Here is a 144,179-nt window from a genome sequence, read left to right as displayed (position 1 = left end):
TCATTCATGGCTGGTCAATAAAAAGATAAATGTTGTCCACAGACTCAACTTTGTCAGCTCCATGATTTCCTTGCTTTCTCCTCCTCCCTCCTCCTTCTGGACCGAGTTTCACTCCCCGCTGTAAAATTTTATCTGGAATGGTAGAATATCCAGATTGAAACCTTATGTTCTAATCTTGGATGGGTGTAATGCAGGAGTATCATTGCCTTTCATAGATAATATTACTGGGCTTACATGTTATGTCATTTTGGCACTGGATAATGAAAAATGAAATGAAATGAAAATCTTTAGTCTTGCTTTGACATTCCTTCTTCCACCTTTTTCTGCTATCTACAGTTACGTTCAGCGTTTCAAGCACATGGTTTCTCATTTAAATATTCTTTACCATGTCAGCCTATTTTCTCTCTTTTTAGTTCATTTTCTCCTTTCAGAAAGCCTCTCTCAGCTCTTTACTACCTGCTTTGTAAGGCTTCCCATAAACCTCTAATTATCACCTTAATGGTCCCAAGACAACTCCTATGTGCTGGAATAATAAAAAATGGCTGCTTCATATCAAGAAACCCCAATCATCAACTTACTCTTTTTAAGTCTGTGCATAGTTTATATTTTAATACTTGTTCGTTGCATTTGACGGGCCTTAGCCCAGATCCTATCATTTTTGCCCCTATGATTCCCTAGCGATATATATTGGTTTTGTCCTCCTGTACTGACTTTCTGGTCTTTAATCTCTTGTTAACTCTCTTCAATGCTATCCATTGTTATTGCTATATTGCTACATATCATTGTACTCTTAGATCTATCAGGCCTTGCTCTGTCAGCGCACCAGCGAATATTTTTGTGTCTGGGCACTGTAGCTGCTAAACGTCTTCTTGTTTCTAGGTGAAAGTTCCCTAATATAATTGCCCTGAAGAACTGTCCTTATTTTTAAACCTGATCCTTCTGAAGTTGTCTCCATCACGGATTAGTGGAGCATCCAGCAAGTCAATTTGTAACGGAGAATTGACTTCTTCCAGAGTTAAATCTTTTATGGGCAGGGACTACCTGGTTAGAAACCGGAGGTGTGGTTGGTTAGCATGGCTGCAGTTCCTGGTGGCACAGCACAGGGCTAGGGCTGGGGTATGTGACAAGTGGCGTGTGGGTTTTTTTCAAATGTTGATTGTTACACTTTCTGAAATGTCGACTTTGTTAAATAAAATAAACAAGTGATTGCAAAAAAATACATAAATAGGCATTAGTTACAAATTAAGCCAGATTCCAGTTCTAACATGGTGCACAATGAGGTTACTGAACATGTGAAATAAATACACCAGACATTAATTCAGGAAAACAAACATTGAAAAGTTCCAAGGATGTTGTTAAATAAAAAAATTAACAACATAATCCTTTTATAGGAATGGGAAGATGTCTGGGTCTGGGGATATCTGAATGTATTTTTGCTTTTTTTTGTCAGTTCTGCATATTTTATATTTGGGCAGTGATGTTATCAAAGTATGACAGCATGGATACAAGTGTGTATATAAAAAACCCCTAATTTAATTCAGTGTCAGACCTTTTGTCTGTTAGAGGGAAACTCTCTCATTCTGTTAGTTTTTAAGCAAAGAAAATTTAATTTAAGGCAAACAAACAAAATTAAGAAATACATATTTTTGTTTTAATTTTACTTTTGTTGATAGGGACCTGGACCTCTGGACTGAGAAATAGTTTTAGGATAATGATGGTGTCATTTTTTAATTCATTTTAACTTCCTGTCAAGAAAATCATTTTACAGATTACCTGAAATAAGTTAAAACTAAACTATGCAAAACAAATGCAGGGAGTTGAACAGAGCTGGGGTGTGGTGAGGCACTTCAGCACATCACAGAACACCAGATTTAGCAATAATTAACTGTTTATAGCTTAATCTGAATATAAATAGTCAAAGGGAGGGTGCACTTACTTTTTTTCTTGCAACATGGGGCTGGTGCACAGGACGCATTCAAAGCAGCATTACACATCCCTTACATCATTCAGAAGCATGTTGGTGGCAGTCCATCTTAAAGTGTACTTTTGGCAGAGGCCTATGCCAGGGGCATGTCACCATACATGCAACTGTCATTCTGGCAAGGCAGCTGTTAAGGAGTAGTAGGGGTACAGGTACAGAACCGACCACTGGAGACCGAGAGAATTGCAGTACAGTGCAGTGCAGCAGGAAGCCTTGCAGGGAAAGTCTAAAACTGATATAGAAAGTTTTCATTGAGTCATTGAGTCAATGAAATATATGTGACTAGGATTGGGGAAACCTTCAAACCATTTGTAATGATTAGATGGATGAAATCCTGCAGTGATATAAAATTGCAATGTGCATGCTGTGGGGTTGTCTTCAGAGTGATCCGAACTGTACATGATTTGCATTGCAGTAAGGACTGTGAGGAGGTGCGTTGGAAAGAACCTCCCTTTTATGTACAAAGTGGAAGCCGTTGCTGGGTGAGAAAAAGTGGTTGAATTTAAGAAGCTTGGTGTTTGTCTTTTTTTTTTTTTTTGTGCTGTATATACTGTATTTGATTTTCCTTTTTGTCCTTTTTGTGTTTCTCTTGTAAGAAACTTCCTGAACTTGAAACATTGAAGTAAGAAACAGTTTTCCTTTTTTGGATTATTTTCCTGCAAATGGGCAGAACTGGAAAAATATTTGTAAATAGTCTTTTTTTTTAACTTTCATATTTTTGCTCTGTATATGTCATTGCTGAACTATGGATAGTTACTTGCATGACACCCATTTTTGATTATTGTTTTTTTGTACTAAAAGACAGTTTGTTTGCATGATACTCTCACTGCTGGTTCTTGTTTGCTTTACAAACTACTTAGTTGCCCAGGGACCCAGGTAATGCTAAGGTTCAAGACGCACGGGCCATCACATCGGATTTGAGTTAAAATAAGTCCCCTTCATTAATGTGTTTAATGATTTTGTTGGTGGTGTGTGACACATCATAAATGACTGTAGCGCTTGAAAAGGAAATGCGGCCAAATAACAAGCTTGTAATGATATGAAGAATCTTTAGAGGGATGGGCTATTAGGTACAGTGGTAGGCAGAGTATATGTAGTCAGGTCAGGGATCTGGGTTGGCACTTTCTGGACTGTGTACTGTAACTGCACTGATTTATCTTACAACCTCTTCATTTGGGTTGAGCCCACATCAACTAAGCTGAATGGTAACATGCTTGAATATACAGTATATATTTTTTACCAGATCATCAGCACCTACAAGTCTGCACACATTATCAATTTAAAAAAAAAATCTAAAAAATAGGACCTTTTAACCCCTCCTTGAACCGTCACCTTATCGTGGTGGAGGGGTTTGCGTGTCCCAATGATCCTAGGAGCTATGTTGTCCGAGGCTTTATGCCCCTGGTAGGGCCACCCAAGGCAAACTGGTCCTAGGTGAGGGATGAGACAAAGAGCGGTTCAACAAACCTCCGATGAAGAATAAAAACCTTGGACAACGTTTTCCCTTGCCTGGACGCGGGTCACTGGGGCCCCCCTCTGGAGCCAGGTCTGGAGGTGGGGCTCAATGGCGAGCTCCTGGTGGCCGGGCCTGCACTCATGGGGCTTGGCCGGGCACAGCCCGAAGAGGTAACGTGGGTCCTCCTCCCCATGGGCTCACCACCTATAGGAGGGGCCAAGGAGGTTGGGTGCAGTGTGAGTTGGGTGGTGGCCGAAGGCGGGGACCTTGGCGGTCTGATCCTTGGCTACAGAAACTGGCTCTTGGGACGTGGAATGTCACCTCTCTGAAGGGGAAGGAGCCTGAGCTAGTGCGCAAGATTGAGAGGTTCCGGCTAGACATAGTCGGACTCACCTTGACGCACAGCTTGGACTCTGGAACCAATCTCCTTGAGAAGGGCTGGACTCTCTACCACTCTGGAGTTGCCCCCGGTGAGAGGCGTTGAGCAGGTGTGGGCATACTTATTGCCCCCCAACTCGGAGCCTGTGCATTGGGGTTTACCCCGGTGGACAAGAGGGTGGCCTCCCTCCGCCTTCGGGTGGGGGTAAGGGTCCTGACTGTTGTTTGTGCGTATGCGCCGAACAGCAGTTTAGAGTATCCATCCTTTTTGGAGTCTCTGGAGGGGGTGCTAGAGGGCATACCTTCTGGGGATTTCCTCGTTTTGCTGGGAGACTTGTAGCAGTGCTACCATTGGTTAGAACTGCATCTCCCAGCAGTCCTTGCAGGGCTGTTGAGGGCAAAGGTGGCCAGAGGGGTTCAAAAGGAGGGCAGGGGAAGAAGAGAAAAAAAATTTTTGTTCTTGTTTGTTTGGTGCTTGTTATAACTGTTGAACTGCCTGTCGTTGTCTGCCATATATCATCGTGTCCTGGATTGTATTGTTTGTTGGGGTCTGGTTATCATTTGTCTACCTGTTTACTGTTACTGAGGACGTTGTCTGGATTCATTGGCTTTCACGGAAGAAGGAGCGCTCCTGAACCATTCATCTGTCAACTTACTTCAGCAACTACCGGTAGGACTGTGTTTTTCCATTTCCCTCGCTTCATTCAAATCACTGGACATAACTTCACCGCTGATTATTTCATACATGGACTTTACTGCGTGTTTGTCGTGTTTATCTGTTAATTGTAATATCGCCGAAGGGAACGGGGTGGTATTATTGTTTTCATTTAGTTCATTTAATTTTATTATACTTTTTTATCGTTTAAGTTCCCAGTGCGTTTTCTTTGTCTCTGTAGTGTGTGTGTGTGTGTGGGTCGTGCCAAGGCTGGGGTTGTCCCTGGTAATCCTCATATCAAATAAATAAATCACCGTCTTCCACGATGGTGTGAATCTTAGTGGCTTCTGACCGCTACAGATTTTGGCGAGCCGGGTAGGAGCCAGGGTTATTTACGACACCTTCTAGTGCGACTCACTACACCCTTTCAGAAGCATGTCTGTTGTAAGCGCAGTGCAGGGCGTGGAACTTGAACTTAGTGAACCGCTGGTTGATGTGCGTCCGCTGCCTAGGCCGCGTCGCGTTACGGTCAGAGCCCCTCTCGAGGAGGAGTTGAGCCTGCTGGATACCCTGTGTGTCTCCAGTCCGGAGCAGCCCGAGATCGGCGAGGGACAGCTTCTGCAAGACCTGACGTTGCACCTAGAACAGCTAGAGACGTGGGTTGATGGCATCGCCCACAGTTTTCTAAATCGTAATGAAACTGTCCATGATCTTATCGATGCCACGGCTGCCCGAGTTTCCGGAGAGGTGGTTGTGAGGGTGCAGCGTCTGGAGCAGTCCTTCGCGAAGTGTGTGCAGCGCCTGGAAGCCAATATGAGAGAGGAGATCAGGAGGCAGGTGCAAGAGAGCTGGCGTGCTGTCACGCAGCCACTGGGGCAGTCGACTCCTGTAACGGGAGTGAGGAACGACTGGGGACAGTCGGCCTTGTCCGTTGCGGTGCCGCGGATGGAGTTTCCAAAGCTGGCCCCTCAGTGTGCACCCACGGGCATTGTCGACTTTGTAGAGGAGGTCGACGTGTTCGTGGAGCTGCATCCTCTGAGTGGAGCCGAGCTGCGGGGATTCCTGAACACGGCACTCAGCGGGCGGCACGCTCTTGGTGGTTTGCTGAGCGGCACAATACAACTCCTGGGCGGAGTTTGGCTGCTTTCCTGAATGCGTTCCTCTCTGACGAATACTAGGCACTGTTGGAAGAAAAGCTCCGGACCTTTGTGCAAAAACCATTGCAGAGCCTCCGGGACTTTGTCTTTGAATTCCGTGCGTTGTGTCTGAAGTGGCGATCTGACATGCGTGAGGAAGAGATATTGCGTCGTGTCCTTGATGCATGTGACCCTCGGGTGGCTGCTACTCTGAGGGGGGTCGTGAAATCGGTCGATGAGTTGGTGAAGGTGGGGTCCCGAGTGGAAAAGGATTGGGCGGCTATCGGGCTTAGTGGGTCTCGAAAGGGTCCCACGTCTCGAGATGTCCCCTGTCCGAAACCACGAGGGAAAGCCCCAGTGGATCCCCGGGCCAATCTCACCTTGGTGCAAGCCACCTTGCCCCTCTTAGTGGTGCCCATACAAGTGCGGGGTGTCACTGGAGAGGCAGTCGTAGATACAGGGAGCACTTATACCCTTATGAAATACAGCTTGTGGGAAAAGCTTAAAGTGCCTCATGAGCAGTTAAGGGAAAGTGCAAAAGTAAAATTTTTTCTTGCGGATGGAAGGGCGCACGGGGCAAAGGGCAGGGTTCCCATGAGGTTCTGCTTACATGAGACACACTGGGAGACAGAAGTTTACATCCTGGAAGATGACCATCTGTCAATGCCCTTGTTACTGGGAATGGACTCTCTGGTGTCGGTAGGTCTTACCATCCATCTGTCGCGGCTGGAGTATGAGTTGCCGGGGGGTGGAGTCCATCGGTTTGGGACGAAGGCTCAAAGTAATCTGGTTTGGCCTAACTTGTGTTATTACCTCGCGCAGTTGGTGGACGAGCCCAGCCCAGTAGAGAAGGCTATTCTTGAACAGCCGGAGCTCGTTCAGCTGCTGCTTAGGAGGTGGCACTCTGTGTGGACGGACAAATTGGGTCGGACTGAGGTGGTGTGTCACCACATTCACACAGTCAACCCTGTCCCTGTTCGGCACAGAGCTTACAGAGTGTCGCCTCTGAAAAGAGGAATAATCAAGGAGTGGGTCGACCAGATGTTGGCGGATGGGGTCATTGAGCCTTCCACCTCGCCTTGGGCTAGCCCTGCGGTGCTCGTTCAGAAGGCCGACGGGACCTACCGATTCTGTGTTGACTATCGGGAGCTGAACAAGAAGACCTTAGATGACGCTTACCCCATGCCCCTCATTCATGACATCTTGGAGTCTTTGCATGGGGCAGTGGTTTTCAGCTCCCTTGATCTGAAGTCCGGGTATTGGCAGGTGAGGATGGGGAAGAGTAGTATGGAGAAGACTGCCGTCATCACCCCGGAGGGTTGTTCCAGTTTCGGGTGATGCCCTTTGGACTTAAAAACGCTGGGGCGTCATTCCAACGGCTTATGGAGCAGGTCCTCCGGGGACTCATTGGAAAGACCTGTTTCGTGTATATTGATGACATCATCATATTCTCCCCATCTGTCTCACAACATCTGAAGGACCTTGATCACATCTTCCAGCGACTGCAGAAGGCTCATCTGACACTCAACACCGAAGTGTAGATTTCTACAGGACCATCTAAACTTCCTCGGCCATTTGGTGTCGGCAGACGGGGTCCGGGTAGACCCAAAGAAAATTAAGTCCATCTTGGACTACCCAGCGCCCCAGGAGGTAAAAGTCTCCAGCGCTTCCTGGGGATGGCTGGGTGGTTCCACAAATTTGTGCATGGGTTTGCCGACATCGCTGCCCCTTTGTTCCAGCTGCTGAGGAAGGGATCCCCCTGGGAGTGGTCACCAACGTGCCAGGACTCCTTTGAAAGACTTAAACAGGCATTGATATCACCTCCAGTCCTGGCACAGCCTGATCCCAAATTAACCTTTCAGGTCCACACAGACGCAAGTGACCTCGGACTCGGTGCCGTTCTTTCTCAAACTAATCAAGGAGAAGAGAAAGTGGTGGCCTATGCTTCACGGTCACTGAAGGGCGCCGAGTATAATTATTCCACCACCGAGAAGGAATGCCTCGCTGTCGTGTGGGCCGTGGAAAAGTGGTGTCACTTCCTGGAGGGACATCCTTTGAAGTCTACACCGACCATAGGGCTCTGACCTGGGCATTCAATTGCCCGAAGACCACGTCTAGGCTAACAAGGTGGGTTTTGCGCCTCCAACAGTTCACGTTCAGGGTGTGCTATCGGAAGGGTTGTGCTAATGTGGTGCCCGATGCCTTATCCCGGGTGCACGAGCCCGCAACGATGGTATGTGCGGTATTGGTCTCTAACCCTTGGCCTGATCTTCCCCTGAACATGCAGGAAATTGTTCACTCTCAAGCAGCCAGTCCTGTGTGTCAGGGGTTGAGAGAGGGCTCAGGGGGGAGGTCTGACCGCATACATTATAGGGAACTTCAAGGGGCACTCTATCGCTGCGTTCCTACAAAAGACCGGGGTTACCATTATCAGTTGGTAGTGCCCGAGACATACGTGCCCAAGTTCCTACAATATTACCATGACAGCCCGATCGGTGGTCACCTTGGACGTACTAAGACGCTGTTTAAAATCTTGGAGGTGGCATGGTGGCCGACGATACGCAAAGACGTCTGGTCCCATGTCCAGACTTGTACCACCTGTCAGCAATACAAAACCCCACCTGGAATTTTGGAAGCAATAGAGGGTGGTTCACCTGAAGACAACAGCGTACCATCCCCAATCTAATCGCACTGAGTGGGTGAACCGGACCCTGATGACAATGATTGCATCCTTCGTCGGAGACCATCATCAGGATCGGACAAAGTGGCTGCCTGAGCTGCGGTTCGCATTGAACACGGCGGTGCACGAGGTTACGGGTGAGGCCCCTGCATTGTTAGCTTTAGGCAGACAGCTAAACGGTCCACTAGAGAGGATAATTAATCATAAACCACCCAATCCAGACACCTCAATACATGATCATTTGCAAACATTACAACTTATCACACAACGGGTAAAGGAGAGGATGGTGAGGTCCCAGTCCAGACAATCTCAGTCGTACAACCGGAGACATAAGCCTGTGCAATTCTCAGTTGGGGAGAAAGTCTGGATCAGGACTCATCCCCTCTCCAAAGCCTCCGATAAATTGACAGCTAAACTGGCTCCGAAGTGGTTCGGCCCGGCAACTATAGTCCAAAAGAAAGGACCAGTGACCTATGCGGTAGAGTGGGGATTGCCGGGGACGAAGAAAGTAGACACTGTTAACATCGCTAACCTCAAGCCTTGGTTCGGCCGTACACCACGGCCTGGGGAGGGGGATTGTAGCAGTGCTAACATTGGTTAGAACTGCATCTCCCAGCAGTCCTTGCAGGGCTGTTGAGGGCAAAGGTGGCCAGAGGGGTTCAAAAGGAGGGCAGGGGACGAAGAGAAAAAAGGTTTTGTTCTTGTTTGTTTGGTGCTTGTTATAACTGTTGAACTGCCTGTCATTCTCTGCCATATATCATCGTGTCCTGGATTGTATTGTTTGTTGGGGTCTGGTTATCATTTGTCTACCTGTTTACTGTTACTGAGGACGTTGCCTGGATTCATTGGCTTTCACGGAAGAAGGAGCGCTCCTGAACCATTCATCTGTCAACTTACTTCAGCAACTACTGGTAGGACTGTATTTTTTCATTTCCCTCGCTTCATTCAAATCACTGGACATAACTTCACCGCTGATTATTTCATACATGGACTTTACTGCGTGTTTATCTGTTAATTATAATATCGACGAAGGGGTCAGGGGTGGTATTATTGTTTTCATTTAGTTCATTTAATTTTATTATACTTTTTTATCGTTTAAGTTCCCAGTGCGTTTTCTTTGTCTCTGTAGTGTGTGTGTGTGTGGGTCGTGCCAAGGCTGGGGTTGTCCCTGGTAATCCTCATATAAAATAAATAAATCACCGTCTTCCACGACGGTGTGAATCTTAGCAGCTTCTGACCGCTACAGACTTCAATGCTCACGTGGGCAATGATAGTGAGATCTGGAAGGGCGTGATTGGGAGGAATGGCCCCCCCGATCTGAACCAGAGCGGTGTTTTGTTATTGGACTTCTGTGCTCATCACGGATTGTCCATAACGAACACCATGTTCAAGCATAAGGGTGTTCATATGTGAACTTGGTACCAGGACACCCTAGGCCTCAGGTCGATGATCGACTTTGTGGTCGTGTCGTCGGACTTTTGGCCATATGTCTTGGACACTCGGGTGAAGTGAGGGGCGGAGCTGTCAACTGATCACCACCTGGTGGTGATTTGGCTTCGATGGTGAGGGAAGATGCCGGTCAGATCTGGTAGGCCCAAACGTGTTGTGAGGCTTTGCTGGGAACGGCTGGCAGAGTCCCCTGTCAGAAGTAGCTTCAACTCCCACCTCCGGCAGAACTTCAACCACGTCCCGAGGGAGGTGGGGGACATTGAGTCCGAATGGGCCATGTTCCGTGCCTCTATTGTTGAGGCGGCTGACGGAGCTGTGGCCGCAAGGTGGTCGGTGCCTGTTGTGGAGGCAATCCCGAACCCGTTGGTGGACACCGGCGGTGAGGGATGCCGTCAAGCTGAAGAAGGAGTCCTATAGGACTTTTTTGTCCTGTGGGTCTCTGGAGGCAGCTGATAGGTACCTTGCCGGCCAAGCGGAATGCGGCTTCGGTTGTTGCTGAGGCAAAAACTCGGGCGTGGGAGGAGTTTGGAGAGGCCATGGAGAGCGACTTTGGACGGCCGAGGAGATTCTGGTCCACCATCCAGCGTCTCAGGAGGGGAAGCAGTGCAGTGTCAACACCGTATATGGTGGGGATGGTGCGCTGCTGACCTCGACTTGGGACGTTGTGGGTCGGTGGGGGAGTACTTCGAAGACCTCCTGAATCCCACTAACATGCCTTCCAATGAGGAAGCAGAGCCTGGGGACTCTGAGGTGGGCTCTCCCATCTCTGGGACTGAAGTCACCGAGGTGGTCAAAAAACTCCTTGGTGGCAGGGCCCCGGGGGTGGATGAGATACGCCCGGAGTTCCTTAAGGCTCTGAATGTTGTAGGACTGTCTTGGTTGACATGTCTCTGCAACATCGCATGGACATCGGGAACAGTGCCTCTGGATTGGCAGACCGGGTGGTGGTCCCCTCTTTAAAAGGGGACGGAGGGTGTGTTCCAACTACAGAGGGATCACACTTCTCAGCCTCCCTGGAAAAGTCTATTCGGGGGTTCTGGAGAGGAGGGTCCGTCGGATAGTCGAACCTCGGATTCAGGAGGAACAGTGTGGTTTTCGTCCTGGTCGCGAACAGTGGACCAGCTCTTCACCCTTAGCAGAGTCCTGGAGGGTGCATGGGAGTTTGCCCAACCAGTCTACATGTGTTTTGTGGACTTGGAAAAGGCGTTCGACTGTATCCCTCTAGGAATTCTGTGGGGGCACAGAATTTCTAGGCGCAGCCAGGGTATTGAAGGGGTCCGGTTTGGTGGACTCAGGATTGGGTCACTGCTTTTTGCAGATGATGTTGTCCTGTTTGCACCATCAGGCCGTGATCTTCAGCTCTCTCTGGATCGGTTCGGGTGTGAAGCGGCTGGGATGAAAATCAGCACCTTCAAATCCGAGACCATGGTCCTCAGCTGGAAAAGGGTGGAGTGCCCTCTCAGGGTTGGAGGAGAGATCCTGCCCCAAGTGGAGGAGTTCAAGTATCTTGGGGTCTTGTTCACGAGTGAGGGAAGAATGGAGCGTTAGATTGACAGGCAGTGATGCGGGCTCTGCATCGGTCTGTCATGGTGAAAAAGGAGCTGAGCCGTAAGGCAAAACTCTCAATTTACCAGTCGATCTACGCTCCTACCCTCACCTATGGTCATGAGCTATGGGTAGTGACGAAAGAACGAGATCACGAATACAAGCGGCTGAAATGAGTTTCCTCCGCAGGGTGTCTGGGCTTTCCCTTAAAGATAGGGTGCTCAGTCATCCGGGAGGGGCTCAGAGCCGCTGCTCCTCCGTATCGAGAGGAGTCAGATGAGGTGGCTCGGGCATCTAATCAGGATGCCTCCTGGACGCCTCCTTGGTGAGGTGTTACGGGCACGTCCAACCAGGAGGAGGCCCCGGGGAAGACCCAGGACACGCTGGAGGGGCTATGTCTCCCGGCTGGCCTGGGAACTCTTGGGATTCTCCCGGAATCTGGGCCTCTCTGCTTAAGCTGCTGCCCCCGCAACCCGACCTTAGATAAGCGGAAGAGGATGGATGGATGGATGGATGGATGGACCTTTTAAACAATAAATACAGTTATGCTTAAAAGTTTGTGAACCCTTTAGAATTTTCTATATTTCTGCATAAATATGACCTAAAACATCATTAGATTTTCACTCAAGTCCTAAAAGTAGATAAAGAGAAACAAGTTAAACAATATAATATTTTTGTCTCATTTGTTTAACTGGTTTCTCATCATCCTAATCTACTATTAGGACTTGAGTGAAAATCTAATGATGTTTTAGGTCATATTTATGCAGAAATATAGAAAATTCTAAAGGGTTCACAAACTTTTAAGCACAACTGTATCACAACAAATGATTTCCAAGAAAAAGAGAGGACCAAAGTGTTGTTTTGATGTCGATATCTAATGGATCTTTGCTGAGCTATGAATTACATTACATTTAAGCTGTTGAATGCATGAAGAAAAATTTTCACCTGTCCATTTTTAGGTTAGTCATTGCAGGGATATATAGTAATCAGAGGCAGCATACTGAGATCTTTAAATCTACATTTTATCTCCGTCCTGTGGTGCCTGTATAAAAAATGAAACACAACATACATGACATTGTGACATCAGCAATACCAGTTCATCTTTAGAGTTAATGAGTTAACACATCAAAAGCCAGATCTCTACCATTGATGTTGCACTCAGCTGCATTTATGGTAATATTGAAAAATAAAGTTTTAATAACTGGAGATTCCATAGCTCCAAATGCTAAAATCACTAGCTGTAAAATCTTGAGCTGCAAGTGAAATGTTCTTTCCAGTCCCACATTAAAAGAAAACAATGCTAAATTAAACGATCCTGATAACATGAATTCCATTTGATTATATATCTTGGTAATAATATAATTTGTTTCCCATAACCCAAGGCATTTTCACATGGCAAATGCCATGTATAGCATGTTTGTGAAGAAATAACTCTGACTTGAAAAACACCTGACTTATTCATTAACATTAACATTCTGACATTGTCTTTACGCACTAACTAGCTTAGCAATATGGCAATATCAAGGTGGTCTGTTAATATGCAAGGCTTGGAACCTAGTTCCTTTATCTTAAGCAAGCAGAAATAACCACTATAATTGTTAACTGTCAAGCTTTTCAAATGTATTAATTGCTGTTCTACATACAAGTGAAAAACACTGCAGAAATAGTCAAATACTATTTCTGTATCACTACAGATCTTAAATCACTACATTGACTTTCAGCTAAATATAACATTCTCATTTTAATTTATACAGTGGTTATTGACTTAGCCACCCTTAACTTTCAAAATGTATTATTAACCATAATGCAGAGGATAAGATGTGATGCACAAATGCAAACCAGTTTTAAATTAAAAACATTAATTATACTATTGTGAGAATCTGAGCTTTTTTTCTTTAAAGCCCTGAAATCCTGAAATGATCTTCCCAAATGTATTAAAGAACCAAATAGTCCTCAGCATTTCAATAAAGACTGAAGACTTCTTCCAGTAAAGCATACTCTTGTTAGTTTTGTGACTCTGAATTTTGAAAAGCAGAAAAATAAAAGATATGCCATAAATAAATTACAAGAAATAGAAGAAAAAATTAATGGGGAAGCAGAATTAACAATTACAGCATTGTAGATGAAAGCAAATTTAGAAGTGAATATCTCCTGTGCCAACACATTCTGCAATAAACATTTAACAAATTTTTTGCAAAAGCCACATTATGGGGTGATATTCTATTTGTGTTGGCTTCTGATAACACATGTGCTCACCTGAGATTTGAGCAGTATTTCCAGTCACAGGACCTGTAGATCAGTAAGTAAGGTTGACACTAGAGGTATACATATATGCAAAATCATTTTGTTGCACTAAAGTAATTTCCAAACTTTAAAAATAGTTCAAAGTGCACTTTTGTGAACCTGGTGTAAAGAATAATGAGTTACAAAAATGGTAAGTATTCCTTTAAAGGTTCAATAAATAAACTCTTCCATTCATCTTTTTATAAAATATACAGAGTATTCAGCGAGTTAAAAAAAATCAGCACACCCCTTCTTCCTGATTGTCATTATCTCTACGTAAAATAAAAATCAGAGAAAGAAAAATAAATGTGCAACTTCTCAAAGAAAAGAACCCATAGTCTGAGCCCTCAAATGTAAACCTTGTATCTCTCGAGCTTACTAAGTGTGTTTTCACAGCTTAGTTATTAAATTCAAAATGCAATACTCTGGATTACAAATGGTGCGGATAGCTTGCACTGACCACCTTCACCCATCCTCTATCTGGCAATGTATCAAAGACTTTTATGTCATTTTTCACAAGTTGCAGTATGAAGTCAGCCGCTGCCTTGTCACATGCATGGCCCAATCTGTCATGACCTCTAATCCATCATGCATGAAAACACATGCCAGCCCGTTGGGACACCAAACACCTGGCTCACCCCTATGCATGCTACATATCCCATTCAACTTGATGTTCTCTGGTTGCAAAATTGTAGACACTAATAAAAAGAAAATAAGTGAGAAAACAGTTACCTAGTTTACCTAATCTCAACTGCAAACTATGGAAGTTTAGGGAATAAAAGCACCAGCACCATCAGAGCACTCCTTCAAATGGCAACAAAGTTTTTGAATATATATACCCTAATTCTCAGACTGACTGCTTAGTAGAGAGATTCAATCAAACTCGCAAACAAATGCTGCACAAGGTGGTCAGTGAGGATGGAACTGTGACCAGTTACTTTCCCTTATAATATTTGCCTACCAAGAACTCCACCAAGCCTTCATGGGATTCTCCCCATTTGAACTTCAGTATGGGTGACAACCCCAAGGAATACTGGACATTCTAAAAGAAGACTGAGAGGATGAGGCCCACCCGTCTACCAATATTTTGGAATATGTCACAAAGTTACACGATAGATTGGAGAAAATATGGCTGCTACTAAAAGAACCCGTTGATAAGGCTCAAGCAGCAAGGCCTGCTACTATTATCATGGCATGACTCTTCGGGAGTTCCGCATGGGAGACTGAATCATAGTTCTTGTCCCCACTTCACACTCCAAATTGCTGGCCCATTGGCAGGGTCCTTATAAGGTTAGGGAGACAAAGCGGCTCGTTGACTATTTGGTCAAACAACAGGATTATCGACCAAGCAAACAGATATACCATGTTAACTTGCTGAAGGCGTGGAGGGATAAGGACCCTGGACCCTCCTCCGGCCAGCATCCTTCACTCTTTGCTCAGAAATCCATCCTTAATTTCTGCTCCAGTCTGACACCCTCTCAACGACGGGAGCTGGAAACAGTTATCCTATCTGTCCTGGAGCTGGTAAGCGAAAAACCTGGAAGGACCAACTGCCCAAGGCAAACACTCTAAAGTGGAACTTGAGATCAGGCATATTCTGGACCTAGGGGTAATCGAAGAAAGCCACAGTCCCTTATCCAATCATATCACCTTAGTCACTAAGCTAGATGGAAGTTGGAGGTTTTGAAACGATTTCCGCTGATTTAGAGCTGAGTGTTACTCGGGCTGCAAAAACCATGCTAAAAGCATTAGTTACGAGTGTCACTCTGGCAACTATACAGATGTTTCTTGCGCAAGTGTTAAAACTGAGAATCTGACTTTAAAAGTGCTGTCACTGCTGCCATTCTTTAACCTCAAGTTATGTCTGAGCATAGGTTTTCACTAATTATGAAATATCTACACTTTACCAACAAAGAAGACTTTGATGAGAATACCCAGCCAGCACATAAAATGAAGAAAATCTGGGAGATATACCAGATGATTACAGTAAAATTTGAGAGCGCTTACATTCTGAACCGCATCGATAAAAGTGTCATGGCTTATAAGGGCAGACTGTCATGGATATACTACATCACATCAAAAAGAGCATGATTTGCCAAGCTTTAGGATCTTTGTGAATCTAAAATGAGATACATTTGAAATTTGGTTCTGTACACAGGGAAAGGCACAATGTTTGATCTGAAATACAATCAGTACAGCAGCGCTACGTCATCTTTGCCGACTTTGATAGATGCTCTGTTGGATCAAAGTTACAGTGTACTCCAGATAATTTTTATACTTCGCCAGAGATATTTGACATCTTGCTGCAAAAATTAAAGTCTGATGCGTATGGAACAGTGAGTTATGGCATACCTGAAGACTTTGGCAGAGCTAAACTACAGTGATGTCTGCTAGAAGCTTGGCAAAAGGGTAAATGCTTATGCTGAAATGGAAGGACAAGAAAGATGTTTGCCTTCTTAGCCCTGTACATAATGCAGCTACAGTCACTGTAAAAGGCAACAAGCAGTTTACGAAGCCCTGTGCTGTTGTCAACTACAATAGCATAATGGGCGGCATAAATCGTGTGGATCAAGTATTGACTTTCTGTCCCGTTATGCGAAGGCAACAAAAGAAATACTACAAAAAGATATTTCGTCATCTAGTGGAACAGTGCATTTGGAATGCATTTGTGTTATTCCAGCATCTTGTGGACAAAGTGCTCCTGCCCCACAATGCCTAGAGTGCTGCCTACCTGGATGACATGTTTTTTTATTCCAGCACTTGGAAGGAACACCTTCAGCACATCAAAGCATTGCTACAAACACTAGTGGAAGTCGGCCTACGGATTAACCCAAATAAGTGTTCCTTTGGGCTGACTGAGGCCAAGTATTTGGGCTACCTAGTGGGCAGGGGCATGGTCAGACCACAGTGTTCTAAAATCGGTCATACTAAATTGGCCCCATCTGAAAACCAAGTGGCAAGTCCAAGCGTTCCTGAGCCTAGCAAGTTACTACCTCCGGTTTGTACCTCGCTTCTCAGGGCAACGCACTGGACAGACCTAACAAAGAAGCGGCCTCCTAACCATGTGATATGGAATGACCAAGCAGACACTGCATTTAGTGACCTTAAGCAGGCCCTTATGTCAGCACTGGTGTTGAGAAATACTTTTCTCTAGCCTTTATACTTCATCAGGATACTTCTGACACAGGACTGGGAGCTGTGCTGAACACCCTATTATGTTCTTGAGCCGGAAACTGCTGGATTGGGAGACCAGGTATGCAGTGGTCGTGAGGGAGGGCCTCGCAATTAAATGGGCATTAACACAGCTGAGGCCTGTCCACTTCTAAGAACCTAGTATAGGTTCTAGTATACCTCCAAAATTCTTCTTCTTTTTCTTTTACTCCCTTCCAGGCAAAGACTTTCCCCCAACTCACCTCCTATCTCCAACTTCATCTGAGTAATATCAGCTAGGCTATGTTAAACTATATCCTAAGAACATTTCTTGAGCAAACAATGGAAGTACTGGTGGGCTCAGTAATACAAAAACAAAGTCCTATTGCCTTTCTCCAAAACGTCTGCTGGAGGACCCAGATCTCCCTGTATTTTGCTGAACATTCTTTGCCTTACCTAATGGCTATGTTCCTTGAGAATGGGCACAGGATGGTACAAATAACATGGGAACACTCATTGAATCCAGGAGAAGCACTGAACACTTATACCACGGCTGCAGCAGCTTTCTTTTCTCTGGCACCCCAGTCGTCTTAGCTAGTCAGACTCCCCATCACATATTTGTCAAAATGTATAGTGCTTGTTTTAACACTAGAATTACCAGAGCCTGCAAGAAAAATATTAAATCCAGCCCACCTTAAATCTGTTCACACCTCTCCATCAGCGTCTTTTGTCCTATAAATGTGCTAATTAAGACAAGCAGCAAGCAGCCTGCTATTCCATCCCCACCACTGTAGCAGAACGTTCACAAACTTCTCCCAGCTCATGCCTTGTTTGATTATCTGGGAGTGAAGTGCTGGAGTTTTAGATTGGAAATAATAGATTATTATTTGGAACACATGCATTTCATGTGTGTTCCGTTTCTTCAGTAATCTGTGTAAACACATTGTTAAAACAGAAACTTTTTCATATTTTAGTAATAAATGTTACCAAATGCAGGTATAAAATGTAGAATGTGTGAAGCCTGAAGTCCAAAGATGAAATAAACACTTTCACAAAAGGTTCAAGAACAATACAACAGCTTCTGTGGCGTAGCGGTAAGATTTGCTGACTTGTAATCAAGAGTCCCTGGTACGATCCCCACTGCCTCTTATATTTGCCATTTTCAGTAGTGAGCTGCTCTAATTGTTAATATTGTATAGTACACACATACATGTGTGTTGATCCTGCTGCACTGAATAAGCTCATGCCTTCTGGTGCACGATGACAATGCAGCACAGAGAAAAAAAAGAAAGAGACAAATATATGGGACATTGGGTATAAATTTATGGAACTTGTAAAAGTTAGCTGTTTTCAGTTTTATTCTCTCAATCACAATCACGCTCTAAAACCCCTAACCCTCCTCCCCCCACTGCCTCTCCTGATATGACTCTAAGTAACAGTGCCAGCATAAATTCACACCCGATCTGACGCTGTTTGTTTTCAAATAATATTGCATTAGTGCATTTTCTAACTGGTACTATTCGGTTCATAAAATTATTTCTTCAAAATGTCATATATATTGTCTCTTTCTTTCAGGTGTGTAATAAAAACCACAGTACAGAGAAATGTGTGCGCATTGCAACAGGTACATATGTCGTAAATGTAGGAAGGACGCTTCTTGCAGCACGGAGAAAAAAAGAAACAGACAAATATATGGGACATTGGGTATAAATTTATGGTACTTTTATAAGTTAGCTTCTTTCAGTTTTATTCTCTCAATCATGACCGTCTTTCCTACATTTACGACATGTGTACCTGTTGCAATACGTAACATCTCAGTTTTTTTTTTTTTGACATCATAAACCATAACGTGTATAGTAATTCTGCGGGAGTAGGAACAGTCAATAGAACTGAATAAAAAAAAATCCACTGACAGATTCACCAGTGTTTGTGTGTCAGCTTTTATCCCTCCAGATCAGAGAATGTCCAGTTCCATCCATCCATTATCCAACCTGCTATATCCTAACTACAGGGTCACGGAGGTCTGCTGGAGCCAATCCCTGCCAACACAGGGCATAAGGCAGGAACAAATCCCAGGCAGGGTGCCAGCCCACCGCAGGGCACACACACACACACACACACACCAGGGACAATTTAGCATCGTCAATGCACCTAACCTACATGTCTTTGGACTTTGGGAGGAAACCAGAGCACCCAGAGGAATCCCACGCAAACACAGGGACAACATGCAAACTCCATGCAGGGAGGACCCGGGAAGTGAACCCGGGCCTTCTAATAGCGCTACCCACTGTGCCACCCCATGTCCAGTTCCATTGCCACACCACTTACATCTTCCAGTTTCAAATAAAAACTAACCTAGTCAGATCCCTAGGGTGGTAGTATGTATCGTGATCATGAAGTGAAGTGAAAAAAAAACGGTAACTTTTACAAGTACACGATCTGTTACAGACGCAAACCATATGTATGTGTTTACTGTACAACATTAACAATAAGGGCAGCTCACTACTGAAAAATGGCAAATGTAGGAGGCAGTGGGGATTGAACAGGGGACTCTTGATTACAAGTCAGCAAATCTTACTGCTACACCACAGAAGCTGTTGTATCAACCTTAAACCTTTTGTGAAAGTGTTTATTTGATCTTTGGAATTCAGGCATCACACATTATATCGTTTATGCCTACATTTTGTAACATTTATTACTAAAATATGAAAAAGTTTCTGCTTTAACAATGTATTTACACAGAAATGCATGTGTTCCAAATAACAATCTATTATTTCCACTCTAAAACTCCAGCACTTCACGCCCAGATTATCAAACAAGGCCTAAGCTGGGAGAAGTTTGTGAACATTCTGTGACGGTGGGGGATGGAATAGCAGGCTGCTTGCTGCTTGTCTTAATCGGAACATTTACAGGACAAAAGACACTGACGGAGAGGTGCGAACGGATTTAAGGTGGCCCGGATTTACGAGTTTTCTCGTAGGCTCTGGTAATTCTAGTGTTAATGGTCAGAATATAGTAATAGAAGAAAGTTCCACAAGATAAAGAAGTAATGAGTGGAACGCTAGTATGGAAAAAACTGGTACTGGATATTTTAGCTCCTGGTTTTAGATATCCCGTTAACATGGACCCTCAGATAATGTACAGGAAATGGACACTGCTCCCTGGAAATAAACATTCAGTATTTCCTTAGAATACTAGAGAACATTCACATCAGGAGATGATAAGGTACTTGGAGAAAGACATACTTTAGAGCTTTAAAAAGGCCGCAAGATATCTTGGCCAGGATACAGAAGTACAGGCTTTTACCTAAGACATTTTGATGATGTATTCTTCTGTTTGAACACTATGGTGTAGCACACAATTACAGTCTTTAAAAAGCAGGTGAATATTACGCATTCAAGAAATATGCCAGGTTCAATAGTGCAAGAATATGGGAGCAGCTTGAAGGAGATCCATTCAGTCCACCTCATAGACAAATCAGGCACATGCCTCATATGTTCCTTGAGTCAGGAGAGTGTTGGGTGAAGATTTAGTGGTAGTTGAAATAAGCTATTGTTAAAAGAGATGGAGAGAGAAGTGGAAAGGAAGACAATATTTGTATGACTTAAGAAAAGTTCAAATTGAAAAAATGAGAGCAAGAAAGTCCATGAAACAAGGCCCAAGGGCAATGCTATTTTTTTCTGTTTCTTTCCATTACTTTGTGTTGGGTGACACTGACTTACATTCATCAGGTGTAATTATTTTTATCTAAATGTATTTATTCTAGAAAGTTGATTCAGTTCATCTGGAGACAGAGGAAGTCACTTGGATGAGTGATGTAACATATCTCCCTGGAAAAGAACTATGTCCAGATGAGCTGAATCAACTTTCTAGAATTTCCTTACTTGGATTATTGAGCATGCATCGAGACATAAATTTAATTATATTTGTAAATATGTAGAGCACACTGGCTGTGAAAATGCTAATTGTGTTATGTATAAAATGATTTAAATAGAAAATCTTTTTATGATTGTAGATTTTTATAAATACTCTTTCTTTTGCAGATACTTGCATTTTGACCATATTCTTGTTTTTTGGCATTTAACAAATAGTCATTCTTTTGTGCAAAGGAAGCTTGCAAATTTGTTATTATATGTGATGCTGTGACTTCCATTTAAAAAGCTTTAATTATTACAATCCCCAATTGAGACCACATCAACTAATGTGTTCCTATTCAGAAGTCTAATAATGTAAATGAAAAGCTGTGACCTGTTTATTTCCGCCATAACCAGTTGTCTTATAAAGAGCTTTCTAAGTAGATTTACAAATATATGTGTTGGGATTACATGGGATATATCCAATTACTTGAAACAGTTCCTGTTAAAAATTGAAATAGAAATTTCCATAAACCAAATTTTCCATTACCTTTTCTAACTATGTTTTTGCCCCCTGACCCAAGTCAGCAGCCTGTTTGGAGGCAGTGCCCATAGGCATGTACTTTATTCTGAATTCATGGAGAAAAGGGCACTGGGAAATATATTATGCACTGCGAGTGAAGTCAATTTGCTGGTTCCTTTATCATGCAGCTGCAGTTATTGAAAAGCAAGACAGATGTATTCAAAAATATTTCTTTGTGGGAGGGGATTGGTAAATGAACACTGTTTCTAGAGATGCTAAAGTCGTGTTAGTTAATACAGTATGAACAGTTTGATGCTAATGGCAGAGTTAAATTGCATTCTAAAGCATTAATACCAAAAGGATCGATGCACAACAATAAGCAATGATTTGCATATAAAGAAAATGGCAATTTCATTTTTAATTAACCACTGAGCAAAATTTAAGCCATTGTATCTGTATTATTTTCTTAGTATGTATAAAATTATTCTCCTTCCATATCCCTAAGAAGTATGTATTTATTGATATATGTGTGTGTGTGAGACTGCCATAAAATGGGTTTATATACCATCTTGAGCTGAATCTTGCTTTGTGCTTCATGATTGTGGAGCAGACTCCATCACCCTGCAGACCTGAAACTGTATTAAACTTACTCAGCAAATGGATGGATGTTACCATTACAAGAGATAACAGTTTAACTTTCATTCATTTACTGATAACATTATTATAAACATTTTACAGAATAAATTCATTATTTTTAATAAGCACAATACCACTATCTATGTGTTTTCAAAGTCTCTTCTTACAAGTACAGAATAGTGGTAAGCGAGAAATTATATTGAAAGCAAGGAAAACAAGACACAAATGCATTGAAGGACAGTTAGAGCTCTTATTCTTGTCACCATGCCACAATGCTATAATATCTACACTTTTCTGGCATGTACACATTTTGAAGGAAGATCACTTTAATATCTTGTGCAATCAATGCCATAGCATTGTGGTTGGATTTTTTCACTCAGTGGTGGTGGCAGTGAAGCCTGGGATAGAAGTCAGAAAATGAAAAAGGAATATAAAAGTACAAAAATGTATACTGAAAATGTGTGATGGATTAAAAAAAAATTCATAGAGGTTCAGCATTTCCACATACCCCTCAAACACACTGTTTCTATGAAATTAGAGGTTTTTTTATTGGTATTGTGTAATATCAACTATCCATCCATCCATCCATCCAACCTCTTCCGCTTATCTGTAGGTCGGGTCGCGGGGGCAGCAGCTTGAGCAGAGATGCCTAGACTTCCCTCTCCTTGGCCACTTCTTCCAGCTCTTCTGGTGGAATCCCGAGGCGTTCCCAAGCCAGCCGGGAGACATAGTCCCTCCAGCGTGTCCTGGGTCTTCCCCAGGGCCTCCTCCCGGTTGGACGTGCCTGGAACACCTTGCCAGGGAGGCGTCCAGGAGACATCCTGATCAGATGCCCAAGCCACCTCAGCTGACTCCTCTCGATGCGGAGGAGCAGCGGCTCTACTCTGAGCCCTTCCGGGATGACTTAGCTTCTCACCCTGTCTTTAAGGGAAAGTCCAGACACCCTGCAGGGGAAACTCATTTCAGCCACTTGTATTCGCGATCTCGTTCTTTCGGTCACTACCCAAAGCTCATGACCATAGGTGAGGGTAGGAACGTAGATCGACTGGTAAATTGAGAGCTTTGCCTTATGGCTCAGCTCCTTTTTCACCATAACAGACCAATGCAGAGCCCACATCACTGTGGACGCCGCACCAATCTGTCCATAAAAGTTAATATCAACTATACAAAAAGTTATTGTTATCTGTGATTTCTAATTAACTCTATAATATACAGAATTTACTCATGACATCACACCTTTCACAACCTCAATCGCTATAAGTATACAGCATCAATAATAAGTGGCCATTTGTAATCAATATTTCTGATTTTGGTATGTTTCTGATTTTTGCTTTTATTTTATATATAAAACATTTATATAATAAAACTACAATTTTTGTATGTATCTGTTGCAGATCAGGTCAAGTATGGAGTAGTAAAAAACAAACAAATAAAAAAGCACCTTGTGGCATAAATTAAATTTGGAATTCTGTTGGTATGATTGTGTTTAAAATAAATAACTAAATGTGAATATGTATTGCACTCTTCAGAGCATAATTCTGTGGCATCAGTCTAGGTAGTTGAACTTGCCTGCTAAAATGGTGTTGTCTGTTACTTACATATATAGTTTGTTACTTTAAGCCTGATAACATAGGACCAATAGCCTGAGAGTCAATAACTGTGTAAAAGACTGAACTTGTTAAAAGATTCACAGCATCTTTCTTTGTATTGACAAGAATGCTGCAATAAAATAGAGCTAATCACATAGGTTCTTTCCTTCCTATTTTTAAATGTATTGCCTCAAGGTTCTTTACTAGACTGACAATACTCTAACTTTTAGATGCTTTAAGAGGATTAAATGAAGCCCTTGCCCTCAATGTGTTAATTTGAGAAACGTGTGCATTGAGTTTCTAGATTGCTTTCTTAGCTTAGCAAACAGGCTAACAATGTATTATTTTTCTCATTTATTTTTGCCACATCTTCTCTTTGTGTTATTTTTACTTTAATCCCTAGAGTTTTGTCTGAAGTTCTGTTAGTTCTCTAAGACAGAAAACACCTCCCCAGCTATTGAGCTAATGGCAACAATGATATCCATGATTACCTTTTTTAAATGCATGCCTAGTTTCTAATGATTTGTGCATTTTTATTTTTGCTTAATGAGTGTTATCGAATGAAGGATGAAGAGGAAGCAAAGCTGGACACAACATAGATGAGAACATTCATACAGAATGAGAGGATAATGAATGCTGAGTTTAGAGAAAAGAGTTGGTGTGGAAGCAGTAGACAGTTGAAGTGAAACAGACATAGGTGGTTTGGGCAAGCATGTCAAAAGTCAGTAGATGACTGGGTGAAAAGGAGCAGCAAGATGAAGTGGTAAAGGGTGGTGCCAAGAGTGAGGTCAAAAAAGTTGTGGTACGAAGTGTGGTGCTTGAAACTTCAACTGCCAGCAGTCCCTGCAGTGGCTCTGATTGGTCATCTGCTGAGGGTGCAGGGGCTGGCGCAACAATTAAAAGGAAGCTAGTGTTACCAAAAAAGGAGAAGTATTTTGTGTTTCGTATCTTAAGGTCCTGTCTGTCTACCTTCTGTTGTGATACCTGTGCTTTCTCATTTTTGTCCTGGATCATTTCTGAGTCAGGGTCTGGATTGTCTACTGTCTGCCTGCTACATGAAGACTGTATGTGGATTCATGGCCATCCTGTGAAGAAAGGAACCTTCCACCCGACTTTCAGGAACTACTGGCAGGACTATTTTTACATTCCCTTTCAACGTGCGGATCTCTGGACTATTTACCTTCATCTTTACATTACATCAGTTGCCATTTTTCATGGACTTCACTTTATGTGGTTATTGTTGTGGTTTGTTTTCGTGTTGATGTGAAAAGAAAGAGTCTCATTCCAAATAATGAAGAAGCACAAAAACCACAAAGAGCACAGGAAAAATATATGAAGGGAAACTGACTAACTTTGGAAAGCTGATGATGATAATGATGTTAAGTAAAATGTATTATTCCTAACATTGAAGCATCATGGATCAAGAAACCATCTCTGAGGAATTTTCACTTCCTCTCCATGTTTCTGCAGATTTTCTCAAGGACTCCAGTTTTCCTTCACATGACAAAGACGTTGCACTTAGGTAAACTGGCAGTTCTAATGGAAAGAATGTGTGTATGAATGTTCTACAATAGTATGTGATTCGGTATTAATTCCTGTCTTGCAGCCACTGTCTCTGGGATAAACATTAACTTATTATACTCCTTTAATAAAATAAGTGCTGTCATGAAATGAATGGATGAGTAGTTTTAATCTTCCTGCCTTTATTATGGGAATGAGGTGTCTAGCAGTCTACACATGTCTGTTTGATGATTATACTGGTAATCATCTACAGCCTGAGTGTAATAAAAGATGATGTGAAGAACTTTTTATATTTCTGCACATACTAATGTTTTGAAATAAAAAATATTTTCTTAAAAATCAGAGGTAGTAATTTAGCTGTAAATGGAAAAGATGAAAATAAATGGAAGAAGTAGTCCAGGTCACCTTGGTAGTTTCTTGTCAGGTTCTTGCATATCTATTAGAAAACTGTTGAGTAGAATGATGATCATATCAGAAACCGATATCAGTTTTATGCAACTGGGCTTAAGGAAGCCCTTGCCTTTAAGACATAGCAGTGAAAGATGAGATTTCTATGTTTTCATTTTACAAAAATAATCTTCTTCTTCTTTCGGCTGCTCCCGTTAGGGGTTGCCAGAGCGGATCATCTTCTTCCATAGCTTTTTGTCCTCTGCATCTTTTTCTGTTACACCCATCACCTAATGTCCTCTTTCACCACATCAATAAACCTTTGCTTAGGCCTTCCTCTTTTCCTCTTCCCTGGAAGCTCTATCCTTAGCATCCTTCTCCCAATATACTCAACATGTCTCCTCTGCACATGTCCAGCCCACCTTAAATTCCTTCTCACCTCTCCATCAGCATCTTTTGTCTTATAAATTTGCCGATAAAGACAAGCAGCAAGCAGCCTGCTATTCCATCCCCCCATCGCCGCAGAACGTGCACAGTACATGCCTTGATTATCTGGGAGTGAAGTGCTGAATTTTTAGAGTGGAAATAACACATTGTTAACACTAGAATTACCAGAGCCTACGAAAAAACTTGTAGATCCATCCCACCTTATATTGCTTCTTAAATCTGTTCACACCTCTCCGCCAGCGTCCTTTGTCAACTAAATGTGCTGATAAAGACAAGCTGCAAGCAGCCGGCTATTCCATCCCCCCACCGACTTAGAACGTACATGAACTTCTCCCAGCTCATACCTTGATTGATTATCTGGGAGTGAAGTGGAGTTTTAGAGTGGAAATAATAGATTGTTATTTGGAATACACTCATTTCATGTGTGTTCCGTTTCTATTTGATAAAACAGAAACTTTTTCATATTTTAGTAATAAATGTTACAAAATGTAGGCCAAAACATCAAATAAACACTTTCACAAAAGGTTCAAGTGTGATACATCAGCTTGCGTGGCGTACTATTAAGATTTGGTGACTTAGAGCGCAGCAGCCTTGCTGTTTCTCAGACATCGGAGTTTGATTCCCTGCTGTGGAGAAAATTTTCTTTTTTTTTTCTTTTTAACCTGCGCCGCTCTGTCTGCCTGCCTGAACTCCCTGTCTATCTACAAAGTATATAGTAATAACAGTAATTTTATTATTATATAGCAGCTTCCCTGTCTGCCTATCATAGAGTGCCTTTCCTTCCTATCTATCTATATATCTATCCCCTTAGCTGTTTTTATAATATATCTATTATACAGTGCCTATGGGGTGCCAAACAGGCAATTACAATGATTTTCAGAATACTGTATATAAAGTCATTCCTGAATATATAAAGTCATTACCGAATATATAAAGTCAGCGTCGGAATATATAACCTCATTCCTAAATTTAAAGTCAGATTATATTGATATTGATTGAAACGACTCAGGCACATTTTTAGTAAACTCAATTCCTAATACAACGTAATGAAATAAGTTAATAAAAACATCTTCAGAAAAATGTTTTTAAAAAAACCACTGTTCACTTAATTCATTCAAAATGATGTATGTGCCCGACATTTTGAACACTATATTTATTTATTCTTTTTGTATGCGTGCATTTTTGGGCTAACCTCACAAGCCCGATCGACTCTGAGTGGCTTCTGTCGAAGTTTACCTTTCACTAGTACGAGTGAAATGACAAGCACGGAAATTTGATATATTCGGGAATATTTTTATATAATCTAATGCTGACTTTATATATATTTAAAAATGAGTTTATATATTCTAACGCTGACTTTATATAATCAGGCTTTGACGTTGTATATAATCGGGAATGATTCTATATAGAGAGACAGACAGTCAGAGAAGTCACTAGATATATAAATAAACAGGGAAGGCACATGTATTGAAAGAAAAAAAGATCAACTGCTGCACTGAACAAGCTCACGCACTCTAATACCCCCCCAACCCCCGATCTGACTCTAAGTAACAGCACAGTGCTGTTACAGACGCAAACCAAGTGTAAGCGCTGTTACTTAGAGTCAGATCGGGGGTACATGTGTATTGTGCAGCAGGATCAACACACATATTGATCTTTTTTTTTATGTACATGTGCCTTTCCTGTTTATTTATATATCTACTGACTTCTCTCCCTGTCTGTCTCTCTATTACACAGTGCTCTGTCTGTTTGTGTGTTATGGATCTTAAAAATAATAGTTATAAGGACACTTGTTCATGGTAATTGCAGTCTCAATTGTTAGAAAAAAAATTTAAAAGGAGCATCCCACATGAAAACATAACAATCTCATTAACTGACAGTGAATACCAATTTAAAAATTTTATGTCCGTTTGATGTTAAAAAGAAAAAATAAATGCCACTTTTTCTCCAACAGGGAATTGAACTCAGGTCTTTAAGGCACAGCAAGCCTACTGCTCTCTAAATCACCAAACCTTACCGCTAAGCCACAGAAGCTGGTGTGTCATTCTTGATCCTTTTGTGAAAGTGTCTATTTGGTGTTTGGACTTCATGCTTTACACATTCTATAGTTTATGCCTACATTTTGTAACAATTATTACTAAACTATGAAAAAGTTTCTCTTTTAACAATGTGTTTACACAGATTACTGTAGAAACAGAACATACATGAAATGCGTGTGTTCCAAATAATGATATATTATTTCCACTCTAAAACTCCACTTCACTCCCAGATAATCAATCAAGGCATGAGCTGGGAGAAGTTCATGTACATTCTAAGTCGGTGGGGGGATGGAATAGCCAGCTGCTTGCAGATTGTCTTTATCAGTACATTTAGATGACAAAAGATGCTGGCGGAGAGGTGTGATGAGATTTAAGGTGGGCTGGATCTACAAGTTCTTTCGCAGGCTCTGGTAATTCTAGTGTTAAAACAGAAACTTTTTCATATCTAATATGTAAAGCAGAGTCGATGTATGTTTGTTTGTCCGCCATACAAATCTGCACTGGGCATCCAATTGCCACCAGACTGGGCATGGGGCTCCTTTGTGACCAGGAGAAGGTCATGGGATAGGTTTGGTTGGGAAAAATGTTCGTGGGCAAGCGCAGGGTGCCTTTTCACCGACACAATGTTCAGCACATGTCCCCATACTTAAGATGGCTGTACGTTGCAACAGACGGTCAACGTGGCGCCATCTAGTGGTGGCTTTGGTCTCTGTGCATGAAGAGGAACTGCCGTATAGATGTAAAACGTGAACGACCCATTACGCGTGACCGGCTGACACACCCGTGTTTCCGCACATCACACTCCCACATGCACTGATAGTGCTGTACGAATATGACAGAGAAGAGAATTCCAGAGTTGATGAGCACTACGAGAGACTCTAGAGCTCCCATAGCTCACAGTTTGATGTGTGGTACAGAAACCCAAGCTGCTTTAAATGTTATGAGCAGTATTTTGTATTGTATTCTGTAGTTAACAGGGAGCCAGTGAAGTTAAGAGACTGGGATATGTTCACTGGATTTAGAACAGCAGGTTATTATCCCGGCAACAGAATTCTGAAGAAGTTGTAACTAATGGATAAGTTTTTGTGGGATGCCAGATAGAATAGCATTACAGTAATCTATACGTGAGGTGACTCTGGCATTAACCAATACTTCAGTACTGTGTTGCGTAAGAACAGAACATCTAGAAATGTTTCGGAGATGGAAGAAGGCAGTCCGAGAAATGTTACTTATATGGGAGGAATTATTTAATAATAATAATAATAATTATTATTTAATAATTGCCATTATTAGTGTATAAATGGATAACAATAATTGCATTTGCCAAAATCTGTTGTATGTAAACGATACTGTTTTAAACGTTATTGCTTTTTCATCAAAAAAACCCGTTTTCCCCGTCTACCTGTATTAGTTTAAATGGCACTTATGCCACTCGCAATATGGCGGATGCACTGACATATCGTATCGACTAGGCAACACAGTGAATGCGGTGTCTATCTATATATGTCTATGCTTAAAAAGACAGCATCCTTCCCCCGCTGTACGTCACTTTTTACCCATGTTTCTTTAAATTGCCAAGACACGGCAGAAGTGTCCAAGTATGAGAAGGCTGACTGCTTTGATCGCGTGAAGGGGAACTGCCGTATGGATGTAAAATGTGAAAAACTCAGTAAGCGTGACCGGCTGACACACCCACATTTCCACGGTTCACAATCCCACACGCACTGATAGTGCTGTCTTTTACTCACCAGCGTCCGTTATATGGCAGCACATTTCAACAGACTCTCGCCTTAAAAAGACAGCATCCTTCCCCCACCATTTTCCCCACACGCAGCAGCGGTTGTATGTCACTTCTCTCTATAGTTCCCATCGCCAACATCCGTTAGCTGGCAGCACGGTTCAACACAGACGCTCCTTACAAACACAGCACCCCTCCCCACCATTTTTCCCTATAAGGTTTCAGTGCTACTTTTTCTCACTGGCTTTCCATATTTGTGGTGCTATTTCCTTTCTTTCCAAATCACAGTACGATTTCAGTGTTGCTCTTTCTGACTGACTGCTGCTATTTGTTCGCTTTCCAACGTATTGTAAATAAGGTAAATTCCTCTCTCTATGGTGCTTATTCTGTACATAATACCATGTAACGCATTATAATTGTCCTGCTTTTCCCTAATATACCCATGCCACTGAAAAAAGACATAGAATTGGAAGGTCCACTTCAAATGCCAGAAGAAAGTCCATTTCAAGAGCGTCTGAAATGCCACACCACACAGAATCCAGAGTGGAGGCACTTACAATAAAATGTCCATCAGAAAATTGTTTGTTCTATTTCTATGTTCTGTTTCTTTCATTTGGGACATTCACCAATTATAGATTCCCGGGCGACGTTGGGTACTCCTGCTAGTTTTAGTAATAAATGACAAAATGTAGGCATAAACTATATAATGTGTGAAGCCTGAAGTCCAAAGATCAAATAAGCACTTTCAGAAAAGGTTCAAGTACAATACAACAGCTTCTGTGGTGTATTTGTAAGAATTGCTAATTTGTAATTAAGAGTCCCCAGTTCGATCCTGACTGCCTCCTATATTTACAGTTTTGAGTAGTGAGCTGCTCTTATCGTTAATATTATACAGTAAACACATACATACATTTATAGTACTTGTAAAAGTTACCATTTTTTTTTCACTTTTATTTTCTGTCATAATCATGATACATACTACCACCCCCCCTCCCAGGGATCTGACTGTTACTTTTTATCCGAAACTGGGAGTAACTGTAGATGTGAGTGGTGTTTTGAGGCAATGGAACTGGACATTCTCTGATCTGGAGGGCTAAAAGCTGACACACAAACGCTGGTGAGTCTGCCTTCTTCATATTTCACTGTCACTTGATTTTTTTTTTATTCAGTTTTACTGAGTGTTCCTGCTCACGCTGAATTAGTATGCACCTTATGGTCCATGATGTCAAAGCCGCACTGACAAAAAAAAAAACAGAGACATATGTACAGTATATATGATATTTGGAATCATTGATTTTATGACCTGTATAGTACATTTTGGAAAACATTGTGGCACGAATGTAACATTATTCATATTCATTCACATAACATCTTGTGGTTGTAATCAGTGGCTGCGTGTTCCCCCGATCTTGCCAGTTTCCACATGTTGCTGTATGGTGGTGTTTCTTTTGTACTCCAGGACATGCAGAGGAAAGAATAGTACGGAGAGGTCAGTTCAGCGCTATATGCAATAATCAAATTAAAATGTTAACAATTCACACACATGCAAGGACTATCCTTCCTACATTTACGACATGTGGACCTGTTGCAATGTAAACACTTCTCTCTATACTTTGGTTCCTATTACACACCTGAAAGAAAGAGACAATATATGTGACAATATATGTCACATCTGTGGTGCTCTTTCTTGGCATGAAACCATACTGCTGCTCACCAATCATCACCTCCCTTCTTAACCTAGCTTCCACTACTCTTTCCCATAGTAGTTACTACAGTCCTGCACATCCCCCTTATTCTTAAATATATTCACCAGTACACTTCTTCTCCACTCCTCAGGTATCCTCTCACTTTGCAAGAATAAAGAATTATTAATAATGTATTCTTTTATTATTAATTATGAATAATAAAAAATATTATTATTATTATTTACAAAAATAATGAAATAACTAATATTTAAAAAAACTATAAACAGGAACAATTTTCAAAAGCAAAAGTAACATGCAAAAATGTATAGCAGACAAGTGAACTTGTAATGGTTTCTTACATCTAGAGAAACAAATATACATTAGCATTAATAACAACACTTAAAAACACACAAAAAGAAGGAATAAACATGGAATGTGTGTTGAAGAAACATCAGACTCCTGAACATGTTGTGAATGTCTAAATATGTACACAATCACAAAGAGTCATGGAGAACATCAAAAGGAACTCTAATGCTGAATCAGTGACAGGTATAGAAGAATATAAGAAACTGTTCTGTGTGTGATACAGATCAACATTTTCATTTTTGTTTTATTATTTTAATCCATTTTCCAGACAAGGTTTTTATTATTCCATTACAGTGCCATTACTGTGTCACACTGAAACAAAGGATTATGGCAGCAGGGCAAAAAGCAGCTGTAAATGAGACTCCAGTCCATTGCAAGACTTGTTCACTCACTCTGCACTTACAATAACAGTGACCAGACATTTACTAAAAGTCTGTATAATTGTAACCTAAATACAAACATAAAATTGCATTTATTATTCTTTAATTACTTTCCAAATTGTGAAAACAGTGATTTTTAAATGATATTTCTACAAACTTATCTATTGTTAACTGTTTTCTTCTCTTTATTTAAAATACAATTTGAAATATTTTTTGTAGCAGAGCTATTCTCCTTTAAGATTTTACGTGAGCACATGCAATATGAATATCAATAATCACTGCAGATTTCTCGAGAGGCTGTATGGTTCTGCCTGCATTTAAAGCTGTTTTAGTATGAAAACTTTCTCAGCTTTCTTAAAAATGATTTTCGTTTTTCCAGCTTTTGATATCACACTTCTTCTTGAGTCATTCTGTTTATTAGTTATACACTTTCAAAAATACAAGTGTGACATTTTAATTTTTAGAGCAGCTATGTATTGGCATCCTACCTCAAGGAGACAGTTCATCATGAATTCATTGAACAGGGACAGTCAACCAATAATGCTATTTAGAAGAGCTGAAAAAGTTGCAGGATTATGTTGAAGGAAAAGACCTGAACTATGGCCTGACAAGTGCATCATTCATCATGATAATGCCCCAAGCCATGAGGTTCTCAGCCTTCATGTCTTCCTGGCTAAGAGATTAAATACTACATTGGACCATCCACCCTATTCACCTGCATTAGCCCTTTATGATTTCTGAGTTTTCCCAAAAATAAAATCTGCCATGAGAAGAAGATTTTCAGACATTTCTGACACCCAGCAAAACGTGAATAAGGAACTCAAGGTTATTCCTAGAAACAGAGTTACAGGTATGTTTCCACCAATGACAACATTTTAATAAAAGCATAGCTGTAAAAGAAGATCACTTCAAAGGTGACAATAGCCTCTAGTGTAGAGATACGCACATGTTTTTGCTACAAGTTCATTTCAGGTAATTGTCATACCTTGTATTGGATTTCTGACATTGATTGTTCCCATCTTCAAATTATAAGGTATACTGTTAACACTAGAATCCCTGAAGCCTATGAAAAAACCTGGGCCACCTTAAATTCCTTTGCAAAATCTGCAAAACAAAAGATGCTGAAAGAGAGGTGAGAATGAATTTAAGGTGGCCCAAGATTACAAATTTTTGCATGTGCTTCAGGGATTCTAGTGTTAATAAAAATACACACAGACATTCTGTATGGAATACTATTGGTTTTTTTAAATAAATAAAAAGGCAATTATAAAAAGAAAAATAACAACATGAAACATTACTTTGTTCTATATACTGTAAATTAGGCAATAAATTGTGAAAAATGTAAACAGTTCAAATAAGTTTGATAATCATTTCATGAAACATTTCAATATATTGTGAAAGCCATGTTAGATAGATGGGTGTCCAAGCCAGGATGAAAGTTGGTTTCTAGCCAGAAAGGGAGGCAACAATGAATGGACAGGAGGTGACTGCCTCCCAAAGTCATATTCTCCTTCTGTACACACTGTCACAGCATTCCACTAGTGGGACGCCTATAAGGGCAGGCTGGGCATTGCAGTCCCATGGGGCAGCCCTGTTGCGGTTCTTGGGATCATTACAACCTAAAGGACTTCTGCCTGACTCAGAAATGCTTCCAGTGTGCAATGCTCTGACAAGGGAAGTGCTTCTGGATATGGCATAAAAAAGCTGAATTTCTTGCAAGGGCAATCAGAGTTCTGAGGAGTGTGGACAAGGCTTCAAGGGATGTGCCAAAGGAGTACTGAGATTTACTGTCATGTTGTGTTACTGCAGAAGAGAATCTGGAGAACAGTGGAGGTACTGTAAGTAAAGAAGATATTGAGACAAGAACTATTTGTTGAAGATCAGTTTTATTCTGTAAATCATCTTGGTTGCAAGCAATTAATGATGTGATTTACAAAAAAATAAATACTGCATTTGAAAGGAAACTTTTTTTGCAATATTTTAGGAAAATCTACGCTGACTGCAGTTCAGCATGAGCATGAATATTTTATGAATCTATTTTCAGTTCTTCAAACTTGCGTAATAAGAGGTCTCAATAAAACATTCATATAGGGACATACAAATACACCTCTACATCCCGAAATATTTTTGAAAATAATTTTAAAATGACTCCAGGGCAGACAATATATTTCTTCATTGACATATATTTAAGCGCTTTATATATAAAGTTAACTTTTTTGTCTTGATGAAAGAATGAAAGCAAGACTATGTTGATTTTGACATTTGTTCAATACCTAGCTATATACCGAGTTCTATTATGGATGCTTGAAAAACCATGCCTCCATAATTGATAACAATTTTTTATGAAAATGACTTAATGCTACTGTGTTATAAATATTTACATGTAGGCTTTTGAGTTTTAGAGCAGATGTGCTTGCTATAGCCACGGAGGAATATAATGCATTCAGACATATCAGAAATCAGCTTGAAAACCAAAAGTATGATATTAGAGCCAAGCACTAAAATATCTGGGACTGATATTTAACATGCTAAATAGTTATGAATTATGCTAATACTCTCCCATTAGCATTTATATTAGGTTCATTTGAGAGCGGTCTCTGCCCCTGATACTTGAATTTTAGGAATTCAGGCAAACTTTAGAGAAACAGGTCCATACTGATTATAGTTTCAGTCTTCTAGAGTATATTTTACAGAAATGCTTTCCTCACAATGGGACATTTAAAGTAACACTGAAACAAACCAAAATTAATTTTTTAATTGAGTTTTGAACTGAGTCTGTCAAGATAGATGATTGTGAAATTACCCTAATTGTTCTGCCATTTTGGGGATGGCTATCTTTTTGAAACTTGATCCCCAGAAAAATTTTTAAAATGCTTATGCCTGGCTTTTTCTTGTCCATATAGGGCAAACCAGGATATTTCTTGAAAATTGTTGTGATACAGTTCACAAGTATTGTTTTCTTTCTATATATTAAGCACTTATACAACTAGCACAAACTTACAGTGCTAATGCTTGCTTTGTGATCAGCAAAAGTTGAAATTGATAAATATAGCTAAATGAAATTGGAAAAAAACTTGTTTCACAATAAACAATTGAAACTGTAAATATTATAAAATGTGACTGCCTCCAGATATCAAGTATTTCAGTGAAATATATTTATAGATCAGTCTTTTTAAGGACTTAAATGATTTGGTATGGAATCTGCTAAGGAACAAAAAGAAAACCTGCATAGCTGAATACAAAAGTCAAGCAAGAGAAGTTGTAGGACTACAAAAGCTCCACCTTGCCTTCCTAATGTCTACTCTGCTTTTTAACTAAAACAACAACTATATTAATTTACAAGGGACATTCAAAACGTTTCAGCACTTTTATATTTTTGCTAGAAACTGTGAAAGCAGGAGGAGTAGTAACTGGGCATTAAAAAGTTGGTACAACGCTGGGAAAATTGCTTTGCAAACGAAGTTGACTTTGTAGAAAAGTGATATAATTTGTTTTTGAAATTCTTAATAAATAGAGTTAAAAAAAGTGCAGAAACTTTTTGAACGTCCCTCGTATAAAACACATTTTCATACAAAGACTGTAGCTCAAGATGACATCTTACAAGATGTCAAAGAAAAAGTTACAAGAAAAGAAAAAATAAATAAGATTAGGTGAGAATAATAATGAATATCATTTCCAAAGAGGGGTTCAGTGATGAGGTCAGATGGCCAGGAAGACAGAAATAAAACAAAAAAAAACAATAACAACAAAAAAAAAAAACACGCAGATTCTTGTTCTTCCTACAAGTTTTTTTTAAAAATTCAATTTAACTTTAAATTAAGTATCTTTATCATTTCATTTTACGTTTACTGCAATTACCTGGTTACTACCAGTTTAAGTACAATGCAACACTGTAAAAAATTAAACATTGGATCAACTAAGAAATTCTTCTTCAGTTTATCATATCTGTAATTCTTAAGCTCGATTAATAAAATAATTTACTTTGACTGACTTTAATTTATTTGACTTGTTGGAACCGATTCGTACTAATTTTTCCCAGCTTGGTATTTCCTTGTTATTGTTACTTGTTTCTTTTACTGCCAACTTTAGTTTCTTGCATTTTTGTGTAATCAAAATATTTAATTGACTCAAATTGCTTTTATGATTATTTCATTTATTAATCAAATATAAAAAATACAAAATATGTGAAATGGTTTATACAAAGTTGAACAATAAATGTATATTCAAAATATAAAAGTATTACTATATCAAATAATTGAGCACCATTTTCTGCAGTCATGTTGCAGCACAAAAAGGTACACTTTTAACAGTGACACAATTGTTTTGCTATGTAAAGTACAAAATAAATAAATACATAAATAATTAAAGTAAGTGCACACATTCAAAAGTGCTGTACTTGACATTTTACCTTGTTTACCTATATGTATTGAAAACTTTTGACAAAAGGAAATATTTAAAACAGGTCTGAACTCGGTGACTGCAGAAATCCCAAAGGTGCAGCACTGTTTCTCCACATACTTCATACAATCTTTTTTCCATGTAATGAAAAAAGTAAACGGGCATCAAAACAAAACATTTCTGAAATATCCTAAATGTTTACTTTTGAATTTACTTATAAATTAAAAAAAAAATATATATATATATATATATATATATATATATATATATATATATACAGAATATATATATATATATATATATATATATATATATATATATGTATATGTATATATAGTAGCAGAAGGCCGGGGCCTTTGTCTGCACAGGACGCCTCGTATATGGTCCAGGAGAAGAGGCATGGACTGATCAGTACCTCCCCCGGGACACTAGATGGAATCCCCTCTGGGTGGCAGTGCTGCCTGGGATTCCCGCAGGGCTCCATGGGAGATGGAGTTCTCTACAACCCTGTTGAGATCCAGGGGTGTCACCAGGGGGCGCTGCAGTGGTTCCTGAGCCAATATGGGTGGTTATTCCACCACACCCGGAAGTGCAACTGGAAATGGGTCAACAAACTCCTGGAGCACTTCCAGGTGGGCTATAAAAGGAGCCAGCAGCCACCATTCCGAGAGCGAAAGCTTGCTGGAGAGGAGTGGAGGAAAAAGAAGTATTGTGGTGATTGTGCTGTTGTGCTTGTGGGAACGGGGAAGGCGTTACTCACAGGTGAAGAAAAAAGAAAAAGAAAATATTTATTTGTTTTATATGTTTGCCTCCCACGTCTCTTTGTGTCAGGTCAGGTGCTGGTATAGAGCCATTGTCACTATATATATATACAGTATATATATATATATATTCTCAGGGATGCCAGGGGCAACGACCCGGCTGGGACGCCTTGAGGGACCGGAGGAGGGTCTACATGCAGCCTGGATCACGTGGGGGCCGCCATCCTGGTTGCTTTGGGTGCCATGGGCACAGAGCTTTGAAGCTTCACCCTGTAGGGGCCCATGGTCAACGCCAGGGGGCGTTCCCGTGCCTTGGGAGCATCGGACCTCAGCATTTCCGCCACACCAGGAAGTGCTGGGGAAGAAGAGCAGGGACACCCGGAGTGCTTCCGGGGATGCAGCCGGCACTTCCGCCACACAGGGGCGTGTCGGCGGGTGATTGCGGAACCCACCTGGAGCACATCCGGGTGATTATAAAAGGGGCTGCCTCCCTTCATTCAGGGCGAGAGTCGGGAGCGGAGTGGACTGAGCCTACTGGAGGACGCAAGGAGGCGGCCTGAAGAAGGAAGTAAGGCATTGTGGCCAGGACTTTGGGGACTTTGGGGGTTTGTGGTGTACTTTTGTATATACATCACTGTAAATAAACGTGTTTGTGGGTGACATAAACGTGTCTGCCTGTCTGTGTCTGGGCCAGTCTCCACAATATATATACAGTGGAACTTTGGTATACGTCCTTAATTCGTTCCAGACCCTTTGACTTATACCAAACAGGACGTATACCAAACAAATTTTTCCCATAATAAATAATGGGAAAATGATTAATCCGTTCCCATGAAAAAAAAAATCCTGTTGCTATTGGCATATTATACATTGATGGAGTTGTATAAAATAATTTAAACACTGCTTAATACTAAAATACATAAATACAAGAGCAATTAGATAAAATAAATGAAAAATTTAATTCACTTTACTTTTTAATAACATCTTTGTTTTTCACAATCGTACATACCGTCCTCGTCAAACGGTATGCAACAGCCATGTCCCGGATACGCACGCCATCTTCATACTTTTCAACAATCAATTCAAATTTACATGAAAAAAACACAAAATCACGTTGTGACGATGCAGGTTTGCTGTATGCTCCCATCTGCTGCCGGGGAGCCTTTGAACCCTACACCATCGGTAATGTGTCTCACTACTAACCTCATCGGTAAAGCAAGGGGATGGTGAAAAAGTGCAAAGTGCTTTTATTAAAACAATTACCAAAACAAGGTGTTCAAATTAAAGTGCACTCTCCAAAGTTCCAATAAATAATCCTTAAAATCAGAAGTGAAACGTGGAGGTTAAAAACAATAGAAAAAAGTCTTCTTGAAAACAACGAAGTTAAAAAAGAGCAGGAAGCATTCTTTAAAAAAAAACAAGAAGAAGCCCGGTGCCTTTTTACCTGGCGGCCCCCCTGCTTCCCAACAGGGGAGTCGCCCTACTTGCAGCTGACATTAACTCTCTCTCTCTCTCTCTCTCTCTCTCTCTCTCTCTCTCTTACTCACTCACTCAACCTCCTGTCCGTTCTTTCTTTTTACTCCCCTTCTAGCCGACTTGCGCTTCTGTTTATCAAGATAAGCAGCCCCAGGAACAATCATGAATGCGGACGGTCCCTCACAAGTGCACTTTGGTGAGAAACGCCCACATCGCTAATCGCCCTGACAACCTTCAGCCACATAACCACCATGCCCCCTCACCAAGCTGCGAGCGCTGTGATTATTTATTTTAAAGCTGGACTTTGACAGGAGCTGTGGACCTGCTATATCACACACGTGAAAGTTCACAGAGAGTTATAGCAAGGGTTGTTCACTGAATGCTAGCAACTGGCGCACTAACGCTCGTGGGCAGTCGTGGCTTTGTCTCGAGAGAGGTAAACAAGGTTAGCACGTGAGTCATATTCCAAACAAAGGTCGTATACCAAGCAAAATTTTCGTGTCCAAACAGGACGTATACCAAGTTGGACTTATTCCAAAGCAGACGTATACCAAGGTACCACTGTATATATATACATATATATATATAAACTGCTCAAAAAAATTAAAGGAACACTTTGAAAACACATCAGATCTCAATGGGAAAAAGAAATCCTCCTGGAAATCTATACTGATATAGACTGGGTAATGTGTTAGGAACAAAAGGATGCCACATCGTTTGATGGAAATGAAAATGATCAACCTACAGAGCCCTGAATTCAAAGACGCCCCAAAAATCAGAGTGAAAAAATTATGTGGCAGGCTAGTCCAAAATTTAATTGCAGCAACTCAAAATTGTATGTAGCACTTTGTATGGCCCCTGTGTTCTTGTATATATGCCTGACAACATCGGTGCATGCTTCTAATGAGATGACAGATGGTGTTGTGGGGGATCTCCTCCCAGATCTGGACCAGGGCATCACTGAGCTCCTGGACAGTCTGAGGTGCAACCTGGTGGCATTGGATGGACCAAAACATAATGTCCCAGAGGTGTTCTATTGGATTTAGGTCAGGAAAGTGTGGTGGCCAGTCAATGGTTTTAATTCCTTCATCCTCCAGGAACTGCCTGCATACTCTCACCACATGAGGCCAGGAATTGTCGTGCACCAGGAGCCACTGTACCAGCATAGAGTCTGACAATGGGTCCAAGGATTTCATCCTGATACCTAATGGCAGCCAAGGCGCCTTTGTCAAGCCTGTAGCGGTCTGTGTGACCCTCCATGGATATGCCTCCCCAGACAATCATTAACCCACCACCAAACTGCTCATGCTGAATGATGTTACAGGCAGCATAATGTTCTCCATGGCTTCTCCAGACCCTTTCACTTCTGTCACGTGCTCAGGGTGAACCTGCCCTCATCTGTAAAAAGCACAGGGCACCAGTGGTGCATCTGCCAATTCTGGTATTCTATGGCGAATGCCAATCGAGCTGCATGCTGCTGGGCAGTGAGCTCAGGGCCCATTAGAGGACATGGGGCACTTGGGTCACCCTCATGAAGTCTTTCTGGTTGTTTGGTCAGAGACATTCACACCAGTGGCCTGCTGGAGGTCATTTTGTAGGGCTCTGGCAGTGCTCATCCTGTTCCTCCTTGCCCAAAGGAGCAGATACTGGTCCTGCTGATGGGTTATGGACTATTCTATGGCCCTCTCCAGCTCTCCTAGAGTAACTGCTTGTCTCCTAGAATCTCCTCCATGCCCTTGAGACTGTGCAGGGAGACACAGCAAACCTTCTGGCAATGACACGTATTGATGTGCCATCCTGGAGAAGTTGGACTACCTGTGCAACCTCAGTAGGGTCCAGGTATCGCCTCATGCTACCAGTAGTGACACTGACTGTAGCCAAATGCAAAACTAGTGAAGAAACAGTCAGAAAAGATGAGGAGGGAAAAATGTCAGTGGCCTCCACCTGTTAAACCATTCATGTTTTGGGGGTCATCTCATTGTTGCCCCTCTAGTGCATCTGTTGTTAATTTCATTAACACCACAGCAGCTGAAACTAATTAACAACCCCCTCTGCTACTTAACTGACCAGATTAATATCCCATAAGTTTCATTGACTTTATGCTATACTCCTTTGTGTTCCTTTAATTCTTTTGAGCAGTGTATATATATATATATATATATATATATATATATATATATATATATATATATATACAGTACTGTGCAAAAGTTTTAGGCAGGTGTGAAAAAATGCTGTAAACAAAGAATGCTTTCAGAAATATAAATAATGATAGTTTATTTTTATCAATTTACAAAATGCAAAGTGAGTGAACAAAAGAAAAATCTAAATCAAATCAATATTTGGTGTTACTACCTTTTGCCTTCAAACCACCATCAATTCTTATAGGTACACTTGCACAAAGTCAGGGATTTTGTAGGATTATAGTCAGGTGTATGATCAACCATTTATACCAAACAGGTGCTAATGATCATCAATGTCACATGTAGATTGAAACACTGAAACAGAAACAGCTGTGTAGGAGGCTTAAAACTGGGTGAGGAACAGCCAAACTCTGCTACCAAGGTGAGGTTGTGGAAGACAGTTTCATGTCATGGCAAGATTGAGCACAGCAACCAGACACAAGGTAGTTATACTACATCAGCAATGTCTCTCCCAGAAAAAGATTTCAAAGCAGACTGGGGTTTCAATATGTGCTGTTCAAGCTCTTTTGAAGAAGCACAAAGAAATGGGCAACGATGAGGATCGAAGACGCAGTGGTCAGCCAAGGAAACTTAGTGCAGCAAATGAAAGACACATCACGCTTATTACCCTTCGAAATCGAAGATGTCCAGCAGTGCCATCAGCTCAGAACTGGCAGAAACCAGTGGGACCGAGGTACACCCATCTACTGTCCGGAGAAGTCTGGCCAGAAGTGGTCTTCATGGAAGAATTGTAGCTAAAAAGCCATACCTCCGACGTGGAAACAAGGCCAAGCGACTCAAGTATGCACGAAAACATAGGAACTGGGGTGCAGAAAAATGGCAGCAGGTGCTCTGGACTGATGAGTAAAATTTGAGATATTTGGCTGTAGCAGAAGGCAGTTTGTTCGTCGAAGGGCTGGAGAGGAGTACTCATTATTGTCTGCAGGCAACAGTGAAGCATGGTGGAGGTTCCTTGAACATTTGGGGCAGCATTTCTGCAAATGGAGTTGGAGATTTGGTCAGGATTAATGGTGTTCTCAATGCTGAGAAATACAGGCAGGTACTTATCCATCATGCAATACCATCAGGGAGGCGTATGATTGGCCCCAAATTTATTCTGCAGCAGGACAACGACCCCAAACATACAGCCAAAGTCATTATGAACTATGTTCAGTGTAAAGAAGAACAAGAAGTCCTGGAAGTGATGGTATGGCCCCCACAGAGCCTTGATCTTAACATCATCGAGTGTGTCTGGGATTACATGAAGCGACAGAAGGATGTAAGGAAGCCTACATTCACAGAAGATCTGTGGTTAGTTCTCTAGAGAATTGATGCTGTTTTGAAGGCAAAGGGTGGTCACACCAAATTGATTTGATTTAAATTTCTCTTGTGTTCATTCACTGCATTTTGTTGATTGATGAAAATAAATGATTAACACTTCCATTTTTGAAAACATTCTTTGTTTACAGCATTTTTCCACACCTGCCCAAAACTTTTGCACAGTACTGTATATATATATATATACATATATATATATATATATACACATATATATATATATATATATATATATATATATATACACATATATATATATATTGTCACAATACCGAGTGTCACAATAACGAGACATACTCAAGATAAAGATTTGGGGCAGCCACCTGTATAATCTGGTATCCCGGCTGCAAAGTCGTTCTTTGTGAATATACAGCACTGAAATGCATACAAATGAGTCCAAAACAAGACTGAGGGAAAAGGGAAAAGGGGCAGGTTTTTAAAGTGTGTTGGATTTATCTTGTCACAGTAATCAAAACCAGCAAATCTTGATTAAATCAGATTTTTTTCAAATTTTAAATACTTTAAAACATTTTTTTCAGACTAAGAAGCAAGTTCTATCACTTCCCTTATACTTAGTCTGTTTTACATGCTAGTTGAACTCAAATACATTATGACAGCAATTATTTTCTCTTACCATATATTTTTTTAATCAGCTGGTGAATATCATTCCCAGGTATAGGATGAGGGATTTCAAAACATACTCTCTTTGATTTTGACAGCCTGAATGAAAAATTAAATAAAATCAAACAGAAATAGGTTAATAACCAGTTAGAAAATTAATCAATAGATGGATTACAATTTCAGCCCCTGAATAATGCAAATGAATCTTACCTCATTCAAAACCTTTATAATCTGGCTGGTGTTGAATCGGACTGTTCCTCCCTTGTTTTTAATGATCCCTGTTAGATCAATGGTGTAGAGGTCTACAGTAGTTGTGCTATGAACTTCACTTCAAGTGGAACTGTTGTGATCCTCAACAATCTCAGCGTTAGTGCAAAGAAAGAAAAAGAATACACAATAACACTTTACTTAAGAGTCAGCGCATTAAAGTGTGAAATGAAATAAACTAATATTTTGGAGTTTCATACAGCAAAAGAATTATCAAACTTCTCCCCCTCTAATACTTACCTCATGTACATGAAACAATGCAGGCCATCTATTCATAACATTCTCTTCTTGAGGTTGCTGATTCACCACTTTTAGTCTTTGATATGCAAATGTATATGCCATTTTGTCCCTTATGATTCTACCACTCTCTCTTTTTTCACTTCTGTCAAATGCAGTATTCTCACATTTTCCACTTTTTCATTCAGTTGGAAGACATGGGTAATAGTTGACCACAGTTCGCTTTAGTCTATTTATTTTCTTTGCAGGCAAGGCATCCTCTGCAGCATTGCCCTTGAGTGAATGAACTACTACTTTTAGAGATTCATACACCCTTACCTGTGTTTGGCAGTTGGCCATCTTATATTTGAGACTTTATTTCCAGCCAAAGTTCCCATAGGAACACCCTGGCTCCATAAAACAAGGGTGGTTTTTAATCAAAGCCTCTGCTACTTCTGAGAAGTCAACATCTTTAGGGCAAGATTTATATTTATAGATTTCTTCAGCTAGATTTATTCAGGGGGTCTGTCTAAAATGTCTGATAACATCCTTGAGTTGACAGTCAGTCTAGACTTCTTTGTTTTGTATTCTCAATTTCATAAGAGAAGCATGGGATAAGGAACTCTCTTGGGCACTGTTCTGTTCTTAATGTCACGGTTTCTGTTGATGAGCAGGTTAAAAGTGCTGTCTCGTCAGAAATTATAGAGGGAGAGTCATTCATTTCTTGGTTACCTGAGTGGGAAATGTTTTCTACAGAATTAATGGTTGTTGTGGAATCAATGAGCAGCTTAATTACTTTAACAATACTTAAGCTCTGTTAATGAAATTAATAACCTAATATCATAAAAATTTTGCCAAAATCTTTGTAGTTGAACTGCAGCATAATGTTTCTTTCCAATGAATAAGCCTTTTTGACCTCATTGATAAGTTCCTCCAGTGAATCACGAACTCCATTGGGCAGTACCATTCTTATGCAGCTGCCCTCAGCCAAAACAACAATCAGTCTTACAGATTTACTTATAGGCATGTTAGGCAAAAAAGCTGGGCAAAAATGCTTGGCAAAAAAAAAAGTCTTAGTCACCTTTTATGTCAATTTTTTGTAATTTGTAATAAACAGTTATGTCTTTACTTTTAATCGTAATTGCTTACAAACATGCAAACATAAGGAAATTCCATTTGAACATTCACTTAAATATGCATTCACTCAATAAAATATGATCTTATGCATGTATGTATCTTTTTACTGTAACAAGCTACATTCCTTCCACCATATAGTCAACCAGTGGATATGGGTCTGTCAGTTCATGAGGATCAAGAAATATTACATATTTAATGGAGGAAACTTTTAGATCATAAGCTCTGTAGTGTTCTAGGTACCAGCCACGGAGTTTTTGGACAACAAAAAGCACCCTCTTGTCAAGAACAATCATTTGAATTATTTGAGCAAATTTAGGGCGCTCTGCAAGTGAGCTATGTGCTATCAGCATTCTTATGCTGTAAGATCAACAGGAAGAGTTGTAATGTGTTACTTCTAGATGTGGTTTCAAGAAGCTGAAGGTGTTGTGATGATGTGCCATTTGAGACTGATGTCTCTCAGCCAATGAATGAAGAACATTTTTAAAAAAGCTTGCCTCAAAACTCTCTTAAAGAAGCTGTGCTTTGATTAACATCACATCGTCCAGAGTATGACTAATGGGTCAAAGTTATAAATCATTTGGGGATGATGTTCCAAGAAATGATGCTTTGGCAAGAGGTATACCACTGGAAAAAGTTCCTGAAATTTTATTCCATGCTTCAATATCTTGAAATCTAGAAATGCAATGGACTCTTCAGTATGAAAGGGTGCAACAAGAAGGCCCACTATGTCATGCAAATCATTAAGGATGTCCTAGTCAAGTTCTCCATTGGAAACCTTGTGTCCAATGAAGAATGGCAAAAACCTTAAAGTCCAGTTCTCATGAGCATTTTCACCAACTGTTCTCTTAGGTGCAAATGTGATCAGCAAGAAATGTGTATAGTTGGCTCTATCACCCCTTTTGCAGTCAGTCAGTCGTTATCCAACCCGCCATATCCTAACACAGGGACACGGGGGGTCTGCTGGAGCCAATCCCAGCCAGCACAGGGCATAATGCAGGAACAAATCCCGAACAGGGCGCCAGTCCACCGCAGGGCACACACACACACACCAAGCACACACTAGGGACAATTTAGGATCGCTAGTGCACCTAACCTGCATGTCTTTGGACTGTGGGAAGAAACTGGAGCACTCAGAGGAAACCCATGCAGACACGGGGAGAACATGCAAACTCCACAAAGCGAACCCAGGTCTCCTTACTGCAAGGCAGTAGCGCTACCACTGCTCCACCGTGCCGCCCCCATTTGCAGGTAAATTACATTTTTTGAAATAAGTACATTCAGACAGACAGTAGTTTCAACAGGTGCAATTTCATCAAAAATGTCATGAAAACATCAGGATGAAAACCTGTAGTCACATGGAAATGGCTGAGAGACTTGTTGAGGACACATGCTTTTTTAAACCAATGAATCTTCTCCATTCCTAAAGAATATGCTCTAGTTCAGACCTGTTTTGGCTTAAATTATGACTTTTCTCCTACATAAAATCTACAATTGTATGCTTCTGCTAAACATCCTACAAAGACTGCTATACTGTGAGCTCCCAGATTGAATGCAACCACACACTGTACAATGCCCTTTAATGTTTTCCCCAAATTTGTGGTGAAAAAAGTCATGTTTTTGTAAAGTTATAAGATGACCAATTAATGGCTCTAATGCTCAGTCATACCCATAATTTTAACATAATTACTACTGATCAAAGCAGCCAAATATATTGATGCCAATGAAGAGTGACAACCAGGGGTAAATTGCCTAATATCCAATATGCTACGCAAGCTTTTTTCTTGCTGTATCAAGAGGATTACAAATTTCAAAATCATTCACATACAAAACCAAATATACTGAACAGCTCTCTGAAAGAAATTTTCTTTGTAATAAATATCATCCAAAAAAAAAAAAAACCTATATCCGCTTATCAAACTGTTTCAATTCAAAATTTGCAGTAATGATTTCAGTATAGGAATATACTAAAAAGGCTTTTTGTTCTTGGAGTCCAACACATATTCATTAGGTTCTACAACACTGAAGTGTTTTTTTATAATATGCTTGTCTTTTCCATGATGCAGAAAATGGACCATGATATCCTTAGACTACATGAATAGGATATAAAGAAATAAGTGTTTTCGCTATTTCTTCAACATTTTTATTTATATAGCACATATTCATACAAAAAAAATGTAGCTCAAAGTGCTTTACAAAATGAATAGAGAAATAGAAGACACAATAAAAGATAAACATAAGTCAACATTAATTAACATAGAATAATAGTAAGGTCCGATGGCCAGGGTGGACAGAAAAACAAAAAACTCCAAAGGCTGGAGAAAAAAATAAAATCTGTAGGGGTTCCAGACCAAGAGACCGCCCAGTCCCCTCTGGGCAATCTACCTAACATAAATCAAACAGTCCTCTTTGTATTTAGCGTTTTCATGGAAGGACCTGATGATGATGGTCACGTAGACTTCTGGCTTTCAGTCCATCAATGTTGGTGCATCATGATGCTTTGAGTAGGTGGTGGTGGCGCAGGCCGCCACCACAAAAACGGAAAAGAAACAGAAGAGAGTAGGGGTCAGTACGGATTTTAGAGCCACCATGAATAGTTATTATGAAGAATTGAACATACAGAGTATCAGTATTAAGTTAAAGTGAAGTTATAAAAAGGCCATGTTAAAGTAATGTGTTTTCAGCAGTGTTTTAAAGTGCTCTACTGTATTTGCCTGGCGAATTCCTATTGGCAGGCTATTCCAGATTTTGGTGCATAACAGCAGAAGGCCGCCTCACCACTTCTTTTAAGTTTAGCTTTTGGAATTATAAGGAGACACTCATTTGAAGATCTAAGGTTACGATTTGGAATATAACGTGTCAGGCATTCCGATATATAAGATGGAGCGAGATTATTTAAGGCTTTATAAACCATAAGCAGTATTTTAAAGTCAATCCTGAATGACACAGGCAACCAGTGTAGTGACATCAAAACTGGAGAAATGTGCTTGGATTTTCTTTTCCCAGTTAGGATTCTAGCAGCTGCATTCTGCACTCGTTGCAAATGATTTATGTCTTTTTTGGGTAGTCCTGAGAGGAGTGCGTTACAGTAATCTAGTCTACTGAAAACAAAAGCGTGAATTAATTTCTCAGCATCTTTCAATGATATAAGAGGTCTAACTTTAGCTATGTTTCTTAAGTGAAAAATGCTGTCCTAGTGGTCTGATGAATATGCGATTTAAAATTCAGATTACAGTCAACGGTTACCCTAAATTTTTACTTCCGTCTTAACTTTTAATCCTAGTGCATTAAGTTTATTTCTGATAACCTCGCTGAATCCATTATTGCCAATTACCAAAATTTCAGTTTTCTCTTTATTTAGTTTGAGAAAATTACTATTCATCCATTCAGAAATACCAGTAAGACATTGTGTTAGTGTATCGAAAGAGTCGGAGTCATCAGGTGCTATAGATAAGTACAGCTGTGTGTCATCAGCATAGCTGTGGTAGCTCACGTTGTAACCTGAGATAATCTGACCTAACGGAAGCATGTAGATTGAGAATAACAGCGGACCCAGGATAGAGCCTTGTGGAACACCATATCGGATATCATGTGTCTTTGAGATTTGATTACCACAACTCACAAAGAATTTTCTCCCTGCCAGGTAGGATTCAAACCAATTTAAGACACTGCCAGAGAGGCCCACCCATTGACTAAGGCGATTTCTAAGAATATTATGATCAATGGTGTCAAATGCAGCACTCAGATCTAAGAGGATGAGAACAGATAAATGGCCTCTGTCTGCATTTACCCAAGTCATTTACTACTTTAACAAGTGCAGTTTCTGTACTGTGATTTGTTCTGAAGCCTGACTGAAAAGTATCAAGAATAGCATGTTTATTGAGGTGGTCATTTAACTGCATAATGACTGCCTTCTCTAGAATTTTACTTAAGAAGGGTAGGTTAGAAATGGGTCTAAAATTTTCAAAGGCAGAGGGGTCAAGATTATGTTTCTTAAGAAGGGGTTTAACTACAGCAGTCTTAAGACAGTCTGGAAAGACCCCCGTATCTAATGACGAATTTACTATGTCCAGAATATTGTCAATTAGAACGCCTGATATTTCTTTGAAAAACCTGGTTGGTATTGGATCAAGGACACAGGTGGAGGGTTTCAGTTGAGAGATTATACTATGTAATTCAGGTAAATCTATCCTGGTGAAAGCATTTAATTTGTTTATAACGAGTACCGGGGCTTTGGAGGTTCTGCAGTGTTGGGGAGATATACTATGTTATCTCTAATATCATTAATTTTTTGAGTGAAAAATACAGCAATGTTCTCACAGGTTTCACTGGAAGTATTCTGGGGGCATTCCTTTGTGTTACCTGGGTTTAACAGACGATCAATTGTAGAAAATAAGACTCTGGGATTACTAGCATTGTTATTTATAATATTAGAGAAATAGCAGCGCCTCTCAAGACGGACAGTGTTATTGTATTCTGTTATTTTAACTTTTAATATTTCATAGTGGATAGTTAGTTTAGTTTTCCTCCATTTACGCTCAGCTCTACGACATGTTCTTTTTAAATCAGACACTCTTTGGGTCTTCCATGGAATAACAGTACTAGAGGATTTTTTAACTGTCTTTTCAGGTGCAACTATGTCAACAGCAGTTCTTACTTTAGAATTAAAGTTTTCTTGAATATTTGAATATCTTGAATAACTGTGGGGTCTAACTGGCTACTTTGATCCATTAATAACTGAGTTAAATTCTTCTGAGTAATACTCAGCGAGACTAAAGCAATTAAATACTGTAGATCTTCTATTAGTTCATTAACAGCCACACTTGATACCAGAAAAACAATTTCAAACTTCAATAAATAAATAATACATTTTTAGATCAGGTATCTTTAAATGTATTCCTTGAATCTTCTCAAAGTAATTCATCAGATATTAAGTCTTTGTTAACTTGTTCATCGCTGTGTATCGGACTAAAAAAACCCAGCTAAGATTCTCATCTCCTATGACGGTGATTTATTTATTTTTTCAGTGGAGATTCCAGAAACGCACCCAGTCTTGTCCCGACTCACACACACCACCTCACAGAGGCAAAAATGCAACCGGTAATAAAACAAAAATTGAAGAATGTATTAAACAATAATAAATGAAATATAACTAGACACCAGATAGTCTATACACCCAAAACGGGAGACGATCAAGGACATAACAAGAATCCACAGGTAATAAAACAGGAAGCCAAACAGATAGGCAACTCCATACACAAAATATAAAAGACTTCCCTCTTCTCTGTAGGTCTGGCATTCTTTTAAATCTTGCGCCTCCTCCTTCTCCCCTGCAGGGAGCTGAAGTTTTTTATCCATTAGCGCCGCTACAATCCCCACACCCACTCCTACCTGGCTCGCCAAAATCTGCAGCAGTCCGGTGTCGCTAAGATTCACACTGTTAATAAGATGGTGATTTATTTATTTTTTTGGAGGGATTTCCAGGAGGAGTGGCATGGTGGTGCAGTGGTAGCGCTGCTGCCACGCAGTAAGGAGACCTAGATTTGCTCCCCAGGTCCTCCCTGTGTAGAGTTTGCACGTTCTCCTTGTGTCTGTGTGGGTTTCCTTCGGGTGCTCCGGTTTCCTTCCACAGTCCAAAGACATGCAGGTTAGGTGCATTGGTGATCCTAAATTGTCCCAAGTGTGTTCTTGGTGTGTGGGTGTGTGTGTGTGCCCTGCAGTGGGCTGGCACCCTGCCCGGGATTTGTTCCTGCCTTATGCCCTGTGTTGGCTGGGATTGGCTTCAGCAAACCCCTGTGACCCTGTGTTAGGATATAGCAGGTTGGATAATGGATAGATGGATGGAATTCCAGGAACGCACCCAACCCACACACCCTCACAGGCAGAGACACGAAACCAACGAATGAATAAATAATACATTAGATGGAAAACCCATACAAAACAACAACAATCAGACAAACCTCCTCTCTCCCCTACAGCGATACAATTTTAACATAACAATAAACATTCACGACAGTGTCCTTATACAGTCCAATGCGGCTAAAGTAGATGAAATGGTTTGGTGTGAAGATGACAATCCTGAGAAGAGTTTCCGTACAGGAGCAATCCTTTTGAAGACGCATGACAACTAATCCACCACTATACACATGACAGGCAGGCATGAGACAGTCCATTGATCCTAACAGGAAATGATTCCTAATACAATTGACTTTTTGAAGACACGTTGGACAGGATACACAAAAACACAGATCTCCTGTTGCTCCATCAGACACCCTTTTTCAACGTTCCTGCTGGCCTTTCCCCAGCAGCCCCTGCTTTCATTTCAGTCATCCAATGAGGGTAATCCCACTTGGGCTGCTGGGAAATGGAGTTCTTCCCACAGTAGCACTGCTACAACTGGCACAATCAAATGAATCTTCAACTGTGTGTCTGGAAGCTAAAATTACTGTACAACTATTCCAGGCTTTAAATTTTTTACTGTTTCTGATTTATCTTTTCTCCATTTGTGAGTCAGGAAGCATCCATAAATATTTATTTTTTTATGAACATCCAAAATATATGCATGTCTCTGTCTCAAATTCCTAAGATGTTGCCTGATGTGATGTAACTATTCAGTTTCAGTGTAAAGTTGATTGTATCTGGTATTTGAAATAAATAAGCAGATCTTGTGATATTTGCCCAGTGGGATGATTTCTAGTCAGATGGCTCAAGAGATCATTCCAGGTCTTGAGTGTGCATGGACAGGTAAAATACATGCATGGGTAAAAATGTCCTTGTCCATAGTGCCTGTAATCAAGTCTGAAATGTCTCATATGACTTGCCACAGTCTTTACATTTCCATATAACTGGGGAGAAAACAGAGGCCTATTTTAAAATCCAGACAATTAGACATTTTTATTTTATGGTTGGTTTATGCTCAAGTCAATTGTGGATAAAAGCAAGGATAAATTACTTTATTAGTATAATTACAATGTTACAGTGGCAACTTACCAAATGCAGATAATGTTTGGTGAGATAGAAAGACTGAGCCACAGAGGATAATGGAAATCGCTCCTAGGAAGAGAAAACTTGAGACAAGATACAGAAAATGATCTGCTGTAGCTTGCTGTCTAACCAGTAAAATTATTTTAGCTCACTGGTTTCAAAAGAGGGCAGGCTGAACAGCAAAAGTTGTTTATGACAGGTCAACATTGGTATGTGGTCACTGATGCTTTTTGTAGTTTGCTCCCATTTGATTCTCAATGTGCTGCCACGTTAGGAAATTGTTGCTATCAATGCAAGCCTTTACATGTTTTATGTACCAGAGTATAAAAAATTCTGATATTAAGACAACCTCTACACTAAACACTTCTGGGATAATGACACAGCTTCATCCACCAACCAAAGTTCACCCATGAATTAAGGATATGTTGGTTCAATTTAAAATTAAGTTCAGCAAGAAAATAAATATAACTGCATTTTACAGTATTTGAAAAATGGAAAGCGGATTGAGATTACAAGATTCTAAATTTTCTTTTGGCTTTTGACTACCTTTGACACCTTTTTTCAATGTAAGTTTCTACCATAATGTGTGAACCTCTTGTGGTGATGTGTAACTTTTTAACACATTTTTTATATGTCATGTTTCAGAACTTACCAGTTCACCTAATTTACAAATATGTGTTGTTTATTATAATTACTTAAACAAAAAGATAAACACATGAAACACTAATAGTTGCAGTTTTATGTACATCAAAACATAACAGAAAATAAAGTGAAGCTTTTAGACAATTATGAGATACTTAAAAGCAACAAGTAACATTTGTCTTTTTTTCTTTTATTTCTTTTACTGTACTTATATCACTTATAGTGAGCATTTTGTCAGTGATTTGGTTACATCTTTTGAAGGACTGCAGGTTATTTTGAAAGTGAGATGGAAATGTCAGTCATTCCCAGAAAACATTTTAAGCACAAATTGATAAAAAATGGGCATGTGAGCATCAGAACTGGACCAATGCTTTGGCAGTTTTTGCCAAATAACACTACTGGAGAGCATGCCTGACAAAAAATTTGCATTCCCCAGGTAACTATTTTACTAGAAATTAAATCACTTATACAGTGGAGGTAGTTTTAAGAAATCCACATTTCTCAAAATCATTTTTATGTGTGTTGCCTTAGTGAGTAAAATAAAAATACTTTATACACTATATATTATTTTATGTTTGAATGAACAAACAATACAATTTACACAGCATTGCTGCTTTATAATTTAGTCTTACATATAAAAATGCTATTAATTGTCGATTTAACTACATCATTTTAAAAATATTTCTCATGGATAAAAGAAAATACAGGGTATTTCAAATGATAAATATTATTCCAATAATCAAAATATGCAAATGCTTAGTAAAATATTCAGTCATAAAATTACATTCTCATTAAATGTGTAATCTTTTAAGTTATACATACAGTAGATTGTATTGAACTTGGTGAGTAATATTTAAATTTTTAGTATTGCAAGAAACACTAATGTGAGTGGGAATTCTGTTTACAACAGTCATAATAGCTATTCATAACAGATAAACATTTAGGTTCCATTGCAAAGGAATTAGCTAATGGATCCTCAGTCTATTTCCATTTTGCCTAAAGAAGTCCAAATGTCAGCCCTAAATAAATACTTCTTAGATGAACTTTTTCAGAGTGTATTCTGGCAAGGAAGACAGACTTTTTGTGGTGTCGTAGTTGCATTCACTAATATTGCGACATGTTCATCTTGATTAGTGCACTCAAGTAAGAATTTCACTGTACTCCATACACTTGACCCAATATATTCAGTACATATAATTGTTCCATAATATTACCTTAATAATGCACACTGCTTATAACTCCTAAGGGACATACTAAACAATAGGATGATGGCTGCTTTAAATTTTCAGGGGTCACACTCTGGTCAACAATGAAGAGATGCCTTGATGCTTTGTATTCCAGGTAATTCCTGCTTGAGATTCTTCAGAGTCATATTATGATTCTCCAAGAAGAAAGCTTGCTGCTCATTATTCCTGAGAACCATCTGGCAATTATTTTTGTGAATGGCTGGGTATTTCAGCTCTCTATGTGGTGTACCCCAAGAATTGATTGAAATATTAGTGCAGATCTCTGATGATCTGCCTAATATCGTGTCAACGTTTACGAGTGCTGATTAATGTACATTTTACACCATATTTTCTGCTGTATTCACATAGTCATTCTCTGCTGTGTGTTGATCTTGCCCCTTTGTATATACGATTTGTTGTGCTATCCTTTATTCTTTCCCTCATTCTGTTCTTTTTTGTTGTTGAAAGGACAGGTGTGAATAAAAAATTTGTTGTGTTTGTGACACAATGGTAAATAAAACTGAAACTGAACCTAAAACACATTTTTTTAGGTGCAGCTTAGCTGTTAAAATGTGATTTGAAGTTTATAATCCCTGATAAGAAAAGAAAAATAGGAGTTGACAGAGTTATGAAAAGGTAAGATGAAATATTACATTTTACATCAGGCCACCTGAAGAGGTTGGTCAAGAGAGCATTCTTGATAAATGGCCTGCCTTATGACTTCTAAAAGTATGCACTCAGTTTTGATGCAACTTAAATAATGTTTGCTAATTTAATTGGCAGCCTTAAAGTTAGAACTGTGTGTCCAAATATTAATTCACTATGAGACTTTCCTGAGTATATAGTATATCTCAGTCATCAAACTTGTGAAACATGTTTTTAATCATTATTTCAAATAAAAAGGTTAAATTAGCAAAAAATAATTTTCATTATGTGGAAATTTAAAGTTGTTTTGACATTATATAAAACTATATAGGTAACTTATCGGTTACAATTAGCTCTTGAATCTTGCCCATGGTGCCCTGCGGTGTAGTTAGGATATAGCGGGGTTGGATAATGGATGAATGGATCTTGTCCATGTTATTCAATGTTGTAGATATAAGCTTCAGCTCCTTCCTATCCTATATTGGAAAAGCTAATTCAAAAGTTAATATTATATTATATTATATTATATTATATTATATTATATTATATTATATTATATTGTAGTATAATTGTAAGAGAAAGTTTTTGAAACTGCTTGCCAGTTAAACTAACGCATTTTGGATTAGAAAATGAGATCAAATATAACATTTAACTTTATGTTTTGTTCTTTAATAACAGTTGATATAGCATATGTGTTCTGCATGCTGTTAGGTGTTATTTGTTGAGCTGTGCTCTCCCTTTGTCATGTCATTTATTAACACACCTGTCAGTCAAGTCCCACACTCACAGTGGTGTTATAAATGTCTATGAAACTCACGTAAACCATGTAGGTCCCATAATAAACATTTAAATACAATACACCCCATGTGTCTCATGTAGGCACCCTTTTATCTCTTGTTTCGGTCATGTCAGAAGCGTATCTTTAAGGTACTGTATATAAACCCCTGGGTCTGGTTGAACCTCTGTCTACACGCTTCTCTTTGTCTCGATCCAACTGTGGAAATCATTCACCTTGTAAGAGTCTCTTAAAACTCTATTGTTTAATGTAAACTCTCTGCTATGTATCGCTTTGTAAATTATTTATTGTCTTTGGTTCTAACCTGTAAATACCTGTATGTTTCTTTTGTATAAATTTCAGGTTACAATGAGGTACGTCCAGTAAAAGCCTTCAAGGAAGCTAACCCTTGTCGTTTTTATGTGGATGTGCCGAGTTGTTTAAGCTCTTAGTGGCCATGTTGCATGGACAGCGCAAAATGAGGCAGAAAAATATGAGAAGTCTTTTTTCTAATATCTAGGACTTTTAATTTGCTTAACTAGTTTGGGACTTTACATACTGTTATGTTGCGTGCTACGTAATTTCACAAATACACACCAAGTCACACCGACACTGACTTTTTCCGCAATGGTGTGGAGTATCTGACCACTCACTTCTTTATTGCATTACAAAAACTCTCTAGTGTGCACCACATATCATGTGCTTGGTGCCACCTACTGGTTACTATTGGCATCGTGCAACATGGAGTTTAATACAATACATAACACATACGTTTCTGGAATTTACCGTTTATTTAAAGGTGATTGATGAAAATTAACTTAATTGATAAAAGGAAGTTTCTGTTAGGTTTGTTATGTCTACCATGATTCTTTGAAGAAGGCACCTAGGGATTCCAGATATAGCTGCAAATAAAGGACGACCATGATTGATTTTCACATGTAATGATTGTTCTAGACCAGGGGTCCTCAATCACGGTCCTGGAGGGCCGCAGTAGCTGCAGGTTTTTGCTGCAACCCAACTGCTTAATAAGAAGCACTTATTGCTCAAGTAACACTTCTGTTTCACTTTAGTTGTCACACTCGTTAATATTTTGAACCTTATTGCTTATTTTAATCTTAAACAGCTGTATTCTTGGTTTTGAATGGCTCCTAATTAGCAATAACAGTCAAATGACAAAAGAAACCAGCATTTCTCCATTTACCTAGTTACTATTTACACCGGTATGTATTTATCATGCACTATTGGGTTTAATTAAATACTTGGAAGGAAAGTGAAGAGAAAAAAGTGAAGGATTGAGAATTACTCATCCATTTTATCCTCCAAATCATTTGGATGATATCTTTAGAAAGGGGAAAAATATCTAGGATATGAAAATTACCTGACATGGCAGAGTTAAAGCACTAACAACCAATCAAATCTAATTATTGGCAAGAATTGCCTTCTAATTAAGCAACTGGGTTAGAACAAAAACCTGCAGCCACTGCAGCCCTCCACTGCGACTGTGATTGAGGACCCCTGTTCTAGACTAATTATTCAATATTTTCCACAATAATAATAAAATATAATATGACCACAATTGGCTCATAATTGCTACTCACAAATATAATATAATATAGTATAATATAAGTACAGTACATATATTCATTTATATTTAACTTAAGGAAATGATTAAGATCAAATAAATGTATTAATTAGCAAACCTCTGAACATTTCCTGAAATATCCATCCATTATCCAACCTGCTATATCCTAACTACAGGGTCATGGGGGTCTGCTGGAGCCACTCCCAGCCAACAAACCCCAGGCAGGGTGCCAGCCCACTGTAGGGCATGCACCCACACCAAGCTCACACTAGGGACAATTTAGGATCACCATTGCACCTAACCTGCATGTCTTTGGACTGTGGGAGGAAACCGGAGCACCCAGAGGAAACCCACGGGGAGAACATGCAAACTATACGCAGGGAGGACGTAGGAAGCGAACCCAGGCCTTCTAACTGTGAGGCAGCAGCGCTACCCACTGCGCCACCGTGCCGCCCCTTTCCTGAAATATGTTAATGGTAAATCTACCAATCAAATTAAAGTAGTATATAATGCAATTGAAACAAACTGAAGAAATTATAGACAGGTTAGGGATTTAATAAAATAAAAAGAATTAAATAAAAAGGCAAAAAAAAAGACTGGGTATATGAGGTGTGTTATGAGGAAGATACAATCATAAAAGCAATTGGAAGCTAATAAAAAAACATATAAGGGTTTTTCTTGGAACTTTCTTAAATTTTATCCTCAGGTCATCACACTCAAAGTTTGAAAACTTTTCATTTAGACACAATTACCCAAAGATCAAAAAATGTATTCACAATGTAGCAATATGTAAGGTTCTGGTGAAAACAAGACCCCACATGGATTAGAACCAAAAACAGCACAGATATTTATGTATTTTTTGATTTCTAAGTGTACTTTACCCAGTAGCTAATCTTGATAATCTGAAGTGGGACACACAAAAACTAATTTAAAGACTTCTTTAACCAGACATATATATCTGTAGAATACAGAAAAAAAATCCAAATTATAAATGAGAACATGCAAATTGCACCAATACATGACTGAGGATTTGAACCCAGTACTGACCTTTAAAACAATCATGTTGCCAACCTGTTGTTTGATAAATGTAATTACAGTATTATTAAAATGCTACAGTGGCTGCTGCATATTCCACCAGGGTAATAAAGCATAGTAACAAAATAAAACACCCAGTAGATTTACCAACCAGTCTGTTAGAAAAATCATTAAAAATAAGAAAAATGAACACATGAAACTTCATAGGCAGCTATCAGGAATAAATGGCAGAAAGACTCACATTGATTTGAGGGAGCAAAGGTAGCCAAAGCAAAAAAATGCTGGATTAATGTAATAAAACTAACAAGACACTTGCCATTGTGATAATAAAAGAAAACATTCCAAGTCCCAGGGCCTTTTGATTCTTTGAATAAATGGGTTTAAAGCCTTATGTGTTTTTGCACAAATGAGCTATCCTTCAAATGAGCTGTCCTCCAGGGAGACACATTGCTTAAACTGTGAGTGAAACTGACATGTCTTATGAAGTATGGCCTAAGGTACATATTACCTATATTCTTACTGGAGATGTTTAACAATCATGATTGATTTACGATAGAGTTTTAGTGTAAATAAATACATTTAGTGTGTACATTTAATTTTAGTATGTTCCCAAACAGCAATGGAAATCGCAATCTATGGTACAATAGAATGGTTTATACATCAATAAATATATCAGAGTGCTGGGATCTAATCTTGCAATTTACTATTTTATCTCTGAAAACTGTACTTTGTAGTTTAAGTTGTGAATCAGAACTCAGAAACCACTAAAAGATGTCACAGTGAATGAAAAATAAATAAAAACATTTTTTTTTCACTTTAACCCCTTTTGCTCTAGGGATTTTTTGGCATCATTGTACCTAAATTACATAGCCAAAAATAAATGGCTCTTATTACTGATACTGATGCAATAAGAGCTGCAAATGGCTGCAGAGTAATTAGTACAACACTACAACATATTTACATGATTAAAAGCCTGTGTTTACTCCAATATCTGCTAAATGAAACACAAAACAAATATTGGTGCTTTAGTGGTTTCTGTCCAAAAAACTGGACATTTTATGATGCACAACCCTGGAATAAAGTTTCTTTTGTGCGTCAGCCTGTCAACTATCATTGTGCCAAGTTTATATGTCATATCCAGTAGCATTGCAAAGTTCTAGTGTTTGGCACAAGGTGTCCCCCTTTTTAGAAACAGTTCCTATTTTAAAACATGTGACCTGTTACACAAACAGTCTCTCAAAATAAGTATTGCAGTTGCAGTTATATTTTATTAACTTTTGGAAAAAAATATATATATATAGACAAGCACACAAAAACTATATATCTCTCTGAATCAGCAAGTAAACAATTTGTAACAATGTACATATAATTACATACTCATCCAAATCTTTACTTTCAAAATTATTTTTCATGCCAGCTTTTGAAACAATGTTTTTTTTACCAATAAACAGAAATACATTACACCATGCACATTAGATTGGGGATTTTGTTTGTGCTGCAGTTCACACATCTCCTTCACATAAGTTTAGTGTGTTTTTATTTATTTATTCATTTGTTTGTTTATTTGCTGATGCTTTTTTCTTGCATTTCACATCTGAAATAAAATAAGTACATACATACATTTTTATACCAGCTTCTTCCAGTGCTGGGTTACAGGGGTGGGGTCAATGCCATTCCTGGCATTATATGAGCCAAAGACATGTGATAACTTTGTCAAAATAAAAGTCATGCAAACCCTGTGATTTGAGCCCTGCTGCAGCATCATGTGTCCTTTTACACTCTGATGGGAAGGGGTAGGGTCAGTTGCCCTCATTAGGTATTTTCTTGGAGCTGAGGGTACAGAAAGTGACAATACTGCCAGTGACAGCTCCCCCTCGTATCCTGGTGCAGCGGTGCTTACCTCTGATGATACCGGAAGGTAACCCTCTAGCAAACATGTGTAATAGGGTTTATATACATTATTACTAGTTTACTGGAGCAATCAAGTAAATGTTACTTGGGTTAAGTGATTTTATCATTTTTCAGCTTTTTTTTTAAATTCTACCAGTACTTCTTTCTGTAATCTCAAAATTATAAAATGTTTCATGAAGATTCCTTGTAGTTCCTAGAAAATGTTCAACTTCTTCAGAGGTAAAGACTTTTATTTCCTTTTCTGAATATTTTATGTCCCTCTTATTATTTTTAATACAGTTCCTTTTTGACCATTCTCCTGCTTCTGAAATACGAAAAGAACCTTGGGATTTAATTTTGTATTTTCAGCATTATTTTTCTTCAACTGCCTTTTGGCATTATAATTTTCCCTTTCTCAATTGCTTTCATGTTCTCATAAGCCCCATAGTAAGCACTAGAGCAGGGGTGGGCAATGTCGGTCCTGGAGAGCCGCAGTGACTGCAGGTTTTTGTTCCAACCCAGTTTCTTAATGAGAAAACAATTATTGCTGATGAAACACTTATTGCTTAAGTGACATTTTGATGCTTCATTTTAGTGGTCTCGTTTGTTAAGGTTCCCCACCCTTAATTTCCTATTTCAGCTTTAAACAGCTGCATTCACTGTTTTAATGGCTCCTTATTAGCAATAAAATGTAAATGACAAAGCAGCCAGCAGTTCTCCATCCAGTTTGTTTTCATTTACATCTGTGTGTGTTCATCATGCACTGTTTGATTTAATAAAACATGTAATCGAAAATTTGACAGACTGAAAATGATCTGTTTTAAGCTTCAAATCATTTGGATGATATCCTTGGATAGGTAAAAATCTACAATATAAGAACCTTATATTGCATTCTAACAAGTCATAAAATTAAATAAGGTGTGAAACTGGCATGGATTGGTTTCTAATTAAGCAACTGGGTTGGAATGAAAACCTGTACCCACTGCGGCCCTCCAGGACCAACATTGCCCACCCCTGCACTAGAGTTATTTGAATTTTATGTATTATAAAGCAGTTTTTTTTTCTTTTAAAGCAGTTTCTTTGTGGGCTTCTTTTAAACTTGATAATTGCTTCTAAATTTTGGAATTTAGTTATTGTGCACTCTATGAAGTTTAGGTTTAAACTGACCCCACTTCTCCTCAGTTGTTTTATTGCTTAAACTGACATCCTAGATTGTTTCTTTAGGACTTTGGGATACAGGCTCTAAGAATAAATATACAAATTCAGAGAGTTCAGAGTGCGTGTTTCTGCTATTTATTCTACAAATGCACAGGTTTCTTTGGATTTTTTTTTCTCTGTGCCACTAGGACAGATTTTCTAGAGACAATTATGTTTGAATTTTTCGATATTGACAAACGTCTTCATAAAAGAGTTTCATACCCATGAACAGAACCTTCATCAGTGACATTACACTAAAGTGCTGCGGCGTCTACAGGAAAGCATCAGGAAAAAAAAGTGGCAGAGACAAAACTACATTTTGCACTATGACACCACACCTGCATACAGTGTGGTATCAGCCATAGTTTTTGATTAAAAAACAATGTGTTTGTTGCTTTGCACCCCTTGTATTCTTCCAATCTCACTCCCTATGTGATAATCGGGTCTGCTTCAGCTGCCTTACTCGTCCTTTGACCTGGGACATTGATAGTCATAGACCAAGGATAGACTGGGCAATGAGGACAAACACACACACACAGAATAAGGAATGGTGTAAAAGTACTTAGTGCTTTTATTTTCAGTAGTGTTCCAAACAAAAGTGTGGTGCCTTTATTCAAAAATAAATACAGTAAATAATCAAGAATACAAAACACTACTTTGTGGGAGATAAAATAAGTTCATAAAAAATAAATAATTAAAACAAAAGGTTAAAATAAGAATACAATTTTCACTCTTCTTTCTCTTACGCATTGGTGCCTTTTTAAAATTTCTCAACCACATCTCACCCGTCAGGTATGCTCAACCAGGAGCTGAGACATTGGCATGCGTGGTCGCCCATTTAAAAACTGGCCTTCACCACAGCCACTTCAGGTGGTCACCACTGTGACATTTCAAACTTGACTTCATCATCTTGTCACCTTCTCCCTCAGGTATCTATAGGATGATTTTCAGAGTTCTTTTGGTCATTCCTGCTCCCATGGTTCTCAACAGCGGTGACCCTGCCCAATGAGAGCCATCTACATGTTGCCCGCAGAGCCAACTTCTGAACATCACACCTTCAGTTCTCTGCCTTGCTTGTTCACCTGATTCTCAGCTCTCTTGCTCTCTGTCTTTGCTGGCAAACCCTGCTCTCTGATTTTACAATCCCCCTCCCCCCACATTCTCCACGGGCTGTTTTTTATTTTCATGTGGATGCAACATGGATGTGGAACAGCTGAACTAATCAAATAATCAACTCACCTCCACACTGAACACCCCGCAGCCACCCTGCTCTAGCACAGCTCCTGCACCCACCGAACCTGAACCGCACCGTTGCTGTTTAAAACCCTCACATATCCACTGACTTCCAACACGCATCGTCACACCCTATGACTTTGTTTTGTTTCTGAAAATGAAATTGAAAGTGAAGCGAAGAAGATTTGCTACCATGGGAGAAATACATGAAAAAACTCAAGTACAGTATTTTGATGGGCACTAAAAGGGAAACGCTGTAAGTTGTATAATAAAGGTTTTTTTTTTTTAAATAACCACTTTCTCTTCAGAAACCTCCGATTCTATTGCTGCGGATTTTGCCTCTCTTCTACGAGATACGCTTTTAAAACATGTTCACTTTCTGTGACAGATATTAAAGTCCCATTAATATTTTCTCAAAGCACTTTTTTGCATTTTACCTGATGCTCCAGCAACATTAATTTTCCTCTGGTCCCAATCTTGATGACACTATTATTTTGCATTTCAACCTATGTATATACAGTGAGCCTTTCTGACATGCCATTGCTGATTATAAGTGATGGGAGGTCTGGCTCTTTTCAAAGATTATGGCTTTTTTGGCTCGGCTCCCTTAGAAGAGACGGCTCTTACGGCTCCCAAATGGCTCTTCATTTAGTATCACTAATTTAACCTCTGCCAGGTTTTCTGTAGTATGTCTCTCAGCAAACTCACAACAGTCAAGAAGGGAGGACGTTATCTTATAGTTTTCAATAAAGTGACAATTGACAGACATATATGAGCATGTCGTTCTGGATGCCCAGCAGTCAGTTGTCAGGCAAACCGCTGAAGGTTTTTTGACCCAGTCTTGCCACAATGCATGCTCCGTGTTATATAGGCATGGAATAATTGTTTGGGACAAGGTTTTTCTACTGGGGAGAACATACATGGGGTTTAAGGCCTGGACAAAAGTTTTAAATCCTTTGTCCTCCACAATGAAAAATTGCTGAAAGTCACTGGTTATCATTTTAGCCAGCTCCTCATCATCGTGGACTGTGGGGTGCATGGTCCTTGAGGCTGATTCTCCAATTAGCTGTGAACCACCCCGTCTCACTGAGATTGCACAGGAGGTGAACCAGCTGAGGGGAGGAAAGGCTGCAGGGATCTGTGGGTGAACTTCTCCAGGCTGGTGGTAAGGCTGTCCTCCTGGCATTGCAAGCAATCTTTGCTTCAATTTGGGAGACTGGCATCATCCCAACTGACTGGAAAGCAGGACTTGTCGTCCCTATCTGGAAAGGGAAGGGTGATCGCCTGGATTGCAACAACTACAGGGGGATAACACTGCTCTCAGTGCCGAGTAAGGTCCTTGCTACAGTCGTCCTCAATAGGATCCATGATCACTTGCTCACCTACAAGCGACCAGAACAGTCTGGTTATATGCCTAAGAAGTCTACCATCGACCGCATCCTGGAACTAAGGGTTCTCATGGAGCGCAAACGCGAATATCGGCAGAGTTTCTTTGCAGCCTTTGTCGATTTTTGTAAAGCGTTCGACTCAGTTGATCGAGCTGCCCTGTGGGACATTCTGAGGGTTCGTGGGATCCCCTCAATGTTGCTGGATATCATGGCCGGCCCGTACACTGGTACTGTGAGTGCTGTGCAGAATGGAGACGGAACCACTGTGTTTTTCTCAGTTGATTCTGGAGTTTGTCAGGGGTGTGTTCTTGCTCCTACTCTGTTCAATGCTTGTATGGACTGGGTGTTGGGTAATGTCGTGAGTTCCAGCGGCTGTGTGGCATCTGTTGGTGAAGAAAGATTTACGGATCTTGACTTTGCTGACAATGTTGTGATCTTCGTGGAGTCAATGAAGGCTCTGATCGGGGCGCTGGAGAGACTGAGCGAGGAGTCTGAGTGTCTGGGCTTGCGAGTGTCCTGGATAAAAATCAAGATCCAGGCCTTTAATTACCTCTTGGGCACAGCCATTAGCAGTGTGCCTGTATGAGGAGAGAGTGTAGACCTTGTCGAGAGGTTTACTTACCTTATGTGGAATGAGTGTTTGCTCATGGAGTCCCAAATGAGGCACATTACCTGCATTGTGAGGGAGCATCAGTTACGGCACTACAGCCATGTGGTGCATTTTCTCGAGGGTGATCCGGCCCGTAAGATCCTCATTGTCGGGGACCCGAGTGGCTGGACCGGGCCAAAGGGTCACCCACATAACACCTGGCTGCCGCAGATAGAAGGTCATTTCTGGAGGGTGGGACTGGATCATGTGTCTGCCTGGGGGTTTGCCAACCGGGATCCCGAGTTGTTTCGTCGTGTAGTGGGTGCGGCAACGCACTGTACCAGTGCATGCTCCCCGACTTGACTTGACTCATCAACACTTATCTGTTTGGCTGGGGTCATTTGTTTTGGAATAAATGTGCTTATTTTGATATAAGTTGCAGAAGGCTGTGATATACCTGCAAGTTTTCAGCAAGACAGCGGCTGCTGCAGCAGAAGTACTTGGCTCAAAATAGGATATTTTTCCAGGGTCAATGGATGGCAGCTGGAGAAGAGAGGGCAACCTTTCCTCCAGCTGCCTTGACGGGTGAGCGGTTCTTAGATGTCTGTGCAGGTTTGTTGTTGGCCGCCGTTGATTGGGCCACTCCTACTCCTAAAAAAGTGCTCAGTAGGAGCGCCCCTTTCACAGCCTCTGGAGGCTCACTCCCAACCACCTCCCTCACTCCATTCAGCTTGGGCACTTTCATTTTTCATCTTTGCCTTTCTGTCTCCATTTTCTTTTTTACCTTCTTCATGTCTTTTGAATCTACCTCCATCAGTCACTGGCCAGTCTATCTTCCTTTCGATTCTCCGATCTGCCTTTTCTGGCTCTCTCTATCTTTTAATCTCTTTTCATTTATACACCATCTATCTTTCTTTCTGATAGTCCTTATTTCTTTTTCTTCTCCCTGGTCTAGCACTCACAATTCCTTTTTAAATCCAGGGACATGACACAGCTCCTGGCAGAAATTAGGGTCATGGGCAATCCTGCACCTGTGCAGGGCTGTCCGTTCCTGCATCATGCATGGGAATTGCTCTCATCATGTTACCATGCCCCCACACAAAGATGTGAGTGCAGTAATTATTTATTTAAAACATGCCAACCAGCCGTGGACCTCACTTTACCTCAGACTTCATGTACATCTGAGATGGAAAGATTTTAAAACACCATTGCAAACTATCATTATGAACAAAATGCAGTCCTTGCAAAATAAACTGGACGAATTGAGGGCATCAGCGTGATACCTCCTTGAGTACCATGGGTGCTTTACTAAGATCTGGTTTAAGAATACTGACTTGGACACAGACATTGAACTAGATCTATTTAAATGTAAATGACAAGACAGAAACTGGTAAGCAGTTGGTCGGGGAGGTCTGTCTATATGTTAGCAAAAGATTAAGTTTATTATATCACTGCAAAAGAGATAACTGGATGCCAAATATTGAACTACTCACTATCAAGCTACGTCCATATTATCTATCTCGTGAGTTTAATGAAGTATTTGTGACAGTAGTTCATGTACTGCTGCATGCTGATTTGGAAGTGGCAGCTTAAACATGTTTTGAAACTGTTGGAAATTGGAAACCAAATCATCTGACTATTTCAAACTCATGATGGATGATTTCAATTTTTGTTAACTGGAATCAGTATTGCCACACTACCATCAGAATGTGAATATTACAGGGGACAACACACTGGACAATTGTAATGGAAACATCTCTGACACCTGAGTATCTCATCATAGACCAGCCCTGGGTGTGTCTGATCACATCGTTATTCATTTACTACTCAAGTACAAACAGAAGCTGAAACAAGAAAAAAATAGCCATATGGAAATCACAAAACTGATGCAACTGATGACAGTGTAGAATAACAGTAGGAGTGCGTCTCCAAAACTGACTAGGATGTGCCGACGTCCTCACAAACACTAAGTCCGGCCAATTACACTGTTAGTGAATACATGAAATTCTGTGAAACTATGATCATTAAGGAACGAACTGTCATAGTGTGCCCTAATAGTGAGCCATGGATCACCAAAGACATAAAAGCAAACACTTTTTTAAAAGTCAGTCACTCAAGCATAGGGACTCGTCATGGATGATTTTCAGGCTGCTCTGTAATATAAGCCCTACCCAAAGAATAAACCCAGTCAAAATCGTCAGCTGAAAAGTAAGGCACCTAAGGCCAGGTTTATACTTCACGTGATGCGACGTGTGTGCCTGAAATATCCATTAAATTCCGAGGACACCTTGCCGCAATATCTCTGAAAAGGATGTTTAATGATTACATCTATCAATTCGGGGATGCACCCATTCCAGCAGCATCGGCGCAAGACAGAAACAAAATCTCTGGACGGGGCATCAGCTCATCACAAGGTAAACACAAGCACACAAATACGCTAACGTCATTGTACCTTCACCAAATCCCCAAACCTTCATGTCTTTGGATGGAAAACTGAGCCCACTGTGGAAACCCACCCTGAAAAACATGCAAACTCCAGGCAGGGATCACATGGGACATGACTCCCAGAGAGACAGCAGCGCTACCACTCTGCCACCGTGCCACCCCATATGTGTAACTATTAGCAGTATTCATTATTTAAACAAAGTTAACGATTTATCTGTAAAATATAACATACATATTTTTAATGCCTTTTATCATGAAAGTGATATCAAGTATAAATCTAAGAATTCTAAATTTGCAGAGAGCTGGAATATAATAAATTTAATGTGTTCTGTGTGGCGATGCTGCTGTCAGGTCAGGAGAAAGCCCCAGAAGAACATAGCGATTTAACAACTGGGTCAGTTATAAGATGACGTTTAGATAGATAGATAGATAGATAGATAGATAGATAGATAGATAGATAGATAGATAGATAGATACTTTATTAATCCCCAAAGGGAAATTCACATACTCCAACAGCAGCATACTGATAAAAACAATATTAATTAAAGAGTGATAAAAACGCAATGCAAGTTAAAAAATGCAAGGTGGAGAATGTGAGGCAGGTATAACAGTCTATGTCTTGTGTAGTGTTAATGTTTACACCCCTGGGTGGAATTGAAGAGTCACATAGTGTTGGGGAGAAACGATCTCCTCAGTCTGTCAGTGGAGCAGGACAGTGACTGCAGTCTGAAGCTGAAGCTACTCCTCTGTCTGCAGATGATAGTGTTTGGTGGATGCAGTGGATTCTCCATGATTGACAGGAGCCTACTCAGTGCCTGTGGTTCTGCCACAGATGTCAAACTGTCCAGTTTCGTGCTTACAATAGAGCCTTCCTCATTTGTCCAGTCGTGAGGTGCCCCTCTTCTTTATGCTGCCTCCCCAACACACCACCGTGTAGAAGAGAGCACTCGCCACAACCGTCTGATAGAACATCTGCAGCATCTTATTGCAGTTGTTGTAGGGCGCCAGCCTTCTAAGGGAGTATAGTCGGCTCTGTCCTCTCTTGCACAGAGCATCAGTATTGGAAGTCCAGTCCAATTTATCATCCAGTTGCACTCCCAGGTATTTATAGGTCTGTACCCTCTGCACACAGTCACCTCTGATGATCATGTGGTCCGGGAGGGGCCTGGGCCTCCTAAAATCTACCACCAGCCTTTTCGTTTTGCTGGTGTTCAGGTGTATGTGGTTTGAGTCACATCATTTAACAAAGTCCTTGATTAGGTTCCTATACTCCTCCTCCTGCTCACTCAGTGTCGTCAGCGAACTTTTGTACATGGCAGGACTCCAAGTTGTGTTAGAAGTCCGATGTATATAGGCTGAACAGGACCGGAGAAAGCACAGTCCCCAGCAGCGTTCCTGTGCTGCTGACCACAATGTCAGACCTGCAGTTCCCGAGAAACATACAGTATACTGAGGTCTGTCTGTAAGATAGTCCATGATCCATGCCACCAGGTATGAATCTACTCCCATTTCTGTCAGCTTGTCACTAAGGAACAGAGGCTGGATGGTGTTGAAGGCGCTAGAGAAGTCCAGACACATAATTCTTACTGCACCACTGCCTCTGTCCAAGTGGGAGAGGGATTGTGTAGCAAATACAGTAGATGATGGTATCCTCCGTCCCCACCTTCTCCTGGTATGTGAACTGCAGAGGGTCGAGGGCGTGGTGGACTTGTGGCCTCAGGGGGTGAAGCAGCAGCCGCTCCTTTGCCTTCATCACATGTGATGTCAGAGCAACAGGCCGGAAGTCATTCAGCTCACCAGGACGTGATACCTTTGGGACTGGGATGATGCAAAACGTTTTCCAAAGCCTTGGGACTTTCCCCTGTTCCAGGCTCAGGGTGAAGATGCGCTGTAGAGGACTTCCCAGCTCCAACGCACAGGCCTTCAACAGTCGTGGTGATACTCCATCTGGACCCACTGCTTTCTCCTCATCTCTCTGCCTACCCGGGCTGCTGTAATTGTGGGTGGGGGAAAACTCTATTCTATGCTGGTATCAGCAGAAGGATGGGTGGAGGATGCATGTTGGATGTTTGTGACGGTCTGCTTTAATGATAAAGTAAACTACGAGGTTAAAGATGAAATCTCCACTTTAATCACAAAATAGACATTTTTATTATGTCCTTATTTTTTTTCTCTGTGGCTCAAATATACCGGCATACATTCTGATGGTATTGTACAGGTGCATAAAAAAAAAACGGCACAGAAGATGGTATGTGACACTTTTAAAATGTATTGTGTCATTACTTTGAGGAATATGCAACGCTTGAATATCAAAGCACCACAAATGCATTTGTATGTCAGCATTTTGCTTCACCACATCGAACCATTCATCAAACATGGAAGCGTGCACATCGACCCTGGAGGATCCCAAAAGCGGCTGGAGTAGCAAGAAATTTAGGCTGAAATTCAGGGTTAGAATGTGGAGAGTTATGACGATATTCCAGAAGAAGATTACATGACTGTATTTGGATAAATGTATATTGTTGTACATGAATAAATATAAGATATCCACCGAAAATAAGCCCTATTGCCTCTTTTGGAGCAAAAATTAATATAAGACCGTCTTAAACACGGTATTGATCACCATTACTGTTTACTCTATATACAAGTAACCTAAGACAGAATAATGGCTACTGATTCATTATCAATCATGCTGATGATACCATGTTGATAAGATGCATATCTGGGGAGAATGAAAGGCACTATTTAAATCAAGTGGACTATTTGGTAAACTTGTCCAAAAAGAACTTTCTTAATATTAATGTGAAAAAGACCAATAATTATATGTAACTTTAAGAGACAAGAGAAATTTGCATGTTCACCCATCATTGTTCTTGATGAGTAGGTAGAAACACTCACTTAATATAAATACTTAAGAACTACCCTAGATAGTAATCATAATTGGAATGTAAATACAAAAAAGATATAGTGTAAATTCAATTAGCACTAATTTCTCCTCTGTAAACTCTGGAAACATTAAGTGTGTCCGAGGGCACTGTTAACAAAAAACTAAAATTACTCAACTGATGACAGATACCCATTACATGTAGAGCTCAACTTCATTAAATCAGGGTTTTTTTGTAGACATTTTGGAGACCCAAAATGCTCCAGAAATTTTGTTCCTCCCAGTTTAAATACCTATAATTTAATAAGGAACATTAGAAATAAATACAAATTTCCAGAAGTTTAGAGTTTTTCTATGCTTCATGAAACCATTTTAGGTAAAATGTTTTATCAAAAAATGCTAGAAGTTGTTAACAAATCATCTGTTTTTTCAAATGATGCAAACATTTTAGAATTCCTGGGTCAGTTTAAACCTGTCGTGTATCTATTTGTTTGTTTTATTTTCATTTCTCTCTGTTATTGGATGCAACCGAGAAGGCAAATTTCATGTTTTGTTGTGTAAACATGACTAAATTAAAACCTTGAACCTTGAATTCTGTCCTGGTTATTACAAAAATACCGTCCCAAATTCTGATCCATCAACTGGATGCCACAGTAAAAATCAAGATTTATTCAACCAGGCCACTATTTTCCAGTTTATAGTTGTCCAGTGTTGATGATCAAGTGCCCACTGTAACCTCATCTTCTTGTTCATAGCTAATAGGAGTGGAACTAAGGTCTTTTGCTGCTTTAGCCCAGGGGTTGTCAAAATTGGTCCTTGGGGCCACTGGGGCTTTCAGGTTTTTGCTTCAACCAGATTCATAATCAGTGACATCTGATAACACTGATCTCAATTAATTAGCTGGTATTTTTTTTTCTTATTCTACATTAAGAAAACACAGAGGCATGATTTTTACATTTTTAACACATTTAGAAATATTTCTGCTTGTGCTATAGATTTAAATGCCTAACTCACTTTTGTTGCTTTCATTATATTTTATCCTTTCTCTGTGCTGTTTGTTCCCTTCATTGTATCTTAATAATGACAATTAAAAACGAGCAGAGCAGACACCCAGGCAAGCAACACTGAATTGTGGAAGGCTGAAACTACTTTAGCATCAGACCCACTAATTAGAAAAAAATGGATTAATTAAACAATTAAAACACCATGAAAAATACAATGAACATGAAGAAGAAAATATTATTAAAAAGAAAAAAATACATTATTCCTATATAACTGCTTAGTACATTTTAATATTTTTTTTTTACCAAACTTAGATTTCTAATTTCTATATTGTTCCCAAAACACAGAATTTGGGCAATAACAGTTCACTTAATTAGCCCAGAATTCCAATTAAAAATAGACGCTGGTTGGAACAAAAACCTGCAGCCATGGGGGGTCCCCAGGACCGACGCTGAGAACCCCTGCTTTAGCCCATATCCTTCAATATGAAAGTATTGTGCAATCAGAGATGCTCTTCTGTACAAAACTGTTTTAAATAGACCTACAGTATGTAGGTTTTTATGGCCTTTCTGCTATCTTGAAATAGTCTGGCCATTCTTCTCTGACCTATCGTTAATATGCCATTTTCATCTGCAGATCTGCTTATCATTAAATGTTTTTTGTGTTTCATATCATTCTGTGTAAAATTTAAAGATTGTAATGTTTGAAAATCACAGAATAACAGTTTATGGGAAACTAGAACTACCACTTCTGGCATCAATTACATGCCAAGATCAAAAGTGATTGGACGATTCTTCTTACCCACTATAATGTTTGACTAATAACAAATATGCCTTATGACCATGACTGCATGCTATAGTATATACAGTATATTGAGTTGCAGGCTTTTTGCATTAGTGAGCAAGCATACCTAATTAAGTGGCTATTCTGTGTATTTTTCATTTAAAGGCAAATGTAAAAGAATAAAGCTATATCAAAATTTGGAATAAAGAATAAATGGTCATTTGGGAGAAAAAACAAAAGCACCACTTAACAGTATCTTTACAAGAAATACCTGTAAACCTCTGGTTAGTTTAATGCAGGTGTTTTTAGGCTCAGTTTTGGGACCCTCCTATGGCTGCTGTTTTTATCCCAACTAATTTCTTTTTTTAATTGGTTTCTTCCATTTATTACATAAGTAGTTATTTCCAGTTTTCTATGTTTTCTTGTGTCAATCCAGAAAACAACATTCTGCCTCATCGACTAGGGAAAAAGCTCAAGGCTTTACATCTTGTTGCCCACACAATCTCCTGGATCATGGACTACTTGACCAACAGACAGCTGAGGCTGAGGGACTGTGTGTCAGAAATGGTGGTGTGTAATACTGGAGTATGTAAGGGAACTGTGCTGTTTTCCTTCTTCTTTACCCTCTGCATAACAGACCTCCAGCACAATACCAGAGTTTGCCATCTACAGAAATTTTCAGATGACTTCTCCGTCATAGAATTAATTAATAATGGAAATGAGTCAGAGTACAGGAAGAGTGTGGAGAATGGTGTCTTGTGGTGCAGGTACAACAACCTACAACTCAACATCAGCAAGACAAAAGAGCTGGTGGTGGACTTTTTGCTTGCCAAGAAGCTTCAGACCAGTCACCATTAAGCATGAGGGTGTGGAAGTGGTACAGAGTGCCACTATACAAGAAGGACCAGAGCAGTCTGTTCTTCATAAGGAGACTCAGGTCATTCTGATGTATCTAGCAAGCTGCTGGAAATGTTACATCAGTCCATAATAGCCATTGTTTTTGTTCTAAGCTGCATTCTCCAGGCAGTAACTGCCGCTCCGTCATCTTTGGCCTGGGGACACTGCAAGCGGTGGCTGGATGGAGGCTGGAGGGGGCGATTTCTCTGCCCACGCAGTGTAGTGTCCCTCGGGTGGCTCCCGGTGGCAAGCAGTTTCACTGCCCACCCACCACACACAGCTGCCCCGTTTGTACTTGGTGGGCGGCTGGTAATGCTGCAAGTGGTGGCTGGATGGAGGCGTGATTTCACTGCTCGCGCAGTGTACACTGCAAAAAATGCATATGCAAAAACTAGACAAAAAAACTTTAAATGAGAGTTGTTTTGCTTTTATTTAGCAAAAAAAAATCTGCCAATGGGGTAAGCAAAATTTATTTGACAAGATTTCTCAAAACATGCTAAATAATTGTAAATACAAGTTTTTTGACAAGTCAATAATTCTTACAATAAGGAAAAAAAGATTTAACGTCATGATATAAGTACTTTTCACTTGCTTAGATTTCATTTTTTGCAGTGTAGTGTCTCTAGGGCGGCTCCCGGTGGCAATCGGTTTCACTGCCCGCCCAATCACACACGGCTGCCCCGTTTGTTCTCGGTTGGCGGATGGTAATGCTGCAAGTGGTGGCTGAAGGGGGGTGATTTCACTGCTCGCACAGTGTACTGTCCCTCGGGCAGCTCCCAGCAGCAAGCGGTTTCACTGCCTGCCCACCACACACAGCTGCCACGTTCGTTCTCGGTGGGCGGCTGGTAATGCTGCAAGCGGTGAACTGGTTGTGGCTGAATGGAGGCCATTGAGGATGAACGGGGCAGCGGGGGGTAGCATTGTAGTGTGCATCAGATGGCTTCCTAATTGAATGGGGGCAATTCACTACCCTCTTTTGGCCGCACAGTGTTCATTCTCGGTGGACAGACGCTACAAGCAGCATACTGTATTGGAGGTGACTGTGAAGTGGGCTGGTGATGAACCACCCATCGATGCTGCCATTCATTCTCAATACAAGCCTGCTTGTACTGTTACGTACATAGCAGGAAGTTGTCTCTTGTCAGTACATCAGACGTGTTGACGACCAGTGCCTTCCTGCTGTGATAGCGTGTACAGTGCTGTGCAGAAGAGCTCCTCTTAACCTTTTGTCTTCACCCTTCAAGAATGTCTCTGAAACATAAATCTGATGCAAGTGCTGGTGATACAGTAAGGAAGAGAAAAACCATCACCATTGAAAATAAAGTAGTAATAATAGAAAGGTGAAACTCCATCATTCATTGGCAGAGCACTTGATTACAGTCGGTCAACAATAGCATTTATTAAAATAATGTACCTGTTCCGACTTACATACAAATTCAACTTAAGTATAAACCTACAGTCCCTATCTCGTATGTAACCCGGGGACTGCCTGTACTGGGTTTATTTACTATAGTAAAATAATCTAACACTTTGGAGCTTTGTCTATCACTAATGGCAGTGCGACTCCTAGCCAAACTGGGGATCTAAGTGGAATCTTCTTGCTAACTACTATTTTTGTATGTCAAAGTGGCTTTTGTGGTGCTTTTCCACAATTTAGCCAATACCATACTACTGAGAGAGAGAGCCTTTTTGTAAATAAAAAAAAACATTCTGTCCTCAGTGAAATAATGCTTACAGCACTTCATATGTCTTTAACAATGTGTAGAAGTCCTGAGGTCTGTATGGAGGTAATAAATAATCCTCAGCAATGTGTCAGCTGGGTACTGTTACAGCAGATAATATCTGTTAAACATTCGATAGCAAAACTGTTAAACATAATGCTACTCCATTGTTATCCCAGTAAACCTTTATCTTTAGTGAAGTGGAAATTGATTTATCTTTAGCTAACTTACTGGAAGTTGGACAACTTTAGATCTCTTAACAAAACCTGCAACTAGTGCAACACAAGCTGCTGATTCGTACTTTTGTTTTCATTTTTTTCTTTTCTTTTCTTCACTCCTGACTGGTGTTGACTTAAAGGCATTTCTCTGCTTGTTAATGGAAAGCTACTGCGATGGCATCCATTCAACGATTCAAGAAACCGCAATAAGCCCAACAGAGTCAAACTCTGGTTCTCCAAAACTCTGCTCCATTAAGAGGATGTCACTTTACATTAAAATTCAATGTTATATGATATGCTTGGTTACACTAGTTAAGATTAAGGTTGTGGAAGGAGTTTCTGACTCAAGTCAAGTAAACCATGTGACAAAAATGTGCAATCCAATTGGCTGTCCTGTGGAGCTCTTGAATTGCAGAGGTCTGCAAACCCCAAACGGGCCTTTCCACATTAGTCCTCTGATCATGGGCCACACACAGTGCATGATCAGCATACAAGAAAGGACGCCACTGACTACTGAAGACAAACATTGCCATATTCTCCAATGTTCCGATCAGTGATCACAAATAGAAGCTTAGCTAAAGATGAAGGAAAAAAATTCTTTATCAAAATACAAAGAAAATGTGATGTTTGTAGCCCCTGTAACTAGTGCCTGTACCACCTATAGCCATCTTTAGGAATTTTAAGGAAGCTTGCATTTTTGTGATGCAATTTATTCTTCTGAAATGTATGTATTCATTGTTTCTGTTGCGTAATAGCAACCAAAATCATTTAAGGACTTTTGGAATCAAATGCTGTCTGAAAATTGATCAATTTGAATAAAACATTCCAGTAGCCAGTCTTCTAGAATTAAATGCTTTATTTATCTTATACTGTATGTTTCCTATTTAGTGAGAAAATGTCTATATAACTTTTGTAATTCAATAATTTAATCTCTCACTTTGAAAAATATCATATAGTTATGATAGTTATGACAGGATTCAGCCAAAGTAATAGTCAGGCTCTGTGATTTTAAAGTGATGACATCTGGCTACTGCCTGCAGAACTTTCATCCCCTAATAGAATATCTGTTTTGCTCTTTTTTTTAATGACAAGTAGTTATCAGTCATCCAATGCTTTAGTTCATTGGACCAATTAATTAAAGACACATTTGGAGAAACATCATTCAGTTTGATTGATTGGTTTACTATTGAAAGTCAGCATTACTATATCTCATAATGTAGCGTACAGAGAGAAAACGTTAATGGTCCCACCACTAAGCCCTGAGGGATGCCATATAAAACTTCAGTATGGAATGATTGAGTACTAACATCATATTTTTTTACATATTGAAAACAATTTGATAAGTGTGAACTAAACCAAAAAGCAACATTGCTTGACATCCCAATGTAAATCAGAATTCTGCATAAAACTAAATGCTATGGTCAACTAGGCCAAATATTTATTTAAAATTCCACTGTGGGAGAATATTAAAATATCTTTGCCAAAATGAGTTAAAGCTCTTTTTCTGTTGTGAATAGAGTGAAAACTAGATTGAAACTTTACAAACAGGTTACGGTTTTTAAGGTTAGCCCAACAGTGTATGACAACATTAAATTCATACGTCTATCCATTTTAAAGCACAATCATCCTAAGGAGAGTCATGAGGAGAAAATGCCAATTGGGCAGCATTTGTCATAAGATGAGACCTACGCATGCACAAAACACACTGACTCGTAATGAACCAGTTTGAGTTGGTGATTGACCTAAAAAGCTTGTCTTAAAGCTATTGGTAGCAAAATGTAGTATTTAGAGGAAACCCATGCATTTAAATAATTGGAATCAACATTACAGAGTAATGAGGATTGTGGAAGAGAGGTGAAAAAGAGAATGCAGGCAGGGTGGAATGGGTGGGGTAGAGTGTAAGGAGTGATTTGTGACAGACGGGTATCAGCAAGAGTGAAAGGGAAGGTCTACAGGACGGTAGTAAGACCAGCTACTATATGTTATATGGGTTGGCGACGGTGGCACTGACCAGAAAGCAGGAGATAGAGCTAGAAGTGGCAGAATTAAAGATGCTAAGATTTACATTGGGTGTAACGAGGATGGACAGGATTAGAAATGAGCATGTTAGAGGGTCGGCTCAGGTTGTTGGGGGACAAAGTCAGAGAGGCGAGATTATGTTGGTTTCGACGTGCAGAGGAGAGATGCTGGATATATTGGGAAAAGGATGTTAAAGATAGAGCTGCCAGGTAAGAGGAAAAGAGGAAGGCCTAAGAGGAGGTTTATGGATGTGGTGAGAGATGACATGCAGGTGATGGGTGTAACAGAGCAAGATGCAGAAGACAGGAAGATATGGAAAAAGATGATCCACTGTAGCAACCCCTAACGCGAGCAGACAAAAGAATAATAAGAAGAAGAGGAAATCCATCTCATCATGTAAACGCCTCACTAGCAATACTTTAGCTGGGATTTAACCCCCAGACTGGAGCTGTAAGGTAGCAGCATTAATCACTGTACTAGCACCTTCCACTTCTACGAAATAAATTCTAGTCTAAATATGACTCTTTTTAAATAGAGGTCAGAAAGTGCAAAATCTCCTGTTCCCTCTATATTGTGCGCTGTGCGTATGTACACAGGAAACTGAACTATGCACAAAAATGGAAATTCAGAAAAAGTGATGATAAAAATGGTCATCAATTAAAAAATACAAAATTGACTGGCTGCAAGATTCCAAACTTAGCTGTGTGCATCATTACTGTGCTGTCCTCGTCTTGTAGCTGTTAAACTAGTTGGTGTTCTTTTTTGATCACAACGCTGATGCCCCCTAAATAGTTTGACACGTGGTCCCTATGACAGGGCTTGTTGAGTTGCTGTTCCAATCTTTTGGATCTCTATGTTCTCTTTTTCTTTTCCATTTTGAAAACTGCATTTTTTGCTTTGTAGAAAAATAAATGAATTATATTTAAATTTTTATTGCTCACTTACAAACTTATTTTATTAGAAAGTAACGATACTTATTCACAATGCTGGAAGAAGAAAATACCCTAAGGAGCAGAAGAACAGCAAGTTCATTCAATGTGGATTGGCTTGGCAAAACGATAATGATTTACAGTATGTTCTACTACAAAAAGTATTTGTTTGATTAAAAAAATTGTATTAACTTTTGTATTGTCATGAAGGAAAAGTTGTAGAAGAATTTATTAGTGGAAAGAGGAAGGACAACATTTGGAAACTTGACTCTTTAAAGTGTCATCTCAATTTCATTCTGCAAGCAGTAATTAGAAATGATGAGATGTTGATTAATTATATTGAAAAAGATAAGAAACATACATCAATAATTACATTTCAAATACTGTTACAAGAAGGTAACAAACATTGCATATGAAGTAGCTCTAGATGTTTTAAACAAGAATATGTTTTGTGATGACATGGCCTCACACCACTTGAAGCAAATCATTTTTACATGGAACACAATAAGAACGCAAAATCTTTGGCGATTACACTGGTTGACAAAATAAAGGCTTTGCTTAGCGAAAGCAGCGAAAAAAAAACACTGCATGGAATGTAATCCAGTAAATCCTGTGAGGCTATTGCTGTATTTTTCAATCAAAAAATTTATGATATTAGAAATAACACAGTATATCTCCCCAACACTAAGGATCCTCCTAAACCCCAGTACTCCGTTATAAACAAATTAAACTCTTTCCCTAGGATAGATTTACCTGATTTACATAAAATAATTTCTCAACTGAAACCCTCCACCTGCGTCCTTGACCCAATACCAACAAATTTTTTCAAAGAAGTATCGGGCATGCTAATTGATAATATTCTTGACATAGTAAATTTTTCATTAGATACGGGAGTCTTCCCAGACTGTCTTAAGACTGCCTACTTAAGAAAAATAATCTTGACCCCTCTGCTTTCAAAAATTTTAGACCCATCTCTAACCTGCCTTTCTTAAGTAAAATTCTAGAGAAGGCAGTCATTATGCAGTTAAATGACCACCTCAATAAACATGCTATTCTTGATAAATTTCAGTCAGGTTTTAGAACAAATCACAGCACAGAAACTGCACTTGTTAAAGTAGTAAATGACTTGCGGGTAGATGCAGACAGAGGCCATTTATCTGTTCTCATCCTCTTAGATCTGAGTGCTGCATTTGACACCATTGATCACAACATTCTTAGAAATCGCCTAAGTCAATGGGTGGGCCTCTCTGGCCGTGTCTTAAATTGCTTTGAATCCTACCTGGCAGGGAGAAAATTCTTTGTTAGTTGTGGGAATTACAACTCAAAGACACATGATATCCGACATGGTGTTCCACAAGGCTCTATCCTGGGTCCGCTGTTATTCTCAATCTACATGCCTCCATTAGGTCAGATTATCTCAGGGCACAACGTGAGCTACCACAGCTATGCTGATGACACACAGCTGTACTTATCATTAGCACCTGATGACCCCGATTTTCTTGATTCACTATCACAATGTCTTACTTGTATTTCTGAATGGATGAATAGTAACTTTCTCAAGCTAAATAAAGAGAAAACTGAAATCTTAGTGATTGGCAATAACAAATACAATGAGGCTATTAGAAATAAACTGGATACATTAGGATTAAAAGTCAAGACGGAGGTAAAAAGCTTAGGGGTAACTGTTGATTGTAATCTGAATTTTACATCACATATTCATCAGACCACTAGGACAGCATTTTTTCACTTAAGAAACATAGCAAAAGTTAGACCTCTTATATCATTGAAAGATGCTGAGAAATTAGTTCACGCGTTTGTTTTCAGTCGACTAGATTACTGTAACGCAATCCTTTCAGGAATACCCAAAAAAGACATAAATTGTTTGCAACTAGTGCAAAATGCAGCTGCTAGAATCCCAACCAGGATAAGAAAATCCGAGCACATTTCTCCAGTTTTGATGTCACTACAGTGATTACCTGTGTCATTCAGGATTGACATTAAAATTCTGCTTATGGTTTATAAAGCCTTAAATAATCTCGCCCCATCTTATATATCGGAATGTCTGACATCTTATATTCCAAATCATAACCTCAGATCCTCAAATTAGTGTCTCCTTAGAATTCCAAGAGCAAAACTAGTGATGAAGCAGCCTTCTGCTGTTATGCACCTAAAATCTGGATTAGCCTGCTAATAGGAATTCGCCCGGCTAATACAGTGGAGCACTTCAAAAAACTACTGAAAAACACATTATTTTAACATGGTCTTCTTATAACTTCACTGTAATTTAATCCTGATACTCTGTATATCCAATTCATTATAATTATTATAATACTTTATAATATATTATAATTATTATAATACTTTATAATATAATACATTATAATACTATTTATGGTGGCTCTAAAATCTGTACTAGCCCCTACTCTCTCTTCTGTTTCTTTTTCCGGTGTCCTTTTGGTGGTGGCTTGTGGCACCACCATCTACTCAAAGCACCATGATGTTCCAACAGTGATGGATTAAAAGCCAGAAGTCTTCATGACCATCATCATCAAGTCCGTCCATGAGAACCCTAAATACAAAGAGGACTTTTTCATTTATGTTAGTTAGAATGCCCAGAGGGGACTGGGCGGTCTCGTGGCCTGGAACCCCTGCAGATTTCTTTTTTTTCTCTTTTTCTCCAGCCGTCTTGAGTTTTTTTTTTTTTTGTTTGTTTTTTCTGTCTTTCCTGGCCATCGGACCTTACTCTTTTTCTATGTTAACTAATGTTGTCTTATTTTAATTTCTTATTTTGTCTTTTATTTTTCTTCATTATGTAAAAAGCACTTTGAGCTACTTTTTTGTATGAAAATGTGCTATATAAATAAATGTTGTTGTTGTTGTAATTTCTTCTATAAACATGTTTTATATTCATCTGGAGAAAAGGTTTCTTGAAGATGAGGTACAAGAATGGCCAGCTATTCATTGTTCAGCAATAGCTGATTGTGACTTCACCTCTGGCACCAAGCAAGTTAGTGCTCTGTAAATGTTTAGATGAATATACTGTTATAGTTTTTTTTTTTAATACAGTGACTTTAAATTTGTTGTGCACTCTTAAAAATAATGTTTTTTAATGGCATTTTATGGTTCTTTGCTGGGTTGAGTGGTTCTGTGTAGAACTATTGCTTCATTAATTACCATTTCATTCTGGGAAGGATTCTGTGCACATGAAGTTGGTCATTTGTGCTTTGAAAAACTTCTTCACATATAAAAACCTGATATCTTTAATGTATGTATATATACACACACTCAATAGCAGCTTTATTAGGTACACTTGTTCAACTGCTTGTTAATGTAAATATCTAATCAGTCAATCATATGGCAGCTACTCAATGCATTTAGGCATGTAGATATGTGACGATGACCTGCTGATGTTCAAACTGAGCATCAGAGTGGTGAAGAAAATTGATTTAAGTGACTTTGAACGTGGCATGGTTGTTCGTGCCAGATGGGCTACTTTGTGTATTTCAGAAACTGGTGATATACTGGGACATTCACATGCAACCATCTCCAGGGTTTACAGAGAGTGCTCCGAAAAAAGAAAAATATGAAGTGAGCAGCATTTCCCTAGGCGAAAATGCCTTGTTGATGCCAGAAGTCAGAGGAGAATAGTTGGACTTGTTCAAGCTGACAGGAAGGCAACAGTGACTCAAATAACCAATCGTTACAACCAAGGTTTGCAGAAGAACATTTCTGAACAAACAACGCATCGAACCTTGATGCGGATGGGCTACAGCAGCAAGAGACCACACTGGGTGCCAGTGCTGTCACCTAAAAACAAGCAACTGAGGCTACAATTCGCACTGGCTCACCAAAACTGGATAATAGAAGATAAGAAAAACATTGCTTTGTCTGATGAGTCTTGATTTCTGCTGTAGCATTCAGGTGTTAGGGTCAAAATTTGGCGTCAACAACATGAAAGCAAGGATCCATCCTGCCATATATCAATGGTTCAGGCTGGCGGTGATGGTGTAATATTGTGAGGGATATTTTCATAGCACACTTTGGACCCCTTAGTACCAAATGAGCATTGTTAAAATGCCACAGCCTACATGAGTATTGTTGCTGACCACGTCCATCCAGTTATGACCGCAGTGTACACATCTTTTGATGGCTTATTCCAACAAAATAACGTGCCATGTCACAAATCTCAAATAATCTCAAACTGGTTTCTTCAGCATGACAATGTTTTCACTGTACTCACATGGCCTCCATAGTCACCAGATCTTGATCTAATAGAGCACCTTTGGGATGTGATGAAATGGGAGATTCACATCATGGATGTGCAGCCAACAAATCTGCAGCAACTATATGATGCTGTCAAGTCAATATGGACCAAAATCCCTGAGGATTGATTCCAGCATGATGTTGCCACAAACAATTATGGCAGTTCTGAAGGCAAAAGGGGGTCCAACCTGGTACTAGTAAGGTACAACTAATAAAGTGGCCAGTGAGTGTGTGTGTGTGTATGTATATATATGTATATGATTGTATGGGTGGTTACATTCTATGACCTGCTTCTTGCAACTGAGGGGGCCTGTGGCGGATGTTTGCAGACTGGCAGACCAACCACGTGCGTTGCCTGGTAGATATATATATATTTTCGGAGAAGTGATCTGGCATACGTGGCAGCATTTTTTTGAAGTTGTGCTTCACACAGCTGGCACATCTTTTTTGTTTTCAGTCTGTGCAGATAGTTTGTACTTTTTTCTCTTATTTAGAAAATAGAAAAAAGCCTTGTAAGTAGTAATAAATCTTTCTTTATTAATATTATTATTTCACAGGGTCTCATATGTTTTCAGATTTTTGTAGGATCCTTTAAATCTTTTTTTGAAGTGTGCTGCTCAATGTGGCTAATACTTATTCAACGCACACTACCTTCCATTACACTGTCCCATGGTGTGGCCACCGAGACTCGAATATCGGTTTGTGTTGCTCTGTACCAGAACACATCAATTGCAATGACTTGTACGCTTTGTGGCCAACATATGGCCCAGTCCAAATGCAGCCGTAAGTTGGTGCATGGCTGCATTTACATTGAAATGGAATATTCCTCTTGTCAAGTTAAAAGTACTCTTTTCAGAGGTTACTCTTATGGTAATGGTTGAAGCTGGGAATGGGTCTGCTGTAAAAGTCAGTTTTATTGTTAGTAAAATCAAAATGTATATAAGTCATTGCACGTGCATGTTTACATAGGCACAAAAAATGACAGCATTGATCTAAACAGAATGACTGGTTTGATAACTGATAGGCATCAGCATCAGATTAATTTAACAGATTTAACTGATTCAACAATTTGACAATATCAGCTAGAAGAACTATGGAAATGGTTTTCAAAACAAGATACCTGAGTTAACAAACAAATAAATATAAGCAGCCATGTGGGATATATAGTAATTGAACAATAAAGAGGCATAGAGGTACTAGTTTTTTCCTGCTCATGATACACAGCATATATAGATGATTCAGTATGGGAACACATAGGGCTGGTGAAAACTCTCATATTCAAAGTGTGTCTGGAGATGAAACAATATGACAGTATTAGACATTTTTCAGTTTGCCATATGGTCACATAAGCATATTATATACCTACCTAAAACTCTAGTCTTGTCACACAGAATCAATTTTTCCAGTCCAGGATTTCTAAGGTAAAGCCTCAACCATCTTGTCCTAAAGTTGCAATATTGCTAAGACTGGACACTACTTACTAATGAAATATTACACTCTTTTTTGTACCCGAACAATGAATTCTAACAGATAGCTTAAATCAGTTCTCTGTCCTTGTCCCACTACAACCTCATCTGTTGTGAATCAGCTGTAAGTTTGTGTCTACTCTTTACAAAAAATATATTTGTTACATGAAAAAGGCACTGAAACAATTCCTTGGTTCTTTTTTTAATCTGGTTATGTCAGTTAACAGTCAGGTGAGTCAGAGCCTTTCCTGGCAACATCATTTGAATTCTTATTATTTTTTTCAATGTTGGTATATTTTAACTGTTGTAAAGCTTTGATTTTAAAACTTAGGTATCAAATAAAATATATAAAGAATATGAGCCTATACATACCGGTAACAACTGTTGCATTTTAGTTCTATTTAACCTGAAGAAGACAGAAGAAGAAAATCTCTCTGTCTGACATTTTTTTTGTGTTTGTGTTAGTTGGAAATTCTCAGAAGTTACAAGTAGTGATATAATCAATGGGCCTTTACATTTTCTATTTTTATGCTATCAAGAATAAATATCTAGTGTCAACTTAAAAATTGAAATGACATTTAAAAAGTGTCCTTTTAATTGAATGCTCTGATCGATGATTTTAATGTGTTGTAAGCACTTAAAACTTGTCCTACTTATCTTTCAGCCTTCTAGCAATTTATGTTAGTTTAATTGCACATAAGACATAGGAGTCAGAGGTTTTAAAAGCAAGTCACAATGAAGAGACTGAAGTGCGAGCCACAGCAGGAGTTTAGTTAGGTAAGAAAACTGACAATACTGGAGTCACAGGAAAGATGTCCACACATCAAAATTGCAAGAGGCTGAAAATAAAACAGATGGCAAACAATAACTAGAAGCAATGTTCATGCCTCTGGAGTGAAAGAAAAGAAGATGGCATTCTCTTTACCCCTACTGGCTGTGTGGGAGCTTTTGATATCTTATTCCCGGTGGCTGTAATGCAGAAACAACAATAAATCATTCGCTGACAAGAGATGCAGTGACAACTGCCACACTGTGAGTGACAGGTGATTGAGAAAATGATGCATTGTGATCTGCACAAATTCTAAACAATTTGCAATAGTTTATGTGAATAGTTTAATATAAAAATATATATATATATATATATATAAACTGAACAGAAGGTATAAGTGACAAAAATTAAATGCAAAGGCAGTATTCATATTGATCATATGCTATTTAATTAGTTTAAATCAAAGCTATTCTTCAAAATAATAGGAATTCTTTGAAGATCAAAATGAATGGTCATGAATGATTATGTAGCAGGTTTTATTTAGATATTGTCATAGGTCACTCTCCTCCCAGCAGTCTGTTGCAACAAACTTGAAATTCTCTAAAGATTATTTGTAATTTCTTTAACAAGTGGCTCTCTACACATATTCAAAAAAACAAGCTACAGGCACAATCTTGAAATTAAGAAATAAAATTACAGCTCTCTAAATAATATACATACTTAAGATTACATTAAGCATATTTACCTGTGCAATAGGAATGTTTAAAGGTAAATTCCCTTATTTTCTACTGTACATGTGAATGGACCATACAGTATGGGACCAGGATTGCCCCAAAATATACTTACATGCTATATAATACAGCCTCCTCAGAGACTAATAACTATTTAAAAACAAACGAAAGAATGAAATGTCATGTACCTCAGGCCAAGTTATAATTGTAACAAATCACATTTAGATTTCCTTGCTGGGCCCAAACATCTTAGGGACATGTCACATACAGACCAGTGTACTAATTCTACAAACTTCTTCCATTACTCTGCAAACAATTTGAGGCCTACTTCTACAATGAGCACCATAAACATCAAAATATCCAAAATAATGTCTGGAGATGCTCTTTTCCCAGTATGAACATTCTTAGGTTTTTTTCCTCCATCTTACAGTTCTTATTTTGAGGCCTTTTGAAGAAAGTACCTATATTTTTGTAAACCATTTAATACAGAGTCAGTCAAAATTATGTTAACATTTGAATGGTGGAAACAATTTATTCACAAAAACATACTTCATATGTACAAGGTGATTACAGGAATATCTCAACCTGTTTGCCATCATGCTCACCCTGTATATACCAAATTTTGTGATTGAAATTAAATTCTTCGGGAACACAGTACACTTATACATCCAATTAAAATGTTATTGAAACCTATGTTTTAAAAAAATGCACTTAACATTGGTACCCACTTTGGTCTCAGTAGTGATATGATTGTCTAATCCTGCTTTTCTCCAATACATTTTTGCAGTTAGTCAGAGTCTATCCTATTGGCACTGGCTGAAAAACAGGAACCAATCTTGAATGCAATACCATTCATTTATATCATACCTTGAATCAAAAGTCATTTATTAATTTGGGTGCTAAAATAAACTGGGAAAGACATTTAGATGAATGATTTAAGTCAATGTATAGAATTCATTTGCAGTAATATACAGTCAATTCAATTAGAGCTTGTTTAAAGAAGAATTGGAAGACTGGAATATGTATTATCTGAGACTGAATGATCACACAGCAATGAAAAAATATTTGAACATAAATTAGGTCAAATTTCATTTGGTTTAAAAATAAAACACTTTATCCATCTATATTCTAATGTGCTTATTTCATTTAAGGGTTATAAGGAGTTTCACCCTGTCTTTGCAGCTTCAAGCATAAGGCAAAAAGTGAACAGGATGTAAGTCTCTAAGCTGAGGGCATGCTCATTCACAAATATATATTCATTCAAAGCAGGCCTTTTTACCATCCTTAATTTACATAAAGTGCTTGTCTTTATAATGAGTGATGAAAATGGATTAGCCAAACAAAAACATATTCAGACACACAGGCAAATTCTATTCAGACAGTAACCAGGCAAGGATTTGAACCCAACCTCCAGGAACAGTTAGGCTCCAGTGTGGAAATATGTCCTCATGTAAATATGCTCCATATCATATTTATCATTAAGAGCTGTGCATTCATTCTAACTTGACTTTTAAAGAGGAACAAATGCACATTCCTTTTAATAACTGTAAAGTGTGGTTTGGTGGTGAAATGATTACCACTACAGCCTCAAAGCTCCTTCATCTTGAGTGCAAATGCCAGCCTGACCACTGCCGGAGTGGAGTCTAGTGGTCACCCTGTATGTGTTTAAGTTTTTTCCATCATCTCATCATTTCAAAGATGTAAAGGTTGAGCTGATTGGCAACTTTGTGATATGATCAGTTGTGGGAAAATAGGCAATTAATTGACATCTCTTCCAGCATTAGTTATTTACATAGTTCCAGCACCCTAGCTGTTAATATTTTAATGGTATTTCCAGTACTTACCATAATAGAGATAACCTGAACATTTCTAAACGAAGAATTTAGTTGAACACTAGACAAACTTTTAATTTGCGTTTATCAGAATAGTTTGAGCTGGCACAATATAAAACCAAACTTGATATACGATATGTATATAGGCTCCAGTGCTCTGCTGAAGGAATTAATCCTAAATGTCTTGTTATAACTGTTAATATTCTATCTTAAAAACTGATATATGTCAACTGGGCCTCTTAAATATCAAAAGTAACACATTTCAAAATGCGCTTCTTGATATTTACACAGTAAGAATAAAAATCACTCATCCACAAGGAAAAGCTTTATGAGAGTACCATTCAAAAACTCATCCTCAGCATACTGTTGAGCAATATGTCCCGCATATTTATGCTTATGCATATACTGTATATATAACATAACTTTCTGAAACCTGCTTAATCTGCTTCAGGATCAAGAGGGAATGAAGCCTAGCCTGGCAGCATCAGGCAATTGGAAATAAATATTCCTAAATATTGCTAGACAGGGGTGGCATGGTGGCGTAGTGGGTAGCGCTGCTGCCTCACAGTTAGGAGACCCGGGTTTGCTTACCGGGTTCTCCCTGCGTGGAGTCTGCATGTTCTTCTCGTGTGGGTTTCCTCCGGCTGCTCCAGTTTCCTCCCACAGTCTAAAGACATGCAGGTTAGGTGCATTGGTAATCCTAAATTGTCGCTAGAGTGTGCTTGGTGTGTCCGCCCTGCCTGGGGTTTATTTCCTGCCTTGCGCCCTGGGATTAGCTCCAGGAGACCCTCAAGACCCTATAGTTAGGATATAGCAGGTTGGATAATGGATGGATGGATTCCTCGACAGGGAGCTCTTTAAAACTGGACAAGTTTAAAATCACTTATCAGCCTAACATGTAGTGAACTGCAGAAAGACCAACATAGATATTGGGAGAAAATACAAAGATGGAAATTTGGCTTTTTACAGAAGCTCTTTAAATATATATATATATATATATATATATATATATATATATATATATATATATATATATATATATATATATATATATATATATATACACACACCAGAATGTCTAAAAAGGAAGAATATTTAAGAAAAAAGAATACCTCTGCCTTGCCAGTCACAGTCACAGTGAGGCATTATGAAAGTGCCAGTAATGCCGCACTGTACAACAACGTGCAGTGAATAAACTTGACTTATAGTTTTTATACTCTTTCTCTGTACATTTAGTATTCATTTGCTCAGTGGTTGATGCGCTTGCTGCTTCGTGAACAGCTCTTGTTTTCTCCACTCTAGCAGCCTGCTTCTTCTCTTCTTCCATCGGCATCTTTTTGTGTTAAAACTGATTAAGTCAGTTTTTGTGTTGCAATTAATTAGTATATTTTTCTTAATTTTTCACTTAAGCTGGCACTTAAGTTTTCAATCTGTCTCAAAAGTGATTTAATATATGAAGAGGTAGAGGAAGTGACAGCAAAGGTGGTAGCGATGATGCCCTCTGGCTATCTGCCTTAAGAATAATTTGAGATATGCAGAGGTAGGAGAAGTGACGGCGAAGGTGGTAGGGATGAGAACGGACGTTCTGCTGCTGAGAGTTGATTCTACAATAAAATAAAATAAAAATAAAAAGAGTGATAAAAATCATCACCTTGACAGCGGACAGTAGAGGTCACATAGTATATGTGTACCAAATTTCAGGTCAATAGGTCAAACAACTAAAGGTGATTTAAAATCCTGGACAGACAAGCAGACAGCCACGGTAGCGTATTATATAAGAAGATATTGCTAATGCTATCTGCAGTAGCATTTCTCTACACAATTCTGCTGAATAATTTGTTGGATGAAATTCCTCAGTGTTAGTGTCTCAGAGACAGGATGTTTAGCATTGTTCATAAAGGCACTCAGTTTTGTTTTAATTCTTTTTTGCAACTACCTACAGTGGGGTTCAGAGTGCATCCCTTAACTGAGTCTGCCCTTTTAATTAGCTTGCTGATTCCATGGGCCTCCCTTGAAGTGATATCACCAGCCCAGCACAACACAGTGTAGAAAATCACACTGGCCATCCCAGTTATAGAAGATGTGAAAGATGTCACTTCTCACATTAAAACAATGCAGTCTCCTAAGGAAAAAGAGCCTGCTTTGTTCTTTTTAATGTAGTTCCTTTGTGTTCTAAGACCAGTCCAGCCTGTCATTGATTCGGACCACCAAGTACTTGTAGGGGTGCACTACCTGTGCATTCACTCCCTGAATAGTGAATGAACATAGAGGCTGTTTGATGTGGTGAAAGTCAATAACCAGTTCATCAGTTTTGCTGATGTTAAGATGCAGACAATTCTCTTTGTACCAAGAAACAAAAGTCTCCACCTGTCTCCTATACTCTGTCTCCTGCGCAATATCAATACACTCAATAAGAGTAGGGTCAAATGAGAATTTCTGCATGTGACATGACCTGGTGTTATATTTATAGTTCAAGGTGTACACAATGAAGAGAAAAAAAGAAAAGAACAATGGATGAATGAGTGAGTAGCACTAACCACTATACCAGTGTGCCACCCGTATTTTTAAACATTTGAAAAAATGCATGATTCTTAAAGTAAATTACTACTAGTCTGATATTTGAAACAGAATCTAGATACAGTGTTTATACTTATATATCCTTGCATATAGATGTATAAAAATAATTTCTTGTTTTTTTTTAAATGTAGAGGTATTCAAGCATAGAAGACCAATTTAAATTAGCCAAGTATCCTAACATCTTGTTTGTGAAATGTGATGAATAACATAAATCCATGCAGTCTCAGAGAAATTTTGCAATAACATACTTGATTTTAAATTGGGTCCAGATCCTATATTGTATATAAAACTTTATCCACTATAACAAATTTTAATAAATGCATAGTATTCTGTGTTCTCATTCTTAATCTGACTCTTTCATTTTTCTTTTCAATGCATATCACCACAGTGCAAAATATACTATATTAATGCAGACATAAGATGACTGAGAGATGAGAGATTTATTGATGCAGGTGATAAGCCCATTACACAACTGTCAAGCTGAAACAAATGCAGAACACAGTAGAGTGAGCATATAGGATACACCAAATCACTCGGAAGCACCCTAAACATATTACAGGTAACACCTCTAAGACTTTCTTTATTTGTTCTTGAGAAATTGAACTATGCTTTTTTTAGTCCATTATGTGTGTGAGTCAGTGATCCAACAGCCATACTTATTACATTTTTGTCCTCTAGCTGAAAGAGATCCAAGTTGCCAGGGGTAACTTGCTGTACCATAACATGTATATGTTAAAGGACTTGATATCATTCCCGAAGAAAGTGAACTGCCATTGTTAAAAATAATTCATACAACTAAATATATGCTGTAAAAGTAAAGGTTTGTTACAAGACAGAAAGCTATGCAGAAGGAAGTACACTATTTTCTAATGACACATGTTCTATTACACAGTTAAGATACTCAACACATATCATGGTAATGTCAACATGACGGCAGGAACTTAACAATAGAATTCCTGAAGCCTACGAAAAAACGTGTAATCCCAGGCTACCTTAAATTTCTTTGCACCTCTCCTCATCAGCGTCTTTTATTTTGCAAATGTGTCGATCAGCACAAGCGGCAAGCAGTCTGCTATACCATTCGACTTCCCAATTGCCCGATGGAGGTGACGTAAGTTGCAAAATTCTCAGAACTCAAGTGTGTTTATCTGGGTGTGAGGTGCCTGGAGTTGTATATAGTAAATAATATCTCGTTATTTGGAATATATACATTTCATGTGTGTTTTGTATCTACAACAATCTGTGTAAGTGTAGGGTGAAAGGAAATGCGAGACAAAAAATGCTGAACACAAACCTAAAACAGAAACTTTTTCATGTTATACTAATAATGCTGTGAAGTGTATAATGTGTGATGATTTCAGTCCAAGTATCGAATAAATGCGCTTTTATTCAAGGATGTAACCAAAATAAAAAAAAAAAAATCATTCAATGGCTGACCAATCTCTCTCTCTCATTCTTCCTAGGGCACAAAGCGGAAGCAGACAATGGCCAATAGTGAGATGAAACACGTTGCCGGCGTCATAGAAGAACTCCAGGCACTCGACAAAACAGATTCAGAAACTCCTGTCGAAACGAAGATACCTTAGGGATTTGAAGGTTCGGTTGTTGGATAAACTATCCTCGCCATCTAAAATCGGCGTAACACCAACCCTGAATTGTGCTGCTCAAGTAAACTTCACCCCTGCGCCTCGTAGGAGTGACGATGACACCGATAAAGACCTCGGCGTATTTCAGCTATGCGGGCGGGGGTTCAAGGCTAGAACACCTCCATCAGCACAGGCGAGCATCTCAACTCAGAACCGATTCGACCCTCTCCATGTCCCCAGTTTGCCTTCAACCCCTGATGATGTAATAGTGGTAGGTGATTCAATTGTTAGAAACCTCAATATCGCATGCCCTAATCAAAAAGCTTCTGTTTCTTGTTTTCCCGGTGCTCGTGTCTGAGATGTGATGAGACGTGTGCCGGCAATCTACGAGAAGTACAAAGGAGAGGGCAGTTGGAGCAATTGTATTGCATGCCGGCGTGAATGACATAAGGGACCGACAGTCGGAAATTCTCAAGGCTGACTTTGCAGCACTAATTAAGGACACGAAGGAGAGGACCCCATTGGCAAAGATCTTCATTTCGGGTCCACTACCTCTCGTCAGACAATCAAATAAGTACTACAGTCGTCTGCTAGGATTAAACAACTGGCTGCATGGCTTCTACAAGAATCAAGACATCGGATTCATCAACAACTGGGACCTCTTTTGGGAAAGGCTGCGTTTCTTCAAGCGAGATGGCCGGCATCCGAACAGGTTCGGCGCCTGGGTCCTCTCCGAAAACATATCTAAGGTAATTTGTTTATCTTGACTATCTATCTCTACTTTTAACCCCTTCCGAAATGCAATTGCTGTGCTAGGACACAAAACAAACAAGTGATAATTGTTTAATGAAATCTTCTGTAAAAGTGCACAACATTAATACTCTAATAACCAATCTCAATGCACATAGAAAATCTAGGTAATATGGTATAAACACCAATAATTTAATTACAATTACTACTTTAGATGAACAATGTATTAAAACTATAAAAACAGACTATAGATTAAACAAAAAATACTCACAGAGCGGCGCTAACAAAAATAACAGTTCCTGTTCCAAATATCAATAACACACATAGTAGAACACATAGAAACATTGACTATGGCACTATGTTAGAGCTTTAACTAACAAGACGTCTTTTATCAACGATCTTATTAGTGATAGAAAAATTGATTTATTGCAGTGAAACGTGGCTTAGCTCAGATGGCGCAGCTGTTTTAATCCAATCTGCACCTCCGGATTATAGTTTTACTCGTGTGGATTGCCAAGGAAAGAGAGACAGCGGACTAGCAAACATTTACTCAAGCCAGTTAAAATGTAAAGATGTCAATTTTGGTAAATTCAAGTCCTTTGAGTGACTTTTAAGCAACTCGAATTGAGGCTGGCATGTGAGCGTGAAGAGCCCCGCCCAGTTCCCTACTCCTAACGTCACACTTCCCCCTCCCCTCGGCCCGCAGCAGCTTTCTGGGATTAGCGCAAATAAATTGCTCCTGCAAGCGAACTATGATACTTAACACGATGAAAGAAGTCACAAAATCAACTGGAATGTTCAAGCAAATTATGAAAAAAAATGTTCTAAATCCGTTAAGTAGTTCTATTGTGAAAAGCGGACAGACATACATACAGAGAGACATACTTTGGATTTTATATATAGACAGATAATAGCAGCTAACTACTCAAAATGCGGAGCAGCCGACACAAACTTGGAACCTTTTGGCTATAAGGCAGCAGTTCTTGCGTTTGCATCATCCAAGAATACATATCAACTTTCTGTCGATTGACGATTGAGCATGAGTTTTTAACTCATTGGCAACAACATTTAAATTGAATGATTTTTTTTAACTATGTTTATATTTTTGAATAAAAGCGCATGTGTCATTATTAGTATAACATGAAAAAAGTTTTAGGTATGTGTTCAGTATTTTTTGCCTTACATTTCCTTCATCCTACACTTACACAGATCTTTGTAGACACAGAACACACATGAAATGTATGTGTTCCAAATAACAATATATTATTTACCCTATTCAACTCCAGGCACCTCGCACCAAGATAAACACACTTGAACTCTGAGAATTTTGCAACTGACTTGGGATGGGATAGCAGGCTGCTTTTGCCGATCGACACATTTGCAAAACAAAAGACGCTGATGAGGAGATGTGCAAAGGAATTTAAGGTGGCCCAGAATTACAAGTTTTTTCGTAGGCTGCAGGGATTCTAGTGTTAAGCTGTTTTCAGAAAGTCACAATCACATAAAACCCCACAATCAGAATCTTAAGTTAATTTAATATTCATATACTTTGTATATGGGAAAAGTGGATATAGGAAAAACAGAAAAACTTTATGAAGACAGTGCTTCATATACGACAATAATGTAAAATAAGAAGTTGGTTATCTTTGGGAAAGCATAGTAGTGTAAAGGTAAAGGCTACCCCTGAGTATTCCAGTTTTCTTCTAAAATTCCATAAGATTTGAATGTGAGGTTAAAGGGTGATTTTAAATTGGCCCTGTTTGTATAAGCTGTACAGAGCTGTTTCCAGCCTTGTACCAAATGGTATCTGACATAGGCTCCAAGCTCCCTCTCCCTGAATGATTTTGAGAATAAATTGAATTTTGGCAACTTTATTGTTATTATTTTTCATTATTTATTTAACCACTTCATCATAGCCTATTTATCCTAAAGAAAGACAAGCAGCAAGCCTATAAATCACTAGACTGTAGGTCATTTATGCCTCTGTATCAGACAAGATAAGACAACATAATATAAGAATCTTTATTGTTCCTGGGCTAAGAAAGCTCTGAAATTTTGTTTGACAGCATTCTAACTAATAACGTCTTGCACGCAAAAACCACCATTTTCAGTACATATACATTACTGACATATAAATTGACGGTTAGAGTAACTCAGTGTTATGGACATGTCAAAAGAGTGAGTGTCCAGTATGAAGTGAATTTACTGAGAGATAGCAGCACACATAGATACTGTCAGAAGCAAGGCCATAAGTAGATAAAAGGTCCTTAGTTCAGTAGATCAACAGGCGGATGCTGCATCCAAACACTAAATCTTTTTCAGATGCTCCATTTTTCTTGCTCCTGCACTTGAAAGGCAGAAGGAAGGAATAGTACAATGTTTGGTTTTATTTTTTCAGTCCATTGATAGAATTCTGGGACATGTACTGTATATGACATTCCTAAATAATGGTGGGTATAATGATGGCACACAATCACATGGTAGCATCCTGCAGTCGTTTCTAACAACAACATGGCTAACAATTAGAGAACAATACTTAAATGACAGCGCTCACAGAAAAAACTTGCAATGATGATGTGAACAAAAACAAAGCTTAATTATAAAGACATTTCAATAACCAAAACTAATGGCAATTTTAATCAAAATTAGTTTTTCCATATAACTGAGATTAATCATAATGCTTGACCACATACGGTCTCTTAAACTGCTAGAGCTCACTTTGCAGAAATGCAATATAAAGGCGCATCTGGCTGGCAAAGGGATTTCCAGAGAGAGAGAGAGAGAGAGAGAGAGAGAGAGAGAGAGAGAGAGAGAGATAGCCTTACTGTCAGTAATAGATGCCCTGTGGTATACCCAATATGTATAGTCTTAGAAGGGCAAGTACACCAATACTGGGAGGTGAAATTCAAGCTGGGTGGAAGTATACAAGCAAATCAGTAGCTGCTAGGGATGCCTGACTCTCTTCTGAGAGAAAATGAGATAAGGGAGAACTGGAAGGAAGTTGCACGCATGTCCTGACATGTGGACATACTATGGAAGGTGATGCCAGGTTCTTCTTTCAATAGAGAATTTAGGTAAGACTGGCAGGAGTGTAGTACTCTCCTACCTAACCGTTAGGAACTACACCCACTTGACAAAGAGGTATTTTGTTACTTTTTTTTAGAAAATCAGCAGCTAAGAGATTGCTTGAGAGACCTGACTGTTAAAGGGGAACTACAAGCTCATGTATGTAGAGATTCCAGAAGCTCTAGCATGGTGTTTTTGTAGTAAATGTAAGGTTAATTGGCACAAAGTAGAGTCTAAAGTTAGAACAAGATTTGGAGCAAAAGCTCAACTGACAAAAACAGAGGGTCAGGGCTAAAAGAGAAAGAGGAATGTTCTTGGATGTGGAAAGTAGGCCAGTAACTACATTGCTTTTACAGAGTGTTGAAACTCCAATGATACAACCAGAGAGGTTTGAGCTATTTCATGTTCACTTGTATTTTCACATTTGTGTGGTCCCATTTCATGTTGATTATATTGAATAAAATTGCATTTTAAGTATTCTGCCTCCATTTATTTTTATATATTTATAATTTGTATTTCAGTTTTTGCTTGTATTCATCATTTTGCTAGATAAATTCATTTTTCCACTCATTATTTCTGCATCTAATTCCTGATTGTTAGACTCAATCTGTTATTTTCTATTATTGTGTGAAGTCTTTTCCATGCTATATTGTTATTTCTACTTCCACTACAGTTTTAATGGTATTGTACTGATGATTATTTGCAGTAATGTATCCCTGGAAAGTACGAACCGTAGGTTTTAAAATTCTGACCAGCAAAAAGTCATTGTCATAGAACTAGGTAGGGTCAAAACCAAAAGTGACAAGTAATGAAGTTTGGATGTACACTAAATTCTGAAATCTAAATGACAAACAAATCAAGCTTTAAAGAATTTTCAATAAATAAATTTCAGTAATTTGTTTTGAGATATCCAGAAAATTGGATGGCTGTTAATGGTGCACAGACATCATAAATACCAACAAACTAATGATATCACACATTACGACATTTGGGAGATATGTAATGGCAATAGGTGTCATTGCTACAATAAAGTTACTCAGAAAAAGTACAAATTGGTGGTGTGATAAAAGTTTAAATATAAATTTGGCTTTTTTCAAGTCAAAGTTATTTTTTTTACAAGGTATACATGAGTTTCCAACACAAAACTGTGTTCTAAAGTTAAGTGTTTTCTGTAAATTTTGAAAAAAAAACAGAGCCTGTCCTGACATTTTATAATGGAAGCCATGGGTCTTAGAGGCCGACCTGAAAACACCAAACACTTACTAGGGCCAATTTAAAGTCACCAAATCACCTAAACTGCATATCTTTGGACAGGTATAGGAAACCGGAACACCTGGACAAAACCCATGCTGAGACAGGGAAAACATGCAACCTCCACCCAAAAAGAACACAGGACAAGAACATTTGACTCATTATTGTGAAGCACATATGATATCAATATATTACATAATATTAAACAGTGTATGATCTGAAGATAGGAAATATACCTTATACAAAAAGACACAAGTGTCCAAATGAACATTGTTTAGCAAATGGGGTCCTAAATTATATATCATGCTTCTGTTCAAAGTTTCAAATGCTTCTTGAAAAATTGTCCTTTTATTTGCAGTTTCAGCTAATGGCATAATCTTTCTACAATCAAATCCACACATTGGAAAGCAGGTGACAATTTAACAAAACACTCATACATTAGGGAAAAATAAAGATGGGTCAGATTTTTAATGCTTTAATTTTTTCAAGAAAATACAGTATCTATAAAGGCACAGAATGTCTATTTTAGGTGCTGCACAATAAGACTACACTGTATAAAGCCCACGTCCAAAAACTAGAAAAAAAAAACTTTAAATGATGTTTTGTTTGTGTTAAGTAAGAAATGTTCAATTGGGGTAATCAAAATTCAGTTGTTAATATTTTTAAAAACAGATTACAATTTCTGATTCTTCAAATCACCCTCGAATTCTTAAACTAAATTACATAGATTTGAATACATAACAGTATATTATTCTTGTACTGTAAAATGTTAGCATCTTAAAACAAGGAAAAAAAATAAGTTAGGCAAAATTTTACAAATATTACAAAAAATTATCTGCCTGGTGGGTATCTAGACCCAAGAACAATCAGCAATACTGCTCATGGTTTGCATAACTCAGTTATCCCCAGATTGCCTAGTCTGAAGAAAAGGTCCAAAGTTAATGCTGGCTTCAATAGGATGGCAGTCTAATGATAACCAAAGGTGTCAGGCAGCAGCAGCAGGGTGTAGTAGCTGCTCCTAATGTTCTTTTATAAAAATGATCATCATATAAAAGGTAGTTATCATACACAGCTTTTAAGTCCCTGCTTTTGTGTCTAAATTGTAAAATTGTTGAGTAGTCTGCCTACAAAATGATCTAAAAAGGAATCTGCTACCACGCATTCATATTTGTTTTCCTGCAGTCGGAAAGTCCTTAAGCTATACTTGTTAAAATGATCTTTCGTAAATTCATGTAGTGCCTTGCAGTAAGTAAAATGATTCTCCTACTTCAAGTTAAGTACTTTTAAATGTATAACTTTATAATGGATGGAAAAAATTCTGTTTTCATGACCCAGCAGAGACTCTGTTATAGAATTCCAGGGGATGGTTGTGGTCAGATAGCCAAAGTTTTCACCTTTGTTTAAACAAACATGTGTCTTTATTTGTGCTCATTAATTAATTAGTAATTGATAAAGTTTCTAATTGGATTTATCCATCCATCCATCCATTATCCAACCTGCTATATCCTAACTACAGGGTCACGGGGGTCTGCTGGAGCCAATCCCAGCCAAGACAGGGCGCAAGACAGGAAACAAACCCCAGGCAGGGTGCCAGCCCACCGCAGACTAATTGGATTTACCAACCATGTAAGCAATTTATCAACAACAAAAGTAATAATAAAAACAAATTTAGTTTAATTGAATTTTGTGATTATATTAGGCCAGTCAGTTTATTTTAGGGACCAAAATTAAGCTTTTATACTTATGTTTTTTTGTATGATTGTAATTGTATCATCACCATCACCGTAAGCTACGTTTTAGGTTAGCAGTCTATATAGAGCAGTATTTCAATAGAAATTAGTTTATATAAAAGATTGCTTTTTCACTCATGTAATTTTATCACTGAGTAACTTTTTTATTTAACACTTCAACATAATAAACAACTTACAATGATGGTGACAGTATAATCATAATTTTACTTGTAAAGCGCATTAACCCCAATTAAATTACAAATTAATTTAGATATCTAAAATAAACTGACTAGCCTGATATAATTACAAATTTATATGAAATCAAACTAAAATGATATGTTAAACATTTACCAATGTTTCCTGTTTGTCGTAGCCTAAAAAGAAAATGCAAATAAGGCAAAATCACCATCCAATCAATGAACAATGTCACAGTATACTTTGATTTAAATCAGCCATCAGCAATGTAGTCAAGGCCTATGGCTCCATGCAGTGCTAATCATTTCATTTAACCACACCTCTACCTCTAAAGATACACCAGTCAGAAGGTTTTTTTGTTTTTGCTTTTGTTTTTTTAATTTATGTTGTTGCCTTATTCCCCCACCCTATTTATAACGAGTCAGAGCTCATGCTGTCCACTACTGCTCTTGGACAGTTTTTATGTACTTTATTTATTCTCTTGTAAGCAATTGCCAATACTTTCAACAAGTATTTTTTAACCTGCCTTTCCATCTTTTGGAGTCATTTAAGTTCAGGACAAGCAAAAACTGTTTCTTTTGTATCAAACAGGAGACATGCTCCATTCTATACTTACACCAGCCTAATAAAAGCCATATTCAGCCACACAGTGTGACTTTAATTGAAGCCCCAATAAAAGTACAAATGGAAAGGAATTAAGCTTAAAAAAAGAATTCATAATAAAGCTGTACCAAAGGCAGGAAGCCTATAAACTCTTCAGTTTAGTACTGTATGCATGTCTTTTTGGAAGAAGAAGGAATACCCTCTCTGCATGGGAGAATATGCCAAATTCATAATGACTGCACTTGGGGTTCAAATACAGTAGTGCTAATCAGCATACTTTTCAAACTTCACGATGTCTGCTTTTTAGACAATTTGAAAGTATGCATGAGGCATGCAACATGTTATATTAGTCTATTTGCCACAAGCACTGTAAGGAAAATATTAAAGTTCCTAAAAAAAAAGGAAATTTATATTTGTACTACTGTATAATATGTATTAGAAAAGGAAAAAACATTATATAGTAATATGTAGATGCTTGTAATTTTTATTAAAGGATGGAATTTGGTTGTGTGCATTTTCATGCAACGTTTACATACAGCGTTGATACAATTTTATGGTTTTATCATGTGATATACTCATGAATGGTTTATTATGTTTGTATTTTTTACAAAAGAAAGTTACTTTGCATTTTCTTTCTTAGGATGTAAGCATGTAAGGCACACATCACTTTTACATGCTGCAGAATAATAACAGTTTGAAACCAATAAAAGTCTGAACAGCAAAAGATTTATTACTATTTACAAGGTGTTTTTACCATCTTGATGGATGAAAAAGTGCAATGTATCTACACCAACAAATCAGAAACAAAAAAAGACACTCCAGCTACACCTCAAGCTGCGACTTCAAACAATGGAACAAGCCAGTTTGGTGTTACCACTTTGGAACTCTGTGAGTGCAATGATAAACATTTTTTTTTAACTTATTGCTAATTTGTGGTCATTTGTTGAATTTAGTTTGCAGTTATCTTTCTGTTTGTGTCTTTTGTTGTTTGAGAAACGGTGGCGCAGTGGTTAGCACTACTGCCTCACAGCTCAGATCACATTTTTGGCTGCAATAATCGAGCCAGTAAAGTTGGCAAACACATCCCTAGTCCTCTGTAACACTTAAAAGACTTTTGCACCATTATAATCCAGTCAAAACTAGTTCAGCTCCTCCTTCTCCATTAACTTCAATGCATTTTGTGGAGTTTGCAAAGCAAAGCTTCTGAAAATTTCCATGATTTTGCCAATCTCATGGAAAAGCAGACTCTGTATGGTTTCATCATCACTATTAAGGAAAGAATAATAAAAAAAAGTGAAACATCAGCACCGCAAGATTGGGCCAAACACGTACCACATTATTGTGGAATATTGTGCCAGCAAGAATCAGTTTAAAAAAAATCAGGAAACTAGAAAACTGTAAAACGCAAACACAACATGCAGCTCTTTTTATTTACAACTATTTATAAACAAGATTCTTATCCTTAGATTACATTTTCTATAATGTTTCCTTCCCAAGTGATCAAGAACAACTACTTGAGATTTCCCTGGTATCTGTTGTGAGTTTTGGCCATTCTATCTTCCTATAAACAAATACACAGCATTTAATTAATAGAAGTGTAATAGAAATTCTTTTGATGGCTTGAAGAATATTTTACTATATTTATTAGATTTTTGCATTTGGTTGAATTGTATTTCGAGTAACACAAAACACTTTTAATGTGTTCAGTTAGTTTTTACTTTCACATTCATTAAAAAATCTGAGCTTATTTTTAATTGCTTTGTTTGTGCAGACCAAATAGAAAATCAATTTCAATCTCAAGTTTATCCAAAAAATCTGACTGGAAATTCAAATGAATGCAGTAAGTGTGGGACGGTGAAACATCACAACTAGGAACTTCCATAGCACACAAAGGCAGCATCGCTCATCTCTAATATGACTGTTCTTTGTCTGTCTTCCTGGCAGTTCCACTACAAACCCAATACACTTCTCAACTGTGGATTCAGTACCCTATTCAAATGAGCAAATTCCCATTCACTATGGAGGAGGTCACGTGTTGAACACTACAAAAAAGTAAATCGAAGCTTAGTGCAAAGAATTTAATTCATGATATTAAATCTAGTTTTCCCTATTGTAACAATTATTGACTTACCAAAAATTAGTATTTACAATTATTTAGCATACTTTAAGAAATCTTTTTGAGTATATTTTTCTTAACCCTTTGGCAGATATTTTTTTTTTTTTTTTTTGCTAAATACAAGCAAAACAGCTCCTGTTTAAAGTTTTATCGTCTAGTGTTTGCACATGCTTTTTTTGCAGTGTACGATTTGTGCCTTGAAATAACCAAATCTTCTATTTAAATGAAAATCTTTAAATAGTACAATATACTCATGTGTCTAAGGATTTCCACTTTTGGGTGGCTCTTTCATTTTTTATGTTATAGAGAACTAAATACAAATATTATGCTAATCATATTTTTAAGGTACTTACTGTAATATATAAATAATTACAATAGTAGTACATGGGTTCAGATCTCATTTATTACTGCATTTAGAATTTTTTCAGTTGTGTCTGAGCCTTTTTTATCCATACATAAAGACATTGCTCTGCTGCATCAAATAATCTCCATTTCAATGGTTATTTCACACAGATTAACAACTTGATTTCTGCAAAATACTTATTCAGCACGTCACTTGAAATTTGCGAGGGCAGTGACAGCTAGTTGCAAAAAAAGCTAACACCAAAGCAGTGAGAAATGTGTAAAATCAGACTTTTAAGATACTGTTTCATGTGATAAGGGGCTAACAATAATGGCATGAAGCCTAGTGAAGTCAGAATATTTAAATTTACAGAAAGAAAAAATTAAGACCAGTGGCTTTTAATCAACAGAATACATGTTTGAATCAAATGATATGATAGCTTTAAAAAAAACCTTACTATTATATATTAAATGTATCTGTACCAGATCAAGTTCAAGTTTTTTGCTGGGAAACATATAGAATTTGTAATAGTCTTGGAAATAAATCAAGATTTGTCATGCAAAATAAGTGAACCAGCATTTAAAAATTGTATTATCACAAAAAAATCAAATACTCAGTTAGAGGATCTGTGCAGACTTTTTTCAAAACATGGCAGGATCTAATCAGTAATATTTTGAAATGATTTTATAAAGCACAGAGAATTTGTTGATTTAGGTATTTTTTACAAGCCTTAAATTTTACACCGTTTGGCTTGCTCTCTCTCTCAAGGGTGGGGATTGATCTGTTCTTAGCATAATTCTTTTTTTTTTGTAAAAACTTGATTGCTATGTATTGATTGTAATAAAATTAATAAATAATAAAAAAAAAAAAAAAATTGTATTATCACTGGTATGGCACCGACATAAGACTAGCCTCTTCTTACTTTCCCTAATCTGTCCTGTATTTGATTATATACAGTAGATATACACATAAACATACAAAACCAAAGTTAAACATGACACATACGTAATGCTTTTGCAAGAGAGTAATCTCATATAACATTAAGTGAAAATCCATATCCTTCTCTTTTATTCACAATTCACAAATTTGTGAAATGACGGTGATTTTTTCTTTTCATTGTAAATGGAACTGAACTGGTAGATGTCCAGTAATGTTTTTATTTTTAATTTAAAAAAAAAAAATTCTTATTGCAGTTTTGCCCTTAACTTAATTTGCATTTTTAAATTAAGGTTATTTACTGTTGAAGATGTGTGTATTGATGAGGAAACCATGAATAATTTCTTTTGTGAAATGCTTTATTTGACATAAAGATGATCTGATATATTAGGACACACATATAACATGCAAAATGATTAGTATTTGCAAAATCTGGTGTTTAGTGGGGTTTTCTTTTTTCACATATCCAGGGTACATGTGTTTAATTTCCAGCATATGTAGATTCTTTATAATGTTTGCTTATGTCTCCTTAACTTTCCCCAAATAAATTTGTGTCTGCTCACATTCAAAAAGCTCACACTGTCAACTCAGCTCAGAATTGTCTCTTTTAGTCAAGCATTTTATACTCGTATATGCGCCAATTGTGTTTCTGCAGTAGGACTAGTGGAGTACAACTTAATCTGATGCTGTGAAAAATAAAAGTTTCCCTCAGTAATGTAACTTATTGTTAAAATATGTATACCAACCCTCAGATCATCTTAAAGTGCATTATTATTAGTGGTGAGTTAACCCTGCTGAGTTTGCCTTGCTATGAGTTTGGTGAAATCATAGAAATCTTCAGGAACTTTGACAAACTCCACAAAATGCACTGAAGACAATGGGAAAGGTAGAACTGAACAGTTTTGAGTGGTGTTTTAAGGGTCTCTTAGGGCTACAACTATGCTCGACCAATAATTGTGGCCAGAAATATAACCTGAGCTATTAGGTAGCGGTGTTAAACATTGCGCTGCTGTGCCTCAAACAACAAAAGAGGCAGACATAATGATTACCTCAAGCAAAGCACAACAAATGGCTGCAAATTAACAATAAGTAAATAAAATATATATCATTGCTCTCACAGGCTTAAAATCTTGGGGCACACATTGACTGTGCTATGAAGCAGAAGCTTGGGACTGGCTCGTCCAATTGTTTGAAGTTACGGCTCCAGTAGTAGTTGGTTTGTCTTTTTTGTTTCATATGCGCCTGTGCAGATGATTTGTAAATAGTAATCAATCATTTGTTATAATTACTAATTCACAGGGTCTCTTCTGGTTCCTGACAGGTGGAGAGCTCCTTTAAGGCTTGTTTTGAGATCGTACCTAAGCACATGGCAAATTATGCATGCAAACTGCAATTATGCCACCATATCTACCATATAGGCCTGATTAGTGGGTTGCTGCAGAGATGGTTATCCTTCTGGAAGGCTCTCCTCTCTCCACAGAGGACCTCTGGAGCTTTGACAGAGTGACCATTGGGTTCTTGGTCACCTCCCTGACTAAGGCCCTTCTCCCCCGATCACTCAGTTTAGATGGCTGGCCAGCTCTAGGAAGAGTCCTGGTGGTTTCGAACTTCTTCCACTTACGGACGATGGAGGCCACTGTGCTCACTGGGACATTCAAAGCAGCAGAAAGTTTTCTGTAACCTTCCCCAGATTTGTGCCTCGAGACAATTCTGTCTCGGAGGTCTACAGACAATTGCTTTGACTTCATGCTTGGTTTGTGCTCTGACATGAACTGTCAACTATGGGACCTTATATAGACAGATGTGTGCCTTTCCAAATCATGTCCAATCAACTGAATTTACCACAGGTGGACTCCAATTAAGCTGAAGAAACATCTCAAGGATGCAGCTGAGCTCAATTTTGAGCTTCATGGCAAAGGTTGTGAATACTTATGTACATGTGCTTTCTCAATTTTTTTATTTTTAATAAATTTGCAAAAATCTCAAGTAAACTTTTTTCACATTGTCATTAAGGGGTGTTGTGTGTAAAATTCTGAGGAAAAAATGAATTTAATCCATTTTGGAATAAGGCTGTAACATAACAAAATATGGAAAAAGTGATGCGCTGTGAATACTTTCCGGATGCACTGTATATGGTATACTTGATTTTCAGTGTTTCTTGCTGGTGATATCCTGGTAAATTTGTAGCAAGGCTTATATTGGCAAAGGATTCCTCCAATGGTGAGGTTACTGGCTGTGAAAAAAATCTGCAGAGAGTACACAGTTATCATTCATTTCCTCCATGGGTCCATCAGTTTTTCTATTTCCCCTCACTTTGATCCCACTTTGACTGATCAGCCGTTACAATGAGGATATCACATCTTGGAACTCTTTTTAAAGTGGTCTGTAGAGTTCTGTTAAAGTATTTCTTAAATTCTTCACCTGCTACATTTGTGGGTGCATATTCTTGTATGATGTTAGTTTTTGGAATCTAGTATCAAACCTAGTTATAATGTTTCTTTTAGAGATTGGGTTGAATTCCAAGAGTGCTTTTTATAAATCCAACTCCTTTCTCATGCGGATAGTTTATTTTTTGATGTTGCCTAGATAGATGATTGTGTGCACAATGGCAATTATTATTTATCCAGTTATGTTCCATCCAAGTTTGTCAAGCTTGTAACTGTCCATTTCCTTTTCTACTTGTGTGCATTTTACATGTCTTTTACCTACAGTATATTGGTAATGTACTTTGAGAACAATTTGAACAACCTTTTTTTTGCTGTTATCTCTTTTTTCTATCTCTAGTCTAAGATGAGTAAGAGTTACAAATGCTTCTATGGTCATAATAATGTCATGGGGCTGAACTTTGGAGTGTATTCTTTCTGCATAAGGAAACAACATAAAGGCTCCATTAACGCTTTTAATAAGTCAATTTCTATCCAAATGATTTTTGCTGTTGTATTATTTTAGAGCAAGACTGTGTAGAGCAAAGTTCAATAAACTAGTGTTTTGTGGCAATTATAATTCCAAGAGTTTAGTAACTTACAAGGTGCAGTGATAACACGTGGATAAATCTTAAAATGCACTCATATTGTCCAAGTAAATGCTTATTAAATGATGACCTAATGGTATTATGACTGAAAGCTATAATGATAAACCACAGTCTTTTGCAGCAGAAATCCAGCCCAGTCCAATGCATTTTTAAAATTCTTGTATCTGCTGCCTTTCCTTTTTCAGTCATACTCCTGCAATGCATTGCACTTCTAGTTAATAAGATATATTTTTACTGAAAAAAACTTTACATCACAGCTCATTGCACAATTAACCCAGCTGTGTTTTGTGTCATCATTTCCAAATGACTTGCTTGTACATGACATAGTTTGTACAGTTACTATATTATGTTTGTTTTTGTTATTGTATACTTTACTTACTTTTTTCCCAAGATTTCTTCCATTTTATATCCCTAAAAGGTTTTTTTGGTGGAAGCGAGTTTTTTCTTATCTTCTTAGAAAGTCATAGCTGGGGGGCTGTCAAAAAATGGGGCCAATTAAAGCCCATTGAGGCATTCCTTATGTGATTTTGGGCTAAACAAGAAATACATTGTTGTTGTTGCCATTTAGATTTTTTTTTTCAAACTTTCTGATTCTCAATCAAAGCTAGTTAATCAGATGCTCAGGTTCTTTAGGAATCTACTATTTGGTTAAACGTTTCAGTAACATATTAAATATCAAAACACAATATGGATAATGTATGAGTTTGGTGTGCTAGTAAAAATTATAGGCATTGGCGCTACCCTAATTTACTGAGCTAGGTACACTAAAATACTTGAAAGCTTCAACATAGCCCCAAATATTAATGATCGGGTTACAAATGCTTAAATCTTACACCAGGTACTGCAAGGAAGCATAAACACAAAATTTTCTGTTCAAGTTAATGGCTATTGCTCAAATTATTCACTTAAATGTGTCTTAAAAATTTTAAAATAAAAATTTGTTCAAATAAAAAGTCAAGTAGAGCTATATGTATTTTTGGGTAACCTCTAATTAAGAAGATTAGAAGGCAAAAGAATTCTAATATGTCATATGTTTGCAATTAGAAGCTCAGTAAAGGGTGAAAATCTCTGGTTAGAGCAAATGTCTGCAGAGGTAACAGAGAGAATAATTAATGTCTTGTTAATTTATACTTAAGAGAAATGTATATTAATATTGTATTGTTAGAAGAATGAGGCTTGAAATGTATCATTTACTGTATATTGTATGTACTCCCTCTGACACCTTTAACTGGATGTAAGCCACATGAAACTGGAATAAAAATCTCTTTCCATTAATGTTTTGACCTCACTTAGTCCAAGGAAAAGAAATACTCATTCTAAATATCTTTTTGTATCTTTGTATTAGAAAATATTGTAAATTTGTAAACATTCAATGTAATCGTTTTTTAATGTATCTGAAAATTAAAGCAATATAAATTACTGCTAACATGTAAAACATATGATTTAAACTATGTAAGTAATAAGAAATAGAGGTGAGAAATAAGTTAATATAAAAGTAAAAAACAAGTACTGTTCAGTAGAGTATATTAGAAAGAATATTGGTAGAGGTGTAGATGGTGGTTTAAAGATTCTTAGTCCATACACAGGATTTTTGTTTACATTTTTTTCTGAATTAGTCTCCTCTTTGATTTTACACATAACATTTATAGACGAAACCACATGTTCAGTGTCAGTAATAAAGTGCCATAAATCATCTCTGTGAAAGGGTTCTATAATGTACTGACATACTGTCTTCAAGAATACAAATCATCACCTTCTTTATTCAGGCCATCTGGACAGTGTTTCCTTTTTTCATTTGAAAATCATCTTCCACACAGCTCAGATTTTGGAAAAATAGTCCCCTGGGACCATATCAGGGTTTTATGGTAGATAACACAGATTTTCATGGCTTGATTGTTCCCTAAACCTGATCTGACATGTGGGCTGTTGTACTGTCATAAAGAAGAAGAATCATGCATTTGTTAATTATTAGGAATTTTTTTTCTTTTGGTTTGCATAAAGAGTGCAGTGTTTAAGAGAAGCGTCCTTTGATTATAAACATTTTGTATGACATTAATGTAACCAAAATCTAGCTTAAAAATTAGCTTGGGTGACCATCTACTTTTCCCATTGTAACAATTATAGTATTTAGAAATGTAGAAATAGGAAAATGCAAGTACAACTGAAATATGTACTTCATTAATAAGCTGACTTGGCATTGTTTATTTCATATAATATTTTTCACCCAAAACATAATCACAAAACAATTTGAAATGTATATTATTATATGATGCAGAAAATATGTTTTAACTTTTAAACAAGATAGGAATTAAAAGTCAAAAAAGAAAATGCATCAATGTACCAAATGTCAAGTTAGTACCTGCAAGTTTAATGCCCATTTTCTGTGTGCACCCAGGTTTTAGGGCACATTTCAAATCTTGGAGGTATCAGAGCTAAAACTTTTAGTCTCTATTGGTTGCCATTAATAGCATGACCTTATTTTAACCCCAGGACACGGGAGGCAAAAAGATACTTGAGGGTTGCAAATTTAATGTAAAAATGTCAATATGAAATAGACATAGGGAGGATTTGTAGTCTAGAAATGAATTTTAAAGCTAAGTAACCTTTCCAGACATCCCATGAGACATGTCCAGATAGGTGATACTGCAAAACGTATAATATAAGTGGACTGATACTTTAGATCTCAGTTTCACACTCTCTCTGTAAAGACATTTGACATAAATTGGTATTCTGGGACATTTAACTTCCATGACCTGAAGGCAAGTGGCTATGGTTTCAAAAGTGTATTATAGAGCAACAACGAGGCTACTGTAGAGGTGACAGGTTGCATGTGTTTGGAAGTTGTCAAAGCTCTGGCAGCAGAATTTTAAACCATGACAAGGAAAGGTGAGAAATGGCTTTAGGATACTGATATGAACTAGACTGAATCATTTTTGAAAATTATGACAAAAATTGTACTTTGTGTAAAGCATACAACTAAGTGTTCACTATAATCGAAGAATATATGCAAATACTGTGTGTATCTAATGTATAGCAACTTTAAAACATAGCATGCTAGTGCATTTCACTGGTCATTGTATTGTTGTATGTATCGTGGAAATATCATTTATATTTAAATACTTTAATAAATAAAATGAAGAGCAGGCTTTATTTCCAAAAACATATAAACTCTGCAGAGTTAATAAAATGTACATTCACATCACAAACCTTATAATGCTCCAAATGAAAAGGACAAAGAACATATGCACCCATTTAAGCAGTAATGAAAAAACAAAAAATATGTTAATGACACTACAATAGATTTGAATGTTTTATAATAGATAATAGTACCATTGTCTTCCTACAGAAAATCTTTTTACATGCTAACAATGCCAAATATATGTGCCTATTTATTATGCAACAAAGCAGAGGTTTTCAATTTGCTATATTTTCTATTGTTGTATCTGCACATCACGTCCAGGCATTTTATATTTGCCAGATAGCTTCTATTATCATCAGTAAAACTTACAGGTGTCTGTTAAATTAGAAAAAGTGGCATTTTCATTTTCAAATAAAGGATGTTCTGCAAACGTTGGCTATGGTTTGGTGTCATTCTCCCAGTTAACTAAATGTGCTGGCCAGTGAAATGGAAGGCACGACTTTCTGATTTCACTTCTCCAACATAGAGGAAAAGTGACACATAAACTACAATGTACTACATGGAGCATGAGAAACTAGGGAAAAAAATGCCAGGGAAAAGGAAAAAAAATTACAAATGATCTAATATGAAATCTGTCATTCAAAATATTGATTGCATATCCCCTGGGGGTGCATATGACATACCTTGGGGAAAAAACAGCCATGTTGTAGCTGGTGGTCTAAGTGCATTTATACAGTTATTCGTAGTGTCTTGTTGATGCTGAATACCAGACTTGACTGCAACCTTTTAAAAATATCTTGGTAATACAATAAAAACGTCTCTCATTTCCAACATACAGTACGTGCAAACTTTGCCTACATTTTTGAACATTTAATTTTTCACATACCCAGTTCTTCAGAATACTTCATTTGAACACATACGCATACTCATGTGCAAAAACAAGAAACTTTCATAGAAAAAAATCTAGCAAATGAGGAGAAAAAAAATTCAATCATAAACAATAAAAGGCAGTTTAGCTTATTTTTTTATAGCGCACTACACTGAGCGTAGGTGCTGACAACTGTGAACTATCCATCCATCCATCCATTATCCAACCCGCTGTATCCTAACTACAGGGTCACTGGGGTCTGCAGGAGCCAATCCCAGCCAACACAGGGCACAAGTCAGGATACAAACCCTGGGCAGGGTGCCAGCTCACCACAGGGCACGCACACACACACAAACACAACACACACACACACACACACACACACACACACACTAGGGACAATTTAGAATCGCCAATATACCTAACCTGCATGTCTTTGGACTGTGGGAGGAAATTGCAATACCTGGAGGAAACCCACGCAGACACGGGGAGAACTGTGAACTATTCTCATTTAAAATACAAGTATAAATTATACTAAATACAGAGCTGGTACACACATAAATTAAGATTTATTAAAACACAAAGAGAACAAGGTAAACACTGATTAAACGTAAGTGGAAAACAACTTCTTTCAATTAATTAACTGATGAATGATGGTCAGCTGACAACAGTAGAGATTAAAAAAAAAATCAGCAGCTCTTGTCTTACCCTAAACTGAAGTAGTAAGTTTCCAGCCTGAATTTAAAAACTGAGACTGAAGGTCTCTTATATTAGCAGGCAGATAGTTCCACAGCTTCGGGGCTCTGTAACTAAAAGCTTGAACTCCCACCAATATTTTGTTAATCCTGAGAATCTTATCTAGGCCAGCATCTTGAGACTTCAAGGTGCACTCTGGTTTGTAAGTAATGATAAGTTCAGGTATAAATTAAGCAATTTAACATGTAATTTTCTAACAGTCACAACATGCCCCCACTGTTTCAGTTCAAATATTTTTGCTTTTAAATAAAAGGCCATATCTACCCACATAAACTTGTGCAATTATCTCCAAATAATGGCATTTAGTTTGGACATATTTATTTTATTAGACCTTCCATCTACCTTCTGGTGGTTAAAATAATACAGGTGTGTTACAATACAAAACACTATATAGAGCAGTACATATAATCTTTATTTTTTATAGTTATTTGGTAAGAAAATATATTAAAAAACCTAATGACCATTGTTCATTTAGACAATAATTTTACATATATAAAAAAGACACAAGACTTTTATATATCAAAAAAAGAGTCAAAGACAAGGTCAGGTGACTCTGAAAGAATATGGAAATGCAGAGATGAAAACAAATGCTGATTCTCAGGATGTCCACTCCCTAGCATCTCCTGATAAAATTACTCCTAGCTTACTGACATTCAGACAGCTTTTTAAGAATCACATCTTCATGCAAACCTGGTAAATGCTTACAATTTTTACTACTCAACTCTGGATATGTAACTTTTTTTACAACAAATCTTTACTTAAATACATTAAATAAGGAAACCAACAATTTCCCAAATAACTGGGAAAATGACCAACCCACTCTCAAAACCGTCTCAGTACATCACACCCAACCAAACCTAGAAACCACCCTGCTGGATCCTAAGTTCATTTTATTAGCCCCCTGACACCATCTAATAAGCAGAAACACAATCAATTCCATAAAAAAGGTTAAGGATGAAGTGACAATGGGTTGGTAACTGATCCTGAACCAGCTATATTGTATTTGTTCACTTGTTAATGTAAGAGCCAAAATCACCATCGATCTTTGATGTACTAAGCTCTGGGACTGACAGATGGAAAAATGAGAATTTCCAAAGAGAAAGAGAAAAGCAATCAATGGTTTTCTAGTGAGAGGCTGGGCCAGTTTCACAGTAACTATACCTTATGCAAAAAGCCTCTATTGAAAGAGAGAGAAGCAAAATATATGGAAGAAAACTTTAATTATTGGAGAGAAGGGACACCAGAAGATCAGATATCTAACAATTTTGTCAGGCACTGTTCTGGTCCATTTAAATTTATTGGGCTTTTGTGTATATTATGATAGTTTCACATGTAGCCTGCTCATAACTGCCCCATCACGTTTCTGTTGTTCTCAGATATATGTTTATTACACACCATTTTCTTGAGCAATCAAATATGCTATCTTTTTACTGGTAGTGACTTTGGGCTATGACACTAATAGAAAAATAAACAACTAAATAAGTAAAAAAATTAATTTCTCAGATGAAATTTCGATTCTTACCTTTAGTCATAAGCTCTGAGTAATGACTGAATGGAAGACATTGCAAGTACAATTGGCTGAAATAAAAATCCTGCTTAGAGTGTGAAAAGGGAGGACCTTGGGGTAAAACTGCTGGTTTACTACATCAAGGGGGATGAGTTGAGATGATATGGACATGTATCTATGATGTCCTCTGGTGCTTCACATTTGGTATACCAGATATGGCTCACTAGGTAGACAAAGGGCAGAACCTTCACAAGCTGGAGGGGTTAAATCTCTCACCTGGCCTAGGAACATTTGTTTGACTGCTATAAAGAAAGCCTTTACATCTGAATTCTGTGTCTCTGATCACCTCCTTACCTACCAAATATACACATTTAATCAACAGGCTACAGCAGATATCCGTCATTATCCCAGTTTCTTGAACACTAGTTTTACCTGCCATAAAGTTTCTAAGTATTGAACATAGAGGTGATTAAAACTCACTTAAGATTTTCCATGGATATTGTGGCAAAGTGACCTGGGAGTACCCAAAATGCAGAATCTGCAGGCTAATTTGTGCAGAATTAGTTTTACACCAGTAAGTGGGGTAAAGTAGTCATTACTGAAGCACCTCTGTAATTTTTGTTTGAATCACGTAAATGATAGGATATTACTGATAGGCAAATTGGCACAAGAGTACTTTAACCTGGGGTAATTTTTATAGACTTTTCATAGATGGTAAAAGATAGTAATCTTTTTATAGACTTTTTATAAATGGTAAAAGACTTTGTAATCTTTACTGATATTATCATGCAGTCCTTAAAAAGTAACTGACCTTAGTGATTCGGATGGAAATACAATAACAGAGGTCCTCTTGTAATAATTGCAAAGGTCTGTGATACGGTTGCATGTTTATAGTTGGAAATCTACAAAAGGAGAAAATGAATCAGGTGTCTTATAATATATATATTTTTTTATTTCTAAGCTTGGGTGGCATGGTGGCATAGTGGTAGCGCTGCTGCCTCGCAGTTAGGAGACCCGGGTTCGCTTCCAGGGTCCTCCCTGCGTGGAGTTTGCATGTTCTCCCGTGTCTGCGTGGGTTTCCTCCCACAATCCAAAGACATGCAGGTTAGGTGCATTGGCGATTCTAAATTGGCCCTAGTGTGTGCTTGGTGTGTTTGTGTGTGTCCTGCGGTGGGTTGGCACCCTGCCCAGGATTGGATCCTGCCCTGTGTTGGCTGGGACTGGCTCCAGCAGACCCTTGTGACCCTGTGTTTGGATTCAGCAGGTTGGAAAATGGATGGATAGATGAATTTCTAAGCTTTCAACTCCTATCAGGAGTCAACATCAGGGGAAAATGATTAGACATACAGGAATCCAAGCCTATAGCAAATAAATCTAAGCAGGATACATTTAACTAAAATGGAATAAGCTCACGGGGATTGTGCATACAAGTGAACCACAATCTCGAGTGTACAGGTTCTCTAGAAGACAGTTGTCCACTACAGAATAAAATGTTCTAGCAAGAGAGTTAAAGTTGAATCACCAAGGCACATCCGACATGAACTTCCTAAGCTCCCTGGAACACATCATACAAACCGAAAAGATACTGGCAGACAATGCACAAGAAATAGGGTGTGCCGTGGCCAGCCGCTTACATGTAATACATCCAATAGTATATCTATACTAATAAAAGGCAAAGCCCTCACTGACTCACTCACTGACTTACACACTCATCACTAATTCTCCAACTTCCCGTGTAGGTAGAAGGCTGAAATTTTGCAGGCTCATTCCTTACAGCTTACTTACAAAAGTTGGCCAGGTTTCATTTAGAAATTCTACGCGTAATGGTCATAACTGGAACCTATTTTTTCGCCCATATATTATAATAGACTTCTGCTTGATGGCCGTGGGAGGCGGAGTTACGCCTCCCACGTAATTTAGTGCCTGCCCATATAAGGCCATCCGTCAGCGGCAATCCAATAGAAACACTGCCGCTAGATATTCACGGGTGAAGGACTGTGCTTATGCAGACGAAGATGTGATGGTCAAGGTGGTGTTTGGCACAAACTCAGCGAAACTGCGAGAGAAACTTATAAGTGCCGGGTCTTAGCTAACATTAAATACAGCCATGGACATAGCACAAGATGGCACCAGCACAGCTGGGAACCTTCGATGCATGTACACCGAGCGGCTCACGTGAACTGACACATTGCACATACAAAAAGCACCAGTTCCAAAGAGTGCTGAACAAAAACCAAATTACACAATTGAGAAGGCAGCAAAAAAATATGAAGCGTGTGACACATACAAGCATATTCATAAGTGCAGCTACTGCGGAAACAAAGCACACGGTGGAAAAAGTGAATGTCCCGCTAAAGGAAGACAGTGTAAAAAACAACCCGTGCATGCAGTGTGTCACGTCTCAGATAAAGTGGAAGACGAGCTGTTTATTGATGCAGTAAGAAACGAATCGATGAATGAAACCTGTTATCTTTACAACGATTGACAAACACGGAATGTAACTTGAACACAACACATCCTACAAATACGAACCTGATTGAAAGAAATAATGATAATCAAATCCTTGATGACAGCAACACTCATAACACTCACAAAACAATTACTGTATATTGACAATCATGTTACGTTATTTTTAAAATGTTCCCTTTTCTTTTTCATCACTTCTTTAACACACTACTTCTCGCTAGTGGTATATATATATATATATATATATATATATATATATATATATATATATATATATATATATATATATAATATGGAGCCGACCCGGACACAGACAGGTGGACATGTTCTTAATCACCACCACACGTTTATCATTTACAATATTTACAAATTACACAGGTCACACAGACCCCAGTCAATGGTCACTCAGACCTAGTCACGTGCACAAACCCCAAACACACACAGTCCTGGCCACAATAAGCCTTTCTTCGGGCCGCCTCCACTCTATCTTCTCTTGCCTTGTCCTGTCTCCAACCGACTCCAGCGCTGAATGAATGGAGACGGCCCCTTTTATACAGTCCCCGATTGAGGCCCAGGTGTTCCCGGCATTCCTCCCTTGGCCACGCCCCAGCGTGGCGGAAGTGCCGGCTGTCCTCCCGCAGCTCTCTGGGTGCCGCCCCAGCCACCCCCAGCACTTCCTGGTGTGGTGGAAGTGCTGGGGTAACAGGTCCCCAAGGCATTGGGGCACCTCCTGGCGGTGACCACGGGCCCCTACAGGGTGGAGCTTCCATGCCCTGTACCCGTGGCCCCCAGAGCAACCAGGAAGGCAGCCCCCATGTGATCCAGGGTGGGCTCTGACCCTATTCCGGTCCCTCACGATGTCCCGGCTGGGTCGTTTCCCCTGGCATCCCTGACAATATATATATATATATATATATATATCCCGATCTACATACTCTCAAATAGACAAACCACACGTCGTAGCGCCGATGTTCGAGATTCAATTCCTGAGAGGGGGTGCACTGAGTATGTACGCCTGATGACCCCAAAATTAGGGCGAAAGATGTGTTGCGTACTCTTTGCATTATTTCACAGTAAAACTATTTAAATATATATATACATACATATATATATATATATATACACACACATACATATATATCAGCGCTTCCCGATTCATTTTACCCTCGCATCCCCTTGGTATGAGACGTATGAAAAAATATGCGGTTAACGCAGAAAGACAGATCACCAACTGAAGCTTTATGAATAATGGATACTTTATTCGCCATCAATGATTGTTTTGGTAAAGCCATACTCAGTGTAATCATTAGATGAACGGTAAAAAAGTAAGAGCGAGGGGAGAATGACTTATTGAGGCACGCAGGTGAAACCTCAATAGCACACGGGTTCAATGTAGTGCGCGTGAACTCGATCTGAATTGTGCGATCACATTCGAAAAAATATATCTTTTCAAGTTCTATTTAGTTTACACAAATATCTTTGGTTGGAATGTAAGGCGAATTTACTTTTTACATTTGTATGGTGAAGAAAAATGTATGCAATGATGCCTACATTTAACTTACATTCCTGCCAAAGATATTTCTGTCGACTAAATAAAAATTCCTTCTATTTAAAATTTAAATAGAACTTGAACAGATACGATAGTTCATAATACCCACGCAGACTTGCACCTAAGAGCGGGAGTCATCCGTTTAACAAGCAGCGTATTGCACTGATACGAAATAGCCTGCCCATTTAATTATTTAGGAATGGATAAATAAATTAAGATTTTGTACAAATAATGTTTTTCATTTTTCTTCCTTGATGGATTCTGGCACCCCCAGCAACAGTTGCTCGCACCCCAAAGAGTGTATATACAGTATATATATACTTTGTATATATACTTTGTATATATATATATATATATATATATATATATATATATATGTGTGTGTGTGTGTGTGTGTATGTATATATGTAGATATGTATATATATGTATATATGTATATATATGTGGATGTATGTGTATATATGTATGGATATGTATATATATATGTTTATATGTGTGTGTATATATTGTGAACGGCACCCGGGCACAGACAGGCGGACATGTTGTTTTTCAACCACCACACGTTTATTTACAATATTTACAAGAATAATTATGGTCACAAAGACCCCAGTTCATTGGTCACACAGACCCAGTCACGTGCACAAACCCCAAATCCAAACACAAAGTCCTGGCCACAATGCCTTTCTTCGGGCCGCCTCCACTCTCCACTGCTTCGTCCTCCTTCCACCCGACTCCAGCTCTGAATGAAGGGAGGCGGCCCCTTTTATAGCTGACCCGGATGAGCACCTGGTGTTCCCGGCATACCTTCTTGGCCACGCCCCAGCGTGGCGGAAGTGCCGGCTGTCCTCCCGGCTGCTCTCCGGGCGCCGTCATAAATCTGCCACACCAGGAAGTGCTGGGGAAACAAGTCCCCAAGGCATTGGGGCGCCTCCTGGCGGTGACCACGGGCCCCTACAGGGAAGGGCTTCCATGCCCTTGACCCGTGGCCCCCAAAGCAACCCGGAAGGCAAACCCCACGTGGTCCAGGCAGGGCTCTGACCTCTTCCGTCCCTCCTGGCGCCCCGGCCGGGTCATGGCCCCTGGCATCCCTGACAGTGCCCCACAGCCAGCTAAGACCACTCGTGGGAAAGAGCGACCCGTCCCGCGAGGGCAGCAGAGCCCCGAAACGGGACCCACTCGAGGATAGCCGGGGTCCGGCCCCGCACTCCTAGCAGGGACAGGGGCGGAGACACAATCTGAGCACCAACCCATGGTGCATCCCTGCGCCTCGCACAGGTTGTGCTCCCCCCTTTTACCGGCACCCCGGGGCCTCCTCGGTAGGCACCCTCCGAGACCTCCGCGCCTTTGTTCCGAGCCACTGCTCCCCGTAGGCTCCTCCAGCTGTGAGCGCAGCTGCGCACCGGCAGAGAGATTATTCCGCAGACGGCCCGACATCAGAGGGCTGCTCCGCCACGACGGGGCTCCTTCAGCTCGCCCGGGTCCGCCCCTACAAAGAGAACACAGGGGCAGAACCGCTGCCAAAGCACCCAGCTCGTGCCACGCACGGGCAGCGCCCCTCCAACCAGCACCCCGCACTTGCCTGATCGGCACCCTCTCCGCGCTTCCGTGTCCCTCTCGATAGTGGAACTGTCGGCACCGCCTGCTCTCTCACCGCCGGCCTCAGGGATTCCTCTGCTCCCTCAGAGGGCGGCCAGCCGCACGCGCACCCAGCAACGCGCCTTACTGTATTGGAGGAAACGGCACCCAGCCGCTTAATCCTCCTTCGCTTTGGACGCTTTGACGGTATGCGACTCAGATAACCAACACGAGCCCCTTTCCCATCTGCCCGCAACATATCGGAGGAATCGCACCCAGCCCTTTATTCCTCCGTTCACTCTGGGACGCCATGACGGTTTGAGACTCCTTATGGAATAAAAGGCGCTCTGTCCCGCTCTGCGTCCCTATAGTGCGGCGCAAGACCGCAGCCGACTCGGGGCGGAGGGCGCTAGGACCCGGGGCACTTAGCAGCCCGTGTCCATTCAGCGCCCTCTCGACTCCCCTCGCCACAAGATACAGCCCGGCGGCGCCGCCTCCTGTCGGAGGGCTGCTTACTCGAACTGATCGTTATCATCACAGCCTTTTTCAACAGACCTCCCGCATGCTGTACGGAGTCGGCTGTACTCACCGCCTCCGCCGCATTCTCCGGCTGGAGATTCCAGCGCGCGCCCGCCCCGCTGTCGATCGAACGTTTGCAGCGCCGCGAGCGCCTTCCTCTCCAGTTCCAGCACCTCAGCCCGGAGGGCACGTAGCATCTGTAAAACACGCTGCTCCACGGGCTGAAGGGACGCCCAGCTCCGCCAGAGCAGCCGGCAAAGACAGGAAGTTAACCGACGCGAGCCTACCTGTCTGTCAGCCTCCGACGCCGCCACTTCCTGTGGGCCTTTCCTCCGCCCAATCGGTCTCCCCTGCCCGTGATGGACATTCCTTGGTCCCGCCTCTGCAGTCATCGGCGGGCACACAAGACACACCGCCCAATCGCGGCCTGTCAGGGGAGGGACTTCTGGTCCGCGCCATCTTGGCTCTCCTTCTGCGGCGGCGACGCGCTTGCCGGCAGCCTTGCTGTTGCCAGCACCTTCGAGCTGCAGCGCCTCTTCCTCCGCAGCCCTCGCGCTGCCGCCGCCCTACCGAGCCCGCAAACCAGCATGCGCCGCCACTGACGCGGATCCGGAGGTCCCTGCCTGGAAAACAAACACACGCCCGCCCCCAAGGGCCGCTGCCGATAGGCAGGGAACTCACCTCCCAGGTCCCGCCTAACCGAGGAAACGCCCTCGGCGTGGCCTCTCTGGACGCCATGCCGCCCCGGCGCCCAGCAGCAACGGCGCGATCGTGGGAGCCCGCTGCACTCCTCCAATGCACGCCCCCGCCCGCTTCAGGGAATAACGGCCCTCCTGCGACTCCCTGGCGGTCCGTGGGGTTCTTTACCCGCTGGGCTGTGTGCACGCAGCACCCGCGTACGCGGGTGGGGTCCCTGCTGCACCGGGCCGCCCACAACAATATTTTTGAACAGGTCTCCGCCTTGAAACAGGCGGAGCATCCTGCCGGCTACGCCAGATGTGAACGCACCCGGCACAGACAGGCGGACATGTTGTTTTTCAACCACCACACGTTTATTTACAATATTTACAAGAATAATTATGGTCACAAAGACCCCAGTTCATTGGTCACACAGACCCAGTCACGTGCACAAACCCCAAATCCAAACACAAAGTCCTGGCCACAATGCCTTTCTTCGGGCCGCCTACTCTCCACTGCTTCGTCCTCCTTCCACCCGACTCCAGCTCTGAATGAAGGGAGGCGGCCCTTTATAGCTGACCCGATGAGCACCTGGTGTTCCCGCATACTTCTTGCACGCCCCAGCGTGGCGGAAGTGCCGGCTGTCCTCCCGCTGCTCTCCGGCGCCGCCATAATCTTCCCCAGCACTTCCTGGTGTGGCAGGAGTGCTGGGGAACCAAGTCCCCAAGGCATTGGGGCGCCTCCTGGCGGTGACCACGGGCCCCTACAGGGAAGGGCTTCCATGCCCTTGACCCGTGGCCCCAAAGCAACCCGGAAGGCAAACCCCACGTGGTCCAGGCAGGGCTCTGACCCTCTTCCGTCCCTCCTGGCGCCCCGCCGGGTCATGGCCCCTGGCATCCCTGACAATATATATATATATATATATATATATACAGTAATCCCTCCTCGACCGCGGGTTATGCTCCAGACCCTCCCGCGATAGGTGAAAATCCGCGAAGTAGAAACCATATGTTTGTATGGTTATTTTTATATATTTTAAGCCCTTATAAACTCTCCCACACTGTTAACATTATTAGAGCCCTCTAGACATGAAATAACACCCTTTAGTCAAACGTTTAAACTGTGCTTCATTACAAGACAGAGATGGCAGTTCTTTTTCACAATTAAAAGAATGCAAACATATCTTATCTTCAAAGGAGCACCGTGAAGAGCAGATAATGTCAGAGAGAGCACTCGCTAAGAAAAGCAAACAATCAAAAAATCAATATGTGCTTTTAAGTATACAGAAGTACCGCGATAAAGCGGCATTTTGTAGAGGAGCGTCCTATCTTCTAGGCAAACAGCCACTGTGTAAACAGCCCCCTCTGCTCACACTCCCTCCGTCAGGCAGAGAGAGTGAGAGAGACAGAGAGAAGCAAACAAAACAAGCGCCACGCTGGAAGCATATCTTATAGCATTGAGGAGTTTTAGTTAATATGTAATACATGCTCTGATTGGGTTAGCTTCTAAGCCATCCGCCAATAGCGTCCCTTGTATGAAATCAACAGGGCAATCAAACTGAGGAAGCATGTAACCTAAATTAAAAGACCCATTGTCCAGAAAGCGAACCGCAAAAATCCGTGATATATATTTAGATGTGCTTACATTTAAAATCCAGCGATAGAGTGAAGCCGAAAGTTGAAGCGCGATATAGCGAGGATTACTGTATATATATATATATATATATATATATATATATATATATATATATATGACAGCAACACTCAATACTCACAACAGTGACAAAACAATTACATTGACAATCATGTTACATTATTTTCTTTTCTTTTTCATTACTTCTTTAACACACTACTTCTCCGCTGTGAAGCGCGGGTATTTTGCTAGTATTTCTATAAAAAAATAGAAGTCTTCAAGATTGTTACGAACTGACAACAGCATTGTTATTACACCAGCCGACAAATGAGATGAGACAATTATATTAGATAAAGAACAATATCTCACAGTAATTGAAGAAATGCTCTTTGACATCACCACTTACAAACAACTAACCAGTGACCCAACTAAAACCATTTCAACACCTTACAGGATTGTTATGGAATGAAATCCAATGATGTGAACTGCTCTGAATTCTATGGCCCCCTAAAGTCCATACTACCCCTCTAAAATTCATACCTGTGGTCAGCCTAACTGGTGATCCAACTTATGACTTATTTAAAAGACTTTTTCAGTTACTCAGTTACTGAAACACAACTGACATGTGATTTGGAATATTCTGTTAATAGTGCCAAAATGGAATTACAACGTCTGAAAAATGTATCTATCGCTGAGGATGAGATTATAATCTCACTTGATTTTGTGTCACTGGACACCATGATTCCAATTCCTTTGATCACAGAAACTCTATAAATAAAGGTAAACAATGACCCCAACAAAACAGTGAAAACAAAGATGGCCATGAAGGACATAACGCATCTAATATCACTTTGCCAGAAAACCCAGTTTCATTTTAATCGAAAATACTACAGACAGAAAGAAGGCATGACAATGTGATCTTCATTATCAGAATTGTTAGCTGAACTGGTAACGCAGCAGTTCAAAAGTGTGGCTCTAATTTAGTTCACACCCAAAATTTTGGACATGCTACATCGATGACACATTCATCAAATGATTTCTATAAAAACGCAATATTTCCTGCAATCCAGTTCACTATGGAAAAAGAAATAAACTGACACATTCATTTCTTGGACATCTCCATTGAAAGAGGTAATGATTCCACCCTGATTACAGGTGTTTATTGCAAAAGATGTTTTGCAGAAAAAATATTACATTTTGCTAGTAATCTCCCATCATTGCATTAACAGAGCTGTGTTAAGTCATTATTCCAAAGAGTTCACACCCATTGTAATACCAAGGAGACTAAAACGAATGAAAGACTCTATCTTTTCCAACTATTCACATCAAACTTCTACCCAAAGACATTCATCAAACAATGCTTACATAGGAGATGTCACCGACCCAGCAAACAATAAACTCTAACCTGACCCTCCATCCCACCTGTAACACACTTCCTTATCATCATTGGGTATCAGAAGGTACAACACGTATCCTTCCCAGATCAGGCATAAAAACAGAGCACATGCCTACAAACAATCTGCTCATAGTCCTTTTTAATTCTAAAAAGAAGAAGTCATCTGCAGAGACACAGAACGCAGTTTACAGCTGTATACATGGGACAAACATCAAAAGCATTTGCAACATGTATATAGGAGTATCGCAGTGCTGCCAGAAGGAAGGACTCATGGTCTCTGAATTACACACATAAAAGTTCAACTTGACGCACATTTAAAAGGGATTCAGTGCAAGTACTACTAAATACTAAAAGTTCCAGAGAACAAACTGATTGTAGCTATGCAATGAAAATACCATTAACAGACATTTAGACATGAACCCAGCATACTGTTTGCAAGCTTGAAAAGAAGAACATAATAAATAAGACTTTATGAACAACAACCCCCAAACCCCACCTCATTTTTTTTTGTCTTGTTCATTTCTAATTAAAATAGTTTATTTCTTTTTCATTATATCTGAATTATACCCTCTATATTCAATAATTAAACACACCTTGCTGGAATATCTAATATGTAATGGAATATATTTGCTTCATTTAAAAGTTGTGGGAAAATTACAGATTCTTTAAATTAAATATCCTCTTTAATAAAACCCCTGTGTGCGTCCAGGTGTCTGTGTGTGTGTGTCTTCTGGTGAAGTGCGCATGCGCGGGGCCGCACCACGCATCGCACCATGCCCCACCCATGCGCATGGCACCGTGGACACACACACAATGGAAGCTGCGCACACAGTGAATGGCCTAGCCGCGGCTGCGCATGATAAGCAAATAAAGCGCACACACTGGAAGCTGGGCACACAGTGAATGGCCTAGCCGCGGCCGCAAATGATAAGCAAATAAAGGACATCATTACTGGGGAGAGTGCTGATTGGGTAGTCGCGACTGTGCACATAAAATCGGTTGCTGGGGAGATGCCACACATTCAATAATCAGCTGCACGACACCACAGATTAAAATACTTGCTGCACACTACACATTACATCAGTTGCTGGGGACACTCTGCTGATTGCCCACTGTTGTGACAGAAAATGAAAGTCATATTACAGACATCAAAGCCAGTATTACTGTCAGAGAAAATTACAGGCATTTTACGGAAATACAAACCAGTATTACTGCGAGAGAAAATTAAAGGCACACAATACAGTGACGTATATTACAGCCACATACAAGCCAGTATTACTGTATGAGAAAATATTACGGACGTATCTACTAACAACATGCCACCCAAAAAAAAGGACACGTCAAGTAGGACAAAAGACACAGACAATCAAATCCTATATAAGCAACATCTCCTGGAAGAACGGTCAGCTCAACAAGTAAACATCAACAAAAGAAAGGCTGAAAGACAAAGAAAAATACAAGCAAATAGATTGATTGAAGAAAAAGAAAATGACCATCAGAAAAATGCTAAACGAGAAAGACTCAGAAGAGCAAACATTGCAAAAAGTTGACATTTACTTGCCAGAACCAGCATTCAGCCACGGTCAGTTATATGTTGCATTATCAAGATTTAGAAGTTTTCCAGATGTTGTTGTCATGGTTGTAGATGGTCTTGAACAAGGAAAACTGTTGCCAAACTCAGACAGAATATTTACAACAAATGTTGTCTATAATGAAATTTTATAGAAACATTTCATGAGGTAAAAAAATAGAATTTTTTTCCTAAATATCTTCTTCAGATATTGTGTATTACAGATTGTTACAAAGTTTTACACTAAGGCAATATTAATTATAATTACTGTATTGTCATATATGTTTCTATTTTATTTTTATTATTATTTTACTTTAGGCTTCTTGCAAAAATATTTTTGACAAAAAAAATTAAGACAAGAAACAGAATGAGGTCAAGGTCCCTTGCCATTTAATATAGACTGTTCCTACTAATGTTTATGCACTACTGTTCTAGCGCCCGTTATTGTAACGGGCTTAATGTCTAGTAAAGTAATAAACAGACAATTTACAACGTTCCACCAGAATGCATTGTGCAGGTGGTGTCTATGTGTTTGAAATGAGAATAAAGTAGGCAGGTACTTGTTATCTTAGCTGTCTTATGTCACTTTTGTTTCTCTTGCATGAGAAAAGGTTGGTGCATGCCTTACAAAACAAAGCACTCTACTGCCATTCAAAAGAAAAACAAACTTGTCTTTAGGAAAGTGTTTTTTTCTTTTATGATTTAAATCATCATTTATTTTGCAGTAGCAACATTTAACTGTATTTCATTCCATCAAAGGGCCAAAACATCAACTATTATAATGTAATTGTCAATTGATAATTTTTCAACATATTTATGATGCTGTTTTTTAGAGAACTTCAGAGTTAACAAAGTAGTGCTTTATACTCACTCATAAAGGGGTGGATTAAGAGGGCTATTGGAAAACCCATTGAAAAGTGAGATGGGTCCAGCTGCAGACCTCTGGAGCTCAGTGATTCACTAACTCCACTGACCAGCCAATTGTATTGCAGGTTTTTTGTCACTTGGCTTACTTGAATTTGGTCAGATAACCCTCCACCAACCCTAGTGTTAACCATTGTGTAACCAGGTGTTTTCACTGATGTATAATATAAAGCAACAATATCCTCAAAGGAGTGGACCTCTGGAGATCCACAGCTAGAGTCTATTATGAAAAGTACTGTAGGTTGTGTGTTGCATATATCCATTACAGTTACATCATTAATCATTAATCTCCAAAATTCATCATTGTTAGGAAACTCACCCCTGTGCAAGTAAAACTTATACACACACTACTTGCTAATCCCAAACACTTCACCAACATTAACCACAAACAAGCTATTACCTAACCAGATGTCACATTAAGTTTCTTCTGGAACAAAATTGTTAAAATACTGCTGGCAGAAAAGGAAACTCAAAGATTTTAAAGATTTTTTTTTAATTATTATTAATTTCTAAATACTGAGTAATATTCTACATTTCAAAGAGAATAAAATCCTTCATTTGAAATGCATGCAAATAAAACATTACATCTGTAAATCACAAATTATTGCTTTGATAAAAAAAAAACAATAGGAGGCCATTACTGTGGAGATTTCAATTTCAGATTACCAAATAATTTTATAAGATGCTACTGCCTAAATTAATTTTTTCAGGAATAAAAAAAAATTGGCAGTCTGTAGTGATGAATTTACTGCCTGAGGCTGGCAGGCAACATATTTGAAATCCTGACACTTGTCCACAAGTTAAGTTCTATAATTTTAAGCTATTTGCATTGAACACCTTTTTGAAAGGAATTTACATGCAAATTATAAAATATGATATGCTGGAGGCATGTATCCTTCCAGTTTTTATTCATTCTTTTTACACTGTGCATTAATTTTGTTAGCTACAAATTCTAAGATTTTTAATTATATTTCCACATTTTTCTTCCTCAAAACTTAAGATGATTCTTCTTTCTAAATCATGTTGCCTGTTATTCTAATATTGTAATATGATTATTCTTAAGAATCTTATTTTTTAAGTTATTTTTATATCCCTTTTTTCCCCTCACTTCACACACAGATGTCAGTCATTCGATTAAAATATATTTATATTTTTGACAAATGTTAATCTAATACTTTTGTTCAAAAATTTCAGCTCTGTAACATTATTTGGAACTAAATTAATACATAATGGCTTTTGTGAAGAACAGGTAGTTTAATTGCTAACCTTAACACTAGAATTACCGTAACCTACGAGAAAACTCGGAAATCTGGACAATCTTAAATCTGTTCACACCTCTCCGTCAGCGTCTTTTGTCCTGTAAATGTGCCACTTAAGTCAAGCAGCAAGCAGTCTGCTATTCCATCCCCAACCGTTGCAGAATGTTCACTAAGTTCTCCCAGCTTATGTCTTGTTTGATTATCTGGGAGTGAACTGCTGGAGTTTTAGAGTGGAAATAATAAATCTTTATTTGGAACACATGCATTTCATGTGTGTTCCATTTCTACAGTAATCTGTGTAAACACATTGTTAAAACAGAAACTTTTTCATATTTTAGTAATAAATGTTACAAAATGTAGGCATAAACTATAGAATGTGTGAAGCCTGAAGTCCAAAGATCAAATAAACTCTTTCACAAAAGGTTCAAGGATGATACAACAGCTTCCGTGGTGTAACAGTAAGATTTGCTGACTTGTAATCAAGGGGCCACCAGTTCAATCCCCACTGCCTCCTATATTTGCCGTTTTCAGTACTGAGCTGCTCTTATCTATACTAATAAAAGGCAAAGCCCTCACTGACTCACAGACTCATCACTAATTCTCCAACTTCCTGTGTAGGTAGAAGGCTGAAATTTGGCAGGCTTTCCTTACAGTTTACTTACAAAAGTTAAGCAGGTTTCATTTCGAAATTCTACGCGTAACGGTCATAACTGAATCCTACTTACTTACATATATACAGCCATAGCTTGCAGCTCGGTCGCCATGTAAGGCGGAGTTGCGTCACACTTCACCACGCCTCCCACGTAGTTGGCTGCCTGCCTATATTGCATCCCCCATACTCACGCCTCTCACGTAATTGAGTGCCTGCCCATATAAAGCCGTCCATCAGCAGCAATCCAATAGACACGCTGCCGCTACAAGGCATTTGTCATGCCTAAGACGAATACAATTTTCTCGAGATACAAGTTTAGTGAGAAGACGCAAGGTATAAACGAGACATTTGATCACTTTGTAATGGAGTTAAAATTGCTAGTGAAGGACAGTGCTTATGCAAACGAAGATGAGATGGTCGGGGATAGAATAGTGTTTGGCACAAACTCAGCGAAAGTTCGAGAAAAACTTTTAAGTGCCGGGTCTGAGCTAACATTAAATAAAGCCGTGGACATTGCAAAATTGCACGAGATTGCACAACCACAGCTGAGAACCTTCGATGCATGTACTCTGAGCGGCTCACGTGAACTGACTGTGAACACAGTAAGCACACAAAAAGCAAGAGCTCGAAAGAGCGCTGAACAAAAAACACATTACACAATTGAGAAGGCAGCAAAACAATATGAAGCATGTGATGCATACAAGCATATTCATAAATGCAGGTACTACGGAAACAAAGCACACGGTGGAAAAAGTCAATGTCCAGCTAAAGGAAGACAATGTAAAAAATGTGGTAAATTGAACCACTTCGCTAAAGTTTGCAGGACTGGGAAAGGTAAACCCGTGCATGCAGTGTGTGATGTCTCAGATAAAGAGGAAGATGAGCTGTTTATTGATGCAGTAAGAAAGGAACAATCCTCTGAATCTGAACAAGCCTTTGTAGACATATGAACAGGAAAGAAAGGTGTAAAACTTAAGTTTAAATTAAGTTCATAGACACGTTGCCGCTAAATATTCGCAGGCAAATCCACAAGTTAATACTGGGAATGCCTGTTAAACATCTTAGATTCACGAGTACCGATTTGGGTAGTGAACACTTCGATGAATGAAATGAATAAATGATGAATGTTATCTTTACAACAGTTGACAAACACGGAATATAACTTGAACACAACACATCCTCCAAATACGAACCTGATTGAAAGAAATAATGATAATCAAATCCTTGATGATAGCAACACTCATAACAGTCACAAAACAATTACATTGACAATCATGTTACGTTATTTTTCTTTTTCATAACTTCTTTAACACACTACTTCTCCGCTGCAAAGCGTGGGTATTTTGCTAGTTGTTAATATTATACAGTAGACACATACATTCGGTTTGCGTCTGTAACAGACCGTGTACATTTATGGTAAAGTACTTGTAAAAGTTGCCTATTTTTTCACTTTTATTCTCTCACTCACGATCACGATACATACTACCGCCCTAGGGATCAGGCATTGTTAGTTTTTATTTGAAACTGGGAATAACTGTAGAAGTGAGTAGTGTTTTGAGGCAATGGAACTGGACATTCTCTGATCTGGAGGGATAAAAGCTGGCACACAAATGTTAGTGAATCTGCCTTCTTCGTATCTTACTGTCACTTTGTTTTTTTTTTTTTATTGAGTTTTATTGAGCATTCCTGCTCACGCACAATTAGTATTCACTGTATGATGTCAAAAAAACAAAACAAAACACAGCCATAGGTATATATTATATTTTGAAGAAATCATTCTATGACCTGAATAGTACTAATCAGAAAACATCATCGCACTAATGCAATATTATTTGAAAATGAACAGCATCAGATCGGGTGTGAATTTACACTGGCGCTGTTACTTTGAGTCAGATCAGGAGAGGCGGGGGGTGGGGGGTGTTAGAGCATGATTGTGATTGAGACAATAAAACTGAAAAAAGCTAACTCTTTCTTTTCTTTTCTGTGCTGCATCAACATCGTGCACCAGAAGGTGTGAGCTTATTCAGTGCAGCAGGATCAACGCACATGTACTGTGCAGGGCATGCACAGGGGCCACTGTGAAAAGAAGAGTGTTAATGGCTCATATTGCAGAGGAGCTTCGTTGTTGCATCATATTAGAAAAGGTGATGGAAAAAGAAAAGGAGGATTCAACATCAACAAGCTTCTGTTCCAAGACAGCTGCTTCCCCAGGAAAGTAAACTGAGTCAGTGCCAAGTGCCCTTTCAATGTAATAGAAACCACAGCATAGAGAAAAGTGTGCGCATTGTAACAGGTACACACGTAATAAATGTAGGAAAGATGGTTCTTGCAGCACGGAGAAAAAAAGAAAGAGACAAATATATGGGACATTGGGTATAAATTTATGGTACTTGTAAAAGTTAGCGTTTTTCAGTTTTATTCTTTAAATGATGATCACGCTTTAACATCACCTCTTCTGATCTGACTCTAAGTAACAGCGCCAGCATAAATTCATACCTGATCTGACACTGTTCGTTTTCAAATAATATTGCATTAGTGCGATGATGTTTTCTGATTGGTACTATTCAGGTCATAATAATAATTTCTTCAAAATATCATATATACCTACATCTGTGTTTTTTGTTTTTTTTGACATCATACACCATAAGGTGCATACTAATTCTGCGTGACCAGGAACACTCAATAAAACTCAATAAAAAAAAATAAAGTGACGGTGAGATACGAAGAAGGCAGATTCACCAGCATTTCTGTGTCAGCTTTTATCCCTCCAGATCAGAGAATGTCCAGTTCCATTGCCACTACTCACATCTACAGTTATTCCCAGTTTAAAATAAAAACTAACGGTGTCAGATACCTAAGGTGGTAGTATGTATTGTGATCGTGAGTGAGAGAATAAAAGTGAAAAAAAAGGTAACTTTTATAAGTACTGTACTATAAATGTACACTGTTTGTTACAGACACAAACCAAATGTATGTGTGTACTGTATAATAGTAACAATAAGAGCAGCTCAGTACTAAAAACGGCAAATATAGGAGGCAGTGGGGATCAAACCTGTGGCCCCTTGATTACAAGTCAGCAAATCTTACTGCTACCCCACAGAAGCTGTTGTATTGTTCTTGAACCTTTTGTGAAAGGGTTTATTTGATCTTTGGACTTCAGGCATCACACATTCTATAGTTTATGCCTTCATTTTGTAACATTTATTACTAAAATATGAAAAAGTTTCTGGTTTAACAATGTGTTTACACAGATTACTGTAGAAACGGAACACACATGAAATGAATGTGTTCCAAATAAGGATCTATTATTTCCACTCAAAAACTCCAGCAGTTCACTCACTCCCAGATAATCAAACAAGGCACGAGCTGGAAGAACTTAGTGAACGTTCTGCGACGGTGGGGGATGGAATAGCAGGCTGCTTGCTGCTTGTCTTAATCAGCACATTTACAGGACAAAAGACGCTGACGGAGAGGTGCGAACGGATTTAAGGTGGGCCAGATTTATGAGTTTTCTCGTAGGATCTGGTAATTCTAGTGTTATTGGAGTAAACTGAACTTAGCTACCAATACTTTGTCACTTCTGCAGTCTAAAAAGCCATTATGCATGAAGAAGAAGAAGTAAAATTAAAGACTATATGAAGATGTCCTATCAACACTTATAAAAGGGACATTAATCAGCTCAATCTCAAATTTTTTATAATTCAGTTTTTTTTTTTGTTTTTTTTTTGTAATATCAGACAAGTTTGGAGCACCCAATGTTCTAATTCCTGGTAAAACTATTAAGACCCACAATGTTGTGGAAAATTCTTCTTTCGCAGACTCCCATTAGGGGTTGCCACAGCGGAGCATCTTTTCCCATAACTTCCTCTCATCTACATCGTGCTCTGTTACACTAATCACGTGCATGTCCTCTCTCACCACATCCATAACCCTTCTATTAGGCCTTCCTCCTTTCCTCTTACCTGGCAGCTCTATCTTTACCATCCTTTTCCCAATATACCCAGCATCTCTCCTCTCCACATGTCCAAAACAGCACAATCTTGTCTCTCTAAATTTGTCTCCCAACCATCCAACCTGAGCCGACCCTCTAATGTACTCATTTCTAATCTTAGCATCTTTAACTCTGCCCCAACCAGCTCTGTCTCCTGCTTTCTGGTCAGTGCCACCATCTTCAACCTGTATAACAAACCTGGTCTCACTACCATCCAGGAGATCTTCTTGGTGAAAACCGTCTGTCACAAATTACTACTGACACTCTTCCCCACCCATTCCACCCTGCCTGCACTCTCTTTTTCACCTCTCTTCCACAATCCCCGTTACTCTGTACTGTTGATCCCAAGTATTTAAACTCTCGCTACAGATCACAGTATTATCAGCAAACATCAGAGTTCAAGTAGACTCCTGTCTAATCGCGTCTGTCAACCTGTCCTTTACCATCTATATATATAATTCACTAAGGCAAGACACCCATGGAAAGCACGCCGGAAGGGGCGTGGATTTACTGAGCCGCCGACAAGTAAGACACCTATGGCGCACGCAGGAAGGAGCCATGCCCACCAACTCCTGGCACCTCCAAGCCACGTTGACTGTTCATAGAGGCATGTTTCTCGCGGAGGTGAATCGCCATATGCAGCATGTAAAACGGTTTGCGAGAGGTATCCCATGGGATCCTTAAAACAATCCTTTACAAATGAGGTTAAAGCACAATGAAGTAAGCAGTCTTCAAAAACCGAGTTTTCGGTTACGACGCACAACCGCGTGCACCATAGCAAACTGTTTAACACACTACATACAGGAATTCGTATCCGCGACAAACATGCGTCTTCTTAGATGCTCCTGCAGGAACACGGAAAGTCTACGTGAGTCACAGGTGCATCTGAACTGTGCAAAGATGACAACGACTTAAGTGATGAGTTGGAAGTGGGCACATGAGCGATGACGGTCCGCCAGTTTTCAGTCACGTACGATTGTGTGTTGGTTCATTCCGTGCATTGTTACAATGTTGATTTTCTTGCTGATTTATTACATTACTGATTTTTCAAATGTTAATTTTCTCCCTGTGCTTAAAAATTATTAAAAAACCGGCCTGATTATGCAGCGTATGGTACGCCACGGGTTGGCTAGTTGTAAATAAAAAAGGGTTTAGAGCCGATCCCTGATGTAATCCCGCCTCCACATTGAATGCATCTGTCACTCCTACACCAGACCTCACCACTGTCCCTCATACATATCTTGTATCGCTTTTACATACTTTTCTCCCACTCCTGACATCCTCACATAAGGCCACAACTTCTTTCAAGGCACCCAGCTATATGCTTTCTCCAGGTTCACAAAGACACAATGTAACTTCTTCTGGCCTTCTCTATACTTCTCCATCAACACCCTCAGAGCAAACATTGCATCTGTTTTGCTCTTTCCTGGCATGAAATCATACTGCTGCTCACTAATTATTACCTCCCTTCTTAACCTTGCTTCCACTACTCTTTCCCATAACTTCATGCTGTGGCTCATCAGTTTTATCCCCCTGTAGTTACTACAGCTCTGTGCATCCCCCTTGTTCTAAAAGTTGGTATCAGTACACTTCTCCACTCCTAAGGCATCCTCTCACTTTCTAAGATTTCATTAAACAATCTGGTTAAAAACTCTACTGCCATCTCTCCTAAACACCATGCTTCCACAGGTATGTCATCTGGACCAATGGTTTTTCCATTCTTCATCCTCTTCATAGTTGTCCTTACTTCCTCCTTGCTAATCTGCTGCACTTCCTGATTGACTATTACCACATCACCCAACCTTCTCTCTCATTCTCTTCATTCATCAGCCTCTCAAAGTACTCTTTCCATCTGCTCAACACATCCTCTTCTCTTGTGAGTACGTTTCCATCTTTATCATTTAACACCCTAACCTGCTGCACATCCGTCCTAGCTTGGTACCATTTGATCCTTGGCTCTGCCTTCACTCTCCCCCTCCTCTTGATCTCCAACATCATCCTACAGACCACCATCCTATGCTGCCAAACTATACTTTCCCCTGCCACTATTTTTTAGTCTTCAATTTCCTTCAGATTGACTCTTCTGACAAGAGAGGTTTAAAGTGGCTCGGAAATTCTAAAATGTTTACATCATTTGAAAAACAGATGATTTGTTAACTACTTCTAGCAGTTTTTGATAAAACATTTTACCTAAAATGGTTACATGAAGCATAGAAAAACAACACATCTGGAAATTTTTATTTATCTCTAATATTCCTTATTAAAAATATGTAATATGTAAGGAACTAGGAAGAACAAAATTTCTGGAGCAATTTTTGTGGATCTTTAAAACAACTAAGAGAAATCCCAATTTAATGAAGTTAAGTACTACATGTAATGGGTATGTGTCATTAGTTGAGTAATTTCCAGTTTTTTATTAACATTGTCCTCCAACACACACTTACAGTTTACAAAAAAGAAATTAGTGGTAATTGAATTTACACTATATGTTTTCTGTATTTATATTCCAATTTTGACTACTATCGAGGGTAGTTCTTAAGTATTTATATTACGTCAGCGTTTCTACCTACTCACCAAGAACAATGATGGGTGAACATGCAAATTTCTCTTGTCTCTAACGTCATTCTACTGACCACCATCTTGTGCTGCCTAACTACACTTTCCCCTGCCACCACTTTGTAGTCTTCAATCTCGTTCAGATTGACCCTCCTGCATACGTAGGATATAATCTACCTGTGAGGATCTTCCTCCACTCTTGTACATCACCCTATGTTCCTCTCTCTTCTTAAAATACATATTCACCACAGCCATATCCATCCTTTTCACAAAATCCACTATCATCTGACCTTCTTCATTTCTCTCCTTGACACTATACCTACCCATCACCTCTTCATCTCCTCTGTTCCCTTCACCAACATGTCCATTGAAATCACCACTCTCTGTTCCCTTTGGTACACTGTCCATCACTTCATTCAAAACACTCCAGAAATCTTCTTTCTCATCCATCGCACAGCCAACTTGCGAAGCATATGCACTAACAAATTTCATCATCACACCTTCAATTCCAACTTCATAATTATCACTCTGTCTGACACTCTTTTCACCTCCAGAACACTCTTGACATACTGTTCCTACAGAATAAGCCCTACCCCATTTCTCCTCCCATCCACACTATGATAGAACAATTTGAATCCACCTCCAGACATGCCATGTTATTCTCTTTGTTCAGCCAATATTAGCAGCAATTTCCACCATCACCCTGTTGTTTAACAGTATTGGTTTCAGCCATTTTTATCCTGGGCCTCGACCGATCCAGTATGGAAATCTGTATTGTCCACATATTGATCTGGCCAAATTTTACACCAGATTCCCTTACTAACGTAATCCTCCCCATTTATCTAGGCTTGGGTGCAGCATGAACAAACACACTGGTTTGTGCATCCCCTGCGGCTGGGTTAAAAGTCATATGTAATAACGCATCCAAAAGTCAGAATTAATAATAATAATAATAATTTCAAACAAAATCATGACAGCAGAAAAAAAGTAACTAGACTTATTTCAGGACTCCAGGATATATACTTGAGGGAAAAATGAATTTCGTCACTTTAATTAAGTAGAATCTGAGAACATGACAATAGTTTTCAAACTTATAAAGGGAAATAGAAAATGCCAGCTATTAATTTAAAATGTGCTCTTCACCTAAAACATGGGACACATTTGAAATTTAGTTAAGGCAAATTATTGCCTTAACTAAATTATAACACCATGCTAGCGCGTATCATATGATCTTTTAGAACAGGTCGAATTTTGGTTAGTCTATTGCGCAGTTGCGTGGCATATTCTAATATATTATTAGAAGGAGGAGTTTCATCTTCCCATCCTTCCTTTACTATGTCCAAAAGTCCCCGGGGTTGGCGTCCATACAGGAGCTCAAAAGGGGAAAAACCCGTGGAGGCTTGAGGCACCTTCCGGTAGGCAAAAAGCACGAGAGGCAAAAGCTGGTCCCAGTTCCTACCGTCTGCACTGACTGCTTTGCTCAGCATCTGTTTAAGTATCTGCTTAAACCGTTCTACCAACCCATCAGTTTGCGGGTGATAGACAGACGTTTTGAGATGCTTAATATGGAGTAACTTGCCCACCTCCCTGAACGTATCTGAAGTAAAGGGAGTACCTTGGCCCGTAAGGACTTCTTTAGGTATTCCCACTCTAGAAAAAAGAAGGACTAATTCCCGTGCGATACTTTTAGTATTAGCGGAGCACAATGGAACTGCCTCTGGGTATCGTGTTGCATAATCAACCATAACCAATAAATATTTAAGGCCACGAATCGAGGGCTCCAGGGGTCCAACAAGATCGATACCGATCCTTTCAAAGGGAACATCAACTAGGGGAATTGGAACAAGAGGAGCGCGGTCCCTCCTAGGAATCTGACGTATCTGACACTCCGGGCAGGACTGGCAGAAACGTCTGACCTCCTCATTTATTCCAGGCCAATAAAAACGGAGTTTAATTCTCTCCAATGTTTTTTTGGCCCCGAGATGGGCACCTAGGAGGTGTGCATGAGCTATTTCGCAAACCTCCTGCCAGAAGGTTTTTGGTACTAGCAAAAATTTCCGAACCTCCCCTTCGTGATTAGTGACTCGATACAACAGATCGTTGTCTAACACAAAGTAGGGCTCCGGTGGCAGGGAACTAGTAGCCATTTGGCCATTAACGGACATAATAGCATTCCGGGTGAACTTTAGTGAGTCATCATTCCACTGTTCCCGTTTAAACAAGGCGGGCATAGATATAAATTGGTGATACATATTGTCAACTGGATCAATATTTCTTGAAAAAATTGTATTTTCACCGCTCGGGCCCTCCCCTGGATCTATTTCCGGGGTGGGGTCCATTGCGGGAATATTTTCCTCCTTCCCGCCTACGTCATCAATGTTCGCCTGTATACACGGCGTGGGGGCCATGGGGAGGTTACCCTGTCCCTCCATAGTAAGACCCAACCTGGATACAGGAGTGGTTTTTATTCCACTGCAATTGATTTGAGACCAGTTGTGTCCTAAAATTACTGGGAAGGGAGGTTCGGGTAACACAGCTACAGACAGCCGAGTCATGTTTCCCTCCCATGAAATGTAACAACGAGCGGACTTATATGATCTGGTCTTTCCATGCACACGTGTAACTTTCGTATATTGGCATAGCCATTGTTGCGGTAGAATAAAACAGCGAGCTGCAATGGTAATGTTGCTGCCGGTGTCAAATAAAGCCACAACCGTATGCCCATTCACCAATACCACTCCTAAATTCGTAATCCCCAGAGGATTAGACAGAGCACAATACCTCTCACTGGTGGCCCAACTGCAGTCCATCGGCTCCACACTCTCCATGTTTAGAGGACGGGCTGGCAGAAGATGTCCGGCCTCACCACATTTGAAACAGCGCAGCATGGCCAGCTTTTCTCTGGGCATTGATAAGGCTTGCACAGCAGGAGGGCTCGGGGGTAACAGCGTGCCCCTGTCGAACACCGCGAGCTAACCTTTCCGAACCCCTGGTTCGATGCACCACAGGTTGACGGTCCAGGACCTCTAAGAGGCCCTTCATATCCTTGTAAGGATGTCGTCGGACCTGCTGGGCGAGATAAATAGGCAATGGAATTGACTAAACCTTCACATGCTGCTTGTTCGACCACTCGGCGTGCCTGGGGTCTTTCTGGCCGTAGCCAACGACCCATCTTGCCCCAAAATTCAAATGCTTGTGCACGGGCGGGGCGATCAGGGTCGAACTGCCAATTCCTCCACTCACTCGCCTGCTGGTCTGAAGTAATGCCATAGCGGTTGAGTATCTCAGCTTTTAGGAGGTCATAGTTCGCGGCTTCCTCCTCGGGGAGATGGTTATAAGCCCACTACGTGGCCCCGTTCAGATATGGAGCTAATACGGACGCCCACTCCGTCCGCTGCTACTGATTCCGAGTAGCTGTGCGGTCAAAGATCCCCAGATATGATTCTATGTCGTCAGCCTCCATGAGTGGAACAATTGGAGGTGGTAGAGGTCGGAGTGGCTCGGGTCTTACCACTTCTGCTGAGGCCAACCGGGCTTTGGTTTCTTCCAACTCATGCTTCGTCGCAGCCATCCCTGTTGAGGTCCTGTCCTTCAGACATTTCTCGGACTTTTTTGAATCCTGCCGACTACGCCATTGTAATAAGAAGACAAAATACACATAAAGGTTTGGGGTTTTCCGGCCCCATATACTGCAAAATATGAGCCAAAGTAGAATGATACAAGTAATTGTTCATCTAACAGAGACTGCTAGAATGGTTGGATGGGGGAAGATTTATGGTGAGGGACCGTAAAACGAGAAGAGATGAATGCTGGGAAGGAACCAAGATGGATTCTGGGATGGATGACGTCATCAGGACTCGACAGAGGGAGGGCGGAAGTGATAATGCGTGTTCAGGAAATCATGGCAGGATCATGGCGGAGGTGTGTCTTTCTTTCTGCAGAATAAGAGAGAGGTTAGTACCCCGCCAATCCCTTCTGGCATGTGCTTTCACGCTACAGTTTAGGTCCTTACGCGGCCCCCTAATTGCACGTGCATGACACTTTATTTACTTATCTTCCTACAGCATAAAGTCACAAGTATACTTCAGAGCTTCCTCTGTTTCATCGTCAAGGGCATGCTCACAAATTACATGTGTAATGCCACGAAAAATACCTGCTGAGACTTTAGTATGTGAGCAATTGTACGAGAATGCAGTTAGACTTTTTTTGGGCACATACACCACGCTAGTGTTTAGATCTGGACGGTGTAGCGTTGGCGAGCTTTGTAAGCCATGCTGTTTCTTTGAAGGACAGGTGATTGGCAGGATGATGCTGGACTTTCGCCTTTACGCCTGGTGCAGCTGCGTTGTTCTTATATGTGAGTGGACATTTCTTGCAGTTAAGCCTTCTGTTTTCTCTGATCTGAGTTCACCTCTGTTATAGCGCATCTTTATTTGTTTTAGCGCGTCTTTACACCATCCAGATCTAAACACTAGCGTGGTGTATGTGACCAAAAAATGCTGTTACAGAGGCAAATTAAATGTATGCTTTTATCGTATAATATTAACAATAAGAACAGCTCACTAGTTAAAACATTTATTTTGGGAGATGTTAAGACTCAATCACACAACCTTCTGAATTGGAGTCGGCAGCACTAACCAGTATACTACCCGAGAAGTCAGGACAACATGCAACACTAACCTGATTTTTTTTTCTTCGGTTATAGTCTTATAAAAAAGCGCATTTGTTCTCTTATACTTGTATCTTTTGTGAAAGTGTTTCTTTGATATTTGGAAGTCAAGCTTCACACATTATACACTTCATGTCTACATTTTGTCAATTATTACTTAAACATGAAAAACGTTTCTGTTTTAACAATGTGTTTACTGTGCATAGATCGTTGTAGACACGGAACACACATGAAATGCAGTGTTCCAAATAATGATATAGTATTTATAAAATGTGTCATTTTGCTTGACTTCTCACTCTATACAACTCTAATCAACTGACACACAGGTAAACAGACTTGAGCTGAGAAATGTGTAGGATGTGATAGCAGTCTGAATGCTGTTTGCTGATTATCAACCCATTTAAAGGACAAAAGACACTGACGGAGAAGTGAGAAGTGTGTTAAGGTGGGACGGATATACAAGTTTTTTCGCAGGCTCTGGTAATTCTTGTGTTAAAGAAGGCATTATAGTAGGTTGACTGGTGTCTGTAAATTACAGGTGTGAAATCGTTCATTTGTGCCCCTCAGATCATACTAGTAGCAAATAAATCTGTGACTTCAGGCAACCTTGAACTGGATAAGCAGATTAAGATAATGGATTTAAAACACAAGAATGGTTTACATTTATTATGGGTAAAATTACTACATATTTTGCAAATACTGGCAGGTTGACATGGCTAGATTTATGCCACCAGTTGCACAAAATAAATAAAAGTAAATACTGACCCATCACCATTCATAGCTCTTGGAAATAAATACCAGTAATTACTAGTCCATCAATATCCAAAGCTCATTACCATTCAAATATTTAAAAAAGACATTTTTTTTAACACTTTATTACATATAATTGCATTCTTAGATTTTAAGCCCTGCACACAGGTCTTCCAACTTGCAAGGGAAAATTTTGGGGTTGGTGGCATAATTGGCACGCCAGCGTCTCTAAAAAACCTGACACTGTTCTACTCCATTCAAACTAACGTGGTCCTGAAGTGTCACCCATTGCGCGGCTGTGCTTGGATGCTAATTTGGGATCCCGAGATGGTTTGTTGTGTGGTGGGTGCGGCAACGCACTGTATCAGTACATGCTCCCAACCTCTCTCTCTCTATCTCTCACTCTCTTAGATGTTAAAGAGTTTTCAGTTTGTTAAAAAAAACTTTTATTACACATGCATTTTTTCTTTAGGAATGAAACAGTCATAAGAGACTTTATATATTTAACACAAGCTGCTCATGACAGTCCAGTTAAAAGAACATTCCACTAACTTATGGTATCTTTTATGTGACAGATCACTCATGCAAATATATTTTCTATAATGTAGTCTTGACTATAATAAAGACAATATACTTCCAGTCCATGATTAATTGTACTCAGTATAAAGTAGTATGAGGCATAAAAAAGAAGTTATAATTTGAGTAACTTCAAAGAAATTAATAATTTTTTGTGTCTTTGAGTAAAACTGGATAGTTCATATTTCAAACAAATTAATGACCCCTGAAGCAGTGTCTGTGTCTGGCCTTACTATAATAGCTGCAGAAAAAAGAAACTACAGTTGAGAATTTGTTCTCTGTGAAACTTACTTGGGTATTTATTAACTAAACTAAAATGATTAGTATATTTTAATTTAGCGAAAAAAATCTTTTGGGACCAAACCTTGTTGTGAATGTGGGTCTGTTTACTTTAATTCAGTTAGCTCAAACTGTCAAGCCTTCAAGTTTTGGAAAACTATACAAAACATGGAGTTACAGAAATCAATTTCTGTGGCATGATCATGAAGTGTAAGCACACACAATTATGTTTTTTTATTGTTTTATTTCTTCTTCTTAATATTCTTGGTGAAATTCTGTTTCAAATTTGATACCAAAATTACTATATGTAGGGAGATTTGATTTTTGAACTCTTCTTGGATTCTTTACTACTTTTTCTGTATTATCTGGGGCAGGATGTTGAACTGTATGTTTGTTTTTGAAAGTACAAAATTACAGAACATAATTCTATGCCTTGGAGTACAGACAAGATAAAAAAAAAATGTTCAAATGACAACTCATGTACAAATGGCATAGCATTTTCAAATAGTGACGTTTTCATGTATGAATGTGTGTGTGTATGCACAAGAGAGGCAGAGACAGATTCGATCTCATTCCAGTTGTTACTGGAATATAAAATAAACACTTTCAAAAGGTATAACAAAACAAGTGTGCTTTTATTCAAGAATAAAATTGAATTACAAAAAAATTCAAGTGACAACAAGATACCCAGAAGACATGATTCACGAGCGTTTGTGTGTCTGCTTATATTGCTTCAATGATATCTTTTACAGGTCGCAAAACTTTACACCAGCTCTTACAGACTTCAATCAAAGGCTTCTTCTTTTTGGGCGCATACACCGTAAGCATGAAACTGCAAGATCTAAACACTAGCGTGGCGAATTGTTCATGTTCTGAAGTGACTTTAGCTGCAGGTGGAAGTCCCATTTTACTTTATGGTGTGAAGCAGAGTTGCGTTGTGATGCAGCAGTCTGCTAGCCAGCGAAAGCGCTGTGAAGAAGCTGTCTGTTGTTACGGTCCTGCCTTTGTCCAGTCTGATATCGGTCACAGGACATCATATCTTTGATTGCAAGCACAGCACTCACTGTGGTCATCGCTGCTGTTGTGAAAAGAATGTAGATAAATGCCATCAACTTAGAGAGGGAGAGGCAACTTCGTTGTACCACGTGAATGTAACTGAGAGAATAAAACTGAATAATTATAAAAACAAGTGCTAACTTTTACAAGTAGCCAAAATTTACACCGGCTGCTACAGACTCAAATCAAATTTGTTTTTATTATATTATCGTAAAAATAACTACTCAAAGCACGGAGTGCTTGGTCTTGAACCCAGGAGCCTTGGATTATACGGCAGCAGGTTCTTAACTCTGCACCATTTAAGAACATATATAAACTCCCTGTCAATTGACATTTGAGCTCGAGTTAACTCATTGACAGCAACAAGTAAATCAAATGCTTTTTTTCTGTTGGTTATATTCTTGAATAAAAGCACATGCGTTTATTTGAAATTTGGACTAAAGTCTTCACACAATATACAAATTTCTGCTTTAGGTATGTGTTCAGCATTTCTTGCATTTCCTTTCATCGTGCACTTGCCCAGATATTTGTAGACACGGAACACACATGAAATGCATGTATTCCAAATAAACATATACAGTACTGTATTATTTACCCTATACAATTCCAAAGGCAGCTTATACACAGATAAGGAGCCTTGGATTGAGCTGGGAGAACTTTTTGTCCGAGTTGAGCTCCGTCAAGGTGGGGGATGAGACAACAGGCTACTTGCCGCTTGTGCTGATCGACACATTTACAAAACAAAAGACGCTGCTGGAGAGCTTCGAAGGGATTTAAGGTGGGCAGGGATTATGAGTTTTTTCATAGGCTTCAGAGATTCTAGTGTTAAAAAATCACATTTCATTCTGTTTCCTTGCAGCTTTTCTCTATCATACATAGTAGTGATAGGCAGGTTTGTGATGTTGTTGGCTTTCTCAAAACTGTATAGTTTTATCAGTTAACTTCAGAGTTATTGTCAGGTGTACACAGATAAATTGCAATCTACATGTTTGACCAATATGGAGCACCCCCCCACTCTCCTTTTCTGGCTGCCTGAGTCTCACTCTAGTTATGTATAATATAGCATCATCGCATAATAGGTAGTGTTTAGCAAAACAGCCAAGTTTCCTTTTTCATACAGTTTCACAAACTTTAGGGTGATAATTGGTGCATAGGTTTGTTCATCAAGGCTCACAAAGGAGAGCTATTTGCTACCCTTTTTGTTGACCAGCTCAAAAATGATTCACCTTACAGTGATTACAAAACCAGGATGATGTCACCAGTGGTGTAGTGGTGTCTGGAGAAGGTGGTATACTATAAATTTTGCCTCCAAATATTTTAGCAGCCTACACAGCAAAAGAAAAAAGTGCCCCATTATTAATAGTGACAGTCTCACATATTTAATTCCCACAAGAAAGTGACAGTACTATTTACATCTGCTGCCTGACTTCATTCACTTCAAGAATCATTATGAGATCAACAAACCAGAGATGCAGATTTTGCAGATCTGTCTGGTTCATAGATTACAGAGTGATTCAACTGCATAATGCATACATTTTCTTAGTCCATGGGGAAAGTAGATTCTTTTGTAAGCAGTGTCTTAGAATATCTAATCTGCAACAGATAGTGAAGGCCAGAGAGTGACATAATTATAAAATTAAAATGATTTGTCAGTGGCAGTATGCGAAAATTACTGGTGGTACAGAGGCCCATTTCATTAAGATACAAAATTTAACATGAAGCCAACGCCTTTTCAGTCAGAGATACATTTATTTTTACAAAATTTAAACAGCTGATTTTCAAAATAACATACTTGGATTTGACCATTCTGAATATTCATTAACCATGACAACAGAGAGCAATAACAAGTAATGTAATTTTTCATACTTTGGCAATGCCTTCTTGTTCCTGTTTCACAAAGTGTAAAAAAGAAAAACACCCATCATACTCTTTTCAGTCAACAGATACTTTAGGAAGGCAAGCAGATAGTGAGAGTACATGTAGATGTGAAAAGCACTAGAGAGACAGACAGATATGGAAGGCACTGTATAACAGATACAAAACTGTCAGAAAAAACAAGATATACAGTATATAATACACGGGCAGAGAAGCCACTAGATAGGTAGATAAATCAACAGACATGAAAGGCGTCATATAAGACAGATAGATAGGAAAGGCAGAAAGGGAAAACCAAAACGTAATAATACTATTATAAGATGTGAAGTGGCTGGCTCGCAGCGCGCCCCAGGGGCTGGGCGAGTGAAGCGATCCGGGGACAGTGGCCGTGCATGTTTGGAATATAGCGTGCATAATGGAAAAAAGTAACGATTCAAGTGTGGCCCAATGTAGCAGAGTTAGAGTAGCGTTTCTTCTTCACAAATGTACTTAAGTAAAAGTAAAAAGTATGGTGCGGTAAAATTACTCTTAGAAGTACAATTTTTTTAAAAAGTTGCTTAGTAAATGTAACGAAGTAAATGTAACTCGATACTACCCACCTCTGAAAATAAGCACCGATGTGAAAGTCAGGTTGAAATATCTGCGTTTTAAAATGCAACCAACCGGAATTTGTTGACAGCTATCAGCTTTGATGCTAGTGAAAGTCAGGGAAGCTAACTTAACATTATCCACTGGCTCGCTTCATTTTTACTATTATCTTGGTTATATTAACTTTTCATGTGAGGACATATTTTAGTGTGTAACAATGGACTGATAGGAAGCTGGCGGCAAAGGATATTTTTCCCGGTTTAGCAAAGGAACGGCATGTCCCGCCCTACTCTGCCTCTGATTGGCGTAATCCGTTTGTCCTAACCAATCGTTAGTCCTCCCAAATGTAACCAAAAAAGACAATAATAGCAGAAAAAAATTGATGTGCCTACAGCACATAAATGCGTATAAGCTTGTCAGTGTGGATGTAGACTGTCACAGTGTGTGGACTGAAAAGCACCGTATACCCACGTATACCCTGCATTACACTGCAGCGTATACCTGTAACAGGGGGATTTAGGGGTTATACACTGTGATGACCTAATAAGAAGTGGGTATACGCCGTATACCTGCATATACCCTGGACTACACTACTGGATGTCACCTCATTGTGATTAACATTGCCATTGTCCGACCCATCGCCCAAACCAAGTTTTAAGGTGGGCATTTCCATTTCTAAGGGCAAGTATTTGTCAATTTGAATTAAAGCATTGATGTCAAAAGAATTTAAATGAAATTAATGGCTGTGGTGCTGATGTTATAATCAAATGATCATTAGAGATGAATTATACAAGAAGTCAATTCTACTTTTGATAGACATCCTATGCTCTAGCAGGTTAACTAACATCAACAGAACAGATCTTCTACTCAGAAGCCACAATAGAGTTAACCAAAGAACAGCACAAAAATAGTACTAGACAATTAATCCATTAAATGTTTTGGACACCACAGCGGATGCTGTAGGGATAATATAAAAATATTGAATGCTGTATAATAACACATTCAGAATCAGTACAGATCAACACCATAGCAGACGAAACATGTATGTACATGTATGTACTATATAAGCAATACAAATACCACAGAAGGTGGAGGATGCTGATTGCTTGTTAACATGCAGGTAGAATTGGTTTGGTTGTTCCATGAGTTGTAATTAGGACATCACATGCAAAGTAGTATAAAGATAGCCTGAGTAGAGTGATAGGGGAGATCAGAAAAAGGAGGAAAAATCAAGGGAGAAGGTGCAGAGATCGGGGAGAGGACAGGAGGTATGGCGGTCAGGAGTTGGTCCTGTGGGGAGTAGAAGGACAGCACTCTGGGGCTGGGTCACTCTGGCTGAGTGTTTAGGGAGGATGAGCAGCAGAAGGACTTCGAGGGTTGTCCTAAGGATGCCAAAGGATAAGGGTGGGACAACAGAGCATGTGATCGATTGTGGTACCCAAGACGCAAGCTGTTTTAAAGGTTGACCATGTATGCTGGTGTCACAGCACCCAGCTATGCATACCTGATGAGTGAGTGATGGCTGAGAGAAGATGAAGAGAGGCACTGAGGCTCAAGAGCTAGGGAGGTACCTGATTTTATTCTTCTGGTTTTAACCTTTGTTTGGACTATTTATTTATTGCAGAATTTAGCTCCGACATAAAGAACACTGGTTTTTATTGAGAATTATTTATTTATGTATTAATGGAGAACTATAACATTTTTAATTTCTGTTTGGGTGAAATAAAAAGCACTAAGAGCTTTTTACAATAACCCTCTTGTTTTGTGTCTTCATTCACTCTAGTCCATCTTGGTACATAGCTATTGATGTCTGGATACAAAGAGAAAATGCCAGCTGCAGGCATGCCTGGGTATCACAAGGACATGCTAAATGTCATTAAAACAGTTCTTTTTTTGTTTTACAAGCCTTTTAGCTTGCTATGAAGCATCTGATGCTAAGTTTCATGGAAATATTTCAGACTTGTAAGCATGCAGCTATAATGAAAGTCTGTTTTTTTTAAGCAAAGCAAAAGGTTAGTACCAACATAGTCTTTAAGTATTATATATTATGAGCATAAATTTAATATAAAAAGGAATACCTGTCATCAGAGGGCAGCTTTACTAGAATATATCTTAGTCCTTGTTACTGTAACACAGGGATCCCCAACTCCGGTCCTCAAGGGCCCCAGTGGCTGCAGGTTTTCATTCTAACCCTTTCCTTAATTAGTTACCTGTTTTTGCTGCTAGTTAACTTCTTTTGAATTAATTTTAACTGACCTGCTCCTGGAGACTCAGACCCCTTAATTGTTTCTTTTTCCTTAATTAACAGCCAAACAATGAGATACAAAATGAGCCAAAACCTGACCAGCAAACTGTATCCATCATCCAATACCTGAAAATAAACAAAGATGGAGGCCTCAGGAATGTTGATCTGCTCAGGTCCCCTAAACATTTGACCAGTTCTCTTAGAAAAGAGAAAAACAACAATTTTGGAAATTTGTACTATTGCACAATGACAGCAGCACCAAGCCATGGAATTAAAGAACGGGTTTAATTAACAACAAGAATCTGTACCTAATTAAGCAACTGGTTGGAGTGAAATTGGTTGGAGTTTGAGGCCCTGACTTAGTCGCTCTTTTGTTGGCTTACTCACGTCACATTTTATTTTTGTTTGGGTGCCATTTAAGAAAAAAAATGAAGCAATTCAGAGGATCAATGAAAAAATTCAGGGGAACAAATATTAAAAAACAAGTCAATTAAAATAAATGAAAAAGGAGTTAATTAGCAGCAAAAACTGGTTACCAATTAAGGAAAGGGTTAGAACTGGGCCCTCCAGGACTGGAGTTGGGGACCCCTGCTGTAACACATTTAAACTACTGAAGGTGCATCCTTCAAGTGAAGCAACATATTCAGTCAGTAAGAAGTGAAACATAAGTTAAGTGCAAATGGGAACCATCAAAGGGGTCACAGCACAAATATGTATTAAAGTATGGTTTTGTAAGTCACATGCAGTGCATAGTTTTGATTAAGCTTCTCTTCTCTGTACCATTCATTTACCTGACACACTGTGACAGCAAGTCTTCCCCCTTCCATCCTCACCATGTTCTACAGAGGTACCATTGAGAGTGTTCTGACCAGTGCATCACTGTCTGGTATGGCAACTCCAACATATCTGACTGCAAGCAACTGCAAAGGATAGTGAAGACAGCAGAGAACATTATTGGGGTGCCTCTTCCTTCACTGCAGAACATATTTTACAAACGCGGTGTCCGCAAGGCCTGCAGCATTGTGCAGGACCTTTTACACCCCTCACATTGACTTTCACACTTCTGCCATCCAAGAGAAGATACTGCAGCATCAGAATCAGATCTGCCAGGCTGCCGGATAGTTTTTACCCCCAAGCTGTCAGACATCATAACACTGTGCTGCCCCCGGGATCTTCCACACTGCCTCAACCTCATCTAAAAACAGAACTTTTATACATGCAAGCCACTTTACTGTAAAGACTAGTGTGCATGTAGAAAAGAACTGAAAATCTCATTTTGACCTTTATGTATTTTGCACACTGCACTTTGACATTATTTGAAACATTCTGACCTGTCATTGTTTACACATGTCTTAAACAACTATTATCATACATTGATAATTTCTGTATTATCTATATCTATTATTTATTTATTATATTACATATTTATTGACTATATTTATGCATCTAGATTGCATCATACCATACATTACATCACTCTTGTCTTTGCACAATGTCTTGTCT

This window comes from Polypterus senegalus, chromosome 5, assembly GCF_016835505.1.
Source record: "Polypterus senegalus isolate Bchr_013 chromosome 5, ASM1683550v1, whole genome shotgun sequence".
Classification (NCBI taxonomy): Eukaryota; Metazoa; Chordata; class Cladistia; order Polypteriformes; family Polypteridae; genus Polypterus; species Polypterus senegalus.
Note: the sequence above shows the minus strand (reverse complement) of the source record.